This window comes from Arabidopsis lyrata (genome assembly GCF_000004255.2).
Source record: "Arabidopsis lyrata subsp. lyrata unplaced genomic scaffold ARALYscaffold_7, whole genome shotgun sequence".
Taxonomy (NCBI): Eukaryota; Viridiplantae; Streptophyta; class Magnoliopsida; order Brassicales; family Brassicaceae; genus Arabidopsis; species Arabidopsis lyrata.
This window is the reverse complement of record NW_003302549.1, coordinates 3790324-3923067: the sequence shown is the minus strand read 5'-3', so window position 1 is coordinate 3923067 and position 132744 is coordinate 3790324. Positions and strand designations below refer to the sequence as shown.

At 36.1% G+C, this 132744-nt stretch overlaps 28 protein-coding genes, 1 long non-coding RNA gene and 1 other non-coding gene across 47 annotated transcripts; 20 read left to right on the top strand and 10 right to left on the bottom strand.

Moving 5' to 3' along the window:
• Positions 1 to 11604: 11604 nt before the first annotated feature.
• On the top strand, positions 11605 to 14781 carry LOC9305355 (G-type lectin S-receptor-like serine/threonine-protein kinase SD2-5). Its single transcript, XM_021017137.1, has one exon. It carries the CDS (start codon positions 12133 to 12135, stop codon positions 14608 to 14610), a length of 2478 nt encoding a protein of 825 aa, XP_020872796.1. The 5' UTR covers positions 11605 to 12132; the 3' UTR covers positions 14611 to 14781.
• A 104-nt stretch (positions 14782 to 14885) lies between these two features.
• Positions 14886 to 17595, top strand: LOC9305354 (putative L-ascorbate peroxidase 6). 2 transcript variants are annotated; one of them, XM_021017138.1, is made up of 10 exons: positions 14886 to 15139; positions 15256 to 15358; positions 15479 to 15594; positions 16085 to 16155; positions 16323 to 16365; positions 16435 to 16531; positions 16625 to 16708; positions 16798 to 16919; positions 17070 to 17169; positions 17335 to 17595. In XM_021017138.1, exons 1-10 carry the CDS (start codon positions 14956 to 14958, stop codon positions 17435 to 17437), a joined length of 1023 nt encoding a protein of 340 aa, XP_020872797.1. In that variant the 5' UTR covers positions 14886 to 14955; the 3' UTR covers positions 17438 to 17595. The 2 variants fall into 2 exon arrangements, with proteins under 2 accessions (XP_020872797.1, XP_002869283.1); XM_002869237.2 differs by having other exon boundaries at positions 14896 to 15139; positions 17070 to 17136.
• A 3407-nt stretch (positions 17596 to 21002) lies between these two features.
• LOC9303320 (protein WVD2-like 5) lies at positions 21003 to 24314 on the top strand. 4 transcript variants are annotated; one of them, XM_021016422.1, is made up of 9 exons: positions 21003 to 21214; positions 21881 to 22087; positions 22180 to 22425; positions 22538 to 22578; positions 22760 to 22831; positions 22947 to 23043; positions 23127 to 23198; positions 23281 to 23391; positions 23483 to 24314. In XM_021016422.1, exons 2-9 carry the CDS (start codon positions 21887 to 21889, stop codon positions 23951 to 23953), a joined length of 1311 nt encoding a protein of 436 aa, XP_020872081.1. In that variant the 5' UTR covers positions 21003 to 21214; positions 21881 to 21886; the 3' UTR covers positions 23954 to 24314. The 4 variants fall into 4 exon arrangements, with proteins under 4 accessions (XP_020872081.1, XP_020872079.1, XP_020872080.1 ...); XM_021016420.1 differs by having other exon boundaries at positions 21004 to 21214; positions 23480 to 24314; XM_021016421.1 differs by having other exon boundaries at positions 21004 to 21214; positions 22944 to 23043.
• A 7472-nt stretch (positions 24315 to 31786) lies between these two features.
• Positions 31787 to 33584, bottom strand: LOC9303319. The gene is given in 3 exon segments (XM_021016423.1): positions 31787 to 32007; positions 32427 to 32598; positions 32771 to 33584. Coding segments are annotated over 3 exon segments (708 nt in total). The 5' UTR covers positions 33186 to 33584; the 3' UTR covers positions 31787 to 31886.
• Positions 33585 to 34083: 499 nt separating this feature from the next.
• LOC9305353 lies at positions 34084 to 36763 on the bottom strand (the record flags this gene model as incomplete). Its single annotated transcript, XM_021016792.1, has 2 exons — positions 34084 to 34818; positions 36602 to 36763. Coding segments are annotated over 2 exons (435 nt in total), but the record flags the coding sequence as incomplete, so codon positions are not given.
• Positions 36764 to 38115: 1352 nt separating this feature from the next.
• Positions 38116 to 41759, top strand: LOC9305352. The gene is made up of 6 exons (XM_002869235.2): positions 38116 to 38539; positions 38632 to 38764; positions 38864 to 38967; positions 39403 to 39547; positions 39633 to 39776; positions 39868 to 41759. The coding sequence occupies exons 1-6, from the start codon at positions 38499 to 38501 to the stop codon at positions 41497 to 41499; spliced, it is 2199 nt and encodes a 732-aa protein (XP_002869281.1). The 5' UTR covers positions 38116 to 38498; the 3' UTR covers positions 41500 to 41759.
• A 2170-nt stretch (positions 41760 to 43929) lies between these two features.
• Positions 43930 to 47685, top strand: LOC9305351 (NADPH:adrenodoxin oxidoreductase, mitochondrial). 2 transcript variants are annotated; one of them, XM_021019546.1, is made up of 13 exons: positions 43930 to 44249; positions 44322 to 44426; positions 44521 to 44634; positions 44784 to 44832; positions 44931 to 45047; positions 45259 to 45368; positions 45462 to 45535; positions 46169 to 46230; positions 46352 to 46556; positions 46700 to 46760; positions 46859 to 46926; positions 47021 to 47166; positions 47245 to 47685. In XM_021019546.1, the coding sequence occupies exons 3-13, from the start codon at positions 44630 to 44632 to the stop codon at positions 47464 to 47466; spliced, it is 1119 nt and encodes a 372-aa protein (XP_020875205.1). In that variant the 5' UTR covers positions 43930 to 44249; positions 44322 to 44426; positions 44521 to 44629; the 3' UTR covers positions 47467 to 47685. The 2 variants fall into 2 exon arrangements, with proteins under 2 accessions (XP_020875205.1, XP_002869280.1); XM_002869234.2 differs by having other exon boundaries at positions 44784 to 44837.
• A 576-nt stretch (positions 47686 to 48261) lies between these two features.
• Positions 48262 to 50759, top strand: LOC9305350 (probable polygalacturonase At3g15720). The gene is made up of 8 exons (XM_021016791.1): positions 48262 to 48396; positions 48490 to 48630; positions 48860 to 49030; positions 49291 to 49498; positions 49611 to 49701; positions 49901 to 50012; positions 50099 to 50209; positions 50490 to 50759. Exons 1-8 carry the CDS (start codon positions 48262 to 48264, stop codon positions 50757 to 50759), a joined length of 1239 nt encoding a protein of 412 aa, XP_020872450.1.
• Positions 50760 to 51946: 1187 nt separating this feature from the next.
• LOC9305349 (probable polygalacturonase At3g15720) lies at positions 51947 to 54002 on the top strand. Its single transcript, XM_021019786.1, has 6 exons — positions 51947 to 52187; positions 52275 to 52482; positions 52577 to 52658; positions 52934 to 53042; positions 53164 to 53280; positions 53431 to 54002. The coding sequence occupies exons 1-6, from the start codon at positions 52044 to 52046 to the stop codon at positions 53881 to 53883; spliced, it is 1113 nt and encodes a 370-aa protein (XP_020875445.1). The 5' UTR covers positions 51947 to 52043; the 3' UTR covers positions 53884 to 54002.
• LOC9305348 (probable polygalacturonase At3g15720) lies at positions 53938 to 59732 on the top strand. Its single transcript, XM_002869231.2, is given in 10 exon segments — positions 53938 to 53967; positions 56687 to 56878; positions 56985 to 57128; positions 57506 to 57676; positions 57864 to 58071; positions 58183 to 58264; positions 58335 to 58443; positions 58528 to 58629; positions 58893 to 59247; positions 59674 to 59732. Coding segments are annotated over 10 exon segments (1452 nt in total).
• A 1643-nt stretch (positions 59733 to 61375) lies between these two features.
• Positions 61376 to 62931, top strand: LOC9305347 (probable sugar phosphate/phosphate translocator At4g32390). Its single transcript, XM_002869230.2, has one exon. It carries the CDS (start codon positions 61478 to 61480, stop codon positions 62528 to 62530), a length of 1053 nt encoding a protein of 350 aa, XP_002869276.1. The 5' UTR covers positions 61376 to 61477; the 3' UTR covers positions 62531 to 62931.
• Positions 62932 to 63633: 702 nt separating this feature from the next.
• On the top strand, positions 63634 to 65757 carry LOC9303318 (adenine nucleotide transporter BT1, chloroplastic/mitochondrial). The gene is made up of 3 exons (XM_021018413.1): positions 63634 to 64530; positions 64740 to 64901; positions 65059 to 65757. The coding sequence occupies exons 1-3, from the start codon at positions 63991 to 63993 to the stop codon at positions 65530 to 65532; spliced, it is 1176 nt and encodes a 391-aa protein (XP_020874072.1). The 5' UTR covers positions 63634 to 63990; the 3' UTR covers positions 65533 to 65757.
• A 677-nt stretch (positions 65758 to 66434) lies between these two features.
• Positions 66435 to 72494, bottom strand: LOC9303317 (cellulose synthase A catalytic subunit 1 [UDP-forming]). Its single transcript, XM_021018412.1, has 14 exons — positions 72130 to 72494; positions 71391 to 71586; positions 71112 to 71284; positions 70826 to 70940; positions 70522 to 70711; positions 70072 to 70338; positions 69385 to 69730; positions 69166 to 69303; positions 68959 to 69084; positions 68599 to 68811; positions 68219 to 68483; positions 67935 to 68131; positions 67503 to 67853; positions 66435 to 67391 (listed from the first exon to the last, which is right to left on the bottom strand). The coding sequence occupies exons 1-14, from the start codon at positions 72208 to 72210 to the stop codon at positions 66804 to 66806; spliced, it is 3246 nt and encodes a 1081-aa protein (XP_020874071.1). The 5' UTR covers positions 72211 to 72494; the 3' UTR covers positions 66435 to 66803.
• An 807-nt stretch (positions 72495 to 73301) lies between these two features.
• Positions 73302 to 78738, bottom strand: LOC9305346 (peptidyl-prolyl cis-trans isomerase CYP95). Of its 4 annotated transcripts, none has more exons than XM_021018249.1 (14): positions 78563 to 78630; positions 78021 to 78134; positions 77875 to 77929; positions 77681 to 77769; positions 77370 to 77394; positions 77005 to 77043; positions 76624 to 76741; positions 76405 to 76532; positions 75999 to 76314; positions 75647 to 75762; positions 75198 to 75372; positions 74085 to 75110; positions 73931 to 73999; positions 73302 to 73803 (listed from the first exon to the last, which is right to left on the bottom strand). In XM_021018249.1, the coding sequence occupies exons 2-14, from the start codon at positions 78096 to 78098 to the stop codon at positions 73500 to 73502; spliced, it is 2538 nt and encodes an 845-aa protein (XP_020873908.1). In that variant the 5' UTR covers positions 78099 to 78134; positions 78563 to 78630; the 3' UTR covers positions 73302 to 73499. The 4 variants fall into 4 exon arrangements, with proteins under 4 accessions (XP_020873908.1, XP_020873910.1, XP_020873909.1 ...); XM_021018248.1 differs by lacking the exon at positions 78563 to 78630 and adding an exon at positions 78666 to 78738 and having other exon boundaries at positions 73325 to 73803; XM_021018251.1 differs by lacking the exons at positions 78021 to 78134; positions 78563 to 78630 and adding an exon at positions 77556 to 77562 and having other exon boundaries at positions 77875 to 77928.
• On the top strand, positions 78728 to 81379 carry LOC9305345 (pentatricopeptide repeat-containing protein At4g32430, mitochondrial). Of its 2 annotated transcripts, XM_021018253.1 has the most exons (2): positions 78728 to 79262; positions 79399 to 81379. In XM_021018253.1, the coding sequence occupies exons 1-2, from the start codon at positions 79168 to 79170 to the stop codon at positions 81197 to 81199; spliced, it is 1896 nt and encodes a 631-aa protein (XP_020873912.1). In that variant the 5' UTR covers positions 78728 to 79167; the 3' UTR covers positions 81200 to 81379. The 2 variants fall into 2 exon arrangements, with proteins under 2 accessions (XP_020873912.1, XP_020873911.1); XM_021018252.1 differs by having other exon boundaries at positions 78824 to 81379.
• A 1178-nt stretch (positions 81380 to 82557) lies between these two features.
• Positions 82558 to 86989, top strand: LOC9305344. 5 transcript variants are annotated; one of them, XR_002330266.1, is made up of 6 exons: positions 82559 to 82713; positions 83191 to 83615; positions 83822 to 84529; positions 85125 to 86007; positions 86696 to 86836; positions 86931 to 86989. XR_002330266.1 is itself a non-coding variant. In XM_021016962.1 (5 exons), exons 2-4 carry the CDS (start codon positions 83217 to 83219, stop codon positions 85215 to 85217), a joined length of 1200 nt encoding a protein of 399 aa, XP_020872621.1. In that variant the 5' UTR covers positions 82558 to 82713; positions 83191 to 83216; the 3' UTR covers positions 85218 to 85220; positions 85312 to 86309. The 5 variants fall into 5 exon arrangements, 2 of the variants coding, with proteins under 2 accessions (XP_020872621.1, XP_020872620.1); XM_021016962.1 differs by lacking the exons at positions 86696 to 86836; positions 86931 to 86989 and having other exon boundaries at positions 82558 to 82713; positions 85125 to 85220; positions 85312 to 86309; XM_021016961.1 differs by lacking the exons at positions 86696 to 86836; positions 86931 to 86989 and having other exon boundaries at positions 82558 to 82713; positions 85125 to 85220; positions 85302 to 86309.
• A 33-nt stretch (positions 86990 to 87022) lies between these two features.
• LOC9303316 (pentatricopeptide repeat-containing protein At4g32450, mitochondrial) lies at positions 87023 to 88647 on the top strand. Its single transcript, XM_021016959.1, has one exon. The coding sequence runs from the start codon at positions 87044 to 87046 to the stop codon at positions 88613 to 88615; it is 1572 nt and encodes a 523-aa protein (XP_020872618.1). The 5' UTR covers positions 87023 to 87043; the 3' UTR covers positions 88616 to 88647.
• A 27-nt stretch (positions 88648 to 88674) lies between these two features.
• LOC9305343 lies at positions 88675 to 90945 on the bottom strand. The gene is made up of 3 exons (XM_002867197.2): positions 90656 to 90945; positions 89542 to 90039; positions 88675 to 89430 (listed from the first exon to the last, which is right to left on the bottom strand). Exons 1-3 carry the CDS (start codon positions 90726 to 90728, stop codon positions 88904 to 88906), a joined length of 1098 nt encoding a protein of 365 aa, XP_002867243.1. The 5' UTR covers positions 90729 to 90945; the 3' UTR covers positions 88675 to 88903.
• Positions 90946 to 93689: 2744 nt separating this feature from the next.
• On the top strand, positions 93690 to 94928 carry LOC9303315. Its single transcript, XR_002330633.1, has 2 exons — positions 93690 to 94222; positions 94457 to 94928. It is a non-coding gene; the product is annotated as an uncharacterized LOC9303315 (long non-coding RNA).
• Positions 94929 to 96892: 1964 nt separating this feature from the next.
• Positions 96893 to 98831, bottom strand: LOC9305342 (cytochrome b-c1 complex subunit 7-1). The gene is made up of 4 exons (XM_002867196.2): positions 98591 to 98831; positions 98314 to 98471; positions 97586 to 97633; positions 96893 to 97193 (listed from the first exon to the last, which is right to left on the bottom strand). Exons 1-4 carry the CDS (start codon positions 98682 to 98684, stop codon positions 97125 to 97127), a joined length of 369 nt encoding a protein of 122 aa, XP_002867242.1. The 5' UTR covers positions 98685 to 98831; the 3' UTR covers positions 96893 to 97124.
• Positions 98832 to 98987: 156 nt separating this feature from the next.
• Positions 98988 to 99058, top strand: TRNAG-GCC. The gene has a single exon. It is a non-coding gene; the product is annotated as a tRNA-Gly (tRNA).
• Positions 99059 to 103727: 4669 nt separating this feature from the next.
• On the top strand, positions 103728 to 105488 carry LOC9303314. Its single transcript, XM_002869224.2, has 3 exons — positions 103728 to 104187; positions 104320 to 104545; positions 104854 to 105488. Exons 1-3 carry the CDS (start codon positions 103975 to 103977, stop codon positions 105276 to 105278), a joined length of 864 nt encoding a protein of 287 aa, XP_002869270.1. The 5' UTR covers positions 103728 to 103974; the 3' UTR covers positions 105279 to 105488.
• A 628-nt stretch (positions 105489 to 106116) lies between these two features.
• On the bottom strand, positions 106117 to 107197 carry LOC9303313 (early nodulin-like protein 1). Its single transcript, XM_002867195.2, has 2 exons — positions 106898 to 107197; positions 106117 to 106808 (listed from the first exon to the last, which is right to left on the bottom strand). The coding sequence occupies exons 1-2, from the start codon at positions 107082 to 107084 to the stop codon at positions 106330 to 106332; spliced, it is 666 nt and encodes a 221-aa protein (XP_002867241.1). The 5' UTR covers positions 107085 to 107197; the 3' UTR covers positions 106117 to 106329.
• A 1789-nt stretch (positions 107198 to 108986) lies between these two features.
• On the top strand, positions 108987 to 113436 carry LOC110226220 (probable potassium channel AKT5). Its single transcript, XM_021016998.1, has 12 exons — positions 108987 to 109437; positions 109892 to 110257; positions 110370 to 110427; positions 110512 to 110829; positions 110916 to 111161; positions 111239 to 111337; positions 111422 to 111454; positions 111522 to 111707; positions 111802 to 111996; positions 112116 to 112191; positions 112277 to 112843; positions 113026 to 113436. The coding sequence occupies exons 1-12, from the start codon at positions 109217 to 109219 to the stop codon at positions 113286 to 113288; spliced, it is 2628 nt and encodes an 875-aa protein (XP_020872657.1). The 5' UTR covers positions 108987 to 109216; the 3' UTR covers positions 113289 to 113436.
• Positions 113437 to 113595: 159 nt separating this feature from the next.
• On the bottom strand, positions 113596 to 117576 carry LOC9305341 (probable boron transporter 7). Of its 2 annotated transcripts, none has more exons than XM_021016999.1 (13): positions 117239 to 117576; positions 116846 to 116989; positions 116682 to 116764; positions 116382 to 116574; positions 116152 to 116290; positions 115896 to 116061; positions 115650 to 115816; positions 115402 to 115575; positions 115190 to 115285; positions 114981 to 115097; positions 114551 to 114876; positions 114032 to 114464; positions 113596 to 113947 (listed from the first exon to the last, which is right to left on the bottom strand). In XM_021016999.1, exons 2-13 carry the CDS (start codon positions 116947 to 116949, stop codon positions 113918 to 113920), a joined length of 2028 nt encoding a protein of 675 aa, XP_020872658.1. In that variant the 5' UTR covers positions 116950 to 116989; positions 117239 to 117576; the 3' UTR covers positions 113596 to 113917. The 2 variants fall into 2 exon arrangements, with proteins under 2 accessions (XP_020872658.1, XP_020872659.1); XM_021017000.1 differs by having other exon boundaries at positions 115402 to 115563.
• Positions 117577 to 117666: 90 nt separating this feature from the next.
• LOC9303311 (serine hydroxymethyltransferase 3, chloroplastic) lies at positions 117667 to 120891 on the bottom strand. Of its 2 annotated transcripts, none has more exons than XM_021017002.1 (12): positions 120760 to 120891; positions 120235 to 120466; positions 119929 to 120124; positions 119666 to 119840; positions 119466 to 119583; positions 119272 to 119384; positions 119039 to 119161; positions 118825 to 118929; positions 118652 to 118738; positions 118452 to 118559; positions 118286 to 118358; positions 117667 to 118054 (listed from the first exon to the last, which is right to left on the bottom strand). In XM_021017002.1, the coding sequence occupies exons 2-12, from the start codon at positions 120449 to 120451 to the stop codon at positions 117780 to 117782; spliced, it is 1590 nt and encodes a 529-aa protein (XP_020872661.1). In that variant the 5' UTR covers positions 120452 to 120466; positions 120760 to 120891; the 3' UTR covers positions 117667 to 117779. The 2 variants fall into 2 exon arrangements, with proteins under 2 accessions (XP_020872661.1, XP_020872660.1); XM_021017001.1 differs by having other exon boundaries at positions 120235 to 120460.
• Positions 120892 to 121094: 203 nt separating this feature from the next.
• LOC9305340 (V-type proton ATPase subunit c''1) lies at positions 121095 to 123009 on the bottom strand. 2 transcript variants are annotated; one of them, XM_002867192.2, is made up of 4 exons: positions 122757 to 123002; positions 122583 to 122660; positions 121620 to 121790; positions 121095 to 121529 (listed from the first exon to the last, which is right to left on the bottom strand). In XM_002867192.2, exons 1-4 carry the CDS (start codon positions 122882 to 122884, stop codon positions 121364 to 121366), a joined length of 543 nt encoding a protein of 180 aa, XP_002867238.1. In that variant the 5' UTR covers positions 122885 to 123002; the 3' UTR covers positions 121095 to 121363. The 2 variants fall into 2 exon arrangements, with proteins under 2 accessions (XP_002867238.1, XP_020872662.1); XM_021017003.1 differs by having other exon boundaries at positions 121095 to 121790; positions 122757 to 123009.
• On the top strand, positions 121883 to 122576 carry LOC110226661. The gene is given in 4 exon segments (XM_021019014.1): positions 121883 to 121960; positions 122220 to 122273; positions 122275 to 122347; positions 122443 to 122576. Coding segments are annotated over 4 exon segments (294 nt in total). The 3' UTR covers positions 122532 to 122576.
• A 3423-nt stretch (positions 123010 to 126432) lies between the features above and the next one.
• Positions 126433 to 128708, top strand: LOC9303310. 2 transcript variants are annotated; one of them, XM_021019755.1, is made up of 8 exons: positions 126439 to 126669; positions 126765 to 126984; positions 127089 to 127246; positions 127334 to 127542; positions 127626 to 127718; positions 127827 to 127988; positions 128086 to 128195; positions 128314 to 128708. In XM_021019755.1, the coding sequence occupies exons 1-8, from the start codon at positions 126591 to 126593 to the stop codon at positions 128543 to 128545; spliced, it is 1263 nt and encodes a 420-aa protein (XP_020875414.1). In that variant the 5' UTR covers positions 126439 to 126590; the 3' UTR covers positions 128546 to 128708. The 2 variants fall into 2 exon arrangements, with proteins under 2 accessions (XP_020875415.1, XP_020875414.1); XM_021019756.1 differs by lacking the exon at positions 128314 to 128708 and having other exon boundaries at positions 126433 to 126669; positions 127827 to 127951; positions 128059 to 128114.
• A 206-nt stretch (positions 128709 to 128914) lies between these two features.
• LOC110226136 lies at positions 128915 to 129867 on the top strand. Its single transcript, XM_021016787.1, has 2 exons — positions 128915 to 128924; positions 129029 to 129867. The coding sequence occupies exons 1-2, from the start codon at positions 128915 to 128917 to the stop codon at positions 129664 to 129666; spliced, it is 648 nt and encodes a 215-aa protein (XP_020872446.1). The 3' UTR covers positions 129667 to 129867.
• The last annotated feature ends 2877 nt before the right edge of the window (positions 129868 to 132744 follow it).

Genomic DNA, 132744 nt, shown 5'->3' with positions numbered 1-132744 from the left:
ATTCAGTATGACTTCTCTTGGCGGTAAAGTTGATAGATCTAATCCACAGGGAAAAGGTCCTAACCAGTTCCAACTACATGGAGCCAATTATCATTTGATTGGTAGTATGATTCCTGGTGAAGGAGATTATGCTAAATTCTCACAGCTTTATATTGTTGATACTGAGAATGAAGTTGATAACAGATCTACTGTCATGAGGTACCATATATATTTACTATTATTTATTACTAATTTTTAGTTGTGTATTATATTACATTTTATGGTATTTTCACTAATTTAGCATCCATTCACTTTCTGTGAGTGTAGCAAGGGCAAAAATCCAAAGAAAACAACAGTCAAGAATCAAGTCAGAAAGGACCTCATTGCAAAGCTCATCAAATTGTTGGATGATTGCAATCCCTACGTTGAAAATTTCAGGATGGCAAAAGATAAGTTGGATAGTACTGATGGTGAACCGTTCTACATGAAGATTGTTAGTGATAGGGTAGGAAAAGATGGAAGAACTTATTCCAACCCTACAGCGTCTGAAGTTGCAGCTTTGATTCCCGGAGATTTTCGTCCTGAAATGCCTACACGTGATATTATTGTTCAAAATAAGAAAACAGGACAGCTTTCAAGAATAAGCGAAGTTCATCCTTCTTATGTCCCAATGCAATATCCTCTCATATTTATTTATGGTGAAGATGGATTTAGACCAGGAATAGAAAAGGGATATACAGGCAAGACAGAAAAACAAGCAAACAAGTGTATAAGTATGAGGCAGTGGTATGCTTTCAGAATACAAGAGAGATTTGATGAAGCACAGACACTACTACGTTCAAAGCGTTTGTTCCAACAGTTCTTGGTAGATGGATACACAACACTGGAATCCAACAGGCTGTCCTATATTAAGTTTAACCAGTCTAATCTGAGATGTGAGAATTATTCTACTCTTAAGGCTGCCTCAGAAGCTGGAAACACCAACATGGGTGAACAAGGTAAATCAATACGTATTCCATCTTCTTTTACTGGTGGACCTCGCTATATGTTGAACAGTTATTATGATGCTATGGCTACGTGTAAAATGTATGGTTTCCCAGACCTGTTTATAACATTTACATGTAACCCCAAGTGGCCAGAAATAACTAGATATTGTAAAGAGCGTAAACTTAATGCGGATGATAGACCAGATGTTGTGTGTCGGATATTCAAGATGAAGCTTGACTCTCTTATGAAAGATTTAACAGAAGACCATCTTCTAGGAAAAACTGTCTCTGGTAATGAATTGTTTTGTTTTTACAGATATGTTTTATGTTTGTTTATTTTATTGCCTGTTACTGTACGAATATGAGTTTAAAATGGTTATTGCTATTTGCAGCTATGTACACAGTGGAGTTTCAGAAAAGAGGACTACCACATGCTCATATACTCTTATTCATGGATAAAAGTTGCAAATTTCCAACATCTGATGATATTGACAATATCATCTCTGCTGAGATTCCAGATAAAGCTAAGGATCCTAAGTTATATGAGGTTGTAAAGGAGTGTATGATACATGGTCCATGTGGTGCGGCCAACAAAGATTCACCATGCATGGTTGATGGCAAGTGTTCTAAGTTTTTTCCTAAGAAATTGGTTGAGCAAACAACAGTTGGTAAAGACGGATACCCAATATATAGAAGGCGGGAATCTCAGCACTTTGTTGAAAAAGGTGGTATTAAGTGTGACAACAGTTATGTTGTTCCGTATAATCGCCTTTTATCATTGCGTTATAGAGCTCACATCAACGTTGAGTGGTGTAACCAATCCGGTTCTATCAAATACTTATTTAAGTATATTAACAAAGGACAAGATCGTGTAGCTATCGTTGTTGAACCTAATGACAAGAATACTGATACGGAGACTGGATCAGCAACTAGCAGTAAAGAAAAAAGTAAAGATGAAATCAAAGATTACTTCGATTGCAGGTATGATATAATATTCCTTAGTGAATATATCTACTATATCAGTTTTATATTTTCAGGTTGCAATAATTTACATTTTTTCCCTTAATAAATAGGTATGTTTCAGCTTCTGAAGCTGTTTGGAGGATATTCAAATTTCCCATCCAGTTTAGGACTACACCTGTGATGAAGCTTTCTTACCATCTTCCTGGAAAGCAACCATTATTTTTCGATGGCACCCAGAATATTGATGAACTATTGGATAGAAAAGCAAACGAAGATTCTATGTTTATGGCTTATCTTAATCTGAATAAGGAGAATGAGTTTGCTAGACAGTTCACTTACGCAGAGATTCCTCAATATTTCACTTGGGATGGACAGAATAAGCAGTGGAAGCTTAGGGAAAGAGGTTTCTGTATAGGGAGAATAAACTATGCCTCCATTAAAATGGAACCAGAATATTACATGAGGATCCTTCTTGGGATAGTAACTGGTCCAAAGAGTGATGAAGATATCAGAACATACAAAGATGTTGTGTATGAGACATACAAGGAGGCATGTTTGGCACGTGGTATTCTAACAGACGATCAAGCTTATATTGATAGTATAGTGGAAGCAAGCTTATTTTTCTTTGGAGATCATCTTCGTAATTTCTTTTCTATGATGCTTCTGGATAAATGTCTTGCAAGACCGGAGTATGTGTGGGAAATGTGTTGTGGAATTTTAACTGAAGACATCGAAACAAAGAAAAGAAATCAGTACAACAATCCAGGTTTGTTGAGATACAATTTTTTTCCGTTGGTTTGCTTGCTTTCCGTTTCTGTTATAATGAAATAGTGTTTTTCTTTTTTACTCCAGATTTAGTATTAACTGATGCTGAGAAAAGAAATTATGCTCTTCAAGAGATAGAAGATTTGCTGTTGTGTAATGGGAGTACTCTGACAGACTTCAAAGACATGCCTAAACCTACTCAAGAAGGTATAGATCATTCAAACCGTTTCATTACAGAAGAGAAAAATTATAACCGTGATAAGTTGCGAGAAGACCATGATGAGTGGGTTAATAAGATGACTTCTGAGCAAAAAGGCATTTATGATGAGATCATTGGTGCTGTTTTAGAAAACAGTGGAGGTGTCTTCTTTGTTTATGGATTTGGGGGAACCGGTAAAACTTTTATGTGGAAAACTCTATCTGCCGCAGTTCGAATGAGGGGTTTGATTTCTGTCAATGTTGCGTCTAGCGGGATTGCTTCTTTGTTGTTAGAAGGTGGTAGAACTGCACATTCTAGGTTTGGCATCCCTATTCATCCTGATGATTTCACAACATGTCATATCGTGCCTAACTCAGACCTTGCTAATATGCTTAAGGAAGCATCTCTTATCATATGGGATGAAGCTCCTATGATGAGTCGTTATTGTTTTGAGTCATTGGATAGAAGTCTAAATGATGTTATTGGAAATGTCGATGGAAAGCCATTTGGTGGTAAAGTTGTTGTTTTCGGAGGTGATTTCAGACAAGTACTCCCTGTAATACATGGTGCTGGTAGGGCAGAGATTGTTTTAGCTGCATTAAATTCATCTTATCTCTGGGAACACTACAAGGTCCTCACTTTGACAAAGAACATGCGTCTTATGGCTAATGATTTGGATAAAGATGAGGCAGAGAAAATTAAAGAGTTTTCTGATTGGCTCTTGGCCGTTGGTGATGGTAGAGTTTCAGAGCCTAATGATGGTGAAGTTCTCATAGATATTCCAGAAGATTTACTGATTAAAGATGTAAATGATCCTATTGAAGCTATTATCAAAGCAGTTTACGGAGAATTGGATTTGTTGCAGCCTAATAATGATCCTAAATTCTTTCAAGAGAGAGCTATATTGTGTCCAAGAAATAGTGATGTCAACACCATCAACGACATCATGCTTGAGAAACTTAATGGTAAGAATTACGTTTTAATACTATAATCTTTAACTGTATATGTATAAGAAACTTATCTAACAAATTTTCCCTAAACAGGTGAAGCAATGACTTATTTAAGTGCAGACGATATTGATCCTCAGGATGGTGCTTCATTGAACAATCCTGTCTTCACACCTGATTTCCTCAATAGTATCAAGCTTTCTGGTTTGCCAAATCACAGTCTCAGTCTCAAGATTGGTGCACCGGTTATGTTACTGAGGAATATTGATCCAAAAAATGGTCTATGTAATGGTACTAGATTGCAGATAACGCAGATGGGTAATCATATACTTGAAGCCAAAGTGATTACTGGAGATAGAATCGGAGACAAAGTGATAATCCCTAAATCTCAGATATCACCTTCAGATACCAAATTGCCTTTTCGCATGAGGAGAAGACAGTTTCCAATATCTGTGGCTTTTGCAATGACAATAAACAAAAGCCAGGGACAATCACTTAAAGAGGTAGGGATTTATCTTCCTAGACCAGTATTTTCTCATGGCCAGCTGTATGTTGCCTTATCAAGAGTCACTTCCAAAAAAGGTTTGAAAGTTCTTATTGTGGATAAAGAAGGAAAAACTCAGAGTCAAACAATGAATGTCGTCTTCAAAGAGATCTTTCAGAACCTAAGGAATTAGGATAGTTTTAGTTTTTTTGCTTCTGTTATTTAACTTTGTAGATGTTTTGTATTGTTTTTTAGAACAGCAAGTTCCTTTCCATAGTCATTTTAATCCAAACATAATCAGACTCTCTGCAACTACAGTAGTGTAAGTTTAAGAGTTCATTTCTAGACAACAAAATCAAGAAACCTTAGTTCAATTATAACTCCGATTGAGACAAACAACAACTTCAATTTGTGTCTACAACTGAAAAAACAGATCCAAAACTAACCTTATAGAAATGACAATTGCTTTAAGTGTTGTCGATTTGCAAAATTTGATCTGCAAATGGTTTCATTCATCCTCTGTTCTTCACTGATCCCCTCTCCCAGATTTCTAACAGAAACAAATTCATCATCTCAAGTGCTTTATCCGAATCCTATATGAAAAAGGTAATTGATCACAGAATCTAAATTATCTTGAAACAATTCAATTGAATTAGAATGAAGCTTACATCATAAGAAGAATTGGCGCAGAGATGTGAGCTTATGATCTGATTATCAGCTTCTTCGGTATCATCGGTAAAGCTTAAGCGTGTCAATGGGTGTTAACTCTCGGTGGAGAACGAGAATCATCGTTCTCATATGTTTTTTTTTTTTTTTTTTTTTTGTTTTTTTTAATTTATTTAAATACACAACTTATGTGTCTTTAATTTTTAAAAAAACATAATTTTAATTTTATTTGTTTACTTTATCTTCAATTTTTTAAAAATTTTTAATAAATGTTAGAATCTTTGTTATGCTAAAAACAAATTCTCTTCAAAACTATATAGTAAAAGAACACTTATAATCACAAAAACAATTACACCACTTTTACTATTTCACATTTTAATATCTACTTTTACTTATATTAACATTACAAACCCATTTTATAATTAATACACCTATTTAAATATATTAAATCACATTCTTCTAAGTATTACATAACAACCAACCAATTAAAATACCACTTATTAGTTAAAAATGATTTAATTTAAAAACCAAGTTTATACCAGTTGAACATAAAACATAATCAACTACTTAATAAGAAAACCGCACAAAATCTACGCCCGCGGGATACCGCGGGTTAAATCCTAGTTGTGTTATAAAACCATTAGACCTATTTCAATTTCAGAAGCATAATTAAACTAATTCCTTGACAACCTGGAAGACCTCGTCAATTTTCAATTTCACCTAATACGAATCTTATCAACCTGTGGGGAACGAAACCTTATCAGCATTTTTCCAAGCAATCCATTGTTGAAAATTGGCAAAGTAAGATTAAAAAAAGGCTAACTTTTTGTAGTTTAGTAATTTTGTCACAGAAGTAATTTCTCATTGGATTATGAGTAAAGCTTTTCTTTCTCATTGCCCAACCTTGTCCATTATTTTATATGCACAAGAAACAAAATATTAAGTATAATTTATGTCTGTACCTAAAAGTTGATCCAAGTAGTTCCAATTATTAAATCACTAACCAATTGACTCTCTACGTATTGGTTTGACACGAAAGGACCGTTCTCATGGATTCTATAATTTATTATTATATAATACCCTAACAATTATTATATTTCTTGGGCATAAAACGAACCATTATTGATGAATTTATGTAATAACTAATAAAAAATGTAGAGAGAAATCTTAGTCATACGTTGACGGCTTCCACGTTCATGATGATATCAAAAGAGATATAAAAGAGATCATTCGTATGAATGATTGTAGTGGAAGAGATATGACGAACTATATACGGCGATATGCTAAGATAAGGTTTTTTTTTTTGTTAAATGATATGTTAAGATAAGATTTGCTGATCCTTGTAAACACACATGCCTACATACGTGATAATCTATATACATTTATAAAATCACGTTGTATATATTATGATACATGTTATACTTAATTATGCGTATCAAGACGTATCATGAAATAAAAACGTTGTTATTTTTTATTCATGCTTTTAATTATAACGATCGAGTTCTCAATATAAATAGTAGATGTTAATTATATAACAGTTTGTATTTTTATGAAAAACATGTTGTATCCCTTTTCATTTTAATGCCTACTTTTCATTTTTATGATATTTATCCATTTAGCAAAAAAAAAATGGTGTATCCCTTTTATGTAAAACTCGACTCATTTTGACAAGTAAATGCGTGATTAGTGCAAATAGTAGTTAAATATTGGGAATCATATCCAGATGACCAGATGTTATTTTAAAAAGTAAGCAATGCTTCTTATAAAATTATTCTCCAATATTTTCCATCAACTGCTTTGTCTTTAGACCAGCTCTTTCTTTCTTTCTGTTTTTATTTTCTTTCTTTTTTTTTTTGTGTCGAAAGGAATAGACAGTGTGTGAACTGAACTTATACTCTCTTTAATATTTGAAATGGAGACAAAAAAAAAAATTAAACTTCCTTTGATAAAGTAGTCATCAGAGTTCACATTTTTGTAGTTATTTCACAGATCCGTAATAGAGCAAAGTCTCGCTTATTTCATATTGAATTGTCTTATACAAACGTTTACATCATTTTTTGCTTGAGAAATGAGCTTCAGTTTTTGTGTGTTTTTTTTTGGAGAATTGAACTTTAATTTTCATTTTGAAACAACTCTACTTTAGCATATTTTGTTTAGACAAAAAAAAAGAGCATCTTATTGATGATTACGTGAAAACCTAAAACTGTACAATGTTTCAAAATAGATTTACGTGGTCAGGACTCAGATGTTTTGGTAGCCAAGCCAACACGGTAATTAATTAATACAGACTCCTTCTAAGTAAGTAATAGATAATGTTTGTAAATATATATAATTCAAATAAGTTCTAGTGTTCTACAATGAATATATATATACACATCAACATGTAATCAACAAAATAAAATAAAAAATATTAAAAAAAGAAGAAAAATGACTCCAAATATATACTGAAAATCATTGAGACAAAAAAACATTCAAAATCATAGAGCTTATAAGATAGTATAAGTAAAATGACTTATAATATTATAAAGAAAAAGCTACTAGAACAAGGTGAGAACGTATTTATATGGCATATAATGTTATATTTATATATTGTATATATATATATAATATACATATTCAGTGATACAAATAAATGTGCAAATTTAATATACATATGTACTTATAAATAATGGAAAATACATGTTTGAGGAAGTTGCATTTAAGGTTTAGGGAGACCTCTTGCGCTGTCACTGTTTAGGCCACGACGAATCAGTCTGATCCGTTACTATTGCGTTGCTACTTAGTATTTTCTCTCTCACACAAAGATAAATTTTTTAGAAATTTCACATTCTTTAAAAAATAATGTATAATGACAATTTTGACCTTTTAACATTTTAAGATATTTTAAAGAGTATATTATTTATTGTTGTGTAATAAAGATAAAATAGGTAAACTGTTTTAAATTTAACATTGGAAACACAAAACTTCTATATTTGTGGGACAAATTTTTTTCTAAAAATTTTATATTTATGGGATGGAGAGAATAGTATTTTTTATTTATAATTATTTTTATTGATTGATGGTATTTTTACAATTTAATGCTTTTTAGTTTTTTTATTATTAAAATCTGGAATACACTTGGCGATTCGCCAACTAATTCCTGAATCTTTTATAATTGAGGATTTGAATGAGCGTAGATGATTGCGGGTCATTAAAATCAAGTTAACCCCCAACCACATTTTACATTTGAACAATCAAAGTCAATTATTTAATTTAAATTTATATAAGCATACCCCTCAAAATAATGTAAACTTATAATTATACTGCCCCCTTGGAGTATATCTGGATGCAAGTGTTGAATATTTCTCCACTCTCATAACGCTAGAAGGTTGATTACATGTAAAAAATTTCAGATGATATGTTAATAAATGGTGGGGAGGTTGAAACACAACGATTACGTAATTGTGTCGTCTAAAAGTTAACTAAAGAAATTTGACATTACAAGGATAGTTAGATACAAGTTCTGAAATTTGTAAATATTTAAAGTGTCCACTTAACCATGATGATGATATAGTTCGAGGGAATAGCTGAAATATGAGCATAAAAGGTACGTAGTTTATATACTAGTTAGTAATGATTTTATTGATTAAAGAAATTTCTTGAAGAATAGTACGTATTGTTTGAAAGATGAGCATGGAATGGAAGGACGTTATATCGAAAACTAGAGAGATCTTACAAGAAAGTAGCTTATGATTAAAAAAAAAAAAAAAAAAGTAGCTTATGGTTTATAGATCCCTTGATATAGGGTATTATCAATCTGTACTCATGGAAGACTCAAAAATTAATTGACACAAATAAACACTGTTTTGTCAGATGTTGTGTAAAGGATTTTACATTGTTGTCCTCATTTAAAAAAAAAATTATTTAATTTTTCAGTTTTTTTCTCTTCTTTCCCCATTCTCTGTCGAAGTGTTCATCAAAATTGACATGAACAAAAATTCTAACAGCCAAATACAAACAATTTTCAATAAATCGTTCTAAAATAAAATTGTAGAACTTGATGGTGATGACAACAAAAGAGTAGAAGACGGTGGTGATGATGTAGGAGGAAGAGAGGAGACAAACTTGTGTGTTTAAAAGATGCATAGTCGATTTGATTTTGTGGTGGTTTCTAGTCCGATTCAGTGATGGCCACTGCGGTGGTGATTGTAAGTGGTGCTTATTCCTATTTAAACTATTGGGTTCTTAACGATGGTGGAGATGGTATTTACGACGATAGTGATGATGATTATATTATCGGTGGTGGTGAATTTGGGAAAAAAGAAGGTGATGTGAATAAAATCGTGGATTGAGATAACGTCGGAGAGGTGCGAAAAGCTAAAGGGATTTTATGGTGATGGCGTCGGTGAAGGTGAGATGGCTTAAGAGTTTTATAATCGTCGCCGTCTTTTCCGTCTATCTTATCGGTGAGCAGATCTACAACAAAACTTGTTATTTTTTATTGCTAGTTATTTTCATCGTTATTACGTTAACCTCGTTATCAATTATTGTTGGATCAAATGGAGTGGTGAGTTGAGACGAAGATAGGGACGGAGGAGCTGTGATGATTGAAGATTTGACAGTGGCGGCCAAAAAAATTAATTATGTTGTTTTCTGGGTTTGCTTCGTCGGTGACCAGAACTAGAGTAACACTTGTTACTTTTATTGTTATCATGTTAACATCGTTATACACGGTAATATAAATATTATATATATATCTACTATCTTACCATAAATATTTTCTATGATAATATAAACTTTATCATATCAATTATAAACTTATCGAGATACAATATGTTTTAACACGATATATTTATAAACTTATTGATATATATTTTGTTATCGTGTTAAACCAATAGATAATCATTTAACTTATCACGATACTATATTATTTATCAGGTAATAAAATAGTTATCTACACAAATCACAAATGTTTTACACTATCCTACGATGAACAGTATCATCAACTTCGAAATGAACAGTGTCATCGACGTCTAAGTGAACAGTATCGATGAGAAACTGAAATAATAAAACAATTTTTAATTCAATGGCACTTTTGTAATAAATCAACAGAAGAAGAATATTTTTGGTTTGTAGTTTCTTTATCTTTCATAATTACTTAATTTTGAAATTATCATGTTCTGAAATCTAATTTTTTGGTCAACCGTGTATAAATATTTAATTCACCTTGATATATCATACGTACCTAAGAAATTAATCGTATCCTAGTAGTATTTTGTGACAATAATAAATTACTGATTCAAATCCGGTATCTTAATAGTACTATGCATAAAGACAGAAATGCGTAAAGTGAATTTTAGTCATTTGTATGGAATAACGTTAGCCGTTGAAAAAGGTTTGATCTCTCCTAAAAAGATTCACACATTAAAGTCAAACCAAAACCACACGTCGGTCGTGAAAAAGGAGTAGTTTGGTCCATTCCATCAACCAGGGGTATATTTGGAATTTCCGCATTATTATCATCCCGTGAAATGAAAGTACACGGGGGATACGTCAAAAGTGCCAGCTGGCATCCGTACTCCGTCTTCCCAAAATACCTTAACAATCAAACACCTCAATTTTTCACACTTCCCCACGTTCCTCTTTTGCTGTTAAATTTATTTTCTCCTTAATCTCTATTTTCAAGTGCCCTAATCTTTATAGTATTTGTAATTGATTTCTTTTGTTTTTTTCTTCAATTAACGGGAAAAAGTAAGGTTAGGTATTATTATGTTGACAAAAATTAAAGGTAGGAACTAGTTTTCCTTTTCTTACGGCAAAGGTAGAAGAAACAGAGCAAGTAGTTCTTTCTGTGTTGAATCATCAACCGTCAAAGTAGACACAATACTAATACGAAACCAAGAAATTTTCACGTTTGCTGATCCATCTTTGAATGCCACCTGAATTCAAAAGGAAGAAAGAAATAAGAGTTCTCTAAATTACATGATAAGATAAACACAAATTAATTTAAGAAAAAAAAGAGCTGGATGCTCCAATTGGTATTCGTTTAAGGGGCCCTTCATTTAAAGCAGACTAGATAAACAGAGTAATAGTTTTCCTTTTCCACATGTTTCATTTATTATTCTCTATATAAATTATATTTTCAGGTGGAAAATAAATCCACTATCTCTCAACCCAAGTTTAGATTCAACTAATGACTGGTTAACTAGTTATAAATCAAGAATCGTTCATTTTGGATGCAAATATCTAACACAACCCAAATTCCGATTTCATCAGCCACAACAACTAACACGACAAACAATCTTTTGCATTGTTTAGTTTTCAACCATTACATTGTTTAGTTTTCAACCATTACATAAATTTAAAAATATAAGAAAAAATATTCATCATACAAATTGTGCACATATTCGTATGATCTCAACCTGTATGCAAGCTGCTAAATTTATGAATTAGATCGGTCGTCTTCGTCTTTTTTTTTTTCTTTGAAAAGTCAAAAGTCAAAAGGGTTTGGAAAATTTAAGAACATGTTTGGTTGAAAAGAGAAAAGACTCAAGTGGTCGGATCTGTCCAAATTTTGTGTGACGGTCACAAGAGGAAAAGATAAAAAGGAAACGGATTTGAAGGAAACGGCTCAGAGAGATTTAAGACACTCTCGCATCTCTCTCTCTCTCTCTCTCTCTGTTTCAACCCCTCTTGTCGTCTTTCTCCATCAAAAAAGACCAAAATCAAACATCATTGAATGTTAAACAATAAACAGAGAGGCAAAACAAATCAAAGTGTTTCTAATCCCTGAAATAATCCCACTTCTATCTTCCTCATTTCTGTTTCTGGGTTTTAATCGATCTCGCTCCTTTCTCATCCTTCCGTCTGAAATCGCTGGACAGTTTTGAGCTTTGTAACAACGCAAAGGCGAGTTCTTATTTCTCTGTTTGCTTTTTCTCCGTCACGGAATCCTCTTCTCTAGGAACAATCAGTTTCTATTTACAGATTCACCTGTCAGGTCTCTGAGATTTGTCTTTTTGCATCTTTCTGGAAATTTCTATTTTCTCAGATCCATTGACCTCAGCCACATACATAAAGTTTAGGTCTTTTCAAAAGGGTCTAGTTCTTGTCCAGTTGTGTAAAATTCTGGGTTTGAGCCGAATTTCACCATCTTCGAAGACCATGAGAGGCGTCTTCATCGTCTTCGTAACGTGTCTGGTTTTCTTACCGGATCCTCTACTTGCCGGTGTAGCGTCCATCGGGAAAATCATTCCTGGTTTTGGAGGATCTCAGATGAATTACATCAACAACGACGGTATCTTCCTCGAATCCAACAACTCAGACTTCGGCTTCGGTTTCGTAACTACACAAGATTCCGTTACTCTGTTCACACTCAGCATCATCCACAAGAGCAGCACCAAACTGATCTGGTCGGCGAACAGAGCTTCCCCTGTTTCCAATTCCGACAAGCTTGTGTTCGAAGACAACGGAAATGTGGTGCTGCGTAGAGAAGACGGAGGAACTGAGGTTTGGAGATTGGATAATTCAGGCAAAAATGCTTCAAGAATGGAGCTACGTGACTCTGGGAATCTCGTTGTTGTTTCTGTTGATGGAACTTCTATCTGGGAGAGTTTTGATCATCCGACAGATACTTTGATTACAAATCAAGCTTTTAAAGAAGGCATGAAGCTCACTAGCAGTCCTTCTTCGAGCAACATGACTTATGCTCTTGAGATCAAATCAGGAGATATGGTTTTATCTGTTAACAGCTTGACCCCTCAAGTGTATTGGTCAATGGGAAATTCCAGAGAAAGGATCATCAACAAAGATGGCGGCGTAGTGACTTCATCGTCTCTCCTTGGGAATTCATGGCGGTTCTTTGATCAGAAACAGGTTTTGTTATGGCAGTTTGTATTTTCAGACAATAAAGATGATAACACAACTTGGATCGCTGTTTTGGGAAACAACGGTGTGATCTCTTTTTCTAATCTTGGAAGCGGGACATCTGCTGCTGATTCTTCGACTAAAATCCCGAGCGATCTCTGCGGAACACCTGAGCCTTGCGGGCCTTACTATGTCTGCTCGGGTTCTAAAGTGTGTGGATGTGTGTCTGGGTTGTCTCGGGCTCGGTCTGATTGCAAAACCGGTATTACTTCTCCCTGTAAGAAAACCAAGGATAATGCAACATTGCCTTTGCAGCTCGTAAATGCTGGAGACGGTGTAGATTATTTCGCTCTCGGGTTTGCTCCGCCGTTCTCCAAGAAAACCGATCTTGATAGCTGTAAAGAGTTCTGCAACAACAATTGCTCGTGCCTTGGTCTTTTCTTCCAGAACAGTTCTGGTAATTGCTTCTTGTTTGATTGGGTTGGAAGCTTTAAAACCTCTGGCAATGGAGGCTCTGGGTTTGTGTCTTACATCAAGATCGCAAGTACTAGTTCTGGAGGTGGAGATAATGGAGAAGATGATGGGAAACATTTTCCTTATATAGTGATTATTATCGTGGTGACAATTTTTATCATCGCTGTTTTGATCTTTGTGGCTTTCCGGATTCATAAGAGAAAGAAAATGATCTTGGAGGCTCCTCAAGAGAGTTCAGAGGAGGATAATTTCTTGGAGAATTTATCCGGGATGCCTATCCGGTTCGCTTACAAAGACCTTCAGTCAGCGACTAATAACTTCTCGGTGAAGTTAGGTCAAGGAGGGTTTGGATCGGTCTATGAAGGTACTCTACCAGATGGTTCTCGTTTGGCTGTGAAGAAACTTGAAGGAATCGGTCAAGGCAAGAAAGAATTCAGAGCCGAGGTTAGTATAATCGGAAGCATTCATCATCTGCATTTGGTGCGGCTCAGAGGATTCTGCGCAGAAGGGGCTCATAGGCTGCTCGCGTATGAGTTCTTATCGAAAGGTTCGCTGGAGAGATGGATATTTAGGAAAAAGGATGGCGATGTTCTGCTAGATTGGGACACAAGATTTAACATCGCACTCGGAACAGCCAAAGGTTTAGCGTATCTACATGAAGATTGCGATGCAAGGATTGTCCATTGCGATATTAAACCCGAGAACATCCTATTAGACGATAACTTCAATGCCAAGGTATCCGATTTCGGACTCGCGAAGCTCATGACCCGCGAACAAAGCCATGTGTTCACAACAATGCGTGGGACAAGAGGCTACTTGGCTCCCGAATGGATTACAAACTATGCGATCTCAGAGAAGAGCGATGTTTACAGCTACGGAATGGTGTTGCTAGAGTTAATAGGAGGAAGAAAGAACTATGATCCATCAGAAACTTCGGAGAAATGCCATTTTCCTTCCTTTGCTTTCAAGAAGATGGAAGAGGGGAAGCTTATGGATATTGTCGATGGGAAGATGAAGAATGTTGATGTGAATGACGAAAGGGTTCAAAGGGCGATGAAAACTGCGCTTTGGTGTATACAAGAAGATATGCAAACGAGACCCTCAATGAGCAAAGTTGTTCAAATGCTTGAAGGTGTTTTTCCGGTGGTTCAGCCACCAAGTTCTTCCACTATGGGATCGAGACTTTACTCAAGCTTCTTTAAGTCCATCAGCGAGGACGGCGGTGGTACTACGTCATCAGGACCATCAGATTGTAACAGTGAGAATTATCTCTCCGCCGTGAGACTCTCCGGTCCGAGATAGCAATACTTTTAGCCAATTTTTAGTATCTTATAGTAGGTTTTTGGCTCACCATGTTTTGTTGTATATTCTTCTTGTGTTGAAACTTAAAAAGAATAGTCATCATCCATCTCTCAGTTTTGTAATGTATCGAGATTTATTACATAGAATACCCGTCGTTGTGCTCAGCTGTCATAGAACTCCTTGTCGTTTTTCATTTGGAATGCGTGCCGTGTTCTTACTTCTCTCTATCCTACGTTCATATTGGCTAGAATATTTTGGCTTACTGTACGCGTGTGGGTAGACAATAGAAACTCCCGGTACATAAATTTCAGCTGGGTCTCGGAGACTCTCGTCCCACCGTTAAAGATGACGACGACGACTGCTTCTCTTTTGAAGACTTGTCTTTTTGGGTGCGACTCGTCTTCTTCTTTCAAATTCAAATGCAAATTCGAATCTCCCGCGAAAACGCGATTGCTCTCTCCGGCGACCGGGAAACATGTTGTCAGATCGTTAAGAGCCTGGCGTATTCGTTGTATCTCCGATGATCCTGGTAAGACCGGATTCTAGTATCATCGTCAATTCTACTCTATCGCTTTTCGTTTCCGTCGATTTTCCCTGGTTTATTGAATTCGTGCTGAGATTGTTCTGTTTCTTTATAATTTATAGGTTCGAGTCATGTTTTCGTTTCCAGTAGAAGAAAAATGGTAGTCTTGTTGTCGACGGTGCAACTTCTGTCTCATTTGCTTCCGCAAAACGGGAACGCAGCTGAGTGAGTTTTAAACAATCCTTAATTTTGTGTAATTCACTCTGAAATTTGGTAAATTGTTCAAGTTATAGTTTTCCCAAATTTTTGTGTGCTAGTTATCCAAATTCATTGTTGGATTTTCAGGATTTATCCGGTGATGCAAAACGAAATAAGGAAAGTGGTGACAAAGGGTAAGGCTGCTGGTGTGCTTCGTTTAGTGTTTCATGATGCTGGAACCTTTGAACTGGACGATCATTCTGGTAAATTTCCATGACTCTATGTAATGATCAGAATTTTGCTTCAACTTTAGTATTCGACTCTTTTGTCAAGTTGCTATCTATTTCTACAAGTTGGATTGTTTCTTTCATTGTAAACTCATCATAGGTGAACATGGATATTAACTTTGAAAGTTCATTTATCAGTTGACTTGGTGATAGACAAGTTTGCTTATGTAAACATTGTTTGTTAGATTATATTTAGAATGTGATTTCTGGATGTTTTGGGTAGCTTGTGAGTGTTTCTTGGCTTAGTTTAACAGACTGTCAAGTAGTCTGATCAGTGGCTCTCTCAGGATGTGCTTATCATTTTACAAGTTGATATACCTCAGTTTTGGCTTTGATGAACCAAGCTTGGGTGGTTTAGATTCAGGTCTTTGCGATTTAGTATACTTCTGCTGGTGTTTTCCTTCGTTCTCATTAAAAGATGCTACAACTATGTCTTAGTTCTTCTTGGTTATGACTTTAATTGCAGGTGGCATCAACGGGTCTATTGCTTATGAACTCGAGAGACCTGAAAACACAGGTTTGAAGAAACCCTTAAAGGTACTAAATCCATCTCTTTTATTTCTGTTAGCATGAGCAAATAGAGATGTACTTTTCTCGTCTGTTTAACTGCTTTTTTTTTTGTGTCTATTTGCACTTGTTTCTCGGATTTGTCAACTATGTTACTTTCAAAGAACTAATCTTCTTGTAGATGAATTCTTTGTTAGGTTCTAGCGAAAGCAAAGATTAAGGTTGATGAGATACAACCAGGTAATTGTTATTTGAAACGTGTTCTGTTATGTGCCTTGGTGCCAGTGTTCTCATTCTATGTGATCTCAGTGTCTTGGGCGGATATGATCTCTGTCGCTGGATCTGAAGCAGTTTCAATATGTGGCGGCCCAACAATTCCAGTAGTTTTGGGGAGACTTGATTCAGCGTAAGCACAACATAAACGGTTTTAGTCCTGATTCGATAGATCTCTGGTCACTGTTTCTATACTTCCAACAGGATGATTGTTTCATGTTTACAGGCAACCTGATCCAGAAGGCAAGCTACCTCCAGAAACCCTGAGTGCCTCGGGCTTGAAAGAATGCTTCAAAAGAAAAGGATTTTCGTGAGTCCTTAGCTGAGAATTGTTTCAACATGTTTTTATTATATCAACATTTTGTAATTTGACATCACTGGGTTTATGTGCCAATGCAGGACCCAGGAGCTTGTTGCCTTATCTGGGGCACATACGATTGGGAGTAAAGGCTTTGGAGATCCGACAGTGTTTGATAATGCATACTACAAAATCCTTCTTCAAAAACCATGGACATCAACTTGTAAGTCTCATGACATGATTCTCATGTTCTTTTACGCATACAGTTTCAGTTTCTAACCATTGCTCCCAATGTTTTAGCATCTAGCACGTTCTGAAGATTGACTGTAAGACTGAGATTATATATTTGCATAATTTTCTTCTTATGATGCAGCCAAAATGACCAGCATGGTCGGGCTTCCTTCGGATCATGCCTTAGTGGAGGATGATGAGTGCTTAAGGTTTCAGAAAGTTCTTACCTTATCATTTCATATGTAATTTTCTCTTAATTACCAGTTAAAGTAGAGTAGAGTAATGTGCTGAACACTTGGACTATAGGCTCATGGATAAAAGTGGAAACTGTTGAACACTAATCTTGTCGTTTGAGCGATCTGGAAAACTATACAACTGATATAGATGTGTGGGTTGATGATTCACAGGTGGGTGAAACGATATGCAGAAGACCAAGACAAGTTCTTCGAAGACTTCAACAATGCTTATATCAAACTAGTTAATTCAGGGGCCAAATGGAATAAGTTATGATGTCTAGTTTTATCTTTTGTTAGCTCATAAGTGTTTCAAACATGCCTGAATAAATTTGGGTAGTAATGCTTAAAAAGTTTCTCTGCCAACTACTACAAAACTAAACCATCAAATATACTCAGAAATTTACTTTAAAAGATATGTCGTTTAAGCAATTATTTAATAAGGTAGTTCAAGTAAATTTTACTATTTAATTATTTATATATTTTGTTCATGTAGTAATTAGACACGAACGAAAGAATAGGCCAGGTAATGCACGAATCGTCGTAGGTAGATGTCGTTTTTAATTTTTATAGGAATATGCCGTTTCTATGTCAAAAGAGATATTAACATGTGTTTTTAGTATAACAACAACCTAAATTTTTTGGCTACTAGTCATTATCTTTTATGATATAAAATACAATGTGATCAAAGAGTAGTACAATCGCATTCAATTGGATAAGATAAAATTTGATATATGGATGGTGAAGCGAATCTTCCAACAAGGATACACACCGACCAACATAATAGCAAAATCTATGCTAAAAACTGCCCACAGATAGCAACCATACTTCACAAAGTTTAGAACATCCAAGTCTCAAGGTGTTGTTGTGACTATTGTCAATTGTCATACCACGTCCAAATACTCATATAAGGATATGCATAAATTACTCCAAGAATATTCGAAAGTAAAAAAAAAAAAAAGAATTGATTTTTTATGCATATCCTTATGTGTAGTATTTGAGAAGCAGCAAGAAAGGAAAGGTGTCACTGTTGTACACTTGTACTTGTATCTCTATCTTACCCTAATCGCTGGGCCAACTTGTCTCTTAATAAAAGTGGTTTTTGTATCTAATCTCACTTTGCTTACTCTCTAATCACTCTATCTCTCTCTATCACTCTATCTTTTAATTTTTTTTTGATTATTTGGTCTATAAATAACTAATTATTTTAAAAATATAATTGTATTTATATTTTGAAAATACTTGAAAAATATATAAAAATAGTAAAAATATTCGAAAATAACCGAAATATATCCAAAAATATCCGAAAATACTAAAAAGTAACCGAATGGATACTAAATTTTAAAACCGAAAGAACCGGAACCGAACCGAAACCGAACCGAAATTTCAAAATATCCGAATGGATACTAAATTTTGAAACCGAAAGAACCGAAACCGAATGGATCCAACCGATAACCGGTTAACCGAAAGCCCAGACCTACTTAAACTAGTTGGGAACATGGTAGGATACTTGTTTTGTAATTTACTAATATTTTACGGTCTATTAAATATGGATATATTTTCTTGTTCAAGTCAAGGATGCATGGTATTGATATTAACAAGTTCATATACACACACATGTATAATGGTTATCACACAACCGAAGCTAGTAGTTTATTGACTTACAATAGTGTCGCCATTATATCATAATCCAAAAATTATGCATGTGTGAGGAGTTGTCGATGATGAAAAAATGACTTTATGACATTATAATCACGAAATAAAATTCTTACAAGAACTTTTTCTATAGAAGTTGTTTCTAATAGATTTCACTAATATTTGAGGTATTAACCCAACATATTTGGATGATGCAAATAAAAACTTTGAAATTAACAACGTTAAATAGCATATATAAGAAAGACACATTCGTTTTTTTCACTAAGCTAAACAGTCGTGTTGTACAATTTAAGGTAACAAAACCTACAAACTGAAACATATATCAAGAGATTATTTGACATTTTCGAACTCTGTTCTTGATTCCAATATTCACATCTAGACGAGACGTGACTGTTTATTGTATAAGCCAATACTGTATATTCAGTATTCTTAGATAAGATTTTTTTTGCATTGCTAAAATATGTTGTGTCTCAATCAACATCATAATTTTTATCGAAGTCACTGATAACTTTCTTTTCAAATCTACTCCATAATATAATTTTTTTCTTAGTAAATGTTCTGCAATTTATAATTGTTAAACTTAGTGTCACTCATGAAAGCCAATGACCAAAATCATACAGGATATATATACGTTGGGGAGAAAAGAGATCTGGAGCAACACCTTCTAAGTTCGATGATTAGTTTTCTAATTGTTACTTTAAGTATTACTAATAAACTATTACTTTCTCTGTAGTCAACGAAATAAGTGTAGTTAACTTTCATTTGATTTCTTAAAATATAAACTTTCATTTGATTTAATTCTTTTGGCCTACCACAAGCTTTTGGGTGTGTACATGTGGGTGCATGTATTTAAATATGCAACACTTGTTTTTTTATATTCATAAAATGGGAAATGATGTACTTGTTTATTAATTACTCACTATATATATATATATATATATATATATATATATATATATATATATATATATATTCCAACTTTGAAATATTGTTAATTGGTGAAAAAGGTACGTCATAATAATTTTCCCTAATAATTTAACTAAATTGTACCGTCATATTCCTCTAAGAAAAACTCAATTTTTATTAGACGAACCTTTAGTCTTTACCATTGTTCATTATATATACCGAAGAAATATCTATTAAAAATCACACACAATTCCAAATTCGGCATAATACCAATATTAGAACAAACCACTAGACTTTTTTTTTTTGGTAGGGACAAACCACTAGACTTAAACATATAAAATATTATTTATCTCTCTCCACTTTTGAAAATATGTTGTTAATTGTATTAAATTAGTTTGGTTATTTATATCAACAAATGAAAATAATATAGGTACCATGAGCTGGCTTTAATAGTTCTGATTAAAGGTGTTAATTAAGAAGATGAATAAAGGTCCCATTTAAGAGTAAGGTATATGATAATAACAGTGTGGGGGATGATATGGTTCACCTTAATAAAGCGATTGCAATAATTTATGTATAACTAACGTAAAGTTCATATACCGTTTGATTAAGAAAATGAGAAGGTCATCTCTCTCTCTCTCTCTCTCTCTCTCTCTCTCTCTCTCTCTCTCTCTCTCTCTCTCTCTTTTGTATTTAAATCAAAAGCAATCTCTCTAACCATATCCCAAACCCCCCTAATTCCGGGTTTTCCTTTTATAACAAATATTAATCTGGACTTGGTTCCCACTTATGTTTTTTTTTTTTTTTTTTGCCAACCACTTATGTCTTTTTTATAATCCTAAACTCTTCATATGTTTTTTGAAATGTCCCATCTAAATTTAGTTAGTGGATTTTACTCAACTTGTAATACGATTGTAATACATAAGATGACTGAAAGAGTTAACATAATTTTAACATCCATTTGAAGTTGAAAAAGTACGCAATATTCACTCTGTAGAATTGTAGTAATATAAAAGAAGAAAAAGAAGTCCAAATATGGATTAAAAGATTAAATACTGGAAAATAGTAAAATTAAGAGTTTTAATTAAAACTACCCCTGATCAACCCCACGATTAAATAAAAAAGGAAACCGCCGAATAACCGTAATTACTATAATGACGTGGCATTTAGATTTTGATTTACTATAATAAATATTACCAAAACGATTTTTCATTTTCCTTTTTTCTCTTCTCAAAGAAAAAAAATAAATCTCTTTTTCTCTCTCTCTCTCTCTCTCTATCTTTTTTTTTTTTTCAATTCACACAGACAGAATCAAATTTGTGTAGACCGAGAATCCATCCATCACAAAACCAAAACCCCAAAAAAAAAAAAAAAAAAAAAAAACACTCCAAGAACAAATCGAAATCTCAACTCTATGAAACCTCGTCCTTGTTCTTCTTCTTCTTCGATTTTTGCTTCAATGGATGTTTGATTTGTCTTGTGACTGCGTTTGGTGAGCAAAATGTGCATCTTAGTGTTCTTATTTTGTTTGTTTTTTTTTTTTTTTCCCTTTCTTCTTTGTTTGGTTGCTGTGTAAAAATGGCGGATGTTTTTATGAATCTGAGGAACTTGTTCACTTGTCTGCTTTCACTTCATGGTTTTGAGTGTCGGTAGATCGAAACTAGAACTGTCACTTACCGATTTACTAGTGAGCTCACTACCACGAGATTTAGTTTCCCTGCATTAGATTTGCTTCTACTTCCAGGTTAGATTTGCGTTTCTCCGATTTCTTTACTTAGATCGATTCAGGAATCACAAGTTTGGTTTTTTTTTTCTTTCTTTCTGGGTTTTTGTGTCTGTGTGTGGATATTTGCTCTCGTTGATTAGATGATTTTTAAAAACCTGCCTTTTAGGGATTATCTACGGATCCATATACACTATTGTGAGTAGCTTCTGTATAAGTATTGGATAAACAAGTGCTTTTATGTTCAACACTTTTAAAATGTAGCTTCAATGACAATGCTGATTGATGTATACTTCACTTCATAAACCATAGAAAAGAGCTTTGATTCAAGTGAATGCATTTTTTAGGTATACTTTACAACATGGATCTATATTTCAGTTTATCAACTTCTCTGCTTATTCCTTTTCTGTCTCTTCTATATTTGTTGATTTCTAGTTTACTATGGACCCCGAAACTATCATGGCTGCTGATGGGACTGATTCTGCTCCTGAAAATGGTGCTTTAACAATGGAAAGTGTATGTGGTAAAGAGAATGGGGTTGTTTCTGTCGAAACTGTGGATACTACTTCAGAAAGTCAGAATGAGAATTCGGGAAACAGTTCCACTTTCGATGCAATTGAACACGTCAAGGAGGCAGCTGAGGTTTGTAACTCACGGATGGTCAATCTACTTGCCTGTCAGATAAAACAGTCCTGACTAACATATGTGTTTTCTCTTCTTTTTTTTTTGGGTAGGGCACACAAGTTGAAATTGTAGATGATTCAAAGTGTATGAAACCGGAAAAAGCTCAACGGAAGCTAAAGCATGAGAAACTATCAGGTGGTAAGAATATTTCATCGGTTCACATCAAAAAGAACAAAGAGGGCAAAAGTGCAGATGCTAAAGTGGCAGCATCAAATGGTTCTGTTGCTCCTATTGCACAGACAACAAAGCCTCTTAAGAGCAAATCATTCAATGGTCGAGAGGCTCAAGTCACAAAAGTAATCATCCCTCACAGTTTGCTTCTAGGTTTCTTTGCTTTGGCTTATGCATATTTCTGTGTGATCTTCTTTCTGGCTGATGGTTATTTTTGATTTCTTCTTTTTCCTTCAGCAAGGGAAGCATGACACTGCACCAGCTGAAAGTGTCGACGGGTATTGAGTCCTTATTTTAGAAATCAGAGTTTCTTTCCATATAGTCTTCTTATGGATTCACTGCTAGAACCCAAAACATTTGTTAATAAATGTCATCTAGACCTTGGTGCTAAGTATTCTCATTTATCTTTTGGTCTAATCAATCATTGAAACTGGAAATTTCTTTCCCGTTTTGATACAGGGACAAGGTGAAACCAAAGCCTCAAAAGAAACAAACCCATGAGACATCTGAAGATGATACTCAGTCGTCTAAGTATTTTTTTCACCTTTATATTTATCAGCTCGTCTTTCTAGCTGGGTCCTTTCTGCATTTGCCTCTCATTTTTTAGCGTTTATGTTGATAATATGACTTGATGGTTTCTTAGTAGTCCGAAAGCAGACGATGGAAAACCTCGTAAAGTTGGTGCACTTCCAAATTATGGATTCAGTTTCAAATGTGACCAGCGGGCTGAAAAGAGAAGAGAGGTTAGCATTCTGGTTCACTAGATTTGTCCTCTCTACATAAACATTGTTACATATATTCATATTTCCGCTTTCATTTGGTGCAGTTCTATGTTAAGCTTGAGGAGAAGACTCATGCAAAAGAAGAGGAAATTAATAGCATGCAAGCCAAGTCCAAGGTTGTCTCCTATACCCTGTTTATTGTCACAGTGTCTAAGATTCTCGGCCTCCGCTAAAACAAAAAATTTGGTTTTCTCGCAGGAAACACAAGAAGCTGAGCTTAGGATGCTAAGGAAGAGTTTGAACTTCAAAGCCACACCTATGCCTAGCTTTTATCAAGAACCTCAGCCGCCTAAAACAGAGTTAAAGAAGGTACTTCTGCTCTCTGCTCAAACATGATCTCACTTAGTGTTAAAGTACTAATATTCACATTTCATGTAAAATTTTGTTCATGTCCAAGAAGATACCACCAACGAGACCCAAATCTCCAAAACTCGGGAGAAAGAAGACTGCTTCTGGAGGGGATTGTGAAGAAACTCAAACCCCTCGGCTTGGTAGGCTAAGCCTAGATGAGAGAGCTTCTAAAGATAACCCAACTGCAAAGGGAATTATGCCAACAGTTGATCTTAAGAAGCAACCTGTGCGCAAGTCACTTCCAAGATTGCCATCTCAGAAAACAGCTCTCCCCGATGGAAAACCAGCCCCAGCCAAAGCTGCCACAATCTCAGCAAAGGTGAAACCTGAGAAAAAGAAACTTGAAAAAGATACAGAAACCGTAAACCAGTCTTCACATCCCATAGAAGAGGAAGCACAAGTGACTGTATCATCCAGTGCTGATGCAGAAGATTCACATGAGATTGTATCTCCAAGGATGAATGAAGACAGAGCCGACAAGTCCATTGAGGTATCTGAAGCGGTTGCTGTTGAGCATTAAAAACTCTGCGGTACAATCATTACTCTCAAGACTCATCATATCTCTTGCATTAAGTAAGGAGGACAAGAGAAAAAGAAACCGTATAATATTTATATATACCTTCAGCCGAAACTTATATGAGAAGAGATGGGTAAAAAGAGTGGAAAGAAATCATGTGGGTTTGATATATTCCTATGTTTGATGGTAATGTTTTTAATCTTTTAAGGTGTTTTTTGATGTCAAGATCTTCTTCTTTTTCTTTTTTTCTTTTTGATGCTTTGAATCCTAAAAGGTGAATATTCAGGAGATACTGCGTTCGTTCTGTCTGTGTATTCTTTCTTTTCTTTTTCTTATTTTTGTTATTATGGCTTATTATGTGCAATTTCTTTTGCTATATAATTGTTTTTTTTTTCTTTACCAAAATTTTGTGGCTATCCATCAGACTAATTAGTGAACAAGATATTGTAGGAGATGGATTTTTAGATGTTTTTTTTTATGTTTTTTAGAGTTTGCAGTTAACCTTTAGCAAAAAAAAAAATTATTTGCAAATTGCAACTGTCAAAAGACACGAAAACAAATGGTATCAATGACAGTTGAGCGTGACATCTTTCGCAACCATTGATGAATAATTGATTCGCTCAAAAGTCTCTAATTCACATCTTTTTCAAAAGGACACACAGTGCCGTGCTAAGGCTAATTGTAGTTTAGGACGAATAAAAAATGTGGCCTTTATTACTAAAAGAAATCAAAATAACGAAAATATATATTATTTCAAAGCATACACAGTAGTGATAAGATGAAAGAAAAGAAAATTTCTAAACTGTTATAAACCACATGTTGGAAGGACTCCATAACCGTGGACCTTATGCATATTCTAGAAGGCCCATGTCCATGTCCTAGAAGGCCCATGCCCATGTTCTTGAAGATTCTCCTTATGACGGCCTATATTGTACTTAGTGGGCTTTTGGGCTTTAGGGTTTACTAGCCCAATGGGGATTTGTCTCCCCTCATCATGTATATATATGTATCGAAATCTCATTCATTAATCAATAGAACAACACAGTTTACAACACGTTATCAGCACGACTTGCTCTTAACGAAAACCCTAAAACCCTAAAAAATCGCGGCACTGTTCATCGCCGACACTGTTCATCTTGGTACTGTTCATCGCCGTACTGTTCATCGCCGTACTGTTCATCGCGGCACTGTTCATCGCGGTACTGTTCATCGCGGCACTGTTCATCGCGGTACTGTTCATCGTGGTACTGTTTGCGGTTCGTTGCAGCAGCGTGAGTTACCGAGGTCTTTAGCTCCCGGTTCTAGTCCATACAACCCCATAAGGTGAAAGGTAACATCAAAACCCTAAAGCTAAAGAACCAACAATTGAACTTGAAAGTTAAGCAAAGAGAAACCCTAAAACGAATGATGATTGATTAAGTGATTGCTTTGCTTGTATGATTTGATTGCTTGCTTGATCCGATTGCTTGTTTGCTCGATTGTTTGACTCGTTTAGGTTGCTAGAAAAAGTTGATTATCGCTTAAGCTAAACTCGCCTAAGTTGCTAGAGAAGTTTTAATTGTCTAAACCTAAAATCGCAAAACGAAAATACATAAGCTAATAACCGAAACTTTAAAGGTCTAAAAACCTAAAACCTAAAACGAATCTAATCCAAAAAATTCCATAAGTTTAAATCGGCTTGATTGAGATTGTTTAGGTTGTTAGATTGTTTGCTCCTTTGATTGATTACATGCTTAACACCCTAAAACTAAAATTGCATGAACCCTAGAAAACTTAGAAAAGATAATCCTAAAAGAAATCTCAAAACCCTAAAACCTAAAATCCTAAATAAAATAGGAAACCCTAAAATCTAGGAAACCTTAAAATCCTAAATAAAATAGGAAACCCTAGATAATAGGAAATCTTAAAACCCTAAAACCTAAAACCCTAAAATCTTAAAATAAAATAGAAAATCTTAAAACCCTAAATCTTAGGGATAATAGGAAATCTTAAAAACCCTAAATCCTAAGTAAAAATAGGAAACCTTAAAACCCTAAATCTTAGGGATAATAGGAAATCTTAACAACCCTAAATCCTAAATAGGGAATCTTAAAATCCTCAATAAAATAGGAAACTTTAAAATCCTAATAGAAAGCATGAAAACCTAAATAAAATCCTAAATCCTATTGTACTCTAAATCCTAATTAAATTAGGAAATTCATAAATCCTATTCAAGATAGGAAAACTTTAAGAAATAGAAAATTTCCAAATCCTAATTAAAATAGGAAATCTTAAAATCTAAAATCATAAGTGAAATAGGAAAATTAATCCTAAAGTAAAGAGGAAAGTAAATCCTAAAAGGAAAAGGAAAAGTTAATCCTAATCAAAAGAGGAAATCTAATCATAAGCAAAAGAGAAAAGTCAAATCCCTAAGTAAATCGATTCATGGTTCGGTCTCAAATACCGCATGACACTAACGATTACATGATTTTGACTCAAAACTTTTCCTTGTAGATGTTGAATTACAACTTGTACTTTACTGCCCTAAATCTCTTAGGAGATAATTATTTTAAAATGGGCAATGGATACTAAGATTATCCTAAAGTCAAAAGGACTTGGTAAATGTATCTAATAAGGCAATAATGCCAAGAAAGAAAGATAGATACAAGGCAATATTAGCCACCGTCTTATTGAGAGTCTCATAATCAGGACTATAAGTCCATGGATGAGTCTATTGCTAGATGAGCAAAATAATGACTTACAGATAAAAACAGTGAGTTACGACCTCATAGATTAACCCCATTACCTAATGCCAATAAGGCCGCAGAGGATAAGATAGAATCCAAAGAATATAACCACGTCTAAAGTGATAGACCACACGATCGTGACCGTGGTGGATGGAAAGGACGTGGTTGTAGCCACTATAACTCATCCGGCCGTGGGAACCACTATAACCGTGGATGTAGACCCAATTCCGGCCGTGGTCGAGGGCGAGGATGATGTGGTATTTCCAAACCACAACACTCGACCAAATGAGTATGCCATAGATGTGGTATTGAAAGGACGTGGTTGTGGCCACTATAACTCATCCGGCCGTGGGAACCACTTTAACCGTGGATGTAGACCCGATTCCGGCCGTGGTCGAGGGCGAGGACGATGTGGTATTTCCAAACCACAACACTCGACCAAATGAGTATGCCATAGATATGGAATGGGAAACCATTGGGCTAAGATATGTAGGACTTCCAAACATCGTTGTGACCTCTATCAAGAGAGTGTAAAAGGGAAGAATCCTAAAGCCCATTTGGTATATAAAGATGGTGAACATGATCAAGATGATCTAATAGAGTATGAAACTTCTGATTGCATAAAAGAATCAAGTTGATAAATCTTACTTCGACATCAAAACCTCTATGTTTTTCTTTGCATTTTATGTGTTTATTGATTGTTATTTGCTTGAATTTATTTTATATTATTTTATGTTTAGAACATGATTCTTGTCCATATAAGAAATGGCCGAGGACAAGAACATAATTGTGGTGGATAGTGGAGCCACACAAAAGATAAGAGATATTTTCCTAAATCTCATAATGAAAAATGCCAATATTAGCACTTAGCGGGCATAGCAAACCTTATTGAGGGCTACGGCCAAGCCCATATTCTATTACCAAATGGCACGCATCTTGAACTAAGCGATGCCTTATATTCACCCAGCTCGAAGAGGAGCTTATTAAGTTTCAAAGATATAAGATTGAATGGTTTCCATATTGAAACAAAGGGTGAAGGGAACAAAGAGATCACCCAAGGACATAAGAAAGTCCTAGAGACTATACCCGCATTATCCACTGGTCACTACTATATTAAAATCGATATGATCGAAGCTAATATGGCAATGAACAAAGAGTTCATCGAGAAATTCACTTTATGGCATGACCGGCTTGGCCATCCGGGTCATAGTATGATGCGTAAGCTTATGATAAATTCAAAGGGGCACACCCTAAAAGAGAAAAGAGTTATCCCTAAGAATCTCACGTGTGAAGCATGTTCACAAGGGAAACTCATTATAAGGCCATCACCGGCTAAGGTAAATAAAGAGACCTTAAAATTTCTGGAAAAGATACAAGGAGATATATGTATGGTCCTCATTGATGCATCGACAAGATGGTCGCATGTTTGTCTCCTATCTACTAGAAACCAAGTGTTTGCTAGGTTATTGGCCCAGATTATAAGACTGCGAGCCCACTTTCCAGATTTTCCGCTTAAGACTATACGTCTAGACAATGCCGGTGAATTCACGTCCCAAGCGTTTAATGACTACTGTATGTCCATGGGGGTAAGTGTGGAACATCCCGTAGCACATGTACATACACAGAATGGATTAGCGGAATCCTTCATTAAACGAATTCAATTGATAGCTCGACCATTACTCATGAGGTCGAAGCTCCCAGTAGCCGCTTGGGGACACGCTGTTTTACATGCATCAGAACTTATACGCATAAGGCCATCTAGTGAACATAAATATTCACCATCCCAATTACTCATGGGTCATGAGCCAGACATATCCCATCTAAAGACTTTCGGGTGTGCCGTATATGTACCGATTGCTCCACCACATAGAACAAAGATGGGACCTCAAAGGAGGATGGGAATATATGTTGGATTTGATTCTCCCACCATTATTAAGTATCTAGAGCCAACTACGGGTGATCTATTTAAGGCTAGATACGCGGATTGTCATTTGAATGAATCCGAATTTCCTACTATAGGTGGAGAGACGAACAAGCTGGGTAAAGCAATAAAAGAAATATAATGGAATCAAACATCCTTAAATTGGCAAGATCCTCGGACTCTGGCATGAGAATCAGAGGTCCATAAGATTATACATTTGAAAAGCTAGCTAATCAATTGCCAGATTCCTTTGCTGACCCAAAGAAAGTTACAAAAACGTACATACCAGCTTGTAATGCACCAGTACGTATTGATATCCAAAAGGGAATCAATGAAATTGCTACCGAGTCTAACACACGAAAGAAACGTGGTAGACCAATAGGTTCCAAAGATAAAAATCCTCGAAAATCAAAGAAAGGTGCAATAGGAATCCGAGGTTACTAAGGAAACCATCCCAGACATGGAGATAAGGCCGGCCGGCTCTAAGGTACAGGTACCACATAATGTAGCTTGGGACGCCAAGCTGCAAAATATTAAAGGTCCTGACCATAATAAATCTCAAATCGATTATATCATGTCTGGAACATAATGGAACATATAAGAAATGTCGACATAAGATAATTTTACATGCAAGGTAGCACTTGAATTTATGAATATAAATGAGGATCAGGAGCCCACGTCTATACTAGAGTGCACTCAAAGACTTGATTGATTAAATGGTACAAGACCATAAAACGTGGAGCTAAGAATCATTAAGAAAAGGAATGAGTTTGGTCCGACCTTAAGGACACCATTCGATGTAAAAACCAGTAGGACACAAATGGGTCTTTGTGAAGAAGAGAAATGAGAATAATGAAATCGTGAGATATAAGGCACGGCTTGTAGCACAAGGATTCTCACAAAGACCGGGGATAGATTATGAAGAAACATACTCCCCTGTGGTGGATGCTAAGACATTTAAATTTTGCTAAGTCTGGCTATATAAAGAAAAAGACTTGATTTGCGGCTAATGGATGTAATGCCTGCATATTTATATAAGTCCACTGGATGATATATATGAGATTACCAGAGGGTATTGAGCTCAAAGATAAAGATAAGAAAGGGTCTCGAGACCAATACTGCATAAGGCTGAACAAATCACTTTATGGACTGAAACAAAGTGGACGCATGTGGTACAATAGATTAAGCGAGTACCTAGTCAGAGAAGGTTATAAGAATGATCCCATTAGTCCATGTATCTTCATAAAGAAATTTGCAAACAAAGGGTTTGTAATAATAGCAGTATATGTGGATGATTTAAACATCCTTGAAACCTCTTGGGAAATCGCCCAAACAGTCAAATATCTAAAGAAAGAATTCGAGATGAAAGACCTAGGCAAGACAAAATTCTGTTTGGGATTGCAACTTGAGTACATGAATAATGGAATCCTTGTGCATCAAAAGGCATATACTGAAAAAGTACTCAAGAGATTCAATATGGACCAGGCCCACCCATTGAGCAGCCCAATGGTGGTGAGAAGCCTCGGATTGGATAGTGATCCATTCGGTCCAAAGAAGGATGAGGAAGAAGTTCTCGATCCTGAAGTGCCATACCTTAGTGCCATAGGAGCGTTAATGTACTTGGCTAGCCATACTAGACCAGACATATGTTTTGCCGTGAACCTCCTTTGCCTAAATTTAGTTCATGATCAACCCAAAGGCACTAGAAAGGTTTGAAGGAAGGTTTGGTTAAATTTTAAATTCTATTCTTCCTATGTTTGTTTATTTGGGTTTTATTCTATACTGATCTAACCAAAGAAGGTCTAGTTTGCTTTGGTTTAGTTTGTTTTGCTGATGCAGGTAAAATCAGATTATGGCATGGTCAATAGATAGGAACTACGTGTGGCTTGATCCCTTCCAAGGGTACGTAGGCAGCCTTCTTCAAGGCGCAGCTACTACAACATCAAAGACCATCATATGAGGAGACAACACAGCCTGTATCGCTCAGCTCAAGGACGGCTACATCAAGGGAGATCGGACGAAGCACATTCTAACAAAGTTCTTCTTCACGCATGACTTGCAAATGGATGGAGAAGTTCGAGTGGTACAAGTTCGATCCAGCGACAACTCAGCCGATCTCTTTACCAAGGCATTACCAACATCGACATTGAGGAAGCTCACGCATCAAATTGGAATGCGGAGACTTAAGGACTTGCAGGGATGACCAAAACAGGGGGAGTAATACGTGCTGTACTCTTTTTCCTTAACCATGGTTTTGTCCCAATGGGTTTTCCTGGTAAGGTTTTAATGAGGCAGCATCCCCAAGCGTATTACTGAGATCCTTTGGCATCTACACGGTTATGTCATCCAAGGGGGAGTGTTATAAACCACATGTTGGATGGACTCCATAACCGTGGACCTTATGCATATTCTAGAAGGCCCATGTCCATGTCCTAGAAGGCCCATGCCCATGTTCTTGAAGATTCTCCTTATGACGGCCTATATTGTACTTAGTGGGCTTTTGGGCTTTAGGGTTTACTAGCCCAATGGGGATTTGTCTCCCCTCATCATGTATATATATGTATCGAAATCTCATTCATTAATCAATAGAACAACACAGTTTACAACATAAACCACTATTTTTCTATCCTTTTTTTCCTGAATTTTCCACTTTTTTTATGTTTCTTTTCATTTCCAGATTGATCCGTTTATATGATGACATTTTTTTTTTTTTATTTTTAAGTGGTTGATTGATAATTATTTGAAGAAGGAATACTCAAAATCAATTTCTTTTTTTTTCTTTCAAATTATCCTTTTCTTTTAAATATGCAGATGATTCCAAAACAGATTTTTTTCATTCTTAGTTATCTTTTATTAAAATTATCTTCCATTAGTGCTATATTTATAAACTAAAATCCAAAGCATGTGCAAAAATTTCCTAATACATAACGTATACATATTGATATTATTCTAATGTCATGGGCTTCTCAAACAAATACCCACTATACAACTTAAATACATAAGCCTAAAAAAAAAAATGTGGCCTACAAAATTCAAAATTTTTTTGTGGCTTTGGGCAAATGCCCTTTCCTCTTCCCATTAAGCACGGTACTGAGGACACAAACCACTTTTATCTTCTTTGGAATCTCACATTTTGCAACAATAATGCGGCTTTGGACTTTTGATACTAGGTTCGTCTTTTCCTACACATTAGCATCGATCTGCTTCAGTATGCAGAAGATATTTTCCTGATTAAACCGGACTCTTGAGTTTTTATTGTATTACACCGGTTTAACATCAGCACAAAGAGTCAAGACACAGATGATGGGTTATAGGTAGAGAAAGAGAAACCGTTTCCATGTTTACTTTCTTCCTCTTCCTCTTCTTCTTCAGCATCCCATAGAAACCGAGCATAAGACGCAAGAACATGACTGCAATAAATACCATTCATCAAAGTATTACATTTATCATTTATGTGACCCCAAAAATTATAATCATAATCTATCAATGATGATGTGTTGTATCATCTAGTGCCACACCACATATAAATTGCAGATGCATTGAGAAAAAAAATCCTGAATGGTGTCTCTTTCATATTTGACGTGTGAGGCTATTGTTCTGATACAAATTGACCAATCACTTCTTCAAAGGTTGGATATAGAGGAAATAACATTTGATCCACAAGGTTCATTCATATGAAATAATCTAACAATCTACAAAACATGGTTTGAAGTTCTTAACTTAAATCATGGAGAGCTCTTAAGAAAGCCCAAATCCAAAGTCAAGTCATAGTTGTCGGATATCGATCATTAGGGTTCTAAGCGCTAAAGCAGATTATCGTTACACTTACCAGTCATCAGGAGAAAATTGAACAGCTTGATCAAAGTAAGAGTGAGCACGAACACCGTCTCCGTGATTTTTCCATATCAAATCTCCATACATAGACAGTAACTCTCCATCTCTTCCATTCTCAGACAACATCGCTGTCTCACATGAATTAGTAGATTCAACCAATCAAAAACCTAAAATTAAGAACAAAGGTCGACTTCTATATTACCAATAATAGGTACTAACTTGTCTCTATATATAGTATTAGTAGCATCACGTGATTTTTATCGAAATACGGTAAATAAAGTTTCCCAAATTAGCAAGTATTAAAACACAATCTTGAAAAACAGAGGAGAGACTAAAAACAAACCTCTTTGAGGAAACGAGCGTAGTTAGAGAGAAGAAGAGTGTCTCCGGGATAACGTTGGATCATCTCTTCATAATAACCATCTACGTTCCCACCTCCAACTCCACCGCCACCTCCGGCACCATCTCCGCCTCTACCACCAAATCCACCGTTGGAACCTCCATGGGTGAGCCGAGATCCTTCCAAAACCCTATACGACGCAGTTTCTTCGTGGTAAACGCTGATCGTTTTCGTTCTACTCTCCGGCGACTGAATCTTGTAAAGATTTCCATCTGAAGAAGCTCTCGTAATCGGTTTAGCAACACGAGGAGAAGAAGCAGAGACGGTTCGAGCCGTGGTTACCACCCGTGGAACAGACGGTTTCTGGGCGGCGCGTAGGTTAAGGTCCAGTGACGACGCGCTTCTCATTATCATATTGTTAGTTCTTGTGGGGAAGTTTTCAGTGGAGGGAGAGAAGAGAGATGAAAAGATTTTTAGACTGCAAAAATATCATGGAGTTTCCGTTCTTGTCAGCCCCCCACTATTGGTTAGTATTATCAAATTGACCCCAAAGTCTTAAAATTTATAACCACACCATTGCATCATTACATAGTCATACTAAAAGCCACTTGAAATAATAAAAACATTTGCATTATCAGGCCATAAACATAAGTAGCCTTTTTCTGTAAATTCTACGACTATCGTAACTAGCTTTCATTTTTGGGGATTGTTTATTTACATATATCAAATCTTATCGGAAAACAATTGTTATAGTCTTCAGGACCACCATAATCGAATACCCTAAAGAAAATATTTCAATTTGATTGGCCACCGAAAAACTTAAGTAACTGGATCAAAGAATTTGATTCTGTCCCACAAATAAGTTACTTTCCATTCTTGAACTTACTTCCACGGTAATGACTCATGAGTCATGACCAAACATGGATATATCGAATAATTTCGCTGGAATTGATGAAAAATTACAGACAAGCTTTGATAGTAATTTATTGACTAATTGATGATGATTTTACTATGACCTAGGAATAACGGAATAACTATGTGAAAGTTTTATAAATGTAAATTTTCTACTATGATAAAGTTTTACTATGACCCAGTTAATATATAAATGTTCACTATACAAAATAATCTATTTTTTTTCATCAGTAATATATATATGTGGCAGGATAAAAAATAAAGAAATTGACCATGAGGTTAACCAAATTTCATAATTTATAAAAGGGCAATAAATATTATATGGAACTTGAAAAAAGTAATTAAACTGTAGTTTTTTTGGGTTCTTTATATATAATTTTTTTTTTTTGAATGGATCATATTATCCTTCTTCCTCCGATCCCAAACATCAACAAGGAAATGCACCATCTCCTTTAACAATGGCCTTGTTCTTTTCTATGTCGCTAGCGACATTAATGAGCAACTGAAAAAACAACTTAATTTTTAATTGGATCTAAAACCAGCGACAAGTTATAAGTGAGAGACGGTGAGAAACGAAGAGCAATTGAGTCGCCGCGTCGGATATAATGGACGCTACAAAATTTAGCGACATCTGGGATACCTATCACGGAGAATTTTGAGGAAGAAATGATCTCACATCAAAAACCTAGCGACACAAAGAAGGGAGAAATAAGTGTAATTTTCAATAGCCGGAAGTTGTCGCTAGCGACTTCGTAAAGAACAAGGCCTTTAGTATAATTCGTTTGTTAATTGTATATGCCAAATGGTACACGGGAATGAAAATACGAACGCAAACACATAAGTTCTTGGCATCTAAAACAACCTAGCTAGGCCTTAGAACATTCAGATAGTTACCATGGTTTACAAATTCGGTAGAGTTGCTTGTGCTGCATTGGGGATCAAAAAGCGGGTTTGAAGATTGGGACCGAATCGTGATATTGTGGTCCATATCACATGTACTTGTGCTCCAGAGACCATCTGATGAACCACCATCTTTCTTCACTACCCTTCCTTGGATTTTGAGTCCCTTTGATGGCTCATCGACTTCCACAACTAAAGGTCTTTCTCTATTGCAGCATCCGAAACAGTTTATGCTCTGATCATAAATATACAGTATAAAGATTAACATTTCAGTCATCTTTTGCTATGTTCTATTAAGGAAAAATGTTTCTCAGCTACGCCAACAATACGTCATCACATCGTCACACATGCAGACAAATAAAATGTTGCCAAAATTACACCAACTACTGTAATCACATAACGACATTTACGAACTAACATGAGTTATGGAGCCAACACCATAAACATACATTCCAGTACCGTTCCGGTGAAAGATGCGACGGAATCCAATTTTAAACCCGACCCATATTCAATTAAAACCCGACCCGGACGCAATTTAAAACCCGACCAAAAAAAAAAAATCTGAGATTAACTGGGCCTAAACCAGGCCCAAAACGAATTTAACCTAACCAAATCCATTAACTTAATAAAACTCTCTAATCCCTTTGCGATTCCTTTTGCGTTTTAGGGTTCTTGAGAGAAGTAGAGTGAGCTTCGAATCACCAGAATCCTTGTCCAACATTGTCACGATTTGAAGCTTAGAAAGTGAATCGCACGGAATCTAGTTCCAATGAGGTAAGAACTCGATTTTTCTAGGTTTATTTATGGCTTTCGAAACATAACAGATCCCGACATTTGGGGTTTGGGATTTTAAATTATTTCTGAAAATTTCTGTTGATTTCTTTTGGGGTTTTGTTGGTTTTATATGTAGGGTCGATTTCAATTAGTGGGTTGTTTAAAAAGAAAGATTTCATAATGCGTTTCTCGGCCATCCTTGAACCTCTTCTTCATCATACCACTTAAAAAATTTGCAGTGCTCACTTCCTCCATCCTACAAACATCAAAAACACTCATTTGTTCCCAATTCTCTACATCTCGGTCTCTCAGTCAAACGAACATAAATCAAAACATACCTTGTAGTCTTGTACATCTTACACCCGAAAAACCTTCTACCAGGATTCTTCTCTGTCTTCGATTTGTATATCTTCGCCGGCAATCCACAATTACACTTTTTCAGAGCTCCAGACGATCTACTCATACTAGATGACCCACTAATTGTATCCATCTTACAGAAAATCAGACAACAAACTCTTCTATTAGACATTTCAACAAACAACTAAAATCAGACAATTAAACTCCTCTATTAAACATTCTTGTTCAATTATAGCCAAAATAAATACGAAATCTTTTCCATTACCACAATCAACACGCAAATTTGTCCCATTATACTCATCGAGTATTCAAACCTATTCTCAGATTCGTAAGAAATCAAATTACATCATACCTGTTTCAAACCCGATGAAACCCGAGAATTGGCTAGATTCTAACAGAGATTTAGAAATCTCTTTCCCTCAACACACCTCACCCACACAAACACTTCTAAGCTCTCGAAACCAGACTTAAGAACAGAGAATCGACATTCTAATTTAGGTTGGTTTTAATTTCGGGTTAGGTTTTATTTTAATTTGGTTTTTTTTTTTTTTTTTTTTTTTTTTTTTTTTTTTTAAATCTGGGTCGGGTTTTAATTGAATATGGGTCGGGTATAAAATTGGGTATCTCCGGTGCTGGATTCCGTCGCGTCTTTCACCGGAATGTATGTTTATGGTGTTGGCACCATAACTCATGTTAGTTCGTGCATGTCGTTATGTGATTACAGTAGTTGGTGTAGTTTTCGCAACATTTTCTTTGTCTGCATGTGTGACGATGTGTTGACGTATTGTTGGCGTAGCTGAGATACATTTTCCCTTCTATTAATATATATGTGTGATCTACGTGAAAAAAAGAAATCAATTTGGTTCTCCCGGTGGCTCACAAATCACAATGATGAGATTTTTGCACTTTGATCTTAGAGATTCCATGAGCCAAAAAGGGAGAGCTCGAAAGTAAGCTGCCAGGAATTGGAAGAAAGAGCAACAACGCTTCTCACTAAATTGTGTTTTTTTTTTTGCTAACTTGTAAATATCATATAAATGAAATGGAAGGTATTACAAAATGTTTAACCTAAAGATAGAGTAACCTTGGCAAAAAGAATAAAAACAAGGTTACAATGCTTAAGAGAAAGAGATAGAACTAATCCGTGATTAACGAATCCAAAGAAGCATAAGCTTCCTCCATCTCTTCTTGTATCTTCTTCCGGAAATGGTATTTCGGATCTCTCGATCAATATTCTTGAAAATAATTGAGGGAGGGACCTTATGGTTGTTGTGGAGAACGTCGTTCCTCTGTTTACTAAATTGTGTTTGTGCTTTTATATATCAAGAATGAATAACAAGAAGTCAAGAAAACATAGCTAGCTAATACATAGGACAAAATCGGGAGAGAGAATTGAGGAAACTCAGAAAAGATTAGCATGGAAGTATAGTAATATATGCCTCGTATCGTATGAGAAGCAAACACACTTAATCACAAAAATATTCCATGCATAGGTTAGATTAACTTACAAGCAAGCAAGGCATAATTACATATTTTAAGTTGATTTAGTGAAAAAAAAAGAAAAAAAAAGTTGATTTAGTACAAAGTATGTCTCTGGCCTGAAGCACATATATACATTCACATGATTTAATAGAATCTTGAAAGAAATAAAGAAACAAATCAAACAAACAAACAAAAGTTTATAGACCTTCCAAAAGAAGGGTATTTTTAAACCTCAATCATTATTATGTTGATTTTATATTTCCTCTCTTCTTCAGGTTAGTCACATGTTTACAAAACCTTTCTTTTTTCATGTATACTATGGACATTTTCGTTTGTTTTCTAACGTAGTTGTAACTAAACAAAATAAGTTGTGGCACATTTTAAAATGAGATCGACTTATATAGTAATGAATCTATGTGAACTATTGATATATGATTCAAAAAAAAAAACATGCAACACATAGATAAGTAGATAACTATATTTCTAATATCCGGTATTATGTTTCTAAATCTCTTTTGGCAACGAAGAAATTTCATGATCTAGACCTGTAATCTCATAAGAAGGAACTTGTAATCAATCTCTAAGAATTTTTTTCTTTTTGAGTAATTAGTATACCGATAAGCTTTGGCCTTCAACTAGAAATCAAACGAATAACCCAATTTCAGTTTGGTTTATTTCGGTTATTTGTTGGTTTAAAGTTTTTTTCTTTTTCCCATGAGCATAACCAGGAGCCAATTGAATGCATGATCTTCTAGTACAAACTGTAAAGTATTATTATTTCCCTTTCAGTATCAAGTCGTAAAAACATCGGTTTTCACTTTTGACAAGAAAAAAGGGAGTAAAGTTTTTGATTAAACCCGTCGGTGAGTTAATTTCTCATTAATTGGTGCAGGTCTACGGAATCCATGGAATGAGCTAAGGTGGAGCCACCCGTACCAGATCATTTCCACCCAATTCCCACTAACAACCAGATGGTATTAGATTTGATTCCCCAACTCCTTAAAGACGCATTAATATATTTCCGAAAATACCCTTTATAACGTTAACATTAAAAGGTGACAAAACGAAGTCGTTTCTTTCGAGAAAGCACACCACCACCACCACCATGTTCTCCACAGCTTCAGATGCGGCTTCTTTGCTTCAATTTTGAATACCAAAAAGAGAGAGAGAGAGAGAGAACAACAGAGAATAAGAAATACGAGCTGATCACACTCTCGGAATCTGGGTTTTCGCTACTGATTCGTTGATTTGATCATCGTCGTTGTCGTTGTCGTTGTTGCGGAATCGTCAGAGATCAAAAAGATGTTTGATGGTATCTTAGGCCGCGGATTTGCTCCCAAGGGGTTTGTCTTCTTTCTCCATCTCTTTTCCTACGATTTTACTCTCTTCTCTGTGGGTAAATCGATTTTCATTGTGTGATTTTTGATTCGACCAGAAAACCACTGATAAAACTGACTAAGAATCGGATCGATGTTCTTCGGAGAAAGAGAACTGCCACGATCAAGTTTCTGAAGAAAGATTTGGCTGATCTGGTCATTAACGGTCATGACCACAATGCTTTTAGCAGGGTAACTTTTTGTTGTCCTGTTTTGCTTTCTTTTAAGATTTGACAAGAAATTGATTCGGATTATTTTTGATGATTTTGTATTGTGTTTTGATACATCTAGGCAGGAGGGCTTCTTGATGAACTAAGGTATCTGTGGAGTCTTGACTTTGTTGAGCAGACCTGTGATTTCGTTTACAAGCAGCTCTCTACCATGCAAAAGACGCCGTAAGTTTTCTTCTATTCAATGCCTTTGATATATGTTGTTGTATGAGAGATTTCCATGTTAGCCTATTTTTTATTTGTGTTATGTTTTTATTTTTGGCCATTCTGCTAGATTATTAGGATAATCTTACTTTTATGTTTTTGGCTTGTGTTATTCATGAGTTGTTGTAACCTACTCTGACTAGATGAAAAGCTTTTTTGCACATCAATGTGTTAGGTTTTAAATTGACTATCAGGTGAAAAGACTGAATATCTACAACTATTGTCAGAGTTACCTCATGTTTTGGCATTTTTCTATCCATACTGTTCCTGTTTCCTTAGTGATGAGAATTGTGTTCTGTGGCTTAAGGGAACATTCTCAAAGATGATTCAAGTGTTTTGTTCTAGGTGGAAACAGGGTTTGATTTATTAGTTGATATGAGTTTTTTTTATTTCCAGGGAATGTCCAGAAGATTGTCGTGAAGCTGTATCCTCGTTAATGTTTGCAGCCTCGGGATTTTCCGAGTTGCCTGAGCTGCGTGAACTGAGGCAAATGTTTCATGAAAAATACACAGATTCACTTGCATTGTTTGTCAACCAAGAGGTAAAGAGTTCTTCTAGTGTATCTCATCTTGAAATCTTATACAGCATACACGGTTAGGTTAACCATCTGCTTGTTTCTTGTACAGCTTGTTGAGAATATGTCATCAAAGCCATTTTCTCTGGAGCAGAAAGTGAAGTTAATGGAAGATGTTGCATCGGAGTATTCTATTCGTTGGGATTCTAAAGATTTTGAGAAGAGGATTGTGAGACATAATAGTATTTCAGTAAAGGTATGACAATGACTCATTTGTTTTAGGGGACAACTAAACTGAAATATTTGGATAGTGATAGAATTATGATTTCTCTCTTGGACATAAACAGGAGACCCCAAAAAGCACTTACGACAAGTACAAGCCTGTTAACAGAAACATGGCCTTGCCAAAAAGAGAAGAGTTTGAAGGTTCTGAAAATGGGGTTAGCTTGAACCGAAAAATGGCTGAGGCATCAGAAAGAAGAGATCCTTTGTTTCAATCTGATAAAGAAAGTTATCAGAATGGTCTCAGAGGAAATCATCATGGGCTAACATCTAAAGAAAGGTCAGATAATGTTCGTCACGCCTCCAGATCCGAAAGCAAGGACAATAAAGCAGAAAGGAAAGAGTTTTATTTGCATTCTAAGCAAGACCCTGCTAGAGAAAAACATCAACCTATTTTCAACGAAGGTGACACTATAGTGATGAAGGTCAACCGTGAGAATCTCGGTCAAGGCAATGGACATCGGCCTGGTGTAGTTGATGCGCATAAGAAAAACGAGGTTGTTGCCTCAGAAAGGAAAGAGTATTATATGCAATCTAAGCAAGAACCTTCTAGAGAAAGACATCAACCTATTTTTAATGAAGGTGACACTATCGTAATGAAGGTCAAGCATGAGAACCACGTTCAAGGGAATGGACATCAAAATGGTGTAGTTGATCTGCATAAGAAAACAGAGGTTATTGCTTCAGAGAAACTTAAGCCTAGCAGCACCAAAAGAGCCGACAAGTTAGTTATCGGCTTTAAACAAGAGAGTTTCTTTCAAGGGTACAAACATGAGAAAAATGAAGATCATGAACATCAGAAAGAGAAAGATAATACCTCAAGACCTCCGAAGCCAAGTAGCAAGTCAAAGAGAGCGGAATCTATTGATCCAGGTTCGAGACATCGTAATGATCTGGAGAGTAAAGAAAATGCAGTTCTTGTGGGAAAGAGCACGGAAGAAGATCCATCTGGTGGTAACGTTAAGGGTGGTGTATATGAGAATGATTATGCAAATCCAGCAAGGAAAGTTGAGGAGCGAGAAACAGAGAGAATGAAATCACCCTTCTACAAATCCCTTCCACCTCCGTATGTTAAAAAATCTAGTGCTAAAGCAAGGAATGAAAAAGCTGAAGCTTCAGATAATCCAAAGGCTCGTTTTGGTGGTGAAGAAGGAAATCATCCAGACAATGATAAGAATGTTTATGGGGCAGATAGAGGAAATGAAGCAGGTCATCATGAAGTGAATGACATAGATAATCCATCTCTGAAACGGCGAACTAGCAGAAGAAAACACATTGTAGAATCGGGTGGTGATGATCATACAAGAAGCCGAAGAAGGGAAAATTCAAGGAAAGGCCTTCAAGTCTTAATTGATGAGGATGAGAAGGACAGTGAGGAGAAGCTGATGGATAAACTTCTGATGCATTACAGTAAAAAACCTTCAAGTTATGAAAAGGACAATGTGCAACAAGAATCCAAAAGCAGACGTACACATCTTAAAAAAGGTGAATCTGATGAAGAGATGATGATTTATCAACCAGCTCGGTCACGTTCTCTACCCCCTGAACACTTGGCCGGGCCATCTGAACCTGCAAAAACATTTGCCCGTGCTGCCTCATTTCAGCCAAAACGTTCGAGTGAAGCTAAGCACGTTCACCCCAAGTTACCAAACTATGACGATTTGGCTGCCAGATTTGCAGAGCTTAAAGGAAGGTAAATATATGAACAGTTGATGCCTAGAAACATAGAATTAAATATCCTGTTACACATTTTCTTACTTCTTGATATACTACTTGTCCCATATTGCCATGTATGTTGTGTTTTTTATAATAGTTGTAATTGGGAGAGTGACACATTGTTATGGACCCAAGAGTTGGTGATCATCTCCTTGTTTTTGGATCATCCTATGTAACCGTTTGAAAACAAGGATCTGTTTAGAAAAAGAGAAAGTGGTTACCACACTGTTTATTACCAATTTACCATGATTTTTAGTTTTTAACTTTTTATCTGAATGCCCATGATAAGAAAAAACAAAACTATTAAAGGGGAAAAAATCGATCATGTGTTTGAAAACAAGGATCTGTTTAGAAAAAGGGAAAGTGATTACCACACAGTTTATTAGCGAATTATTTGTTGATTACCATGATTTTTCATTGAAGGTTTAGGTCACTAACTTACTCCCTCCGTTTCAGTTTAGTTGTCGTTTTAGGATTTAAATTTTGTTTCATAATAGTTGTCGTTTTATGTTTTCAATGCAAATGTTTGGTGAAAATTCCAGTTTTATCCCTATAGTTTTAATGTTTTGGCCAATGAATTTTTTTATAAAATATATTAATCAAAAGAGTAAAACAGAAAATTTAATATTTTCTTAATTTGTGTGAAAAAACCTTAAACGACAACTAAAACGAAACGGAGGGAGTACAAGCTAATGACGTCGATTTGTTGAGGCTATCAAACAAAATCAATATGTAAATGAACTTATTTGACATTTAATGTCTTTTAATTACTTTGTCTTTGGATCTCATGGCACATAAATTATGGGATTCAAACTTAAGATTGGAAGTGTAAAAGCATTTTATTTTCTAACACTTTCTCCCTCTCCTTACTCTTTAAAAATCACGTCGCCGACTCGCCGTGGTTTCTAGAATGCTCGTCATCCTCAGGAGAAAGAGAAGTTGTTCAAGACAAATCTTGTGCCAAAATTGTTTTTCTTTTTTCTTTATTTTATTATATATATATTATACTTTGTAGATTCTTATGGTGAAAAAAATAAATTTCTTGACGAAAGGATAGCTTTATGTTTTGGTGGCCGTGGCAATCTACTCCCCTCAAAATCCTCTAGACCGATGATTCTACCGTCAAAATATCTATCTAGATGTCGCTGAAAACGAAGGCAGATGTATTGTTCGGAATAAGGATCATAGTGTAAGACCATAAAACCGAATGTCTTTTGGTTTTCCCATAACATGAATGTCTGCATCATAAAGTACCTTACTCTCCCTAGTGTTTGGGTAGTATATGACAACACTATGCTCATTCTCAACAATGATCAAACCACGTACGGATGCAATCATAGGAAACTGGATTGGTAGCGACGCGAGGTCTACTTCATCTCCAAGTCTGCAGACCAAACACTCAAGCAAAGTTTAGCAGAAGTCATTAGGTAGCGCCAATTTGCCCACTGCTTCAAGGGAAAAGCTATCCCCAACTATTTCGGTGGTTGGCGGTGACGCAAGGAAGCTTAGACTTCGATTTCCACGGTTGCAGACAATGAATAGATGTCGGGAAATAGAAGGATACCTAAATCCTCGATTGCAGATGGTGAAAAAGAAATTGTTGAAGAGAAATCTTGCAATTGTGCAAAAAATGTTTTTTTTTTCTTTATGTATATATGTAGATTTTTATGGTGAAAAGAATAAATTTTGTGACAAACTATGTCACGTGTATAGTATTTAACTGTAGAACCAAAGACTAATCCAAAATAAAAGTAAATAGTTGGAAATGATTTTTCCGAATGTATGCTGCAAAAGCTAGAAAATAATTGAAAACTACAGTACATTTTTAGTTAATTTACTTAAAAATTGTCATATGTGGGAATATATATTCATCCTCCTTGAATAAATACTTTTAACCACGGTTTGTGGGTGACGCATTTCAGACTTTGCATCTGTCATCCAACACATGGAAACTTACTTCATCATTGACACATTTGAAATCAATTCAATTCAAATCGTGTCCGGCTATAGTCATGTATGTTGTGTTTTGTTATAATATGTGAAATTGGGAGAGTCACACATTGCTATAGTCCCCAAAAGTTGTTGATCATGATGTCTCTTTGCTTTTGGATCGTATGTAACAGTTTGAAAACAATGATCTGTTTAGAAAAAGAGAAAGTGATTACCACACAGTTTTATAAGCAAATTATTTGTTGATTACCATTATTTCTTCATTAGGTCCTAACCAGTACTAACTAACAAGCTAACATATACAAGATATAAATTGACATCAAAATTACCCAGAATTGTAAGTTGATTGATTTTACTGAGAATATTTTGAGTTTTTTTTTTATTACTATATGATAAGATAAAAACAACACTCAACTACTATTAATTAAAGGGCAAAAGTCAATGGGAACCCTTTTAAGTTTTAAAAGCAAAAAGTCAACATGAGCTGCACAGGGAGCAGAGAAGTCCCCAAATTCAATCACAAACCCTAAATTGTTCTTCTCCCGATTTCTGCCCAGCAATTGCGGGATCGCTGTGACATTGAAACCTCAATTTCGAGGGCTCTACGCACTTTCGCAGTGTGCTACACTTTCAGAACAAGCCCTGGTGGTTTAAATTGGTGAAAATGAGTAGATATCTAGCAAGATATATGGTGTCTAGATACTTGTCCTCTGTTTCTTCCCGTCCTCTGCACGTTTGCATCGTTGGAAGTGGACCTGCTGGTCTCTATACTGCTGACAAGGTACACTTGGTGAACCAGATTTTGCGATTTATATCTCGTCAATTAACTGGTAATTTGATGGCTAGTAATCAGGTATTGAAGGCGCATGAAGGAGCGCATGTAGATATAATCGATCGATTACCTACACCTTTTGGACTTGTTCGGTCTGGTGTTGCGCCTGACCATCCTGAAACTAAGGTACCACTGCTCAGCCGTAACCTTGTTTAAAGAGAGAGAGGGAGTAGGATGTTCTCCATTGAGCTTAAAATGTCAACCACAATGCTTTCTACAGATTGCCATTAATCAGTTCTCACGTGTGGCCAAACACGAGCGTTGCTCTTTTTATGGGAATGTAAAGCTTGGATCAGATTTATTACTTTCTGAGCTGCGGGATTTGTATCATGTGGTATGACTTGCCTTAACTATGTATGCTCGCTCTTTTATGATTTAGATTAGCAACTAATTAGCTCAAAAGTGTCTCTAATGAAATCTTATGTTACTAATTAGCAAACCAATTACACGTACCAAATGCTATTTTACTTATTGCGTGTTCAGGTTGTACTTGCGTATGGTGCTGAAAGTGACAAAGATCTTGGCATTCCAGGTGAGGTATGCCAATTACAAGTTTCATGTGGTGGAATTAGGTGTTTAAATAGGTTTTGCGTAAGTTGATGTATTTTGGCTGCTTATACTTGTTGGTAGAGTTTGAGTGGTATATACTCTGCAAGAGAATTCGTCTGGTGGTATAATGGGCATCCCGACTACAGTAGTTTGAAACCTGACTTAAAAAGCTCCGACACAGCTGTCATTCTTGGCCAGGTACTCTAATATATGGTTTGTGATCCTCATTTTGCTAAAGACGCCTTAAATTCTAAGAATCAGATCATTCTACTTTCTGAACAATATTGGTTTTTGTTTTCTATCCTTACCACTGTAACAGGATTTACATATCAATAACAGTTTGATAACAAAATCTTCTGGTAAATTCATTTCTCAAGACCTCTCTCACATATGATCCTTCAAATCTTAGGGTAATGTAGCACTAGATGTCGCTCGGATTCTATTAAGACCGACAACAGAGTTGGCGTCAACTGATATTGCTAGACATGCTTTATCTGTGCTGGAAGAAAGTTCTATAAGGTCCCATTTAACTTGTTAAATCTTTTTCCATTCCATCTTTCGTATAGTTGACAACCAACTATAGTCCCTGATACAAAGTTGTAACGTGTTCAGGAAGGTGTATCTCATCGGAAGACGGGGGCCAGTTCAAGCAGCATTGACTGCTAAAGAGCTTCGAGAAGTTCTCGGTATCATTCATATCTAAATCATATACTGATCTTTTGATTTTTGTTGATAGATCCCACATAAGAAAAGCAATTGTGTGTGGGTTTTATAAAAATGTGGTTTGGGTGTGTGCTGCCAGTTTTCAGCCTGCACCCTATATAAGGTGTAGTGTGGTTGAATGACTTTTTTTTTTTTATCAATCTACGTTTAACATTCCTTGGATAAATGGGTAGGTGATTCACCGGTCTCTCTAAGTAGCAGCAAAACTATATTTCAGGATATGAACAGACCTTGAGTTTTTTTGTTTTTCTTACATTTAGTTAAAGTACTTGCTGGACACATCTATCTTTAGTTTTACTGTCTATGTTTGATCTGCTGCATATGGGACAGCTATGGTGAATATTTTTCTGCATTAGTTGATACTATATAAGATGTTGAATAGCAAAAATTTACTCCTTTGCCTTAATTTGCTTGTCTTGGCGTTCTCAGGTTTTTGTGAGATAATAACACACCGTTTTGTCTCTGTTTTCTATGACTTCTTTTTAAGATCTTCCTGTCTTTTCGTTACCTGAACTATCTTTAATGGTTTGTTGCTCGTTGGCGTTGGTTATTTTCCCATTGATATGAATATAAATGGATATCATTTTCTAAAGCAGGGATTAAGAACTTGCGGATTCGAATAAAGGAGACTGACTTGAGTTTAACGCCTGCTGATGAGGTACTTGTGTAGTTGTGTTTCTTGATTCTAAATTAAGTAAGGCTGAACTCTGTTATTTGCATTTTAGTGAAATTGTTTATATCTCCACAAACTTTTTCCTGACACCTTTTTTTTTTCGAAGGAAGAAATGAAAAATAGTAGAGCCAGAAAGAGGATCTATGAATTACTGTCCAAGGCTGCAGCAGCAGCAGCAGGAACATCCGAAGCAGACCCTGACCAGCGAGAGCTGCACTTTGTTTTCTTCCGCCAACCTGACCGGTTCTTAGAGTCAGATGAAAGAAAGGGGCATGTTTCCGGTGTAAACTTGGAAAAAACCATTCTTGAAAGTAAGTGCACCTCAAAGCAAAACTTTTATCGTATTGCGGTTCGTCTGTAGATTGCTTAGCTGGAGACAAAAAAGGAATGGTGATTTCTTTCTTAGTATACAATAGTACATTTTGCTAACTTTTCATCCATATCTTCTGTAAAGGTGTTGGAAGCGGAAAACAAATTGCAGTTGGTACAGGAGAGTTTGAGGATCTTAATTGCAGGTAATGTGCTTTCTAATGAAAGGTCTTTAGTGCATTTCTGTTGTTACTGATATATCAAGAATTATAACAAATCAAATGGAGCATGTTCAATGTTGCAGTATGGTGCTGAAGGCCATTGGTTACAAGTCGGTTCCGATCAATGGTTTACCATTTGATCACAAGAAAGGTTGTATAATATGAAAGTGTTATATTAGTTTCTACGAGAAAAAAATATGAAGTTGTTCTGATTTTTTGTGTCCGCCCGAATTGTTTGATTCAAGGTGTTGTTCCGAATGTAAGGGGTCGAGTGGTTAGTCAGACGTCAGGAGACATATCACAGACTGAACCCGGCTTATACGTATGTGGGTGGCTCAAAAGAGGACCAGTAGGCATTATTGCCACAAACCTTTACTGTGCCGAAGAAACGGTAAGCAACAAGCTTGTCCACCCTGAAAAAATAGAACTGATGCTCTTAAACTGGGAGAATAAAATGTGTTTGTTGCAGGTTGGTAGCATAAGCGAAGACATTGAAGAAGGTGTTTGTAAGAGCTCAAAAGCAGGAAGCAAAGGACTGATGGAATTGCTGGAGAAGAGAAAAGTGAAGAAGGTAGAGTTTAGTGGGTGGGAGAAGATTGATGCCAAAGAAAAACAAATGGGGATTGAGAAAAACAAACCCAGAGAAAAATTAGTCACATGGGAGGATCTTTTAGCAGCAGCAGCCAACTAGGGCCTCCTGGGCTATATTTTGTTTTTTTTTCAATTAATAAAATTAATGATAGTCAATTTTTTTTGGGTCAGAACTAAGAGAATCAATGATTTAGTCTAGTAGACGAAAAAAATATTACTTTCCATTTGTTTATTTTTTTCAAATACAAATCCATATTATTTTACATAATAATGTGGTATTATTATTCTGATTAATATGCTAGTTAAAAGTTTATTCTAATCTAAACAGTAAACAATATACTTAGATGTTTAAGATTTGTTTGTTTGTTATGCAAATATAGATGTTTTTTTTAATATTTTAAATGTAAAATTGAAGCTTCCTTAGTTTTCTAATTTAACTATATTTAAACTTTAAATTAAATTTTTTTAGTGTAATTGAATTTACCTACCAATTGAATGCAAATAAATCACTCTTACAGCTGAAAGAGAAAGCATTAAAGAAAATTTAAAAGATTTATTTCAATAATCTGTTTCCAGTTTCCAGATCATTATTTAAATTAAACATGACTGTGTATTCTAAAGCTGATATTTTCAATTTTAATTTCTCAATACTTATCCGTGTATATTATCAAGATGAAATTTAGTTTTATTAGTCAATTAAGATTTAGTTGGGAAGGTGGCATGGGTATCTTCTTAGAATTATAATAAGTTCATAATTTCGAAATATTGACAAGTAATCAAAAGCATTGTACGACTCTCAACTTCCAACTCAACAATATAAATAGATCTTCAAATCAAGATAAAATTGTGAGACAATACATTCCTCTGTACATGTTCTATATATTTTTTTTAAAATATGAAGGATTTTAAAACATTGTTCTCAGTGATCATAATTATATCCTACTATTTGGAATACGGAGAAGGCCAGAAAATTCTAAGCATCAAGGATTTTATACTTAAAACTAATCACACCATCATTGATTATTCTCAAGTAATCGTTTTCTTAAAACTGATAAGCAGTTAGATTATCAAAATAAAAGTAATAGTTTCCACTAACATATAAAAACTATATCATTTTTTACAGGCCTTTCACGAAGCATGGAAAGGATTATGCGAAGATGAAACACCCAACGGGTCAGCTTTAGTGATACGAAAGAACGAAACATACACTTTACAACCATTAATTTTTCGAGGTCCATGTGTATCTTCTAAGATTCATATTCAGGTACTTTTCAAGATGTTAAGTGATGTATATAAAGATCTTGCCAAAAAAAAAATAACTCTTAGCTTCAGAACATGTTTATTTTAACAAGGGTAATTATAAGAAATATTTTATTTTAATGAATAGACGATAGATCACAATATATATCGAGCCAAACACTTGGTGCACATATACATACACATTGTACATACATAATTCACATGCATGTATGATTCTTTTTCTTTTTGATAAGATTGATGGAAAACTCGAAGGGCCAAGGAAGCCGATATATTGGAAAAACACAGAAAAAAAGAGTTGGTTAGGTTTCAGGGATGTAGAAGGTCTCGTCATCAACGGCTCAGGAGTGCTTAATCCTCATGGGGAAGCTTGGTGGAAATCTGTTAGTCACTCTAAACGACCAACGGTAAGTCATTCCCAACACAATCCTTTTAGTATATATATCTTTTACTTTTCTATATATATATATATGAAACCACACAAATTATACAAATGAATTTATTCGTGTATGAACAAGTGCTAACTTTTATAAATAACTTTTCAAATGAAAATCAGGGTTATACCAAAGTAAACAAGAGCTAATTTTTCTTAAAATAAATGTATTATCTTAGATGTTTATTATTATGAATATATAATCAATAACTTATCACGTTTTTGCATCTACAGACAATTAGTTTTGAGTCCTGCACTGACATTATATATAATGGACTAACTCAAATAAATAGCCCAAAAAATCACATTTCAATTTATGGTTGCACCAATGCAACTTTATCAAATCTTGATATAAGCGCACCCGAAGACAGTCCAAACACTGATGGTATCAATATTTGTCTTTCACACAAAATCCAAATCTTAGACTCCTCTATTCAAACTGGTAATCTTCGTTCTTCCTTTTGTTTGAATTTTAATATACTGTGTTTACTTGGATTAAATTTTGGAAAGTGTGCTAAATTTCTTTATGGATGTGCATGTTTCTTACATGTTAGGTGATGATTGTGTTGCAATTACTGGTGGAAGGGGTGGTTCTTCAGATATCAACATTACTGGTGTGGCATGTGGTCCGGGCCACGGTATCAGGTTTGTAGAATATAAAAGTACAAAGAACTTTGAAATCATCAATATTTTTGTATACGTGCATGAATCGATTTTTTATATTTACACCACAAGTTACTGTTTCAAACTAGATTATTATATTTTTGTTGTAAAAAATTATTTTACATGATTTTCTACTAAAATTAAATTGTTTACTAAGTCTTAAACTTAAAACAAAATCCAGTATTGGGAGTTTGGGGAAAGATGATGAGACAGATGACATAGTCGAAAACGTGATCGTAAGAAGCTGTAGTTTTACTGGAACTCAAAATGGAGCAAGAATCAAGACTTGGCAAGTAAGTTTTTACTTTTCCATCTTTTCTTTGTAAGCAAAATATTTTATTTCTGTTTAAACATCGTGGAATTTACATAATTTTCATAGGGAGGACAAGGGTTGGCCAAAAATATTTTGTATGAAAATATTACATTGATAGATGCTGGATACCCCATTATCATCAATCAACATTATTTTGACAAGAGTAATTACCTAAAGGTAATTTTCAAACTTTTTTTTTATTTGAATATACAAATCATAGTATTTATTAGGAATCTAATATATATACATATATAGTTATATGTTGTATGTTATGATCCTTATAAATAACTAGTAAATCATTTGCATTTCGTCCTGTAAACCAAAACTTTACCGGATGCATATAAAAGAAATTTGATTAAATATTGTAATGTACTAACTAATGTATCATACTGCATTGTAATTTTTAGGATTCAATTCTTACTGAATGCAAGCTAATGATATGCTATGAAATTTATAGGAAAATGCAGTGAAAGTGAACAACATAACATTTAGGTACTTTGAAGGGACTAGCTCAAGTGAAATTGCGATAAAGCTAGACTGTGACGAAACAGAGAATTGCCAAAACATCACGATGGAACACATCAACATCACATCTCCAACCCCGGGTAAAAATCTCACCGCATATTGTAAATTCGCCGATGTGTGTAGTTCATTTGTCAACATTGATGTCGATTGTAATACAAATGAGGATCATCATCAACCTCATATATTGTCTCCTCTTCCATAAACTATCTAGAACAAATTATACTGATAATATATAGTTGTACATGTAACTGAATGTTAAATATTGGAAAAAATAATTGGGAATCAACAATTTAATTAGCTCATTTCAAGAAGGCTACTAAATTTTTGAAATTTTATCTTTAATTATGTGTTTATTTTTACGTGAATATGGGTAGAAGTAATCAAGTCATCATGTCATAATAACGATAATAATTTGTATGTATGTCACTTGAAATTAAATCATAATATATATATAAAATATTAGTTTTTATTTTTTTGGGCAAAATATATAAAATTAATATTAGTTTTTCTCTGTTAAATGAGGAAATTAATTGGTCTAGAATTTGAAAATGGTGCATGGATCTTAAGATATTGTGACAATAAATAGATAATTTGGATTGGGTTGAACGTTGAATGCATACTTACTAAGTTGAATTAATGCAAAACAAGAAAGAAAGAAATATGTAGAGTTGAATATTGCAAAACTTTGGCAAGTTATAATCGAAACTCAAAAGTATGTAAGGTCACGCAACACAACATCCATACAACTCACAACGACACACAATCTTACTTAATTCCTTACATTTTCTTTCAAAACAATTGGATTTCTTTTATTATGGTTCAAATGGTGAGTAAATCTAATCTCTCTCTAACTACGTAATTAAAATTGTTTTTTCAACTTTGTTTTGCTAGAGGATAGTGAAATTTAATGGGTGCAGACTGCAGACCCATTATATTGTTTCATTTTTTCCCAAAGTATAATAACCATGTACTATTTACTAGGGCTTGGAATTACTCTTCTCGGTAATTCTAATTGCATCGTACTATTTGCGACACGGAGATGGTCACCTTAATTTAAGTATTAAGGATTTTCTATCTGATGCTAAAAATACAACTGCCGATCATTCTCAGGTAATTGATTTATATATTATTAGATCCAATTATATTTTTAATAAAATTAAGTTTCATTAAACAATCAGATTTTCTAATAGGCGTTTAAAGGGGCATGGAAAGCATTATGTGAAGCAAATGGGAAAGGCAAAACAACATCTCTTGTAATAAATGCCAACGAAACATATATCATACAACCCCAATTGTTTCAAGGTCCTTGTGCATCTCGTAATCTTCATATTCAGGTATTTTTCATCATATACTTTTTAGCTAATTTTGTCACATAATGATCACCTTTTAAAGAAATCTCAATGTTTTGCAAATATATACATATATAAATATATGTGTGATTATATTTTTTTTTTGCAAGATTGATGGAAAACTTGAAGCGCCAAAGATGGTAAAGGAGTGGGGAAACAACGGAAGTAAATGTTGGTTATGTTTCACAAACGTGACAGGTCTCGTCCTCAATGGATCTGGTATCCTCCATCCCCATGGCGAAGCTTGGTGGTCCTCTATTGAGCACTCCCACCGACCACGAGTATGTATTTTCTTTGATTAAGGATTAAAATATAATATATATAACAAACAAAGTGTTTACAATTTACAATTTATTTTGTTTGTGCAGACAATAGGATTTAATGGGAGTAGTAACATTATATATAATGGACTAACCCAAATGAATAGCCCAAAGAATCACATTTCTATTTTAAATTGCACCAACGTAACTTTATCAAATTTTCATCTAATCGCACCTAAAGATAGTCCAAATACTGATGGCATTGATATTGCTCTTTCAAACAATATCCGGATTTTTAACTCATCTATCCAAACCGGTATGTTATGCTCAGTTTTATGCGTATACATGGATATATTAATCATGAGAAATTACATAATTCCATTTTTGTGTTATGATTTGTTTCTTATTAGGTGATGATTGTGTTGCGATAAATGGTGGTTCGTATGATATCAACATAACTCATGTAGCATGTGGTCCAGGTCATGGCATCAGGTTCGCACATCATATACATCTTAAAGGGTTTCAAAATTTAATTTTTTGGTTTGGTTTTTGATAGAATTATACAAATATTTCTGATTATTATTTTGTTTTGCAGAAGTTAGATTGGTTTATTACAAATTCATCTAGGATTATATATATGTGTCATTTTGTACTAGTATATTTTTTATACATCTTACGACAATATCTTTCAAATTTCATTATGAGGTTTTGTTTTGAAAAAATAATTAAATATGAATTGTGTATTTCGTCTTGGAAAAATCCTACAGTATTGGAAGTTTGGGGAGAGGTGGGGAAAACGATACGGTACAGAACGTGAAAGTAAGACACTGCAGCTTCAATGGAACAAAAAATGGAGCAAGAATAAAGACTTGGACTGTAAGAGTTTTTGAAAAAATAAAATTATATACATTTGTCTTTTTTTTTTTTGGTAAAATTACATACGTCTATTTTTACAAATTTATATAATTATCATATTGCATGTTACATCATTTCTTAGGGAGGACAAGGGATCGCCAAAAATATATTATACGAGAATATAACATTAACAGATGCCAATTACCCTATCATCATCGATCAACATTACTGTAATGGTGGCCACAACTGTACAAAAGAGGTAAAACTTTATATATATATAATTTGAAAATATATTGTCTTTAGTATTTTGAAACTTTTATGCATGTGAAATTAGACATCTGTTTTTTAGATAGAATAGTAAATTTCGGATTTTTTAAATAAATTAATACAACTGTTTAAAATTCTACAGGCGACAACTGCTGTGAAAGTGAGCAATGTGACATTTAGATACTTTAAAGGGACATGTGCAAATAATATTGCCATAAAACTAGATTGTGATGAAGTAACTGGTTGTCAAGATATCGTGATGGAACACATCAACATCACTTCTTCATCTACGAATATGCCCCTAACCGCATATTGTCAATTTGCGGATATAGTTAGTCACTTTGTCTCGATGCATATCAAATGTGGTTTCAATGAAGAACCTTTAGTACCAGTTAGACCTCCACGACATGTTGAACCTCCAACGCCGCCGACTAAACCTCCAACCATGTTTCCTAAACCTCTGGCACCAGCTAAACCTCCGGTATACTATGCTAAACCTCCGGTATACTATGCTAAACCTCCAGCACCGAATGCTCAACCTCTAGCACCGAATGCTCAACCTCCAATGTTGTCTTTTCTTTCTTACTTTATTTAAAATATTTATTGTGAAGTTTCTATCGCATTTACTATATCAAAACAGTGTGATGAGATGGTCACTAGAGAATTAACGAACAAATCTGTAAAACAGAAAGTTAATACACTAAAAGTTTATACATCCACAAACATTTTGAGGTTTTTTTATTTTTTGAATTTGATGTTAAATTTATTCAAACCCAAAACTGTTTTACAATAAATGTTACAGAGATGCTGAAACAAAAAATTTTGAAAGAGGAGCAGAGTCATTCAAGAAAGCTGTGGATATGGAGCAAGAAAGGCTGGAATAGCTTATGGAATTTTATAAAACGTACGAAATATTTAAAAAAGGTTCAGTTTGAACTTTTCTCTCATAAAATCGTAGCAAAAAAAAAAAAAAAAAAAAAAAGACTTAAGGCCATTATGCTTCCCTTTCACACATTCAATAGAAGACCCCAAGTTTTCTCAATTTTCTTTTTGTTTTGTTAAAGAAAAAGGAAAATATTCTCAGTCTTCATGACAAAGATTATCAAGGCATATATCCATGTCGTACTGCAAATGAATCGTGCTAGTACATGGACTTATTTTCGGGTCATAGTCTTGAAGATAGGAGAAGCTTGAGTCATGCGATTTTCTTTCAGAGAAACTCACCGTTTTAGTTTAAAAAGGAAATAAAACATAATATCATGTGATACTTTTAGTAATTTATACTTTTAATGTTTGTTTTTTGAATTGAATGTAAAATTGTATTCAATCAAAAACCTTTTTACAATGAATGCAATCGTTTATTCGAAAGTTTGAAATAAGCAAAAAACATGGAAAGTGATGATATAGAACAATGGAGTTTAAGATGTTGGTCTGGTAAAGAACCAAAGCCTTAGGCCGTCATCGTAGTGAAGTGTTCCCGAGGCTTTGATTGAGCTGATGCGGTTGCGGACGGTTTTGTCGATTAGTTTGATGAGCCGAGTTGTTGGAGATGGGAGTTCCCCATGCCTTCGTGCGTTTCGCTCACGCCAAATATGGTATAGTGTGGCCTGGAAGACGTACCGAAACAGAAATAGATTGAGCCGTGAAGTGGTTGTGTTGTGGAGCAATGCAATGAGCTGGTCCCAATTTGTCGAGTAATTGGTCATGAGGAGTCGTTGTGCTAAGTTTTCCCAGATTGCTGAAGAGTAGGAGCAGGAGAAGAACAAGTGGTCTCTTGTATCTTCTGTATTGGTGCATATGAGATACTTTTACTGTTATTTTGGAAATTTTCAAATATATACATAGATTTTACGGAATATTTATCTTTTTCAATTTTTATGTAAGCCACGGTCCTCCATAGGCCTGGGCATTCGGGTACCCGTTCGGGTTCGGTTCTTTTTTTTTGGGTATCGGGTCTATTCGGGTAGGGGGTCAAGACCCATTCGGGTATTCTAAAAATTTGGTTCGGGTTCGGTTCGGGTTCGGGTCGGTTCGGGTATTTTAATAAAAAAAGCAAAATACCCGAAAATAACCAAAAATACTCGAAATATTTTCGGGTTCGGGTCGGGTTCGGGTTTTTAACTCATATATACCCAAATCTAACCGAAATACTCGATTTATCGAAAATACAATGGTTACTCTTTACCCAAATATAACCAAAAATATCTAAAATACCTAATATATTCGGATTTATGATTGTAATTTTAGGTATTTCGGGTATTATAAATATAAATATAACTAATATTTATAGGTGTATATTTGTATTCGGGTACATTCGAGTACATTCGGCTATTGGATTCGGTTCGGGTTCGGTTCGGGTTTTTTTCGGGTAAGAGGTTAGGACCCATTCGGGTATTTTTAAAAATCGGGTTCGGGTTCGGTTCGGGTATTGTTCGGGTTTTTCGGTTCGGGTATTCGGTTCCGGGTATTTTGCCCAGGCCTAGTCCTCCATATTAAAAGGTCGAAGAGAGTTTTCTCTATTTCCCATTTTCTAGTGATCTTAACAACACTGTTGTAATCTCTACTTTCTCATTTTATCTTTCATAACTATATAACGCGCAAAAAAAAAAAAAAAAAAAAACAGTATGACATAACAGTCGTAGCTATGTACTTTTCAATTTATGCATTTTCAATAGAATACCCTTTTATCGAAAATTTATACTCCCTCCGTTTTCGAATAGTTGTCGTTTTAGAGAAATATTTTTGTTTTTAATTAGTTGTCGTTTTCAGTTTTCGATGCAAAATTTATTACTTTTTTATTTTTTATATTTATTTTTATTATGCAACTTGATTTACTATTGGTTAAATTATGTTTAGGTAGATAATTAATGATATTTTTATATTGAAAAACTAACAATATTAATAGTTTCTTAATTTGTGTGCATATAGTTAAAACGATAACTATTCGAAAACGGAGGAAGTATTACTTTTATATATAAGCCACAACCCACAAGTAATTAAACTACTAAAATATATTTTAGGATATTAATTCAAAATTTTGAAAATCCTGGTGGATAGGTTTTTAAGACATTGACCAAAAAATGGTATATACAATGCGTTGACTACTAGCTATGTATTAAGAATAATTGTAAACCCATTACCATAAATGCATAAATATATAGTAACTTTTAAATTTTATTCAAATTCATTTACTTCTTTAACAAAGAAAAAAAGAGTCAAATTAATTTATTTTCGAAAATTTGCAAGTAATCAAATGTATATATTTATCAACTCTACGTGTATATATTTACATTTTACAACACACACTATTAACACTACATTTACTAAGAAAAATAACATACTCTATATTTTCATTGATTAATATAAAAATGGTGAGAATATAAAAATTCGCATTTTAGTTGATTATTTTTATCCCATTGTTTCAGAAATTTTGTTCAAATCACTACTTTTATTTTTACCAGGGTTTTGAGATACTCCTCTCAGTGCTTCTAATTGCATCATACCATTTACAATACGGAAATGGTCGGATGATTCTAACCATGAAAGATTTTATATCTGATTCTAACTCTACAAATGTTGATCATTCTCAGGTAACTATTTATACAAGTTTATTTATTTTTATCTGGATGATCAATAAATATATTAAATATTTTCCAATTAAAATTGAATCATTGGTTAGTAATATTTTCGAAATAGGCATTTCAAAACGCATGGAGAGCCTTATGTGGAGGCAAAGGGAAAGGTAGAGCAGCCTCATTTGTAATACATGCCCATGAAACATATACCATACAACCACAATTGTTGCAAGGTCCTTGCATATCTCGTAATATTCATATTCAGGTATTTCATGCAAAGGATGTTATGGATCATGTCATTTATTTGCATGTAACCTCTTTTCTTAATTATATGTTCACATTCATGATTAAATCGATGACGACACCAAACCAAATGATTGGTACAAATAAAAATATAAGATGTTATTAGTTTCGTGTACAATACATTAAAACTAAGCGTAATCATAATTAAAAATCAAAACGAACCAAAATTCATCAAAGCGAAATCGAATCTCCTGACTCGATTGGTAAGAAATTTTGGTACTGGGGAATGATTAATTTCTTAGTTAGAATGTGGCAGAAAATCATCATGTCAGCAAAGTTTCAAGAAATCTCATCATTTTGCAAACCTCTCATATACCATGTTATATTTCCTTGGACAAGATTGATGGAACAATTGAAGCCCCGAAGATGGCAAAAGACTGGGGAAGCAAAATAAGTGAGTGTTGGTTATGTTTTGAGAAGGTGACAGGTCTCGTTCTCACTGGATCCGGTGTCCTCAATTCCCATGGAGAAAACTGGTGGTCTTCTGTTGGTTTCCCCTCTCGACCAGAGGTGCGTTGAAGCTGTATATTCAACATGTTGATCTTAAAGTATGCATTATCAGAACATTCCTTTTCTTTGACGATTTTAAGAACATATATATATATATATATATATATATATATATATATATATATACACGCACATATATTGCTAATATCATCTACAATTTACGATTTATTATTTGCTAATTGTGCAGGCAGTAAGATTTTTTGGATGCCAAAACCTTTTATATAAAGGATTAACTCAGATCAATAGTCCAAGGAATCACATATCGATTTTTGGCTGCACCAACGCAACTTTATCAAATCTTCATCTAATTGCCCCTGCAAATAGTCCAAATACTGATGGCATTGATATCTCTCATTCACAGAATATCCATGTTTTGAGCTCGACAATCAACACCGGTATTACCATTTTTCTTAGTTAAACGAAAATTAGACTACGCCATACACAGATTGATCACGAGAAAGATTACAATATTTTCTTTTGTGATATATATGGTTTCTTCCTATTAGGTGATGACTGTGTTGCAATTAAAGGTGCTTCATACGATATTAACATAACTTATGTGACATGTGGTCCGGGTCATGGCATAAGGTTCGCACATATAAATTTTTTAAATATATATATTTTATTATCAATTCTTGATCAATGTGTGACAAAACAGTATCGGAAGTTTGGGGCAAGGAGGGGCATCTGAGGTAGTACAAAATGTGAATGTCAGACATTGCACCTTCAGTGGAACACAAAATGGTGCAAGAATCAAGACTTGGCCTGTAAGTTGTTTTCTGTGTGTTTGTTAAAATATATCATAATATAAAAACATATATCATGTACTTGGACGTTACATTATTTTTCAGGGAGGACGAGGGTTTGTCAAAAATATTTTGTACGAAAATATTACTCTGATAAATGCCAACTTCCCCATCATCATCGATCAACAATATCATCAATCAGCAGGGGTAATATTTTTTAAATATACAGTCATATTTTAATATATGAATATGTTTGACCACAACAAAAATTATATAAATGAAGTGATATTATATTTATTTTAAAATATCATACTCACAAAAGACGATACATAATTGAATGTAACTAAAGCTGAAATATGCTTCAACCTTGGTATTTTGAAAATTTAAGGAGATACTAAATTTCACGTATTTTTTAGATTTGAGTGTAACGGCTAGGAAGCAAATAACAAACATATGTTGTGTTCTTTCAGGCTACTGCTGTGAAAGTGAGCGACGTGACGTTTAAATCTTTCAAAGGGACATCTGCCGATGCTACTGCAATAAAATTAGATTGTGACCCGACAACAGGTTGTGATAACATCGTGATGGACCACATCAATATCGTTTCTTCATCTCCGAGAACGCCACTCACCTCGTACTGCAAATTTGCGCATGTAATTAGTCGCGTTGTCTCCATTCGCATCGACTGTGATTTTCGTAATGAAGATTCTCAACCTGCGTCATCGCATCCTCAACCTTCCGCACCATCTGCTGTATCCCCGAAACCGCATACTCAACCTCCACTGTCCTTTCCTTTCTATACAAATTTTAATATCTTCTTATGAAGTTTGGGTCGTATCTACCAGATTTATTATAGCTATGTTGTGATGAATTATGTCACTATTAATTTATTAAAATAAAAAGGATTCGGAGGAAGTTTTAACTTATTTCAATAGTCATCTTGTTTCGTGAAGTTAGCAGCAACACACGCTAATAAGCATACAAAATTATCTTTTACGTGTTTTTTTTTTTATAAACCCTATCGGCTATCCGGTCGGCTCCGGTAGGAACACACCGAGGTGCTACATAGTAGACTGGTCCACCGTGTTAACGGTTAGGCCCTTACGGGCTAGCACTCTGCCTATCCCGAGTTTGGAATGCCTTCCGACTAAGTGCCAGGGGTAGTGGCCGCCTGCATTTCTGGCTACCAAGTAAACCAATTGGACCAACCCAACTGACAGATTTCCCAAACAAATGTGTTTTTGTTTCCAGGGAGAATCGAACTCAGGTTTGGGAGTTTCACTCTTTCCCAAAGCTTCCTCTGCCACTAGACCACGGATGCTTGGGCATCTTTTACGTGTTTTTATAACCAAAGATGATCGAGTCGCAGCAGGTCGTGATTCATTGCCTTCATTGTAAGGGTGTTGCGGTGTTAATTAGTATGCTATGTATATTGTATACGTAAAATGTATTTATCAATCTCCTAATGACTAGATTAGAAGGTTATGAGTTATCAATTACCGTTTCAGCACAGAGACATTGAATACCGAACGTTTAGGTTAGAAGTGAGCCAATTGTCCTGAAAATAAAGTAAATGTATGTGAGTATTTGACTCACACTGTCTACGCTCACAATGACAATATTATTGTAAAGAATAAGTTTCGTTGTTACTCTAAAATTCTTGTTTATTTCTGACAGAGTTGGTTAAAATTCTTCATTATCTGTTTTCATCACTAAACCTAACAGTCTATAGATATGTATTTAATGTCAAATGTTTAAACCTAACCATCTAGAGTTGTGCAATTATTGTGAGGCGAGACTAGGAAACTTAACGTGAATAATTAAGCCAAATGTTCGAAAAAAAAAAAACTATATAAATTATTAAGGAAAAAGATAAAATTTTCACTCTAGTAATAAGTTTTACAAGTAATGTTAGTAGGGATTGTTAAAGGTATTGCCCAAAAAAAAAAAAAATAGGGATTGTTAAAGGTAAGTTTTTAATATATACTTACAACACCAATACACCATTGACTACTAATAAGATTAAAATAAATAGCTAATCTAAACAAGTAATTTAATTCATATTGAATTAATATTCACAAACTGCACCAACCTATCAAAAGTAGTCAAGTGGTTGACCAATGATTTATTTGATATTTTTGTACTAAATAGTCAATATAATGTGATTTTCAAATTATGCAAATTAACAGAGACAAACTTATCGGATATTTATTGTGATCCATTTACTGCAAAGATCTAAAAAATTTCAATCCTAATAGAGTAACAAATGAAAAATGTCTCCCTACCAAAAAAACCAAAAAAAAAACAAATGAAATATGTCCTTTAAATAATGTTACCGACGGGCGACCAAAAAAGAAATGTAAAATTACCGACGAAAAAAGAATGTATTAATTATAATTTTTTTTTTTGTCGTCTAGATTTATTATTAATTGCAAATTATGAGAACTGTTACATAGACGATTCTACAACTGACAATTCTTTCCGACCTTTACTAGATTCACGACAGACTACACTTCTTTCTTCGTAATTTTGATGAATACCTTCAATGATCCACGATCTGACGACACTTTCTTCTATGCGTAAAATCCTGGCGAACGGCTATAATTGTACATCGTTGGAGATATCTTGCACACTTGCCTCCATTAATCTGCAAATTTTTTAATAAATCGCAATACCTGGGACTCGAACCCCAAACCTTTTGGTGTAGAAGCATTAATCAACTCTTATTCAACCAATGGACCAAGGAGACTTCCACGTATTAATTATAATTTATAAACTAGAAAAAGGAAAACATTTTATACAATAAAAGGTAGTAATTTAAGGTAAGTGAGAAACAAAAAAAATGTTAGCGGGCCTATAGCTAAGCCCATAATCAATATTAAAAAAAAAAAACTTTAGGCCACGTAGCAGAGGCATAGCACAGTCACGCCAACCCTCTCGCTACATTAGACTGACCAAAAAGTCTCTCTAAAAACACAACACACTGCTGCGCCTTTTATCCTGCATCCCTCACACGACACTATCCTGCGCACCACCGTCCTCCTCCTCCGTCACCATGGGAAAAGGCGGTGCGCTTAGCGATGGAGTCATCAAGAAGATCCTCCTCTCCTACACCTACGTCGCGATCTGGATCTTCCTCAGCTTCACCGTCATCGTCTACAACAAATACATCCTCGACAAGAAGATGTACAATTGGCCTTTTCCGATCACACTCACCATGATCCACATGGCTTTTTGCTCTTCCCTCGCCGTCATCCTCATCAAAGTCTTCAAAATCGTCGAGCCTGTTTCAATGTCACGAGAGACCTACATCAGATCTGTAGTCCCGATCGGTGCTTTGTACTCGCTCTCTCTCTGGCTCTCCAATTCCGCTTACATTTACCTCTCCGTCTCCTTCATTCAGATGCTTAAAGCCCTAATGCCTGTCGCTGTTTACTCAATCGGAGTCCTTCTTAAGAAAGAATCTTTCAAATCTGAGACGATGACTAACATGCTCTCGATCTCTTTCGGTGTCGCGATTGCTGCGTACGGTGAGGCTAAATTCGATACTTGGGGAGTTATGCTTCAGCTTGGTGCTGTGGCTTTTGAGGCAACGAGGTTGGTTTTGATTCAGATCTTGCTCACTTCTAAAGGAATCAATCTTAATCCAATCACTTCCTTGTACTACGTTGCTCCTTGTTGCTTGGTGTTCCTCTTTTTCCCTTGGATCTTTGTTGAACTCCCGATTCTTAAGGAATCATCGAGTTTCCACTTCGATTTCGTGATTTTCGGGACTAATTCCGTATGTGCATTTGCTTTGAACCTCGCTGTGTTCCTTCTCGTTGGAAAAACCTCGGCTTTAACGATGAATGTTGCTGGTGTCGTTAAGGATTGGCTTTTGATTGCCTTCTCTTGGTCTGTGATTAAAGATACAGTTACTCCGCTTAATCTCTTCGGTTACGGGCTTGCGTTCTTGGGTGTTGCCTATTACAATCACTGCAAGTTGCAGGCTTTGAAGGCTAAAGATGCTCAGAAGAAGGTACAGCAATCTGATGAAGAAGCTGCTGGGAAGCTTTTGGAAGAGAGGGAAAGTGAAGCTGCTGCGAAACGGGATGAAACCGAAGACTGATTGATTGATGAATGGTGATCATAGGAAAAGGGTTGTGAATCTGATGAATGTGTGGAATTCAGAGGAATAAGAGTTGAAGGGTTAGGATGATTTTGGTAGCTTTGGAGGGAAATCTTCAGCAGGATTTGCGCATCATCTTCGGTTCACTGCTTTGCTTAGGTATGATCGTCTTCGTCTAGTCAATCTCTGGTTTTAAGTTTTAGTTGCTATCCATTACTTTTAAGTAGTGGCTTATTATATTTACATAGTGGATTTGATGGTACAAGGATTTTAGAAGTTGTTATGACTTGTGATGCTTTACAATCTACCACACGAATCTTGTGTTTTATGGACTTTCCTTTGTTTCTTATGAATCTTATGTCGGTTTACTTTATAATGCCATTGAGATCCTGTTTGGTTCATAGTTATTATCAAGATAAAGATGTTAGAAGCTTGGTGGTGTCAAACATAAAACTGAACCGTTTGTTAGTCAGAAAACAAACATGTTTAAACTTACAAACATATCATAGATCGAGCTCATACTTGAAATTTGAGTTGAAAATGATTTATGTACAAACTCAATACTATATAGATTGCTCACTTTTCACCATATCTAAAATATCAAATTTAAAGCTCAATCTTTGGCTTTTTCCCATCAGTTAAAATCTAAAACATGTTATCTAATATCTGTATGAGCTTGTTGTGTCAACAACTGGTTGAGTTGCCTCCGACACACATAGAATCGAACAACAGTCGTTTTTGAGTTTTGTGATGAGCCGGATCTGAAGTGGGATATTAAGCCCAAACTTATTTTCGTCAAAGAATATTTGTCCAGTCCACGAACTAGCAGAAAAAACTTCCCATGCTTTACGTTGTTACAATTGTGGCATAGGGAATAGTATTTTGAAATTGTACATTACAGCTTCAATCGAATTATTTATTTTTGAATTTAGCTGGATTGAGTTTCGGTTAAAGGTTTCTTGACTTGTGAAAACTACAAAACCGAGACACTTCTTATACGGCTCTACTACACTGTCTTGTCGGCAATTATTTCGTGGGTTTGCATTTCCCAATTTTAGAAATATTAATATCATAACAATAAAATACAGTAAAACTTTCTTTTTTATGTGAAAGGAAATAAAAAAATGTAAGCGCGCAGTCCACTGACTCACCCACCTACCCACCCAAAAAGGGCAAAAAAACTAGCAGACTGGTTAAAACCCTAAAAGCTCAACGAAAGAGACGACGACCCATTAACCCACTGAGAGAGACGTAACAGATTCTCTCTCTCACTCTTTCGTTCTCTACACACGATTCTTGTCATACCCATCTTCGGAAATTCCCTTTCTTTCTACAAAGTATCTTCCTTTTTTTGGGCACTTTCAAAACGAAGATGAGTGGCCGTAAATCGTGATCATCAGTCTCTGTTAGCTGTAGCCGCAAAAACAAGATCTTTATCAGAAGCTTCTGAGTGGGTGGGCATGGGGAGAACCGGAATCCAGTTGTTCGACGATTCGAGGAATGGGTTTTTCTCCGTTTCCGATTTAGGATTCGATTCGAGCCTAAACAGCTCTAATTACCACCCAATTGGTGGGTTATTCGCCAGCGTTAATCATACTAATCCATTCGCATCCCTCTCGTCTCCGGATCCTTCCCAAAGAGGCAACACCAGCTTCTCTGCCCAGCTCAATGATCTCTACACTAAGTATATGCCGGGAAAAGAAGAGGAGGAAGAAGAAGTTAATGGCGAGAAGAGGAAGAAGAAGAAAGGTGGCCTCAAACTGAAGATAAAGATCGCTAATCCTTCGTTGCGGCGGCTATTAAGTGGAGCTGTAGCTGGAGCAGTGTCAAGAACGGCTGTTGCGCCGTTGGAGACAATCAGGACGCATCTAATGGTGGGAAGTGGAGGAAACTCCAGCACTCAAGTGTTCGGTGATATCATGAAGCATGAAGGTTGGACTGGTCTCTTCAGGGGTAATTTGGTCAATGTCATTCGCGTTGCACCTGCTCGAGCCGTCGAGGTACCACAATGATAATCCAAACCAACAATGTTTATTAGCTTCAGGAAGTTTCTGGCTTTTATACTAATATCTGGTTGACTTTCATCTGTGAAAAGTCTTGTGTTGGTTGAAACTTGAAACTGTCTTATGCTGAATTGATGAGTGACTTTGGTGCTCTGTTTTAAAAAACTCAACTTTCTTTATTTTCCAATGCTTGTATATATGTACAGCTTTTTGTATTCGAGACCGTAAACAAGAAATTGTCACCGCAACATGGAGAGGAATCGAAAATCCCAATCCCGGCTTCATTACTCGCCGGTGCTTGTGCTGGAGTTAGCCAGACCATCTTGACATACCCTCTTGAACTAGTCAAGACTCGCCTTACAATTCAGGTTTGCTTCTCAATACTTCTATAAATAAACCAATTGATCCATTACACTGTATTAGGTGATCTCACTCCCTTGTAGCTGTAGGATTTGTGGTCTTAAAACAAGTAATAGCAGGTCTATACAGTTATTGCTCAGTAATGGTCTTCCAAACTTATTGCAGAGAGGTGTTTACAAAGGGATTTTCGATGCGTTTCTCAAAATTATTCGCGAGGAAGGACCCACAGAACTCTACAGGGGTCTTGCTCCTAGCCTTATTGGAGTTGTTCCATACGCAGCTACAAATTACTTTGCATATGATTCCTTAAGAAAAGCATACCGGAGTTTTTCAAAGCAGGAGAAGATTGGAAACATTGAGACTCTTTTGATCGGTTCTTTAGCGGGTGCACTATCAAGCACCGCGACTTTCCCTCTTGAAGTGGCCCGGAAGCATATGCAAGTGGGAGCGGTTAGCGGGAGAGTTGTGTACAAGAACATGTTGCATGCTCTGGTGACCATACTTGAGCATGAGGGTATTCTCGGTTGGTACAAAGGGCTTGGACCAAGTTGCTTGAAGTTGGTTCCGGCTGCTGGAATCTCCTTCATGTGTTATGAGGCTTGCAAGAAGATACTCATCGAGAACAACCAAGAAGCCTGATTTTGGAATTGTATGGACTCAAGGCAATTTTAAGGGTTGATCAGAGAAACACATTGTGGATACTAATTGGGTTCATAGTTCTGACTTTTTACACCACTTGAGATTTCACAAATTAGTGTTGAGGGGATTAAAAGATTCATTCTACCTTTTTTTTTGAACTTTATGTTGGATTTCTGATTGATCTGATTCTGATTCAAATAAGACTTTACACAATATCTCTTCAAATATGTAACTTTACTGATTAAGTCCCATAATGACAAGGATTTCGTTAAAGTAAAAAATAAATGTCATTCTATTAGTTGTACTAATGGGTGAGACAAAACAAGAGGGCAAATTCACCCGAAGACATCAACACTCACACCATCAATGGACTTACACCATCATATCCATTGATGATCCTGAATACATGAAAACCTGAAGTGAAAAACAAAACAGAGCCCTCAAGACTTACTTTTTGCTCTAGTTTTCGGTATTAGTAGCTTCTTCTTGTGAAGCAGCAAAAAAATCATACAGTAAAAAGAGGACAATATCTGAGGTATAATTGTTGTCGACTGTTATTCAAATGCAAATGCAGACTAGTCTCCGTGGCAAACTACTTAGTGTGTTTACATTTGCAAATGCCTTTGGCTTTGGTTTCCGAACAGGTCTTCCAATCTCCAGAATCAAGTCGACCATTGAAGTCATAATGCCTGACCATTGGACCAATGTAGAAAGTTAAGCACTTAACGTTTTGGTGATCAAAGACTGACATTAATAGAAACATGTGAAGAAAACTATAAACTACCTCTTCTCGATGAAACCAAACGTCACACTACTTTAATTATTAGCTGAGGGTTTTTGATATAATCTATTATCTAACTTATCAACTCTTGAGAGAAAACTTTTGTAGTAAAGTGACAAGCTTAGCATATAAACTCCAAATTTTAGACAAAAAAGGAACTCCGATACCTTTAGGACAACAACAAAGCTCCAACATTACATAAGTGATAAATGTGAGTCTAACAAGCTTTAAATAAAAATAAATATAAAAAAGAATAACAAATCCTTTTTGTAGACTACGTATCATTTGGGTCCACATCTTCTTCCCCACTGGAAAATCATTACAGCAGTGTTACGAACAATTTCAGCTCTCTGGCTACTCGAAGAAAGCTAATCTTGGACATGGAATCACCATAACTTGCCCGCTTCACCGGGGTTTGAGGGGTTTAGAGGATTTGGAATGTCCCATTGCGTGTTTTTGATATATGCACACACAAGTGTATAAATAGGGTCTAAAAGACACCTCCTTTGCCATTGAAGTTGTTGGCATTGGGATTGGCGTCCACAAAGGGATTGATCCTGACCCAAAGCAACGAGAAGATGGAGGCCAGAAGAACAGACCAGACAATGACGATGGTTGGTGTTCGGTTTTGTCTTCCCAACAGACCTTTCAAGAAAGGGTAGAGATGGGCAATAACCCATAAGGCAAAGAAGAGCTTCCCAAAGAGAGGACCCCACGATTGGTACCCGCTGTTTACAGCATAAGAGACACCAGCCACAATGCCTATGAGGTTCACAAGTAGGACGGTGGTTGGTGGAATGAGAAGAGCAGTCCATTTGAAGATGTAGAGCTCTGCGAAATCCCCATCTTCGTCTGAGGCTTTCGATGTAACGGTGAAGTTGGTGTCGATACCAGCAAGAACCTTAAGTAGACCTTGGAAGACTGCAAAAAGATGGGCGGATGTGCCACCAATGACCCAGAACTGCTCGTTCCTCCACCAATCCTCAATGCTCACACCGCTCCATCTCAGCTCCAGGATTCCAGTCACAGCAATTGAGATGAAGAGTAGAATGAACCAAATACTCGCGTAGTTGCTTATCTGCAACAATGTTGTTATAGATTTTAAAAACGAGATGATGAAGATTGAAAAAATAATGCATTCACAAAATGGGATTCAATAGTAAATAGCAGTGTGGTCAGTTTTGCAAACCTCGGGTATGATGAATCTGTCTGTGATGAGGCAAAAAGCGGGAAGGATACAATATGCAATGAGAGGGATGGATGTAATAGGGTAGACGATGGTGTTGATATAAGCGATCCTCTCCAAAAGTCTCAACCTTCCATGGTACCCATACCAGATAGGACAATGTCTGCTAAGAAGAATCTCGATAGATCCCAATGCCCATCGAAGAACTTGGTTCAAACGATCAGAAAGATTGATTGGTGCAGATCCCTTGAACGCAGGGCGTGGAGGGTTGCAGTAGATCGATATCCAACCCCGGGCATGCATCTTGAACCCAGTAAGAATATCTTCCGTCACGGAACCATAGATCCAACCAATCTAACAAAAGTGCCATATAAGATGTCATCAAACAGGTAAGAAAGAGAACATAAGAGTCTGTAGCTGCATTTGAAAACTGACCTCTTTGCCCCATTCAGTCTTGTCCTCGTAACCACAGCTTATAACATGAATAGCCTCCTTCAGAAGAGTAGCGGGATTGGTTGTTGGTGGAATGCCGCCTTGTTCCATAAAGGTTGCCGCAATAAATACCGGCGACTGACCAAAACGCTTCTCTACACTCTTCTGGGACATTAGAATAGACCTCTCATCATCATAACCTGCATAAACAAGGATTGTAAGATTTTACCACCACATAAACCATTACATAAAGAAGTGATGTCATTACACTATAAGTTCAATCAAACCTTCAAAACCCTCGTCGATGTCCTCCATATTGAAAAGTGGAGCATTGGAGTCACTTCTGTTGATGCCTCTCCTCTTTTCATTGTTATACTTCTTGCTACTCTTTCCTTTCTTCCTTGACCCGCAACAGCTCTTCACAATAATATTTGGTTCTAGATCTTCCTCCGTCAAAACAGGATCATACCCATATAGAGCCTGCCTATTAAAACAACAACCAGTACCCACATATACTGGACCCTGGATACCATCCAACCCCTTCATGTTAATCTGCCCAAGAGAACAAATATCCAAGTCAGCCCATAGCAGAAACAAGTAAATCCAACAAAAATATGAACAAAAGAGAAACAAAAGACAGTTTGTGTGAATGGGAAGTGAAACTCACATCGAAAAAGACTATATTCCTGTTGGCATATCGATCGTGCAAATCAATACCGTCAAAACGTTGTGGGAACTGGACATAGCAGCACTTCTTTCCAATAGCAGGGTCCATCATGAAACACATAGCTTCTTTAATAGCCTTACTGTTATTAAAGTAATGATCACAATCCACGTTCAAAAGATATGCTCCATTGGTAAGAACAGCAGAAACACGGATCTGTCAATGTAAAGAGATGCTAAATTAGGAGAAAACACAGATCCTAGAGAAAAGAATGTGAAGCAACGGCTACACAAGGAGAACGTTTCTTAGACAGTGAACAAGATAATAAAATAGGACATAATAGGATTTTGAAAGTTAACAAACCAATGCATTCATAGCTCCAGCCTTTTTGTGGTGTTGAAATCCAGGCCGCTTTTCACGAGAAACATAGATGAGTCTAGGCAGCTCATTTCCATCGGTATCCAGACCCCCACTATGGCCTAAGAACACCTGAAATTGAAACAAAACGATGTGATATTGTTTCCTTTTCGTTACTCTCTCTGTCACAATCAAGGGATTGCCTCACTGTACCTGTATCATTCCAGGATGATCTCTAGTGTTGTTACCAGGCCAGGGAGTACCATCCTGCATTGTCCAGCCTTCTTCAGGGATTTTCTGTGCTTTGGCAACAAGGGCATTTATCCTCACTTTAAACTCTTCATACTCTCTCTGTCAATACAAACCAAAGAAAAGGTGAGTCAATATCTAATTTGTCGTATGGATGAGAAGCAGGTGAACTTTTCAAATGACCTTCATAGCTCGTCGCTCTTTAACAAAAGAAGGTTGGATCTTGTCCTTCAAGTAATCTATCTTCTGGGCAAAATAGAATTCAGGGGCCCTAGGTTCAATGTTGAATTTTTTGCAAAACGGTACCCATTTCTTTGCGAACTCAGCGGTTTCAGAAAGAGATTCAAAGGTAAGCATAGCTGATCCATCATCTGAAACATAACAGGCTACTTTATCTACCGGGTAGTCCACAGCAAGAATCGAGAGAACTGTGTTTGCTGTAACAAGGGGAGGCTCTTTCAATGGGTCCACTGTACTAACAAACACATCAACAGGAACGAGCTGTGATGGTTCACCATCTCGATCATATCTACAATTAGAAAACCAAAATCAAACCATCAAATATAATCAGAGTATACTAGCTAAGCTCTATTCTCAGTAAGCACTTCACTTGGCATGCTTCTATCATAGCCTAGTCTAAAACTTCACATTTAAAGTAAATCACAGACTGTTTTCTACTAAATTTCAAAATTTACAATCAAAATCTTCTTAAGATATACAATCAAAATCCAGAGGTAGATATGCACCATTGTCTATATTGAAATTAAATTTACAGGGGAAAAAATCAACTATCGAAAACTGTGGTAGAATATATCAAGTTAATACAAAAAGAGAGATGAGAGTAGGGGGTGTATAAACTTAAAGACCAACCTTATAGCAAGACGATCAAGATAAGTCTCCCTGTTAATGGGGTACCATTTGGGAAACTGATCAAGAAGCCAAGAAAATGCAAACCAGATCTCACAGATAACCGAGGTCAACCACAAAGGATATGCATTTTTCACAGGGTGAGTTGTACGATATTGCAAGAAGAAACACAAGATGATAAGCCGGAGAATAATCACAACCCGATAAGGGGTTAGGCGAGAAGATGGGATAGGCACCACACGACTCATAGGAAGACGCGTATCATCAGCCCTGTAAGTACGAGAACCAATAATTGAGTGGAAGGAACCAAACTAAAAAAAAAAACTCAAATTTGAATAAGATTATAAGAATGTTTATCAATACATAATCAAAAACCAAGAGTGGTTATTAGCATCACGGCCAAGAGCTATTTGAGTTGGACAATAAAGATATTGGTCTAGTACTTCAACTTACATTTGGAGTTCTTCGCCATTGGAACCAGTCCCTTCAATTTCTCCTCCTTTCCCTTCATGGTATTTACCAGTCATCTGTAACATATTCTTCTCCTGCTTCAGCTTCCAGCCTTCAACTCTTTCTTTCCAGTCAACATTTCCAAGCCCATAAGAGTTCAAGTCTTTTGACGGGTCCACGATTCTTACAGGGACTGCAATTTTTAGCAGGAGCTATCAGTTACGGTACACAAAAATTATGTATTGTAAAAATGAATAGAAATGACATCTAATGAAGGCCACGTGCACAAAGAAAAAAATATCAATACCAGGTTGCCGTGGGTCAATATATGGAGATGAAATAGCATTCCTGTCAGAAGGACCCAAAGGACCTGATGTAGTTCGCACGGATTGTGTATCAGGCGTGCGAATCTCCCCGGAAACCTGTGTACAGCAAAAGGTCAAGGGAAGACCATGTATTATCAGAAAACTTTGCCATTAAGATTTGTTCACATTTACCGTAAATTAGAAAAGTAAGTAAAAGATGTCCAATCTAGGGATTTTTTGAGACATACAAATCACTCTAGAGTCCAAAGAGAAAATGTAGGTCCCTACCGTATGGCCGTGGGTGAGAAGAGGAATTGGTTGAGATTCATGTCTAGAGGACGAAGAAAACTCTTCACCATGGCGTTGGTGTCTCGCCTTGTTAGCTCCCTGGGCGTAATTGAACTCATTCTCGATATCATCAACATCATCCTCATCTTCATCTCCTTCAACACGAGGACTCCCTGTAAAATTCAAAAAATTGTTCAACACTTCAGCAATGAAACAACACAGAAAATCGATACATAGCAATTGCCAACAAAAAAAAAAAAAAAAAAAAAGACTACTGACCCCTGTGTCGTCTGAATCTAGTCTTGCATTGTGGGCAGCACTGAGTTCCGTCTTTCCTCTCGTACTCATAGCAAGGCCGACACACAGGGAAGGCACATTCATTACAAGCGACAAAGACATCTCCAGTCTCAGCGAGTCCAACATCATCACCACAGATCTGACATATCTGGCCATTCATATTCTTCAAAGGTTTGGTCTGCAGTTTGACCAACATTGCATCATTGTTAGTCATTGAGTATTAGAAACTACAGGAACAGATCAGCAAGGATCTAAATCAAAACAATCAATGCAGATCTGAATTAAGGCGAGTCACAGTCATGGCGGGAACTAACGAGATCTAGTTGAGCTAAATTTCAGTAAGTAAGTAAAGTTATAAACTTTGAGAGTCAAAGATTTAGCTTAGCGAAGCTAGCGAACTGAAATCCAACCACACTGTCCATAAGAGATTTAAGAAAGAAAAAAAAAAGCAGATGCGGCATTAATTGATAGATCATAGCAATTGAAGTATTGGAGCAGAAAAGTTTCCATTTTCAAACACTTGATCAACTGACACTAACTAACTACACACACTCAGAGGAAGCGGAATATGAGTTTCCATTGATCCAATTATGGATCCAAAAGAGACAAGATTTAGAAACTGAGAAATCTAGATGGGATCTAAACCAAAAATTGTAAGAAACACCAAATGAAGAAAGAAAAAACAAAAAAAAAAAAACGGAGGAAGGGAAGATGAACAGACCCCGCCATCAGATTCATGTCGGATCCGAACAAGCTCGTTTCTCCGATAGGATCCAGCAACCAAGCCGGCACTGGCCTCCATCGCAGCCACCGACACACAGAGAAAGAGAGAGATTCACAAGTTCAAAATTGGGAAATTCGTAGCCGATTCAATACGGCATCTCGAAAACCCAAATCTACTGAAAAAATATGTTCACACACACACTCTCTCTCTCTCTCTTTGATCTCTCAAAGCTTCTTCTTCAAATCTGCTTTTGGTGTGTATTTTATCGCAGTGTGGTGTGTGTTTTATTTTTTTATTTCTTAATTTGTTAAATGACAAAGTAGATGATGATATATTTCACCGGAGAGATAGTGACGGTAGCCTCTTCTTCTCCCACCGTTTAGCTCGGCTCGGCTTGGATTGGCTCAGCTCATGTTAACACTCTGCTTTTAAAGTGAGCCGTTTTGGATTTCCCCACTAGACGCGCCAGCTTCTTAGTATGTGACGTGGCAAAATCTTATTGCAGGAAAGAGATTAGGACAAAAATATGATTGTTGAGTTATATTAGAAAAATAGAAGAAGCCACGTTGTTGTTGGCTCTGGTAACAGCCTGTTCTTTTTTATTTGCTATCACCTGTCGGTGGACGCCAATAACTAGTGTGATTAGGTTCTAATTGTTAGCTTAAGAAGTTACGGGCGAATTTATAAATGGATGCTAGTTCTTTTTTTTCCCTATTTGTTGTAATATTTACAAGTTCAATTCACTATACAGATATTACTATTTTTTTCAGTTACATTTCTGAGTTTTGGTTCTTGTAGTTATAATTATAAGAATAATCATGAATTCAGTTTTTACATGAAAATGAATCAAATGGTTAAAAATGGTCAATACTCTTCTTTTTTAAAAAAAAATAAAAATTTTTTTATTAAGAAACCATTTAACGTTTTATAAATAAGTAATATAATGGTGATGACGGTGGTCTAGTTATGATGATATGTACTGTAGGCAACGAAATCGTAGTTTCTACTGATTTTTCAAATAAATAAGTAGAATAAAAAAAGATGTCGTTGTTTTACAATTTGATGCCAAACGTCAGATTTTTAATTAAACTTAATTTTATGTTAATTTATGAAAGTTTGATTATTGGACCAAAACCAACTCCTCAACGAACGAATAATGGAATGGAAACTATGGAAGTTAACATTTGTCGGCAAATGGAAACAAAAAAAAATGTCGGCAAACATCAACAGAAAGTTATAACAATGTTGGAGCATCATCAAACATACGCAGAAGACAATGCATAAGTTTTACAAAAGTAAACTACTTACTCTCTTTACCATCTCTTCTCAGTAAAATAACAAACACTTAACTTAAGGGTCATTATTCATTAATCATACGCTACTAATCCCTTTTTCCCACCTGAGCTATTGTCCGAGGATGTCGAATCCGACTTCGATGGAGACCTTGCCTTGGATGGTGATCTTGACACTGATCTTGCTTTCCCCGACCCAATGGGAGATTTTGAATATGATTTTGATCTTGATCTCGATGGACTCGGGCTGTAGCTAGCAGATGGCGACCTTCTCTTTCTGTAAGGTGGAGATCGGCTACGGATAGGGCTGCGGCTGCGGCTGTACCGCCTGTTGCGATAACGGGGACCAGGCGATACAGAGCGGCTTCTTCTTCTATACCTGAGAATACTTTCGATTTGTGAAATCAAGTATAATTTCTTTTGGGTCACCAATTTTAGTTCTCTATTCATGAGACTGTTAGATGCAAAGGATAACTTGAAACGAATGTACTAAAGAGGATAAGTACCTTGGAGGTGTTCTTCCTCTTAGTGGGCTTCTAAACCGTCTTGGCGAGAACCTTCTGTGACTTCGAAATCTACAAATAAGACGTTATAATAAGAAGGTTCAGTACGAGAGTGTGTAACAGAAAGGGGGAGTTCTATTAGGTGTGGACTATCCACCTGTCACGGTCGCCCCTATCACTAAAGCGATAAGGAGATCGACTAGTTCTGTATCTACGGGCGTATGAGAATCTCTGGCTAAATCCTCTCCCTCTCCTTATGCGCCCATCAGGAGAAGCACTTCTTGACAAACTTCTTATACGATCACAAGGAGGAGATCTAGGCCGTGCACTCCTTCTCCTCGCCGGAACTGGACTTCTGCTAATTCTTCTTCTTCCTCTAACTGGACTCCTGCTGTTACTTCTCCTGGACAATCGAATAGGACTCCTGCTCACACTCTTCCTAGATGATCGGACTGGACTCCTGCTGATACTTCTCCTGGATGAACGAACCGGACTCCTGCTCACACTCTTCCTAGATAATCGGACTGGACTCCTGCTCAATGATCTCCTAGGTGATCGAATGGGACTCCGGCTTAGGCTTCTTCTAGATAATTGAATGGGACTACGGCTCAGGCTTCTTCTAGATAATCGAATAGGACTCCCGCTCGGGCTTCTTCTTGATAATCGAATGGGACTCCGGCTCAGGCTTCTTCTAGAAGATCGAGCTGGAGTTCTGCTAGATGACCTTCTTGATGATCTTCTTAGTGGGCCCCTCCCAAGGCTTCCACGAGATGCAGATCTTACAGGACTCCTGCTAGGGCTTCTGGCAATCCTACCTCTCACTGGACTTCTGCTGATGACCCTTTTGGGGCCCCTCAATGGACTTCTGCTTAAACTCTTTGAAGGACTTCTACTAATATCTCTTTCCCGCACTGGACTTCTACTAATATCTCTTTCCCTTTTCATCCGCACTGGACTTCTACTAACACTTTTGGTTGGGCTCCTTCTAACATGCCTGCCCTTTTCCTCACTCCCTGGGCTTTCTCTTCTAATGTTTGTCAAGTTCTTCACTTGGCGGATACCTTTAGCAGGACTTCTGCCTCCATTCCGTCTAGGACTTGAACTCGGGCTCTTACTCTGACTCCTCCGGGGACTAACACTCATACTCTTACTCACTGTCCTCTTAGGACTCAAACTCCGGCTCCTGCACATTAACTTTAGAATAAGATTCCATATTGAATAAGAGAAAAATAACCAAATACATGAGGTGTAGAGAGAAAAGAAACTAGACCTAGATTTACTAGGATGATCATCAACAATATCAGGTTGCCTATCAGAAATCTGTTCTGACGCAGCATCTGAAATTCCATTACTTCTCAGCCCTCTGTTTTCAAGCAAATCTGGTCCCTCCCTTTTGCCCTGGTGAAGTGGTTCAGCTCCTTTTTCCACCGCTGGTGCAGAATTACCTGATTGAATATTGTCAAAAACAGATGTTAAGAGTGTACGAACCATTAATAAACTGCCTATAGAAATTAGCAAAAAAAAAGATGTCGCCAATACGAAGACGTATCATCAACACAATGCTTCAACAAAAAGCAAATTGACACTGAAAAATGTTATGATCAAATGGCATGCAAAGCATTCTATCCCATCCATTATCCTTAATTTCGGACAGAACAATAGAAAAAGAAAAAAAAAACAGTAGAAACAGAAGCCAAAAGTCTGAGTTTTAGAGATTACCTGTTCTACGAGAGACTCTGGGTTTCCTCTTTTTTGCTCCAATTTCAACATTGGCATCACTAAGACTTGCTTCACTTCCACTATTACTGTCTTCACCTGTAAGACTGTCTGGGGACCTGAAAAGTTGCAGAACACAAGTGAATAACTCTGGAGCACATACAGTTAAGTAAAAAATTGTCAGGATGCCTATCAGGGACAAAACTAATCTAGCTTAGATCCACAGAAAATAATGAATTTCGGAAACATAAGTTAACATGACCAGTAATTACAGTTTCTCCTAATAAGCAACCAGAATTGACACGGTAACTATGGCTATAAGTCTATAACAAGTGAAGTGTAAAAGACTTGCAACCTTCTTGATTTGCGTTTCGATCTCTTATCATGCATCCTCCGCTTTTGCTCATGGCGCTTATCTCTCCGTTTAGACCGCCTGTGCTTGTCTTTCTTTGAACTTCTTTTTCTCTTCTTCTGCCTTTCATGGCTCGGGGAACTAAGGTCGGAAGGTGAAGACAAATCTGAATCTGACTCGCTATCAGATTCTGAGGAATCTGCCTCAGAATCTGAAGAGCTCTCAGACTCAGATGAAGAGTGTCTTCGCCTCTTCTTTCTTCTCTCTCTTATAGACTTCTTGTGCTTTGCATTTTTTCGACTGTCACTTTTCTTCTTATCTGCATGGACATATCATGCAACGACGTGGATTGGTTATGATTGTGAAATCATGACTTATGTAGTAGAAACCAATAGTAGCATATTCGTACCTCCAGAGTATTCTCCACAACGGATTATCTTCACGATGACAGTAGGTTTACCTTCCTCATCACCCACACGTTCAATTTTTTTTAGTAACTCTTTCCCTTGAATTAGCTTTCCGAAAACAACATTATTTCTGATGAAAATAAAAACCAGTCAGAAATTACACAATGCCCAAAGGAAAATCCACAATAACTGAAATAAGCAAAGTAACATTGAGAGGAAACCTATCAAGCTGCTGATTTGGCCTGAAGGTAATATGAAAGTGTGATCCGAACTTGTCACGGTCAGCAACAGACATTGATAAAAGACCAGGCTCTTCATGCCTTAGTTTTGGTGACTCATCTGGTAACATCAAAAATTGATTTTGCTACTCAGCAACATATTTCAAAGGAACAAGTAAAAGATGTGATATTATTAACAAAGAGACCAGCACTTATTCAACAAAGCAATGCCTCCAAAATGAAATATTGTTTGTTAATACTATTTTAAGCAATGAACAATGCAGAAATGAGAGATCACACCCAAAATAGACTATCTAGCCTCTCATATTTTGCTGGGGTAATTGTAAAGAGATTGCTGTTTAAAAAGCACAGAGGTAAACCGACCTGGAAATTTTCCGGCATATATGCTTTCCCCAGCAGTACCTGGAAAGTGGATGAAATATACAAAGTTTGTCAGAGGATGATGAATTTGTTAATGTTCACTGCATAACCTATTGGGCACTATCTAATGAAATTAAGAACCTCTACAGGAATCTAATGAATGCAGTTCCATGACCCAATAGGTAATCCAGGTTTAATGGTATTTTCAGATGACTATGATTACATGAATGAAATTTCGTTTCTCAAGAACAGTTAATAAGCTACAAATTGTGTGCCATAGATAGAAGATCAGAAAAGGCGGGAATCAATGAATGAAACTGATGGCTGTATTTGGTGTATGTCAGGAGCTGAACAATAAGTGTACATACCATCTCGATTCACAAAGTCACCAGCCTGAAAAAAAGGTCAAAGAAGTTGTTAGACTAATAGCAACCGTGAATAGGTTTGTACATAAACTGTACTCTTTGCATGAGAAGGCCTAACGTTTGAGCATAAACAACTAGTAGTACAACCTTAAAACTATATCACATGAAAAGCAGGTGTGGCGATCAGACCTGTATCCTACAGCATAGAGAACAGCAACGGACTAAAAGACGAACATCCAACCAATGTTGAGAAAAAAAACCGAAAGTATAAGAATGAAACGTCATATCAATAATTGAAAGATGCAGATAGAAACCTGTGCTGAGGAACCTTGCAGTATTCTATGGAAAAAGGATCCTTTGTAATGCAAAGGTTTTCCACTTCTGGGTCCAATGCCTTTCTCCCCTATATAGATTTTATAAGGGGAATAAGTGTTAAGGACAAGGAAAGCCAACAGTCAAATTTATAAACTGCAAGGAAGCAACAAGGTTAGCCAGACCAAAAACAAACCTGTGCATAGTGCACGGAAATTCTCTGATGTTTTGGGAGCGACTTCAGGGAAAAGCTAAAGAAACAAAGTTTACATTTTCAACACTTTTGCTTGATCAGGAAAAATACAAGGAAGTGAACATTAACTTAGCCAAACACTATGGTACCTCAAAAACCATAGTCTCAGCTGGGTCTCCATCAATGGATACATCCATAAAAACCTGTGGATTCTTCTTTTTTGCCATGTTTTTGGTGTGGCTCAAGCTATCCGAAGTTATGACCTGAAAAAACCAGAGAATACACAGAAAACACAAAGGAGACTCAGAATATTAAATAGTCCTGAAGAATACCGCTTCGAAGACATAAATTATTAGAGCACTGAAGAACTAAAACCCACACTACAGGACACTTCACAATGGCCGCAAACAGGTAAACCAACCCTACAGTCAGTGACTAATAATGACCTTCCAAACTATAAAAATTATAGGCCCATCAATTTATGAAAATGTCGTTGCAGAAATGAGATTCTCATGAGCTCAACAGTGTGACTGGGATAAATCGTCAAGCTACTCATCCAAAATTACAATTTCTACAGAATCACATGCCCACAACTACTCTGACATAGCATAGACCTTGACGTTTCACGACAAAAAAAACTCTTAGGCCATCAAATCAGTGAAGAGTGCAAATTCTAAAGAAATCAGCATACATATTAGAGAAAAGGAACATCAAAATTCCAGCAAGAGAGTGCAAATCGGAGTAATCTAAAGAGCATCGAAGAAGATTCAGGTCGACAATCGCTAGGGTTTTACCTGAGAATACGCACGCAGAGCCACAGGATAAAAATGACTGAGCAGGAGAAAAACCTAGAAGCTTTAAAAAGAACAAACACCAGCTTCTCCGTATTGCCCTCTAACTCAGGCGTTATTTACAAGTTTACCCTCGAAACTCTCTTTTGCTGTTCATCACCATTTCCCTCAGAAGCTAAAACCTCTCTTCTTCTCCGATATTAGTTCACTCGTTGCCGAATTAGAATCCCACTAGTTTGCTTCTCATGACCCTTCTGAATTATCTACACTGTAATCGCTCAAAATCGTCACTTTTTCAAAGATTTTACTCTCCTTATAGAATTGCTCACAAGCTGTTCGATGGAAGTTCCCAGCGAAATGCGACAACTTCCATCAACCATTCAATCAGTGAATCCTTACGGAGAAACTCTCCGGCACAAGCCCTTGCGATCTTCAAGGAAAATCTCCAGCTGGGTTATTTTGGTCGTAATATGGACGAAGTTACTCTTTGTCTTGCGCTTAAAGCATGTCGTGGAGACTTGAAACGCGGCTGCCAAATCCACGGGTTTTCCACAACTTGTGGGTTTACTTCCTTTGTCTGTGTTTCAAACGCTGTAATGGGTATGTACCGTAAAGCCGGTCGCTTTGACAATGCTTTGTACATATTTGAGAATCTGGTTGACCCTGATGTTGTTTCTTGGAACACTATACTCTCTGGGTTTGATGACAATCAAATTGCTCTGAATTTTGTTGTTAGGATGAAATCTGCTGGAGTAGTTTTTGACGCATTCACTTATTCCACCGCTCTTAGCTTCTGTGTGGGCTCTGAAGGATTTCGTTTAGGATTGCAGTTGCAATCTACTGTGGTGAAATCCGGACTGGAGTCTGATCTTGTCGTTGGAAATTCGTTCATTACAATGTATTCGCGGTCTGGAAGTTTCAGAGGAGCTCGGAGAGTTTTTGATGAAATGCCGTTTAAGGATATGATCTCATGGAACTCTTTATTGTCAGGACTTTCACAAGAAGGCACTTTTGGGTTTGAAGCGGTGCTTATCTTTAGGGACATGATGCGAGAAGGTGTGGAGCTTGATCACGTGTCTTTTACTAGCGTGATTACGACTTGTTGTCACGAAACAGACTTGAAGCTGGCCAGGCAAATCCATGGTTTGTGCATAAAAAGAGGTTATGAATCACTTTTAGAAGTTGGTAATATTTTGATGTCAAGGTACTCGAAGTGCGGGGTTTTAGAAGCTGTGAAATCAGTGTTTTACCAAATGAGCGAGCGGAATGTTGTCTCTTGGACAACAATGATTTCCTCGAATAGAGATGATGCTGTGTCCATCTTTCTTAATATGCGGTTAGATGGAGTTTACCCAAACGAGGTCACATTTGTCGGATTACTCAACGCTGTGAAGTGCAATGAGCAAATCAAAGAAGGGCTTAAAATTCATGGGTTATGCATCAAGACCGGTTTTGTTTCAGAACCATCTGTAGGCAACAGTTTCATCACAATGTATGCCAAGTTTGAGGCTCTGGAAGATGCCAAGAAGGCATTTGATGATATAACTTTCCGGGAGATTATTTCCTGGAATGCTATGATATCTGGATTTGCACAAAATGGATTCTCACATGAAGCTCTAAAGATGTTCTTATCAGCAACAGCAGAAACAATGCCAAATGAATACACTTTCGGAAGTGTCTTGAATGCAATAGCTTTTGCAGAGGATATATCTGTAAAGCACGGTCAGCGTTGCCATGCTCATTTACTGAAATTGGGTTTGAATAGTTGTCCTGTTGTTTCAAGCGCGCTTCTTGATATGTACGCCAAGCGTGGGAACATTAATGAATCTGAGAAAGTCTTTAACGAGATGTCTCAAAGGAACCAATTTGTTTGGACATCGATAATATCAGCCTATTCAAGCCACGGTGATTTCAATTCCGTGATGAACTTGTTCCACGAGATGATTAAAGAAAACGTAGCACCAGACCTAGTCACTTTTCTCTCTGTGTTAACAGCTTGTAATAGAAAAGGTATGGTAGACAAAGGGCATGAGATTTTGAACATGATGATCGAAGACTACAATCTTGAGCCGTCTCATGAGCATTACTCATGTATGGTTGATATGCTTGGCCGAGCTGGGAGATTAAAAGAAGCAGAAGAGCTTATGAGTGAAGTTCCTGGAGGACCAGGAGAGTCGATGCTGCAGAGCATGCTCGGGTCTTGTAGACTGCACGGGAATGTGAAAATGGGAGCAAAAGTGGCTGAGCTTGCAATGGAGATGAAACCGGAATTGTCAGGATCTTACGTTCAGATGTATAACATCTATGCAGAGAAAGAACAGTGGGATAAAGCTGCAGAGATTAGGAAAGCAATGAGGAAGAAAAATGTAAGTAAAGAAGCTGGATTCAGTTGGATCGATGTTGGTGACACTGAAGGGTCTTTAACGATGCAAGGTTTCTCTTCAGGGGATAAGTCGCATCCGAAATCTGATGAGATTTATAGGATGGTGGAAATTGTTGGATTGGAGATGAATTTGGAGGGGAAGGTTGCAGTTTAGGGCTTTTAAGTTCTAAAACTAAAAAGTTGTTGTAATAGATCAAATTAGAAATGTTAGCTATAGATTTACATGAACTCACTGAGTGTATGATTATTGATTACTTGATTTTTGCACCTACCTACATACGTGCACATTGGTTATGTAAGGACCATAGTAAACCGGTAAAGCATGGTTCTCTGATTTTGACCTTATTGACCGGTTCGATTGATAAATCCAATGCTACACTCAAAAGTCAAAATAGAGGAGTCTAACTTTTGCCATCTCTATGATAGATACATCTTATTGTATTTTTCTAGGTCAACCGTAAAATTTTTTTTGGACAACTCATGTTTAGCTGAAATAATTTTAAAAAGAAAAAAAAGTGTTAAACAATCGGGCGAAAACATATACTATACTTTTAAAAATAGTATTTTGAAACTATTAAACTAATTATTAGGTTGGAGTTTGGTGGTATTATTCCCAATCCAAAGGCTAAAATAAAACAAAATAAAAACTGGATTTTAAGTACAAATTTATAGTTTATGGGCCATTTCAAGTTTGAAACCTTTGTTGTTGTTTTTTCTTTTTTTTTTTTTTTTTTTTTTTTTTTTGGGCAAATGTTGTTGTTTTTTCTATGATGGCTTTAAGGTATGAATTTGGTGTTGTACTCTTACTCACGTCACTTTACATTTATCATTGTATAACAAATAAGATTTTAAAGTAACTTTGAAATTATTCTTAAGCAACTTAAAAAGAGAGAAGAGGTTACGTCGCCGATAACCTCCTACTACGGATTATTCTTCCTAACACGTTACCCTACGTACCCCACTTGATTAGCCAGTTTACACTTTCCCTTCCAATTTACATTTTCTAATGAAATACTTTTGTTTTCCGTTGTTAAACAAACAAATGTATGACTTTTATCAAAATGAAATTCTCATATAGCTTCTACCAAGTATAAACAATACTTTCTAGAATAGAAGACTCTGAATAGATGGTGGTTGAAAGTTGAAACTTCAAACTAAACCACACAGCTTAACGTATTTTTATATATTGAAGATGAACAACTCTCTGCTATTTGTTCATTGGAGAAATTTTAGACTTGAATGTTATATCATTGTACATATTGAAGAAAATGTAAATCAAATTTATGATTAGTGGAAGCTTTTAAATTAAGGGGCGTATCAAAAACTTAAAACACACAATTAACGCGCGTGTCCACGCTCTAAGCAAAGCGAGTGAAACACAATAATGTACACAATCGAACCGTCATTAATATCATGGTTGTCTCCTATTTCTGGTTTTAAAGATTTTAACTTAAATCCCACGTCACCAAATGTTTAAAAAAAAAAAAAAAAAAACTAAACAAAATATATAAATTTCTTAACGCCCAATTTGTTGTTTTCCTCCATATTTCCATTACCCGAAACCCTAATCCCCAATTTCTCTTCCAATTTTTCGATCACGATCTCTGGAAAATTAAGAGAGAAATTCAAAATTTCGGCGATCATAGTCTTATTCAGACATTCCAGAAGGTGATCTCTTGTTCAATTTTTCTCCTTTTTGGTTGATTGTTTCAATATTGGTGTTTTATCCTTGGATCTCTATGAAAAAACAAATTGGATCGAGATTCTTCGCTGTTTATTGATTTTACGATACCTTTTCAATCGTTTGGAAGTTGTTTTGTTTGTCCTAATTCGAATTATTTTTTGCTGTCCGAAGAATCTGTTTGGAAGTAAATTTGTATCAATCTTGCTTAGTTTGTATCTCCTGTGAATGATCGCGATTTATGTTGGTTCTTCTTTCTGTTTAAGAATAATTTTGCGGCTTCTTATGATCTGAGTTTTTGGATTATTACATCAAACAATATGTTTTTTAGCAGAGTTTATTTGGAATCTTTGGTTAAAATCTGATTTATTGTAACTTTTTTATGATCTTCTGCTTTGGTTGTTTGCTAGTCTGAGATATTAGCCTTTTTCTTATGCTCACATATAGATATTTTTCTTTTGCAGGTATTTAGTCGACTGAGAAAGCAATCATGAGATTCAGAAAAGGAAGTAGAGTTGAGGTGTTTAGCAACAAAGAGGCGCCTTATGGTGCGTGGCGATGTGCTGAGATTGTCTCGGGTAATGGGCATACCTACAATGTTCGATTTTACTCTTTCCAACTTGAACACGAGGAGGCAGTTATGGAGAGAGTTCCAAGGAAGATAATTAGGCCTTGTCCTCCACTACTGGATGTTGAGAAATGGGAGACTGGTGAATTGGTCGAAGTTCTTGATAATTTTTCATGGAAAGCTGCCACAGTTCGAGAGGAGTTATCTGGAAATTACTATGTGGTTCGGTTACTTGGGACTCCAGCAGAACGTACATTTCACAAAGTTAACCTCAGGGCCCGAAAGTCGTGGCAAGATGAGAAATGGGTTGCAATTGGAAAGGTAATTTCGTTTAATCCTATGTTATGCTCTCACTTTTAAAAGCTAATATACTCTTGTTAATGTCTTTCTTTCCATTTTTAAGAATTTCTGGGTCTGCTTGGAGGTGGCAATCTGCATAGTCTTGCTACGATATTGTTTTTTTTTTTTTAACTAATGTGCTAATGAGCTTACACGTTGACTAAACTGGCTTGTAATCATTTTTTCAGATATCTGGTTCTGTGAAGTCATCCACACTGACTGGATCAGACGTATACCAGAAGCTACAGCCCCATAGGAACAACATACCACTCCACGAGCCTAGTGATGTCTCTGCTAGAATGTTAAAGAGACCGTCACCTTACAACTGGTCTGAATTTGCTGAATCATGCACAGGAAACAACCCTAAGAAGATACGATCATTGGAAAAAGAAGGACAGCAGCAAAAGGTAGATGCTATTGCTTGCCGACCTGAAAAAAGGGGTGGTAAATCTCACGTGCAAGCTTCCTCTAACAATCACAAAACTGATTACTGTCAAATCGTCAGGGTAAGATCAAAAGGGTTTAGTGAGAGTGTTCGTGCAGGAAGCTTAGTCGCTGATGATTCTTCTGATAGCGATGCATGCTCAGTTGGTAGTTGTAGTGCTACTAGTTATGATGAGAGTAACATGCCACCTTGTATGCTAGATGGCTCTAGTCAACAGGCAGACTCATGTAGCAGCGATGCTGAATCTTCTTGTGGCCTCGGGGAAGAACCAAGGAGGAAACATTCATCAGCTGGTGATGGAGCAAGAAGGTCATGTAGGTCTGAACTATATTCCTACCGCAGTACTTTGGGGGAATTATTTTCTTCTGGTCCCCTAAGTTGGGAGCAAGAAGCATCATTAACTGATCTTCGTCTTTCTCTTAATATATCAGATGATGAACATTTGATGGAGGTAAGAAATTTGATATCTACTGGTACCCGCAGTCAATTTTGTTAGTATCAATCAGAATTCAAATTTTTTATTTTTTGATTCTTATGGTCAAGTCTGATGTCTTGGATATACTTCCCTGCAATGTGGAATCAACTGTCATATATTGTTCTTTTCCCAGTGGATTTTATAAGTGTATAGACAGCAGAATACAAGTATGTATGAAAACTCTGATTAGAATGAATATTTCCGAGGTGCTTTTCTATTGCTTTGTCAGAATTCCCTTAGTTTCCATTATTGTAATTCCTGGAGGAAGTTGAAGCAAAATTCATGTATCCATACTCTGAGATGTCATATTTTGAAGGGCTGTTCATGTGCTGTCTTCTGTTCATAAAATCTGTAATATCAATTATATAGTTCGAATTTATGTTCCTTGTTTCGTGTTAACTTGGCACACTTATGTATTTTCCTTTGTTGATTTTGCTTCAGTGCAATATGAAGTCTGAATGTCTGATCTATTGAGTGGTCCTACCTGTATCTCTATGAAATGTGTTGCATGACAGTGTGAGTTTCCTAGTCATTCCACTGGACAATATTGATTTCCCCCTGCATTTTTCAGGAACAGTGTTGCCTTGTTCGGGCATGCAGACCTTTTACCTCTAGAGGTCTAACTCTGATGCTGGGGTTTACAACTTCTCCCTTGGCCATCTGAATGGTGCAATACCATAGCTGTTCTCCCACATTACATAACTGACTTTTATGTTATTTTTATTTTGTCGCTATCTTGATATTGCAGCTTGTTTCAGGGGCTTCTTTCAGGTGTCCTGGAGCCTGCTTTGTCCACAGGGACTGAAAGCTGTGCTTTGAGCAGGTTTCCTTAGATATATTTACAGTCTGGTTGGATAATTTTGTTGATATCATATCAAGATCTGAGTAGTATCTCTTTACATTTTTTAGTTCTTTCGGTGTATGTTGCAGTGCTATCTTTGTGGTGTTGTGTCTGCTCTGGTTGCTTTATTAGAAGTGCATGACGTAGATGCTACTATATTTTTACTATTACTAGCTTTCTAAGCCTGATACATTTAGATGTAGAACACAACGTTTTTTCAGTTACATTTGTTCTATTTTCGGTGTTTTTTTTCCAGAGGTATAGTCTATTGACACTCAATTCTTTCTGGAAATAAGCATTGTGGCCTGTTGAGAGGTAAGTGTGAAATGTCATGAATAGGGTTAATGTGTGTCCATCTTGGAAGAATGTATTTGATGTGCTCATCCAGAAAATGTGTTTGTGAATTGATGTTGATTACGTATTCTGATTCTCATGACTTGCTTTTATGGAAATTATCGAGATGAAAGGGAACACATGCCTGCTTTCTTGCTTAGTTTGTCGCATGTGCATTGTGGAGATTCTCCCAGCTCACTCTTCGAATGTCTCCAGCCAAGCTAGGTTGTTTACATGGCAGCATGAAACTCCAAAGCCGAATACATTAATTTTCACAAAGGTATGGATCGTTTTGAAAATTCTCCAAAATTTAACATGTTTTTCTTGAGAAGTTGCTTGCTTGTAAAATCAAAACGAGTTTCATATCTTCAACCAGACTTTCTTAGGCAAGTAGTTACTACCCATGCAACAGCAACCTCTGCGGCAATATTGACTTGTTTGCAATTTTACTGTTCTCTGCCTAATGTTTCAATGGTCATGAAAACTGATTGGTCGATACAAGAACTTGTAAATTAAAAACTCTCTCTGTGATGAATGATGAGTATATTGTTATTATGAGCCATGAGCTGTCTTTTTTTCTTCTTTTGGTTACTTGCTCAGTTGCTTGCAAGAAGCCATCTTAGCATCAACTTTGACGCAATCCTGGTAACAACAACTGGCAGTAACAAGAAAACAAGTCATGAACCTGGAAATTTTCATTTTATATTAGATACAAATTGTAAATTTATTTATAATGTCCACGTTTTACATTTGTACAAATTAACAAATCTCACTGAATTCTTTTTGAATAATAGTTTAAGGTGGTGATTTGAAAGTAAAACTCCACCATAATAGTGTAGTGCTAAAATCAAAGCTTATTACTTGGAACTTGGAAGTAACCTAATTCCCTTTGACAAAAAAAAAAAAAAAAAAAAAAAAAGGAAGTAACCTAATTCCCTAATCTCTCTTCCATTACAATTTAATGACAGCTACAAACTTAGACGGTAATAATCCGAGTTACCAGGTTATTATGAAAATCTATGTTTCAGACCAAAAGCGACTGTTTCACCGATTCACTGAAAAAAAAAAAGAGAGGAAGCTTTGGCTTTTGTGACGAATCGGAGTTTTAGGTTCGTCTTGATACTCTGAATCGAGAAGAAATTTGAATTCGTTTTTTCGTCTTTCTCTGCCAAGTTAACCCATTTGACTGTTTGTATTTTGTAGTTTCTTTCACAGAGTAATAAAATTGGTCTTTCTGCTGCTCTAACCGGATCGATTCTGCCTCTGGTTAACCGGTTTTGTCCCTCGGCGACAGTCAGGAACCTCTCTCCCCGCCAATGATATACACGTTGACTAGAGGTTCGCTTATCGGCTCTACCCGTAAGCTACGCTACTCTTCTTCTGTTTCTTATGATTATCTGAGATGTCTTTATCCTCTGTTGAGAAATCTGAGCACAGCTGCTCAGAGATTGGGTTTTGAAAACCCTAATAATGGAAATCCGATGGATAATTCTTCACATCACATTGGTTATGTAAATGGGTTTAACAGTGGCGAACAATTGTTTGGTGGGTTTCAGCACTTAAACCCTGTTTCTGTGCAGAATCCGAATAGGTTTTATCAAAACTGTTCCAATCAGAATCAGAGTTATGAGATTTGTTATCAGAGACATCAAAATTGGCAAACTAGTGATGCTTGTTCCTCATATGGTACTGGTCAGCAAGATCATAGTGGTCATAGCTCCTTGGACGAATTGGATGCGATTTGCAGAGAAGGGAAGGTGAAAGAAGCTGTTGATATTATTAAGTCATGGAGAAACGAGGGTTATGTTGTGGATTTACTCAGGCTTTTGTGGATAGCACAGCTTTGTGGAGATGCACAAGCTTTACAAGAAGCCAAAGTTGTTCATGAGTTTATTACTTCTTCGGTTGGGACTTCGGATATCAGCGCTTACAACTCGATAATCCAAATGTACTCTGGTTGTGGGTCTGCAGAAGATGCATTAACCGTGTTCAATAGCATGCCTGAGAGAAACTTGGAGACTTGGTGTGGTGTTATAAGGTGTTTTGCAAAGAATGGGCAAGGGGAAGACGCTATTGATATTTTCTCTCGGTTTAAAGAAGAAGGAAACAGACCCGATGGTGAAATATTCAAAGATATCTTCTTTGCCTGTGGTGTTCTTGGTGACATGAACGAGGGGCTGTTGCACTTTGAGTCGATGGTCAAAGAGTATGGAATTTTCCCTTCTGTGGAACATTACGTGAGCCTCGTTAAAATGTTGGCGGAACCTGGTTATTTAGATGAAGCCTTGAGATTTGTTGAATCGATGGAACCAAATGTCGATTTGTGGGAAACACTGATGAATCTATCACGGGTTCACGGGGATTTCATTCTTGGCGACCGGTGTCAAGATATGGTAGAGCAGCTTGATGCAAGTAGACTAAACAAAGAGTCAAGGGCGGGTCTTGTACCGGTCAAATCATCGGACCTAGTAAAAGAGAAATTACAGAGAATGGCCAAAGGGCCAAAGTATGGGTCTCGACATATGGCAGCTGGAGATATTTCTCGTCCAGAAAACAGAGAGTTCTATATGGCATTGAAGAGTCTAAAGGAGCATATGATAGAAATTGGTTATGTACCAGAATCTAAACTTGCATTGCACGACGTGGACAAAGAGAGCAAAGACGAAAACCTTTTTAATCATAACGAGAGATTCGCTTTCATCAGGACATTTCTTGACACTCCTGCGCGTTCAACAATACAAGTGGTGAAAAATATACGTGTATGCGTTGATTGCCATAACGCATTGAAGTTGATGTCAAAGATAGTTGGGAGAGAGTTGATTTCGCGAGATGCAAAGAGGTACCACCATATGAAAGATGGTGTTTGCTCTTGTAGAGATTATTGGTAACATCTAAACATATATGGGTGTTACAATGGAAACATGTTTTTTTTTTGTTTTCTTTTAAGTATAATTTTGCAGGATTTTTTATTTTTCTCCACTCATCAGTAGAGAAGAAACATTCTCAAATCACATCATGAAAATTCACGATTCGATATTTTGATTAATGACATTAAGCTTTTAAAGAAAAAAACAGTGGGCCAGTGGGCCGAGAAGCCCAATTTCTAACGAGACGCGAGAAACCCACAGTGACAGTGTCATCATTCATTTTCCCGGGAATAACTCGCCGCCGCAAGCTCACGGCCTCCGAGCACTGAGAAGCTTAACGTCGTCGATCACCGGCCCACACAAGCTCGAGAAATCATCGTTTCTCATCGCGTAAAACGTACTGTAGAACATAACTCTAGTCCGATCAGAGACAGCGACGAATCTCAGTGACGATCGCTTGAATCCTCCTTTCCCTTTCGATTCGTACGGCACCTTGATCGTGTCTTTTCCGGCGAAAGCTTCGACGATCATAGATCCAGCGCAAGCGTTGCTAGCATCTCCGACGGCGAAAGAGAGGACGTAGGTTTTTCCCGGGATTGTACGGACAACTTGTGCGACGGCGCTCTCTTTTCCGGCGACGAGTTCCACGGCGCGACGACCTTGTGGAACGGAGAAATGATCGGAATCAATGTATTTGACGGCTTTAAGAGATTCGACCATCCAACCAGGTAAAGGAGAGTGATCGTCAATGGAGTTTGGTGGAATCAAAACTCCAGATGATATGTTTGGTAAAACCCAAGGACCTTCTTCGAATCCTCCGTTCTTGAGAATGTTCTCTGCAAAAACAAACCCCACATGTTTTAGATTTTTCCATATTTGCCCCACAAGAATATTTTTCATTCAAACGAGACCCCAAATTAGTAATAATTCTATAAAAGAGCACATACTATTGGTGGGACGAGGAGGGAAAAGGGCTCTCATAGCAACACCATCAATGAGAGGTCCACAAGCAGGATCTTCCTCAACACCTGGATTATGTATCACTATATCTGCATAGTCACTTTGTGCTTTAAAAGCCCATGAATACAAATCCCAACCCGAGCTACTATACACTGTTTGGATAGGCATCACTGCATGGTGAGGAGCCACAGAAACGTTTAACCGCTCGTCTTGTGCGCATGTTCGAGCAGCACTGAACGTGATCGAATAGTAAGATCCCTTTTTAACGCTGATTTTTTGTTTGATTGAGGCTTCGTTGCCTAGGCGTACTGCGAAAGCGCCTTTAGGCACGACAAGGATCATGTCGCCTTGTTTGTGTCCTGAGGGAATGTACTCGACGAATCCTGAGAGTTCCCAATTTGGGATTGCTGTTATGTTGATTACTTGTGTTCCTTTCATGTCCGAATGTCGTGGACCTAGTTCGAAGTCACCGTTTGGTAGTAGTCCTGTTTTTGTTTAGTTAGTATTAATCAAGATACAAAAACAAAATTAGTTAGGAGATATATTTGTTGTGAAATTTGGTTTGTATACAATAATGATTTGTGGACAAAATTAGTTAGCTTAATACCTTTAACTTCGATTGCATTTTGTTACATAAGATTGATAATGATTCTAGCTAAACAAATTATTACTCTTGTTTAACATGAGAATGCTTAATGAATTATGGTTTTGCTATTTTAGATCTGTATATGATTAAACAAGTGAGTGTATAATAATTGAATAAAAAGTTGAAGTATGAAATATTTAATTGAAGTATGCTACAGATAGGAAGGTGAGGGATATTTAGTGACACATTTATTGAAAACCATTGACAAAACACCATGTGCATTTTCAGATCTGTCTCGCCCTAGTGTTCAACATGTTCGTCAAGCTAGTAGGTCATTCTTCATGATTTGTGGTGCAATAAATGATTTATTTTGATGACAAACAAAATTTTGGACATGTACAAGTTTTTGAAAAACGAATATCTTAATTACTAGAAAACTTTTTGGAAGTTAATAACTACTAGTTTCTTCATTTGGTTTGGGTAGTATAGAAATACGAAAATGCGGTGGGACTTACCATCATTGAAGCACAAGGAAACGTAGAAGAACGAGTGAAGTAGAAGAAGCACTATCACTCCCATCTCTTTCATTTCTTTCGAATTTTCTACCCAAAAAATTAATGTTTATATAAAATTTAAACTTTCAAAATGTAAAATAAAGATTGGAGAAGAGTGAGCGAGAGAAGGAATGTTTTAGTGGGGGTGGAGGAGAACGAGGCGGAGACAGCTCTTATATGCAAGGTTGTGCAAGAAAAGGCCCTTTACCTTTGTTTAAACTACGGCTTTGCCATTAGAGACTTGTGTCGGAACAACATTGGTCGTGTTTTTTAATCGTAGTTCCTTGGAAATGGGTCACTTTTTCTTAGAACGTTTGACTAAATAACATTGTCGATTTTTGGCTTGGTTGAATAAATTCGCAAATGGCCAAGATTCCATGGTGATTCTAGTGTTGCGTAGCGCATATTATCGTAATTTCAAAATCGTGATTCCATCAAAAATTCAGTTTTTTTTTTTGTTTTCTTTCATAAATTCAGTTTTTAAGCGGTATTCAATTAACTTTGAGTCAAGATACCTAGCTAATGTCATAATCGTTGCATCACAAAGCACTGATATTCGTAATTTCACTACGAGATATCTTTCTTTTTGTTAGATAACCCAAAAATAGATTAAAGAGGAACAACTACGACATGTATATAGATTTAACTGCGATTTGGAAAACGCTAAATATGTGATTTTTTTTTTTTTTTTTGCCAAAAACGCTAAATATGTGATTAATGTTAATATAATTGCGGGTGTGAAGAGGACAAAAGCTAGCTGTGGGACAATGTGGTCTCTCACATGCCTTTTTCACGTTGGTTCTCGCATCGACACAAGTTAAAGTTGCATATGTTCCGAGTTATCCTATCACAATACACATAACGAATAATATAAATATTATTATAAGAAAACAATTCTGAATCAACCATGATCTGTGTGCCAAATCCATAGAACGGCTCAAGTTTTTTTTCATGGGTTTGATCGGTAAGTTTCAGTCACATTTGGAACTTAATCGATGTAAAAAAGACCAATCAAGCAAATTGTTTTAGCGGTTTAATTATTCAAAGGGGTATGATAATATGAAACAAGTGTTGATACTTGATAGATTCATTCAGATCTTTATAAAATTCAGAAGACCAAAAAAAATAATTTCATATACTGTTAGAATCGTTAAACGCATCACATGTACATGCCCCAACAATCTCAAGTGTAATGTATATAACCATGCGGACTCTTTGTTTACTTCAATAATTCAAACAAATAATGGTCCGACTCCGATCTAAATTTTAAGTAGTCTTTTTCCAACTTTTTTTATCATGTGCTTTCTTAGATTTAGTCTGCACCTTTGTCGGGTCAATAATCATCGATATTCTTAAACCGAACTAAAAAACGTCACAGATAAACATGATCAACATAATCACAAACTATCTAAGCATATTGGGTATTTTTTGAAAAATACAATAAAATAATTAAGCAACCATTACTATTTAATGTAAACGATAAAATATAATTGGCTTTTACATTACAGTATACTTAGATATAAATGTGGTCAGACTTGTAGCATAATGTGGAATAAATGCATGTATTAATCACAGAAATTTTCTCGAGTGTCAAAATTAATATGTTAATTTTTCTATAGAAGATTATGATAAATTGTATGAAACTATGAATTATGACAAATTGTATGAAAAAAAGGAGAGAATGAGAACTAATACATAGACAATAAAATACTTTAATTTGGGCATGATTGTTATCCTTCGCTCGTCGTCAATCGTAAATCTGATCCATGAACGTATATAATTAATGTAGAGCGAAATGATATTTAAAATTTAAAGAATAATCGAATTTTGTCTCTGCAGCGTCAGAATTGATGGATCACTGCAAATGCCACCGACTCTCTTAACGGTGCTTTTATTGCACAAATTATTGTACTAAAAACATATTGCGTGTGTTTATAAATACATACACATGCATTGTATAAGTTTAAATTGTGTATCAAATAATGAATATTTATCTTTTTTTTTTTTTTGAACAAATAATGAATATTTATCTATAACATGAACTTGTTGCTAATATGTTTTTTTTTTTTTGGATAAAAAATGTAGCTAACATGTTCCATTAAGCCGCATCCATGTCTAAAATTTGTGTTAGAGTTAATGGCCTAGTGGTCAATTCTCCCCATGCATGTCACCACTACTAGTATGGAAAGTAGTGGTCTAAAATACTAAGAAATTAATTGTTTTTTTGGATAAAATTTGGAAAACGAAAACTACTTATCATGTATGAGTTAAGTAGTCTAAATAAAGCTAGATTCAGTTTAAAGATTTTAATTGTTATACGATGGACGTATAACTCTATTTATTGATGGTTAAACCTAAATTTATAATTATCCGCCATAAAACCGGGGTCACATAGCCATGAAACTTTGGGTCTGATTGGTAACAGCTGTAGCTTTACATTTTTTGTTGTAGAATTATGACTGTAGGTTTATTTGCTATGGTTGTAGATTTTATTGCTGTAGAATTTTGGCTGTAGAATTTAAAATTTTGGAAAGTTGAAAATTATGTACTTTAGAAAAAAATGTTTTCTACAGCCGAAAAAATGAATTAAGGAAATATTTTGGATGTGAGAGAAAAAAAAAAAGCCAAAGCTTCTAAAACTTGATTGGATGTATTTCAAATCTTTAGAAATTTTTTTGTTTTGTAAACACTTGAAAACACTTGCTAATCAGACCCTTTGTCTTGATGTTAATCGTGGATCCACATCAAATGACAAATCTAAGAAATTACTATAAAAAGATTTAGACATGCATGCATGGGAAAGTGGACCAACTCTTACTAAACGACATTTGACTGTATATCGTCTTTCTTGATTTGCAACATTACTAATATTTAGCTTAGTAGAATTCAAAGCTCTAGCCAAACTATTTAATTTGAAAGATGAAATCACAATTTTGACTTGTGGTGCCAACGGGCAACGGCAATGTCTTACACATCAATGTAGTTTTAGATTATTTTTAGGTATAATTGGGGAACTAGTACGTTTCTGGAAAATAATTAGAAAAGTAGTACTGACACTATTTACAATTGGGAAAAACACTCACTCTCTCTCTTCTCTCTCATCCTACTCATCGATTTAATCGCTCTTTCTTTCTCTCTGCATCTTCTCCATCAATTTTTTTTCAATCTCATAGAAGAATGTCACATAATCAACTTCTTCTTCTCTTCTCAATTGATGTTCTTCGCTTCATTTATCACTTCGTCTCTGTCATCACCGTCACCCCCGGCTGATTATCCTCTTTATTTCTGGCGGTTGCCGACGACGTTTTCGTTCGGAAACCAGACCTTCTCCGTGGATCCCGCCGAGTATCTAATCGTAGGTGAAAGTGGCGGCGGATCTTCGATTGTTAGTGCTCCGTTTGAGAGGTATATGGGGATAATCTTTAACCACGCCTCTAGTAAAGAACGACACGAGTCTTCTGTCAAGGTATCACCGGAAAAAACGACACTTTCCACACTGAACAAGCCATTGAATACGACACCAAAATGGTAAATCTTGATTCTTATAATGCTCTTCGAATTGGGTTTGATTGGGTAAATAATAAAATTGTGGATCTCTCTGTTTCTTGCTAATTTAATTTGATTAGGCTCTTGGGTTTGATCGGATGTAGCTAGGGATTTATGGAATTCGTTGTATAATTCATTGAATTTAGGGTTCAAGGTTTCTAATTGATCTCCAGTAACCTTTTTGAGTGTGCTTAATTTGGATTCTTTGATTTACAGATGAAGCTCTATCTTCTCTTACGTTCACACACAAAAATAATCTGAGAATGGCAATGAGATTTTTTTAGATAATCGAAGATGTAAAATTCTGGGTTCATAAATCAATTCTCTTGGTAATTATTGCAATCAATTCTGGTAACATTATCATAAATAGCAATTTGCTTCAAAATATATACTTGTAAATTAATTCATTGCGTTTATCAAATAAGATAAGTAGGATGGTTGAAAATTTTCTGAGATTGTGTATCCTTCTGTACATTAGTTTATATCTGTACAGTTATTCTGCTGTACAGTGGTCTATATATGTACAGTCATTCTGCTGTACAGTGGTCTACATCTGCACAGTCATTCTGATGTATAGTTGTCTTCTGCTGTACAGTTGTCTATATCTGTACAGTCATTCTGTTGTACAGTTGTCTTCTGATGTACAGTGGTCTACATCTGTACAGTCATTCTGCTGTACAGTGGTCTACATCTATACAGTGATTTATATCTGTTTATATATTATTTATACAGTGTTCGGTAATATATAATTTAAAATTTATAAAACAAAATGCATATCAAATGATAGAGAAAAAAACATAGATTTTTATGTATCTGATAAATTAAAAAAAAATAAAAATCACTAACGAACATTTTAATTAGGAAACATTGAGGGAATAAAGATAATAAATAAAGGAAAAGCAATTAAAAAAAAATCAGGACCCACACTTTCTTTTTCGCTAAGACAAACACTCACACACTCTCTCTCCCACACACACTCACACTCTCTCTATCTCTCACACTCTCATGGTTTCACCAATTATGAATAGTGACTGTATCACTTTTCTAATTAAGTTTCCAAAATGTACTACTTTACAAACAAACCCTTATTTTTATATATGTTTAAAACATAACTATATATTGTATTACCTATCAAATTTTAGAGCCAATTGTTATAATTACAATGTCACATCTGTTATTCAGAATTAATTCACTTGTATGAGAAAATCATTTATTTGATAACAAAAAACAGTCTGTACTTCCTACCAAAAAAAAAAAAAACAGTCTGTACTCTGTAAATAGTTTACTCAGAAAAGAGTCGAGAGAATGTTGATAGAAAAAGAGTGATCATAAGAAATTGTTTGCATGGGAGCGAAATAACGGAGAAGACATAGAAGAAAAGGACAAGACAGCCGTCAAAAGGATTCATATTCAATTTTAAAATTTCTGAAAACTTGACTACCCTCGTGATCGTGGAAGGCACTTAATGTGCCTGTCTTCTCACGCTGAATCTTTTATCCATGTCGAAAAGAAATGAGTGTTTCTCTGTTTTCTCACACACATTTTGATTTACGAAGATTGATTTCAAACCAGACAAATGACGATTCAGTCTGTGTCAATGAATCACATGCAACCAACCGACTTTAATGGTCCACCCTCCTCAGGTAAGTACAGCGAAGTAAATCATTTGTTTGTGTCTTAAAAGAAACATCCAAGTTTAAATAAATTAATTAGAAGTGCCTTAAAAATTTAATGGAAAATATCCAAAGATACACCAATCCTTAAAACCAACAATATAAAACTAAGAATGACCCTTTTGTATGTGTCACATCTGTCTCTGTCAGTAATAAGTATCCACCTTGTGTACAACCTTAATTTTCACTTCCATGGACCATTCAAGATCCAGTCGCATGTTTTGTCTACAACACATCTTCTTGCTTTCGTAGTTTATCGATTGATTCTCCATTTGGTTGCCACAATGTTCATAATTTCTTATGATGGTTGTAAATCCCTCAAATACTAGCCTAGAATTCGAACTAAAAACATCATTTGAGGGAAGAAATGGATGAGAGAGGGGACATAGAGGGAGATGGGTAACTAAATAATAGATCTGGCCTGATTCTATTAAAGACTTGTGTTTCACTCTTCACACTCACATGCAAATGCTCTTCTCTCCCATCTTCTAAATGAATGATTTACATCCTGTCTGATAACTCGATCAGATATAATAAGATTGTTTTTGAAATCCAAAGTTTCAATTCCCAAAATGTGCAAAGGATCTCTTTCCATCTTCTTACACTTGCGGTTTATCTCCTCCACAAGTAGATTTTGAGTGTATTCGTCGATTATGTTTGATCAACGTAAGAATTTTTTGGTTGCCAGAGGCCGATCATATAGTAATGCGTGTAAAAATTCTACGGATGATTTATTCCCATCTTTTTAATTGGGTGAACAAAGAGACAAAATAAAACAAACCCCATACCATAGACTTTATCGGTGCCTAATAAAGTCATAACTCTCTCCCATTAATTTCTCACATGAAAATGTCAATGCAAAGGCGTATACATCAACATGGCTCGACCAAATTCCCAAGATTATGGAGTTATGGCACTTCTACATTTCAATGCATCAGACTTAAAACGCTTCTGAGAAACCAATCAAAAGAATAAAACATCAAAGCAAACCTCCAAAATGATAATCATTGAGACAGACTTGAGTTGTGTCGTCGATTTTATTCAAGCCAGCAAAAGCGAAAAAATGTAACTAGCAACATATCCATTTAGGAAAACTATGCTTTTTCAAATAGCTCTGTTCAGAAAGTGAGTACCAAAATAACAATGTTATCCATCTGGAGATTTATGCAGAGAAGCAGCGTTGACCACAAGAAAAGGGAGAATAAGAATGCTTATGGCAGTGTGCGCTGGTATAGTGGCAGAGCTCCCAAGGCCTCTCGCTCCTTGCTTTCCCTCTCAACCTGCAAAGCACAATAAAGACAGAGATGATGACGACGATGATGGTCTATCCTTACAGAAAAGTTACACTCAGAACTTTTCAAACATTGCAAACAGTTTCTTTATGATGCAATACTTCATGAAATAGGAAAACAGAAGATCTGAAAAACATTTTGCTTCAAACAACGAAGGAAAATATATGCATCTCAAAGTTTTAATCATTGTTTCATGCAGTATGCAACAAACTGATATAGGCCAGCATGTCAATGCAGGAAAGCAGACAGGCCAAAGAAAAAGAAATTTTACTGCAAGAATGAATAGAAGGCTTTTATGACACTGAATTGCAGTTTGATTCTTCTTCCTACCCTAGAGGCAGATAATGATTTATAGATTATTTCATCAAAAGGAGACTTACAAGAGCCAGCATATCCTGAAGATAGCCACGGAATGGGGTCTGCACCGCCTGTATATGAAATAACAACATCAAATAAGAAAGTTACAAAAACCCAAAAGATTGCCTAACAGTTGCAATTTTTGATAGCTTAACCAAATTTTGAAAACTAGCACAGCCTTATAGTAAAAAATTTATAGCATAATAAAGCCGCCAATCCTAACAGTTACATTCTTGTTTAATAACAACATCAAATAAGAAAGTAAAAAAAAAAAATCGAAAAGTTTCCCTAACAGTTGCAATTGTCTAAAGTCTAAACCATAGAGTAATAATACAATAGTAAACATGCAAACACAACTTTGCGTTATGTAACAAGGAAACAAGCTTTCATCAATCCAAAATTTCCAATAAGCTCAAGCAAGAGCAGAGTAAACACAGTAACGCAAGAGACAAGCATAGACTATGCATAAACTAGTTCATATACATCTAAGCTCCACTATCACAAGAACACCAAAGTAAGGTAATATCTTCTCATGAACTAGTTTCAATTTCAAGTTGAAATCTTCAAGAACTTTAATTTCTTCAATTTTATTCCAGAAAGACAAACTGAATCTAAAATTCATTGCAGGGCTTGTAGAATTAAAAAAAAAAAAAGAATCTAACATTATTTGAGCTCAATTGCCTGGGTTAACCTATCCATATCCTATATAGCTTCTAACAACATCGATTTAATCGAGAATGAAGAATAATACCTGAAGATCCTTGGGGAGATACTCGTGCTTCATGGAGAGGTCCATAGCACGCTTCAGACGCTGGTTACGAGCATCAACGACCTCCCTAGGCAATCTGTTCATAGCCTCTTTGATGTCCATACTGTAATACTGATCGTACAGATCATCGTACCTCAGACCTAAATCAATCATTCAAGCAACAAAAAAAAAAAGCAGATTCAGATTCACTCATGAACATTGACAACAACAAATTCGGATTCAGAAATTAGGGTTATCGATCGAGAGAGTGAGATCTGACCGTATCTGCGAAGGCGAGTAGAGATGGCTTTCATATGCATACGAGCGAGGAAGTTCTTCTTTGGATCGATGAACGATTTCAGAAGCGACGCCATTTTTGTTTGTCTCTCTCAATTTCAGCTTTTCTCTCTTTGTGCCAATGAAAGAAAGAAACCAACAAAGCTGCTGTTTCAACAACTCCTGACCTGAGAGAGGAATCAATCACATAAGCTTCACATATTTATTTGGGCCTTAAGTGGCCCATCTAGGAGGCCCAAATCTAAGCTTCACGTATTTACGACATATATGGGTCACGTAGTAATATTTGGGCCTTAAGTCGCCCAGCTGTAGGGTCATTTAATAATTACAAGTAGTCTATTATAGTCGATATTGTATTTTGTCATTTGTCTCTCAAAGAAGCACCAGTGGTCTAGTGGTAGAATAGTACCCTGCCACGGTACAGACCCGGGTTCGATTCCCGGCTGGTGCAAATTTTTAATTATACATATTTTTTTTGGCAAAGCTAGTTGTATAAATGGTAACTATATTAATCATAAAATTAATATACCAGTTGTGAAAAAGGGGGTTTAATTTAATACCTGGAATGAGAAATGATAATCTTGTATATAGATGAGGTAAGTTAAACAAGTATAATTGTATCTTTATTCTTTACTCTAGACGAATTGGATTCCGGTTGTCGAAAAAAAAAAAAAGGACGAATTGGATTCCGGCTATCACCACTACTTGAGAGTTGAAAGGCATGTTTTTGTCTGCTTGTGATTAAATTAACTTAAAAAGTGATTAAGTATCGTCTCAAGTTGCAAGTGTAATTTAAGGTTAAAATGTTGTGAATTTAACAAAAATATCCTCAAATCTTATGTTCCCACTTTCTTAACAAAGCATTTTAAACAGTTTCTTGTCAATTTCTAAACAAACTTTAATTGAGGTTAGGTTGAAAAGATAATCATGCAGGGCGAGGTACTTGATTTAGTTTGATATATCTTTAGTTGGTGGGATTTTAGATCACGACCCATATCCTAATTGCTATTTTTTAACCACGAAGTCGTCGTCGTCGTACAGGGAAATTACGAAGCATATGACATAAATATATTTTTAATTTCCAGCGTACATCATCCATTATCGTAAAATAGGAAGTAGGCCTAAAGTTCAGTCCCATTTAGCTTATTCATGAGTTCATAAGTTTTGTTTTCCAAATAATTGTACTGATAATAACGCACAACTATGAATATTAAAACGTTTTTTTGTTTGTTTCTAGAGACAACAATATATAATTCCATCTGGTCTGGACGTCTGGTTGAGTGGTTAATTAATGCATGTGCGCATGTATAAGTGACTATATGAGCTTGTCTCAATATTGATGTTTTGAAGTATGAGCAGTGTAAACCAGTTTTAGAGCTTAGCGCATAATACTCTCGTGCTAAACACATCTTAATTTAATTTAATTCTTCTCGGATCACATAAAATTATGGTATCGCAGAATTATTCAAGCAAATTCTTATATGAGTTAGAACCTTTGGAGTCTGGAGTGGTGATTCTTTATTGGACTGAAATTTTTTAAAAACTCTATAAAATCTGGTCTTCTTTTACACATTATGTTATAATTCGCTAATTATGATAAACAGCTTTCATAGCACATGGTTTTGGCTTCAATGGCAGTTAATTATTCAGTAATTAATTAATCTCACATTTGCCTTCTTCTTAATTGGCCCTTTTTGGCCGTCTCTGTTTTTTTTTTCTCAAGGAAAATTATAGTTTAGTTTAATTAAATTTCGCACTGTCACAAATTGTTGTCATATTGATATATACAGATAGTGGTTATATTTTATTTTTTTGGGCCAAACTGGTTATCTTTATTTAAGATTTAATTCTTACACTTTTACACGAAATTCCAATTCATAAGTGTTTGATAGTGAGGTCCATATAAATATTACACTGAAAAAATGTATTTAATTTGTATGATGAACGCAAATTGCCTTAGTTTATTAAATAAACAACACTTGTAGATCATTAAGAAATGGAACTTTAGCAGCACTTTAATTGTTTGTTTTCGGTTGGATATTAGATTGATTGTGGACTTTGATTTGATTATTGTTTCTTTACAAAATTAAAACACATTAAGGTGTCTACAGATATTTAGGATACAATGTTTTAGATTCTTATTTAGGATGGGAATATCACATCAGTCTAAATGCTGGGAGACAAACGAATTTGTGAAAAAAAGTATTCCAAATTAATCCCTTCTTATCCCACACACTATATGATATAAAACAGTGTGGGAAAGTTTTGTGAACTTGTGATCCCTATAGAATGGGGTAAATTTATGGACAGTGATTACTAATCTACTTAAAAACAAGGAACCCTAAGTATGTGACTACTCTGTTATTGCTAGGCGAAATTTGGTGTTTGTTTATAATTTTACTTTGTTATCCCCAAAGCTTCTAAGGCAATATATTCTTGTCCTGGTTTACGTTTTCTCTACTGGATTTTATATGTTTTCTTGTCTTTTTATCGATTGCACTTTGGCTTCTGCCGACTGCCGACTGCCTTGTACTGAAGTACTGAACTCAGCTATCTCCTTTATCGATGATTTGCTATTCCTCATCAAGTGATGTTTCTTGGAGAAAAATTTTATCAAACAAAAAAAAAGAATTATAGTCAGACAATTACGAAACCAATGGTTTAAAGTCGTGTATATTCATATCTTATATATTTAAGTAATACACACAATCTTGTAGCAAATCGTTAGAGAAACACAGAATTAATAGACGTGTCGTATATAACAATTGACATAATTTTAGAACCTTCGTGATAATAGACCTAACCATATATATAGTATGTTTTTTAGCACTTACCATTTTAGTTTTCTTGTCAAATTCACAATTGATCAACACAAGAAATTGTAGTATCTTTTGCCAAGTGTTCTAACGTATATATCCGTAATTAATCAGAAACGATCCTTTTCAGAAGCTTTGATAAATCAACGTTTATGTATCAGTTTCAACTGCGTATGTCTTTTATCAAAAAACCCAAAAAACAAATAAGATTTGATCTTTCCATTAACCTTTCTTTCTTTTGACTCTTCGGATGCTTTTCTAGCCAGGGCTCTAGCCCTCTCTAATAATATAAATATATAATTGATGACTGTGACGGAACAATGATATACCTATATACTAATAGATACTGTAGACTTCTCAATTTGATTAGATATTTGAATTAGAGAAATATACCGATTAGCATGAGATTTATGATTATCCAAACCCATTGGAGTAAGTTGAATATGACTCAGCAGTTAGCCTAAAAGTTTTTAAAAACATATACAATAATTAAAGGCGCAAAAAGGGTAATAAAATAGAACTGCAAAGTGTTTTAACATATCTTATACTGGAAAAAGCAAAGCATATGTATAAATTATATATACACGTATGGAAACTTGAATGTCCAAAAGTTTCAAGTTTCCTTAGAATGACCTAATCACTCACTATTCGGGAATATTGAGAAGGTTGTACCAACGTATCTACTAAACAACAACAATATGCATGCATGATTACGTTATTTGCCGATTTTACAATTTATCTGTCAGTGTACTAACAACAACAACGTATAACTGTTTAGTGTTTACCCATGATCTGGTCCACATGTTGCCACCATGTGACCCTTACTTCAGAATATTCCCAGCCTCGCAAAATCATTCGTATAAAAAATGGGGAATATTCTACATAACCGAATCATATATTTCCCCCCCATTTTTTTATCAACTCTTTTTTTTTGAGATATGATCCGGTCAACTTTTCATGTGGACGATTGAGAAAAAACATATATTGAGAACTGTAAAGTGGTATATTAAACCATGCATGTGTCTGTGGTTTGATAGACATGATCTGAATATATATCGAAAATGTGATCTAGTTTAATAACCACATTTGCCAATCCTTCTTACCAAACTAAAAGCATGTACCATTTTGTTTTTTGGTATATGAGAACTGGTATATTTTTTTAAGGAACCGATAAACTGATACCATTAAATTTATATTAGAACAGTTTCCAAAATACAATCGGATCGAATCGAATCGATGGAAATAAGGATCATTTTATTTTCCGGCATGTTTTCCAAAATATAAGTTCAGAAGTTCTACGAGCATGTTTACTCATGAACCAAAATGAGTATCATTAACAGTTTTTTATTATTGTTTCATGAGTTGAAACCCAAAATGAGTATCAATAGATTCACCCCAATGATACTTTTCATCCAAATATCAACCCAAAATATATTTTTTTATTATTATTCATGGGATGATACCCACAAAAGAATCATGAGTAACCATGCTCTAACCTTCTCGTACTAATTTCCACTAGTAATAGTATTTATTTTGGTGGCAGGACAAGGAGGCCCCAAGTACGAGTCGGGATAAGGCGTTTAGGACAAAAAAAGACGCGTGTATGGCTATCTTCCACGTAGATGTCTTTGTCCACGTCTAATTATTGGCACGTGGGTCCTAGTCTCCCAGACCCGGACGATTCTAGCGAGTCGCAAGTGCTTTTCATGATTTAATCATTTTTACATTTTTTCATGATATATATGCATCTTATTTAACAAAATAATATATATATATATATAACAGAAATGATATATACCATGATAAACAAAATTTGTTACCATTGATTTGTGATAAATAAAACGAAAATTAAAATAAAAGCTCCAAAAGACTTGCCTTAAGATAATGACAATGAAAGAAAAAAAAAGCTACTTTATTTTATCTGTTGATTGGTTGATCCCAAGTTTTCCTTTATACTTAGAGCAACCATAGCACTAAACAACAAGAGAATGAAAGTTTTTTTTTTTCTAAAAATGGTAAAGAAAAAGTTTAATAGTGGCTCTAATTGTCTCGTTAATCTAACTCTACACGCTTTATCTAGTTTTCAGATAATCTTATTTCAAATTAAGAATTAAGAAAATAGTATATCGATAAATCTAATAGTTAAAAATGGATTATAGTACATACTAATTATTAAAAGAAAAATTAAGATAGCATCGAGTATATCCGAATCTGTGGTCCGAAGTTGGGACAAGCTGACGTAAGATCGAGCTGTCTTAAGCCATCAGATCCGACTCAATTCCCAATCATATGGTGACACGTCATCTTCGTCCAAACTCAAAACAGAGCATCGAAGCACTCTTTCGCGGCGCCTTGTATCTGTTTTTCTCCCACCTCTCAGGCGGGTCCCCAAACACTTATCCGGGTCTTTTACTTAGCCTTCAATTTTTCTGACTATATATATCCCTTCCACTTATTCCTATTTTTCTTCATCCCAACCAAAAAGAATTAAGAGAGAAAAAAACAAAAACATTTTTCCACATCTCTCTCTGTCTCTCTCCTCCTTCAAGAAATGGATCGGCAAAATTCCGATGACATCATGAAATTTCTCGACGGCATGGCTAGCTCCGACGATGTTCTTTTTGGTTTTCTCGACGAAGGAAACCACTCACCGGAGGATTATAACTTCGCCGCCGGCGACGAATCCGAAGTTGACAACGAGACCACCGATTGTAATTCAGAAGAGAACAGAAAATTTTGGCAAGAACAAGAACAACTTCTCCAGGTAAATTCTTATATAGTTTAATAATTTATAAACTCTAAAGATACTATTATTCCCTTTTTTTTTTTTTTTTTTTTTTTTTTGTGGGGTCTTATTGATTAATTTTGTTTTTGGACCAAATCTTGAAATGTGTAGGCGACACTGTATAGGACAAGTTCAATTGAGACAAAGATAAGACAAGCAACCAAGGAAGCGTTGAAAGTAGTTAAATCAAAGGGTTTGGTATGTGTTTGCCGGAGACCGGTTACCGACGGTTGTCGTAGCTGTTTACGCGGCGAAGTGTCTCGCCGCCTCCGAGAAGCTGGCTATGATTGCGCCATTTCCAAATCCAAGTGGAGAAGCTCTCATGAGATCCCTGCAGGTAACGAATCAAACCCATTTTACTCAAATCTTTAAATTCTCAGTATTCTTATTTCCTAATTATGGAAGGTACGTGATTTGTGATTTTCGGATTAGTATTGTTTAGAAGATTCCGTATGAATTTAGACATGTTTTGAAACTTTCACGTATCTTTATCAATTACATCACTAATTAAGAAACCACGTCAACGGAATTATCTAGATATTCTAAATAAAAAAATATATCTTGAACGTTTTCTCCCCTAAAGCAAGTTGTCATTAACTATAATATAGTTTGAACTAACCATGACGTTTATTTATCAAACATTAGGTGAGCATGAATATTTGGAGGTCGTGGACAAATCGGTTTCAAAGAAAGGCGAGATCCGGGTGGTGATCGAACTATGTTTTAGGGCGGAGTTTGAGATGGCGAGAGGCAGTGACGAGTACAAGCGACTAATCGGAATGTTACCGGAAGTGTACGTCGGGAAAACGGAGAGGCTAAAATCATTGATAAAAATATTGTGCACCGCGGCGAAGAAGTGTATGAAAGACAAGAAGATGCACATGGGTCCTTGGAGAAAACACAAGTACATGCAGGCGAAATGGCTTGGAACGTGTGAGAGAAAATCGGTGTCGCCGGTGTCCGAAACTGAAGAGGATATGTTTCCGGTGGCAAAGCAGAGGGTTTCTATGTTGAATAATGGTCTTTTTGGTACTGGAATGGGCCGTCCAACCGCCGTAGCGGTTGTGTGAGACATATATATAGACGTACGAATACGATAATTAAGTAAGTTAATTAGGGGGAAATAAAGTGAAACGAGTTTCGCTTTGAGGTTTTGCGTGAAATTGTCTCAGCTATAATTTTGTGTGCGTCCAAATCAGGGCAATTTCTGGGACCATTATAATATACATAAGAAAAATAATTTTTTCCTTGGTTAGATAAAAATATGGATGAATTCCCCATGTGTTCATTGTTAAGTCAACAAACGCGGTTTTGCAAGAATCACTTAATCCTTTTCTATTTGGCAAGTGAACAAAACGTGACAAAATCACATAAAAAAAAAGATCAACTGGCCAGATATTCATGTAATGGATCAATGCAAACGCCAACAATCATCATATTAGTACACGTATTTCTGTTTGGCTCAATATTAAATTTTAGCCTAAAGTTGATCAGGGTGATCCACTGATCCTTGACACCTATGAAGTTCTACACAAAGTTTATGAAATAAATTAATCTGTTACTATGTAGTGTAATATATAAAATTGAATAGAGGTGCAAGTATCACCCTATTTCGGCAGAGCAGTAAGAATCTAGTCACGAATTACTTCAAAAACAGAGCTGTATATGGGATATTTGCCCTGTCCACAATTATTATAGGAACGACAACGTCGTTTACACGTTACATTATTTTTCGACTAGTTATTTTAGAGTTGATCGATCATTTTTTTTTTTTGTATAAAAATTTTGGTCATATCTAAATCACTAGAAATTAATTCATTTTTCACATATACAAAAGCAAAATTTATTGAAATGGGCCAGATCATAAATGGAGAATATAGAAAAGTACATGCTTTTCAACGAATATCATTATCAACCCAAGATTTAATTAGATGGAGAGAAGTTTTGCATGAGCTATGTGAATACTACAAGTTCGCATTACCATGATCATAAGTTCATAACTGAACACAAACAAGGACTAATTAACAAACATAATAAAAGGTACATTAATATTAAAACTCATTTGTGGAGAAGCTGATACTCTCACAAATTATATGGCCAGAGACAACTAATCCATAAACTCTAAATCATGGAACTTATCATAATCACATGAACCAAGCCTAGGGAAACCACCCCCGGATCAACGGAACCGGCCAAATTGCGAACCGCTGCCACGGACCCTGGAGCTGGAGCAAGAACTTCTGAATCAGAGGGATCCACTCCCGGAGTAGGCGCTGGCAATGACAAAGCCTGATGGACCGGAGTGGGCGCTGGTGATGACAAAGCCTGATGGACCGGAGATGCTGAGGGAGACGGGGAAGGAGAGGGATGACGAGGAGTGTGGCTGTGGTGTCCCGTAGACATGACCGTTACGGCTAGCTTTTGACCTTTGAGACAGTTTCCGGAGTTGCCGCTGACGAAGAAGAAGGGGCCTGAGCGGCTAAGTAGGAAGAGAGAGTCACCGCCTGAGAGGGAAGCCAAAGGGTGAGTCGTGTTGCATGTCTTGTACTCTTTTTCACTCACATTCAACACTGAATCTTTTCCCTTCACGTACTTAAAATCTGGCAAAATCAACAATTGATATAATCATGCATCAGTGACATAATGACACATTAACTGAGTCCAAATAGAAGAGAAGAGAGAGACTTACAAAGAGTGTCGTTGACCTGAAACCGGTTTCTGTGAGACCAATGAGAATAATCCTCGGAAGGAGTAAGGACCCAACCATCTCTCCCACCAACATCAAACTTGTGCCCATTTGATAACCCCATAGTAAACCCCAAACTCATCAACATCACAATCATCAAGTAAACATCAAACATTTTGATCATAACCATCGATATCCGAGCCAAAACTTTAATTAACCCCAACTTTCAACTCTCTTATAGCTTAACTCGTTAATTTTGTGTGTGTTTTGGGCGCTTGCTTGTATGTGTATCTATGGTGAAAGTAGACAAGAGATTTATAGCCGTTGGGTGAAGCGTTTGGCTGTGCATCGATATCTAGAGAAAATGCCAATTAAGTAGAAGCGTTTCTTTCTTGCTCATCTCTTTCTTTTGTTACACGTTTCGACATGCAGTAGACTTAACGGCTATCTACAAAAATATTTTTAGTCAGATCTTTAAACTACTCATCAAGTACTTTAAAATTCATCTTTAATTTTAAAAGTTCAAACTTTTATAACGTATTGTTCTATTTTGTGGATTACTATTATATCAAAGACTACAAAATTTGAAGTGTTTTTCTAAACTCCGAGGTATTATGAAAGTTACAACTCAAATATTTAATAGTCACCAAAAAGTTAAATTTAGGGAATTTTGATAATAATACCCCCTTTTGAGTTTTAATTTTCGGAATTGACATTAAAAAAAAACCATCGTTGGAAACGCCATTTTCGGGACTTAGAAAGACAGAAATGCCCTCGCTTAATCGTCAGCAGGTTCAGAAAGATTGAGTTTCCTCTCCTCCTTCGTCCTTTGTTTAAGTGTTGACATCTGTACCGTCAGCAGGTTCGGTGGACTTATGTTGTTCTAGTTCTTTACTGTTGTCCACCGCCATCACAGATTCAGATTTGTCTACATCTTTTTCTTCATTCTCGATGGACAATTGACTGATTTTTTATGTGTTAATGTCCATAGCTTCCTTCGCTGGCAGAACGTACTCAGCGTTTTCTGCAAAATCTCTTTCCTTCGCTTCGATCTCGTCCCGTCATCTCCATCCGTTTCATTGCATTCCCCCCCTGATGTTTCATCATCTTATCCATCACCCGATCTTTCTTCCCCCTCTACATCATCAGCTTTTCCAACCTCATCGTTTTCATCTTCTTTTTCTTGTCCATTGTTTTCTTCTTCGTACTCCGTCCCAGTTACCTCTTGTCCATGAGGGCAGCGTCGTATTTTCCATGTGCCACGAAATCGGAAGATGACCTGTTTCGGAAACGACTTTTTTTAAATGGCATTACGTAAAATCAAAACACGATTCGAGGGTAGATTGGTTAAAAATCTCTTAAATTTATGCAAGACACAGGACAAACATCGTGTGTATGTAATAAACGAAAAGCTTATAGGATCGTGATTGTAAATATTTTTATTTGTAGATTCCGATATCCAAAAATGTTATACTAGCCAAAAATTGTTTGACTGAGCTATTCTAGTAATTATTGGAAGAAGAAATTCATCTCGTACACTTGACTGTCAATAGAATTGATCGACAATTATATTCATAACTTCCCGAAATTCGAATACGTCTTACATGTTAAAGACAGACTTACATAAGAAAATTTCCTTATTATATTTACTTTTTTTCTTCCAATAACATTTACTTTTCTGAATTCGAATATACATATCTACCACCAAAATGTTGAATTGTAATAATAACATTTATTTCAGGTTTAGCAAGGAATCTTTACAAGAGATTCTTTGTTTTTTTAAAGGATTATTTCCGTTAATGATTTGTTCAAAAAAATTAGTAATCCTTCTTAAACCAAAATTTCAAGATAGTTTTGAAACTTAACAGTTTATGGTATTTTGGAAACAAACCCAATAATTTAGGGAAATTTCTTCATATGAAAATATAAACTTTACAATTAAATGTTGACCAAAACATAATGACGCGTCAAATATACTATATTACCCCTATAGATATTTTTTTTACTCGATGCGTTTAGAGTTTTCGTCAAACGAATTTTATTTTTTTATAGTAAGAAATCTACGAGAATTGAATTGTGCCATTTTATTATGTGGCGAATAAGATTATAAGGAGGGAAATTAGTTGCAGAAAGGACAAAAGCGTAAAAATACATAAAACCAGAAGGTCACACCAAGTTTAGAGAGAGCAAACGAACGAATTCTCGGGAGGAGACCAAGCCATGTGTGCACGCTTCTTCTCTCAACAACAATAAATCACACGCACCACTACTTCGACAACGGAACGTGAACGGCTTTTCTCACTTTCAAAATCATCGATCGCTATGGGTGTGGATAAGAAGAAGAAGATGGTGTGGTTTTGGCCGGAGAAGCACGACGGTGGAGTGATTAGGGAGGCGGAGCATATATCGAGAGAAGGGACAATGAGTCATTACAGCTTTAGCAAAGGTCTTCTTCCGCCGCTCGGTGTCGGAGCCACCGCTCGCTCTAGCCGTCACATTAAGCTCCGCTGCTTCATCGTCTCTCCCTTCGATCCTCGCTACAGGTTCGCTAACTGATTCTCTGTTTTGGTTTTGCTACATAAATTGAGATTTGTTGTGTCGTTGATGCATGTCGTGGGGTGGAACTGTTTTAGCTTCTCTTCTTCTGAGATTTCTCGAGAGATTTATAATTTATACTCCATTGAAGTTAATAATGATATCGATTCTCTCCAAAACTGTTTCGAAATTTCGATGACTCTAAACTGTTCGATGTAATGCCTGTGTTGAAGACACACTAATGCCGTGATCTCTTACTTTAGCTTTTCAATTGAATCTGTGTAGGGTTTGCTTATGCATTAAAGTACTTTAGTGTAAATTCTGCAAAGAGTTTTTTTGTGTTATTTCTCCTCATAGATCAGTTACATTATCACTAACTACATCAGTTACATTGTATGTAATTATGTCTATGATAGTATCACTGATGATGCGTTGCATATATAATGTTGAATTTTTTTACAGAGCTTGGGATTGGTTTCTTGTGATTTTGGTGCTTTACACAGCGTGGGCTTCGCCTTTTGAGTTCGGCTTCCTTCAAACACCAAGAGCACCTCTCAGTATTCTTGATAACGTGGTGAATGCGTTCTTCGCTGTCGATATTGTTCTGACATTCTTTGTTGCCTTCTTGGACAAGGCAACTTATCTCCTAGTCGATGATCCCAAGAGAATAGCTTGGAGATACACCTCGACCTGGCTGATTTTTGATGTGGTATCTACAGTTCCTTATGAACTTTTTGCCAGCTTATTGCATAACACTATTCAGGGTTATGGAATTTTCAGTATGCTGCGTTTATGGCGTCTGCGCAGGGTCAGTAAATGTTTTGCCAGGTGAGATTTGAATGTGTATCATTATCCATTATTATATATGTCTACCAATTTCTGGAATGCGGTTACTTGAAAATTTCTGTATTTCTTAGTTTCCCTGTATTGAACTTTTCAGATTGGAGAAAGATCGAAAATACAACTACTTCTGGATTCGATGCACGAAGCTTCTCCTCGTTAGTAACTATCTGTACACGATCTTATGTTAAGCAACTATATTTTTTGGTTGTCACTTTAACACATTGATGGTCGCATTGTAGGTTGCTCTCTTTGTGGTTCATTGTGGCGCCTGCTTCTGCTATTCTATTGCTGCACATTATCCAGAACCTTCACAGACATTTATGGCACTTGCGGAGGAAAACTGGAAGCAGAAATCTTTGCTTATCCGGTATGTTACAGCAATGTATTGGTCCATAACAACCTTCTCAACAACGGGTTATGGTGATATGCATGGTAATAATGCAGAAGAGAGGGCCTTCATTCTCTTCTACATGATCTTTAATCTTGGATTACTAGCTTATATAATTGGTAATATGACCAATTTGGTGGTTCATGTGACCAGTCGCACCATAAACTTTGTAAGTTGAACTAACTATTATCTAATCCTCCTGCTAGAGTAGTTTTATTTTGTTTTGATTTATCTTGTTCATTTTTGTTATTTCAGAGAGATACCATCCAAGCTGCCTCAGCGTTTGCTCAGAGGAACAATCTTCCAGTGGGCTTGCAAGAACAGATGGTAGCTCATCTGTCTTTGAGGTACAGAACCGATTCAGAAGGCCTACAGCAGCAAGAAATTATTGATTCCCTCCCCAAGGCTATTCGTTCCAGCATATCGCATTATCTGTTCTACGAAGTTGTTGACAAGACCTACTTATTCCATGGAATATCCAATGATCTTCTTTTCCAATTGGTATGTTTTTCATTGGCAAAGATATTCACTCTTGATGAAAACACACAGTTAACCTTCTGAGTTCTGATATTATGTAGGTCTCTGAGATGAAGGCCGAGTATTTTCCTCCCAAAGAAGATGTGATATTGCGGAATGAAGCACCGTCAGACTTTTACATAATGGTCACAGGAGCTGTTGTAAGTTGTTTTGGTTACAGCAGCTAAACAATTCTACTTCTCCTAGTTTTTTTCACATTAGTTGACATTTCTACTATATGACAGGACATCATTGCACGTGTGAATGGAGTGGATCAGGTAAAATCCGCATTGTTATTCCTATTTTGTAACGGTTTTTAAGTTGTGATTTGTGTATTCATTGCAGGTAGTTGGTGAAGCACAGATAGGTCATGTTTTTGGTGAAGTTGGGGTTCTATGTTATAGGCCACAGTTGTTCACAGTTCGTACCAAGCGATTAAGTCAATTGCTTCGTCTGAACCGTACAGCATTCTTAAATCTTGTTCAGGCAAACGTTGGTGATGGAGCAATAATCATGAATAATCTTCTTCAGGTTAGTCCGAAGCTATTTCCTTATAAATAGCGACTACAACATTTAGCGGGTTTAGTATTTTGTCTCATCTGGGATATGTTATGGTCTAATGCAGCATCTGAAAGACTCAGAAGATCCAGTGATGAAAGGCATTTTGGCTGAGACAGAAGTCATGTTGGCTCAGGGGAAAATGGATTTACCTCTCAGCTTATGTTTTGCAGCAGCCAGAGGAGACGATTTACTGCTGCATCAGTTGCTGAAACGAGGCTCAAACCCTAACGAAACCGATAAGAACGGTCGAACCGCGTTGGTAAGCCCTGAAAGCCTCTGTACAAACAAACTATCGCATCATTTTTCACTCCAAGAAAAAAATCAAAATCCTCACTCTATATGTATTTTTTTTATGTGTGTGTTTATTATTTATCTCAGCATATAGCAGCATCAAAAGGAAGTCAATATTGCGTTGTATTACTTCTCGAGCATGGAGCAGATCCTAACATTAGAGGTAAAATATAACAAGGTTTTGAGTCCATTTTGCATTTTTAATCTGGTGATCGTCTAGTTATATAATTGTTTATATAATTTTGCAGATTCAGAAGGTAATTTACCATTATGGGAAGCAATCATTGGGAGACATGAAGAAATTGCTAAACTCTTATCGGAAAATGGTGCAACGCTAAGCTTTGACACAGTAGGATATTTCTCGTGCTTAGCCGTTGAACAAAACAACTTAGATGCGCTCAAAGACATTCTAAAATACGGCGGAGATATCTCACTCTCAGATGTCAACGGAACCACAGCTCTGCACAGAGCAGTCTCAGAAGGAAACATGGAGATTGTACAATTCTTGTTAGAGCAAGGAGCTGATATGGACAAGCCAGATGTTTATGGTTGGACGGCTCGTACTCTTGCTGAGCATCAAGGACATGAAGATATTAAGGTTTTGTTTCATAATCAGAGACCAGTGGAGAGGAAATCGATATCTGTTTCTGTCACACCAGAGATTAAACCATTGATGAAGCATTCCAGCGAGCCTGTAATGACTCACCACCATTCAAGGGAAGCAATGCCGCCTCTGGCCCGAGCCGTTTCTCAGAGACGGAAGCTCAGTAATTTCAAGAACTCACTGTTTGGTATCATGTCAGCAGCTAACAGTGGTAAAACGCCTCTTGCTCTCTCCATCCTTGACTTAAGTTGCGATTCTTTCAGCTTTTCATGAAATACTTTCGTAAAGTGTAAATGCAAACAAAGTTTTTTCGTCCATATGTTTTTGGCGTTTGCGTTTACTATTAACAAAGATTATGGTTAAATAATGAATTCAATCTTTCAATTTATTCAGGTGAAGAAGGAGGAGCATCCACCAGAACTGCAATAAGTGAAGGAGTTGGTGTTGTTTATCCGGCGAGAGTGACCATCAGTGGTGAGGCTTCCTCCTCCGGTAAAGTAGTAAAGCTACCGGATTCTCTTGAAGAGTTAATTGAAATTGGTGAGAAGAAGCTGGGATTCGTAGCCACAAAGATTCTGAGCAGAGAAGGAGCTGAAATCGACGACATCAGGATTATAAGAGATGGCGATTTTCTCCTTCTTCTCAAGGTTTCTTGAAGAAATCGCAAATTCAATATGTAGATTTGAAGGGATTTTATATGTTATAGTCATTATAATCGACAGTACATCTCTGTCAACAGTTTTTGTGGGAGGAAAATCATGAAAGCGATTACTTGCAGAAGAAGACAGTTTGTTACTTGAACTATCATTAACATCTAGCATAAACGTGCAAATCAAAAACCTAAGCCAAGGATTATAAATGATTCTCAATCATGACTCGATATGGCAGTGAAATTTGAATTATCTCCTTTTCGCACTAGAGTTTTCAATCGTCCTGCTTTTATTTCTAACAAACAAAATGAAGTAACAAAAAGCTTCCTCTTTTAGCCCTAAAGGCAGAAATGAGAGAATTGTCTAGTGATCTATACTTCTTCTTTTCTCATTGTTGTTGTTGTTGTGTAGTAGTAAAAAAAGGTAGAGAGCAAACAGATTCATCAAAATATAACAAAAAGTGAGGAAACCAAAAAAATGTTTCATAGAAGAAACAATCAGCAAGTTTGTAGTTGTTTGTATCCTCTCTTCCCCCATCCTTTCTCTGCTTACTTCTTCTTACCCTTTTAATTTGCCGTTTCTACGAAGCAAAGATCTTCACAAGGTCTGTTTTTTTTTTCTTTTTCAAACAAGACTTAGGAGTGTCCACTGTTTTCTGGATATACCTGAGATAAAGTAAAAAATATGTAAAAGACTTAGGAGTGTCCATTTTTGAAAGATCGATTTCAAGAATGGTTATATATTTTTACCATCTGGGATCTGTCTTCTTTGACACTTAAAGTTCTATGCTTGAGTTCACCTCTGCTTGTAGTAATCTCATCCAGAATCTCTGCATCATAAAACTCGTCTTCACTGTTCTCAACAACACTCAGTGGAATATTATGCGCCTCTCTTAATTCCCCATTGAAACCGAAGCTGGAGTTTCGTTGTGGTGCACCAACCATCTCTTCATACTCTGAAGAATCTAAAACTTGGAGATGAGATGGATCAAAAAGCCTCGGGAGGATGTATTGTCTTAACGCAATGAGGATGAAGAATGGCAATGGGAACAATATTCCTCCTACAGGTATCCATGTCACTCCATAGCATATCAGAAAATATAGAAGCTGGAAGAGTGTAAACATAACAATAGACTTGTATGGTACTATCTCCACAAATGATGCATGTAAACCTTCAAGAACTCTGTTCACACACACAAAACAAAGACAAATCAGAAATTTTATAAAAGTTTTAACAGAGGTTATGATGAATAAGAAGAGTTTCAGTACTTGAATCGACGACCAGGAGTGATGAAAAGTAACTGAAGTCTTTCCCAGAACTGATTCCCAGGGAGACTATCAACAGCCATGTAAGTGAAGTAACCCCATAGAACTGAAGTTGGTATCATTCTGAGAACTGGTACAGCTAGTATCAACAATCCAACAAGGATTGATTGCAATAGATTGCTCACTCTCTGCTCGTTTACTCTAACCGGCAAATGGTCTTCGATATGTACCTCTGGATCGAATTTCTTCCCCTTTGTTTCTCCACCTCCATCGTCTGCTTTCATCACTGCTTCTTTCAAGTTCTCCAACTCCTTCACCACTGAAGTAGCCTGACAATATTCATATGATAAGATTAATGAGAAATTAACTTCTTGGTAACTAAAAAAAAAAAAAAGAGAGGGAGTGAATTAATGAGACAGATATGGTTAGGTGCCTTAGGGGATGTTTCCATCTCTATAAACACATCTTGCATCCTCCCATAGATCTCTGAGTTGCTTGCTTTTTCCCTCATGCATTCTTTTGCTTTCTGGACCATTTTCTTTCGCATTAGCTGCAATTGATATACTCAACGTTTCAGATTTCAAACCAAGTCAAAATTAAGGGAAAACTGGATTCAATCGGAGTGTTCTGCTTTTTTCTAACCTGCTTCTTAAGAACTGCAAGACTCTTTGTGTGCATAGGGGATTGTGGAATGACCCCATTCGAAGGAGGAAGTCCAAGAAGGCCACAGATTAATGTCTACAATAATTTAGAAATAAATTAGTATTTGTTTTATTCATTCATTTATTTAAAACTAAAACAAATGAAGCAGTGCTAAAGAATACAGAAGTTGTAAGCCATCATCATAACCATACCATGATTCCTAAGATAAAGATATCATAGTGATAAGCCGACGGATTTTTGAGATTAAACTCCTTCTGCTGAGCCATTTGTGCAGATACACAGTGGTCAAAGAAGTATAGGCCAGCGATCATGATTGCTGGTATAAATGCAGCAAGGATGTAAAGAGGCGGGACCTTTGCCATATCCTGAAATGTTAGACCAAAAGTTCTCTGTTGTAAACTGTCATATTCACAAATCACAAGGTAGGTAGTACTAGTACCTTGACGACTGTCCAATGATACAAGGACTCGGATGACCAAGGAAGTGGCAACTCCAGCCTCCTTGGAACTCCTTCAGGAAGGTTTCTAGGGACTGTGTATGAAAATGCGCTCCACAACACAAGCATGAGGAGAGTTCCATAATCCCCAATAAAACCTCTTATCCACCCTGCAAAAGAGAAGCTAGTTATTGTTCAATGATCTTGTCAAGTATTAATCTATAAAGCCAAGGCAAAAAGTTCACATACTAAAGCCATATTTCCATGATCTTGCCCTCCTGCTTTTCAGAGCAGTGTAAAGAAGACCGAATGAGAATATGACGGCAAGCAGACCATTGGTATACCGCCACTGGAACTGATACGCTTCCAAACTTGGATCGTCAGATTTTGGGACAAGAAACTCGCCTATAAGTCCCTGCATTAGGAAAACATAACACCTCTTAAGTTATTTTTATGTTTAAAAGACTTTTGTATGACTAAAAACCATGGAATTACCCATCAGAACCTTAACAGCCTCTTGGATAAAAAGAACAGTGATCAGCATTCCAAAGAGCTCTCCTGCAATTCTTGTAAACCTAGAAATGATGTTGCATGCGTTTAGCATAGCAAGAAGCATAAGCAAAATTGCTGTCCAGACACAGACCCTGTTACAAAAATAAAAAACAAAGAGTTTCAATGTCAATGAAAAGAGGAATTAACAAAAACAAGAGAAAGGAAAATAAGAAATGCACATACCATCCAGCCCAAGCTAAGTAGAGTTTCTGACCCAATTCAGGTCTGCCTTTGCTGAAGCTGTGAAGATATGTATACATAATGATAGTGGGTTCTGCAACCCCTACTATCAAGAGAGGTTGTCCACCAAAAATTGAATGAATAATTCCACAAATAGCTGTGGAAGCTAATGATTCCGCTATGCCAAGACTGCGATCTAAAGCAAGAGAGAGAGAGAGAGAGAGAGAGAGATAAACCCATCAGACAAGTTTCTCTGCAAGAAACACAACTCTAATTCATATACTTTTGCGGTAGCTCTCTCACCTGTCTCTCTGCTTAACTGCTCGCCGAAAGCAATCACAGGTAGTGCAGAGGCAATGAAAATATACAGAGTTGGAGCCAGTATCCTGAAATCCATAGTTACATAGCATAAGTAGTTTGCATTGAAATGCCAAGTTGATGAAATAAGCAAGGAGACATGATGATACCTAACACCAGAATTGAAGGCAGCAAGCCAGTCTTGTTTGTAACACTTTCTTCTTCCGTTGAAATCGTTAATAATCCCACCAAATGGGAATTTAACTCCCTCCATAGCTGCCGACCTTCAGGGAATCAGCAATACCAATGAAGGCCTGTGTGGATTCATGCATGCAACAAAACTTCAAATCAACAAATGATTCTCTAAATCAAAGCCAAACTTTCTCAAAAAACTTGAGTTTCCAAATCAACCAAACAGTTTATAAAAACGCATGGCAATGTCTGATTAAACAAAACGTTTCTTTCCTAAAATCATCGTTTGTTTTCTTATCAAACAAACGAGAAAACACCAACTGAAATCAATCACATGCACCAAAATCTGAAGGACGAAACTAAGATCGCACCTGGAGGAGAAGAAGAAAGCGATGGCCGCCGCCGTAATAGAAAACTCGACCAACGTGAGAGATCCGATTCCGGTGAGATATATTCCGGTGGGGGAGGGAGAAGAAAAAAAAAAAGCAGATAAAAAAAAAAATCTGTTATCGTTGAATTTGGATCTCTCGAGAGTCTGCGCCTGAGGATGCAGAGGTGAGAGATCAAATATTTTTCGAGAGGGCAACAAAAAAACGCATGAAAGAGAGAGACACAGAGATTGGGTGAGATATATTCGCCACATCCCGCGATATATTTGCTCTCCACGCTAAAACACAATTTTTCAAAAATTTTATTTTTTTATTTTTCCTTTCACATCAATTTGATTATATACTAATTTCAAAGTTACATTTTTCCTTTTTTTCTCGAGAATAAATAACAATCTTTCTTCCACAAACGATAATAATAAATTTATTTCTTTAAAATAGTTTTTTTTTGGATTTTATGTCGATTCAAATGTGGCATTAAACTTGGGACACAAGCAAGAAAAAACCCTAAAATGAAAAGCATAGTTTAAACGCCAGGAATGGGAAAATGAGAGGTGAAGGATTCCACTCTTTCCTTGAGACTCTTCACTTTCTCTATTAATGGAAAGTCAGGAGAAGTCACGAACTTGGTGAAATCTTGCAGCTTTGAACCCGGCGTAGCTTTCTTGGCTTCCATTGTTATCTCCACACCTTCCTTGATGAAGTCAGCGACTGCTACAAAGTCTTTCTCTGACAGTCCTCTTGTCGTCATCGCAGGCGACCCTATCCTTATTCCTCCTGGAACCAACGCACTTTTATCCCCTGTTTCACCATTACACATACAACACTCTCTCAATTTCACTACTCTTAGGGAAATCAAACACACATATCAATTGATTTTTGCTATAACAATCAAGCATTTCTTTAACAGTTGTGTTCTACAACTTCTGCTTATCGACTTCATTTCTGTATCGTAAAAGACTAAAAAGGCTTCTCTCGGAATTGACTTTTTCAAATTGGAAAAGAAAACCGAGAATAAAGTAGGAAACTCACCAGGGACAGAGTTCTTGTTAAGAGTAATAGATGCCATGTCTAAGATTTTCTCAACCCGAGCACCATCCATGCCCTAACCACAACAAAAATGTCAGATTGATACCGCATTATGATAAGTGGTTTGAGAAAAAAATCAATTGAAAACTTACACAATTTGTTAACTTACCATGGGTCTAAGATCAACGAGAACCAAGTGGTTATCGCTGCCACCAGAAACCAGCTTAAACCCGAGTTCAACCAATCGGTTAGCTAGAGCTCTACAGTTGGACACAACCTAACCAAGCAGCAAAAGATTGTTGTTAAAGTAAAATTTACTAACTTTACCCGGTGCAGAAGAACTTAATGATCAAGTAAAAGGGTGGGTACTCTTTTCTGGTAAGCCTTGAATTCCAGTGATTGTGCGTGTTTCAAGCAGACTGCTAATCCTCCAATTGTGTGGTTATGAGGGCCACCCTACAAATATACAACACAGACAAATTTTAATCACGTTGGAAGAAGAATTATCTAAGAGAGCTAGAAGCAATGGTGAATATCTCAACCTGCAAACCAGGGAAGACAGCATTGTTTACGGCAGATTCAAGATCAACCCCATTAATTGGATCCTTCCTGAAGAAGATCATGCCACCTCTCGGACCTCTCAAAGACTAGTAAGAAAAAGTGTATTACTACTATCAGACAATGGGTTCATTTGGAAACGCTTTTTTTGTCTAAATACAAATGGAAATTCTGTTTCAGATTTCAGAACAGACATACCTTGTGAGTTGTTGTTGTAACAATATCACAATACTCAAAAGGGTCAGCTACCACAGAAGCAGCCACAAGCCCGCTGATATGAGCCATATCCATCATCAGAAAAGCACCAATTGAGTCTGCGATCTTCAGAAATTCAAACAAATTGTGAGGAAAATGAATATCAGATTATATTGAAAGCCAAAGGTAGACAGAAAACATGAAAGGTATTTTCAAGGATCAGGTTGTGTTTCTACCTTCCTCAAGCGAGGATAGTCAAAATCTCGGCTGTACGCACTAGCTCCTGCGATAATAAGCTTTGGTCTGAAGAGTGTAGCAGTTTTCTCTAGCATATCGTAGTCAACAATGCCTGTTCAATTATTTTCAGACATCAGGAAATAGCCTCATACAAAAGTAGTTGCAGAGACACTTTTCATAAGAAATGCACCACCTGTTGATTCATCAAGTCGATAAGGCATGGACTCAAAGTATATTGAAGTTCCAGATACACGCCTTTTAGCAGTCATGAACCCATGCGACAGATGACCACCGTGAGGTAAATCCAAACCCTAAATATATAAAACAAGCCATTATATTCAATATCTCAAGCACACAAGAAAAGATGAGGTGAAAAGTGCAACAGATCTTAACCATGATCCGATCATGAGGGCTAAGTATCGCAGTGTAGACAGCAAAGTTTGCAGGTGAACCAGATAACGGCTGAACATTAACCCCCCATTTCGTAGAATCTAAGCGGAAGGCTGCTAAAGCCCGGTTTTGGCAAAGTGTCTCCAACTGATCGATGTACTCATTGCCACCATAATATCTGTGAGACATGGACAAGAGAAAAACTATGAAATCTAGCTGATGAGACAAAAGTGCGCCACAAAAATCAATCTTACATACTTCATTACCTTTTACCAGGCAGTCCCTCAGAATACTTGTTGGTAAGGCATGATCCAACCGCCTCCATAACTGCTCGAGACGTGAAATTCTCAGACGCAATAAGCTCCAAGCTCCTGAATTGTCTATCTTTCTCCTTTGTGATGATCGTTCGGACCTCTGGATCAACTTCACCAAGACCATAGTCCGCAAAAGCGATCTCATTGCCTAAATATCAGTCATTACAAAGTGAAGAAATCAAAACCACGCATGGAATAAGTAACAATGTCTTTCACATTATCAACATAATCAAGGAAATGAAAATTAAACTCTCTTACTGCTCATCTCGACATTAGGTAGCGAGACTGAAGATGCTCTCCTTTCAAAGACCAAGTTTCTTTCCAGAAAAGAAGAACGGAAAGGTTTTGAAAAATTGAACTTCAATTGCTGAGAAAATTTGGTCACTGGAGGCATTAGTGGGGGAAAGACAGATCCTTGAACCCGTCCAGGTTGCTGAAGAGAAGCCATCGAAGTACCACCACAACAAGCTTGCATTCTTTCTCTCTACTCCAAATGTCACATGAACGCAATAAACAGAGAGACCAGTAATTTTACTCAGCTAGATATCTAAACAAATTGAAGAAAATCAGACACCGACGTCGTGTAAAATCCGAGACAGAGAAAGCAGTGGCGCATATTATCAGCTCCTAACTATCGAAAATCGAAACCATACCTCAAATTACCAAATATTAGACACAGCAGAGTGAATTCGCATTCAAAAACGGATTTTGAAAGAAAAATCGTCCGGAAACTAAAAACCCAGTAAAAGACATGCGAGGAAACGAAAACAGAGTAACACTCACCGGAAAGGTAGAAGAAGGAAGACGGAGATTGAAGGATTTGGTGGAGGAGAGACGATAAAGTGACTATGTTTAGGGTTTTACGGGACACACAACACACAACAAAAAGCTCCAGGTTCCAGAAACGGGACAGCCACCGAAATATCATACTTGAAACGACGTCGTCTAGTTCAATGTTTGGTGTAGGATAAACCGGTCCTGCTTAGTATGCAATTTGTTGTATAGATTGAATTTTTTTTATTGGTTTAGTTGGTATGTTTGTGTGCAGTGTACCCAAACAGGTTGCACAACTATATAGAAGAAACAGATTGATAAAATGACAATTTCAATTTCAGTTATGAACCAAAAACAAATCATATACAAACTCTTGTCTTTGATTATAAGAGAAACCAAAGAGAATGAATACAAACATGAAGATGTTCTCCAAAGTGACTTGTTCCAAAGTTTTAAACAAATACAAAAAATTAAAAATCCAAAAGTGGTTCTCAGTTTTCGCACATGATTTTCTTCTAGACATCAGTATCCATATAACAATGAAGATATTCAAGAAGCCATGTGTTTTTTCCAGATTTGCAAGTAGACCACAACATATACAGACCGGATATATCTATTTCGTTGGCCATGTCGCTTGTGCAGACATAATGATTCCCACAATAACTCCAAACAACCCGAGAGCACTCCCGAAGATCTCAATCACAAGAATCTTTACAAAGAGTGTCGAGTTTTGAGCATCAGACAATGCACAACTGCTTCCAATGATTCCTACACATAACCTACAAGGGAAATGTAGACCTCCGTTGCATATCTGACAATGTAATCCAAAAACCAAAACTGTAAGGAAGGAGAAAAGGGAAGATACAGACCCGCATACAAGGTTGGCGAATCCAACTATGATTCCAGATGCGAAGATTGCATATCCAGCTCTAAGAGACTCAGCGTCATACATCTTTGAAGATGGGACACTCTCCAACTTTGTTTGCAGTATGATTGCAACAATAACACCATATATAGCTACAGCTTCGCAAAAGATGACACTGGGATAGTTTAAGAGAACAAGAAATGCTTGTCATTGCATACCTTTTGCATCTAATCTTGAGCCTTAAAGCTCTGTTAACAAAAAATTAGAATGCAAAACAACTACTCCTGCTTAAGCATTTCTAAGTACTGCTCTACACAGCCAAATGCTCAATATGGTTCAGTAATGGTGTGTGGTAATGACACTGTTGACATTGATGTTGCAGAGCATCTAACTCCAAGTCTGTAGCTCTGTAACAACAAATTTCATACACAGCTACTCCTTGTTAAGCATTCCTTAATTCTACCCAGTAGACCCATGAGGTATAACTAACGGTAATGGCATGTTGAGTGGTTTAGTTATTCTACCCAGTAGAGTCCAAGCACGGAGGCATCACAAATTAGGTTAACACAGACTTTAAATGTATATCCCCTCATTTGACATTTAGATATCTCGATTGGTATATATGTTTCTGCTGAAATACGTGGAAAGACAAAAGAGCACTTATTTATCATAGCATCCATTGCTTGAATCCCCAAAGCCACACACCAAAATTACTAGCCCTACCAACCAGAAGAGACCTTGAGATTCTAAATTTCTACATCCTGAATCCCAGGTCAACAACTTATTCATCTTGCAGAGATGTGGCATCGAAATATCCAGGAACGAATATGAATTAAGCTACTCAGCGATGGATTCTCATTGCTATTCAGAACAAGACATCGAATCTACACAGTTCCCTAAAATGGCCACCAATTGATCAACCAAATGAACAAAACTAGAATTAAAAAAGCTTGAACTTTTAACGAACCTGATGAGATTCTTGGAAGTGATACGAGGAGCTTCTATAGCCGCACCGATCAAACTACTTCCCGTAATGTAAATTCCCCTTTAATAAGACAAACCAAAAAAAGATGATGCTTCACAAATCAAAAAAGTCAATGCTTTAATCTGCGGGGACGAAGAAGAAGAAGATTGGATTTACCAGGCGGCACCGAGGACTGAGACGCCGATCGAGATGGCGATTCCGATTGCGGAGAAAGTATACGGCGAGATCCTTACCAGCGCTGCGCCCCACGAGCTCGCATGACCAAGAGCAACCACACCAGACATCCTCTCTCTCTCTCTCTCTCTCTCTCCTTCTCTGTTATTGTGATGGCCGTCTCGTGATGATGATACGATCTGCTTCTCTCTCTCTGTCGGGAAGAGAAATTTTCAGGGCTGTGATCTGAAGATATTTAGGAATTGACAATCACGCGCTGCTGAATTCGCGTGAGTACTAATATTGAAACCAAAACGACTACGTTTCGTTAGTTTTGGCCTCCTAATATTAAACCACATTCGTCAAAAAAAAATCTTAAATTTTAGGGTTTAGTGGCTTTTTCTTAATTTTGAGGGTGTATGCTAATCATTTGATCAGTAAAAAAAGTGAAATCAAATTTAAGAAAACAGTGAAATTAAATTTGAAATATCTCTAAAGGAAAAAAAAAAACATAATATGCAAATCTCGTAGCTACCTTTTCTTTTTAATCACCAATCTATACTTTTTATTAATTTTTTATATACTATTATGTATTTATAAACCGACCACATAATCAAATTATAATATTACTCCCTTTATTTCATATTATAGAATGTTTTAGTTAAAAGTTTATACTTTAAGAAAAATAAAAATAAATAAAAACTATCATTTAATATTTAATTTAAGAAAATTCAATCAATAATATAAAAAACTGCAGAATACAAATGGTCATAAAATATCAAATATATTTAAAAGTTGCATATAAATTTACATCTATTTACCCATTTTCCATGTGTAAGTCACTATTTTAATAAAATCAATAAACATGTTTATCGATCTTTCATATTCCCCAATCTACTATTCGTTTGAACGGGTAGTGACTAGTAAACAAACATTACAATTATCTTGAATTAAATACTCTTAAATGCAACAAAAATGGAAAAAATAAAAGAAAAATATACTCTTTATTGTTAGGTACTCTTTATAAAAACAAACTGTGTAGGTGTATTCTTCACAAATTCAATTATTTTAACAAGTAAAAATTGAATAAGCCATTTGATTTTTGAATCTTTCCTTACATAAAATTTCAAACTCTAAATTATTTTGAGCATGAATAATGATGAGTGCACCTTAATTAGCTTTGTCATAGTACGGAAAAGCAAAAGAAGTTATGGATATTTTTTCTTTTGTAGCATTGTGATTAAAATTTCATTTTAATTACTAGTTTAAAAAAAATAAAAATACTAGTTTTTTATAACCGACCCTTTTGGCGATGACTCTAAAAGGTTTATGAAATAGTTAAAAGTGTTTTTCTCCAGTATCAAGTACTTAAATCTTAAACGCATGCATGCGCAGCTAATTAGGTGCATAATATAAAATACTAAAAAGTTGAGAAATAAGAGGAAAAGTCAGATCGAAGACGAAACCTATCCATCATCATTAATCTAAAATCTTAACCAAACCCATTAATATTATGTTCACCTTAAGTAGTCAACTAAAAATAGTTAATGCAACAGTTTCTGAAATTAAGAATTCGTTAAAACCTCAGTGATTAACAAAAAAAAAAAAACAGAGTCCATACTCCATACCACTGGCGGACCTACGTGCAAGAAACGAGGGTTATGTGACCTCCCTAAATTTCAATATTTTACTTATTGTTATGAGAGAAAAATACATTTGGCTTGACAAATTTGTTTTTTTAGCTATGTTTGACCTGGGTAAAAAATAATTCTGGATCCGCTATTGCTCCATACCATTAACCCAAAGCACATTTTTAGGTTCAGGAAAGACAATCCAACGAGGATTTACATTTTTTAGTTATTATTTTTTTTTCTTGTTAAAGGACAATTTTACATTTCAAGTTTTGAGTGTTCGTGTTCCATTCTTAATTTAATAATATCTCACAATGAAAATGGAATAAGCTAACATTCGCAAGATGAATCTATACATTTAGGGTAGAACCACATGCATGGCACTCCTTATGCACCTTTCCAACGAGTCGGAGAAAAATCGGAAAATTCTGATCGATGATTATAATTGTACTTTTAATTATTTTCTTATACCCTTAAATATCTTTCATCACTTTTAATTGTTTTCCCATAACTAATTTAACGAATCTTTAATTACTCCATACTTTGCACCTGATATGACCTCATAAATCTTTTTTTTTTTTTTGACCTCATAAATCTCATTTAAAGAAATTTTCCTCATTTTTGTTTTGCTGGTGTTAATAGCTTGGAATAGTTTGCCGACTTTTCACTTGAAACCAATAAGCTTTTGTTTAATGTTCTTAGGTCAAGAATCAACAAGATGCGAGATTGAGCATTGTATGATGTCTTGTCGAATTAGTCTTGATTCATGGTGATCTGAAAAACTCCTCTTGCATTCATCTCTTTTTTTTTTACAACAGCAATCACCATCGCTTACGAGAAGATTTTAATTTGATGCATCAACTTATTTTTTGGTTAACATGGATCTGCATCAGATATTATGAAATTTTAGAAATTTTTAGTTTTAATACTTAAATAAATGTTAGATCCAAATGATTATAGAATTTATCACACCGTATTGTAGTTTCCATAATAATAATAATAAAAAATCTTAATATGCATGCATGGAAGCCAAAATTTTGAGTTTAGTGGTTCATTTGTCGAACTTTTTTAAGAAATCAGAGCGCAAATCCGGTGTGTGACATCTATGTGATTTGGTAGATCCCCTGTTCTAAAAATCTCCGCCTAGACCCGATTACTCCCCGCTTAATCGCTAGGCCCACCCTATCCGCCTCGATTAATGACTAATCCCTTAAAAAAATCAGTCACCCGATTACTCTCCGCCTAATCCGATTACTTCCCGCCTAATCCGATTATTCCCCGCCTAATCTTACATACCCCGATTATTTTTAGATTGCTAGTATAAAAAAACTTTTTATTTTTGTTATTCAATCATTTGAATTGGGAGTTTGTAATGTTTTACAATAATTTATGTTCAAATTTTAATAAAAATCATAAATTTGTAATAAAAATCATAAAATTTGTCTCAAAAATACATTTTTATGTGTTTACTGCAATTTTGAAAATAATATTAGATTAATATGTTTTAAAAATATTAAAATAACCCTAAAACTAATCCCCGATTTTAATCCGATTTTTCGATTAATCGCTAGGCCCATGCCGAGCGCCCGACTAGCGCCTAGCGATTTTTCAAACAAGGGGTAGATCATTATGTTTTTTTTTTGTTAGTACCAAATTGTTTATGTTATTATATAGCTCTCTGATTATTCCGCTTAATCTGCCATCACAATAGACGATAGATAACAATTACAAAGGCCACAAAGCCTATATATTTGACAAAGAATACATGACTTCCTAGTCTTGTTTAGTTCAATTACAGAAATAAAGACGGAGAAGGGATTGAAGAGCCTAATTATCATTATTTTATAAACCCATTTACTGTGCAATAAAAACATAATGTCAATCTTTAATATTAAATAACAGTTGACTTAAAAGAATATTTTGAAATCATAAAACCAATGACACAAGCATGCTTTTGATAAAATGATTTCAATAACATAAGATTTTGGTATGGATATTTCAAATGAACTAGACTCCAATACATGAACCAATGAAGTTAATATACATATAAATGGGCCATAAATGAAATGGGCATCTATTGGTCCCGTTGACATTTGTCATGCCGAGAGTTGATCAACTTTATTCTTCTGTTTATTCCATTTCGCTTTTCTTTCACTCAGAAGTCTTTCCATTTTCTTGAAACCCTAGAAATCATAGTGATTGATCGATGGGTGATCTTCTTCTTCTCCGCGTTATAGGAATTGTCTTTGCTTTGTCGTCTCTCGTTTCATCTGAGGAACTGTTGGGTAAGTTTTTCTCATGTTCGGTTTCGGGTGAATTGAATTCTTGTTTTTGCATCTGTTGTCGTGGTTGATTTCTTGAAACTTATGGCTATGAACAGTTGTGGGAGAAACCAAAGAGCTTCTAGTCACTCCTAGTTTAGTGGTTAAGGTTAATGGTTCTTCTAGACTGAAGCAAGACTTAAATACTCTCTGTGAGAGGATACGTGTCCATGGATTTCCAAGGTTTAAACATGTAGACAAGTATGCACATTCACTCAAGCTTATGGTTCACGTGTTAACCGGTGGAAACACAAGTACTACACACGTTTGCTTCCACAGGTGATTCTATTACAGAGTTCAAAACAGAGTCACTAAGTTCCAATATCATAGATGATCGTATAGCTCTTCCAATATCATTAATGTTTCCTTGATATCTTTTTAAGGGATCTTTCTCTTGGAATTGGGATGTGCCCTGATGATCAATGGGAGAAAGTCTCTAATGGTTCATGGTTTCAGACAATGTCACTATTCGACCACAAAATCCTTGATGTCAGAATATCTAGCTCATCCAAGGTCACTATGAAAGTGTCTACCGTAGAAGGTGAATTTTGGCTGTCTAATTTAATTACACTATCAAACGGTTTTGTCCATTGGTTTCACTTCCTAATTCTGTTTCCTGCTTTTGCAGAATGGTTTATGATTCGCATAGTATTCTTAATCCTTGGCACCCTTTTGCTGAGTTCTGCTAATTCACTGAGCAGATCAGTAGCATTTTACTACACTTGTGTGTTGACTGTTGGTTCTATCCTTGGTGTGTTGGTTCTCCTCTTTCAGGGACTGAAGCGCCTACCAACTGGACTGGGTTCTTCAGCATTGTTCCTCTATTCATCTGTGGTGGTTGTGTTTTTTGTCCTTTCTCTTACTCCTCCGACCACTTTTTATCCTACAGTAACAATACATTTTCCTTCATTCTTGATCAGGTTGGTTTGGGCGGTGTCTGTTTTCGCTACGTACCTGAATTGTTTCACAGTATGCTTATATTGATGGAACTCGATGAAGGAATTCCTGAAAGTGTACGTATGTTTTAATAGTGTCGGAACTTTACCTCTGTTGTAGATGCAGGTCTTTGAATCAGGTTAAAAGCTCAGTTTAAAGAATTTATCCGCATTTTCGCTTTGCAGGTGGCACTTGGTCTATGGTTGCATCTACATTTTGTTGGACTAAGTTTGGGACTTTTCACTGTCAAGAGATTTGTTTTGGATAAAGATGGCTCAATTGACGTTAGCACATCAAACTTTGTATCTTGGTCAGTCTGGACTTCAGCTGCTGTTTTGATATTTCAGGTCCTTTCTGATTTTCCAGTCTCCTTACATTTTTGCTTATAACCGTACGTCATCTTTTTACAAAAAAAAGAAAAAAGAAAAGAACATGTTGTTCCAGAGTTCCATGGATCATTTACTTGGTGGAGGAGCACTGATATCTATAATTGTTATGACATCGATGTTAAAGAAGAGCACAAGATTGATGACTTTCCTAGGACGCGTACACGAGTGAGTTCATGCAACCAATCACTTTTACGTGATTTATTCAACGAAACCGAAATCTATTTGTTGTTCTTGTTAGCTTGATTACGAATTTGAAGGCAAGTTGATGAGTTCTTTCACGCAGGATTATGATGAATCTACTGCAAGGAATTCTTGATGCTGCTGGGCAAATCGTTCCAGTATCTATCTGTGAATACTGGCGAAGGTTCTGTGAATACACGGGAAATTTTTCTTTTGAACCTCAAACAGAAGGACGGTGGGAGGAGGGAGTACTTGTTTATTACATGAGGGGTAGAGTCCAGAAAAGTGAAAACAAAAGTTCAGATGTCGATACATGCATAATTAAAATTAACTAAAATACTAGATTAGTTTACTAATTTGTTAATAGCTAGGTGCAAACACTCCATAGGGTCTTAATTGGAACCTGGACTAACATGTGGTTCCATCCGGTATATGATGATTGTCTATGTAATGGACTAAATTGTGGATGTATAAAAGCCAACTATTCGTGATTCTGAATTTTCTATCTTATTTCCTTTTGAATATTCAGCGTCCTACTCCAATAACCAAATTATCTTTTTTTTTGTCTACTTTGGCGTTTCTTGAGGCTTACCTTTTCACTATCCTACTCAGAGGTTACAGATTTATGTGATAATATCTGCTTATTTTACATATGTGAGTTTTTTGCTTGTTTGACTTGTTATACTGAACAAGAATATTGATGCATGTCAGAATGTTAGCATCATTTATATGTTGTTGATTCCAATCTCTTATAAGCATAATTAGAGAAAGACAGGGGTAACTTACTGATTTTGATGATCCTGGTTGTGATATTGCAGCTTTCACAAGTCACCAGGAAAACATCTCTGATGCTGTGATGCTTGAAAATGCGGATAGTATGAGTATCATCCATCAAAGCAGAGAAGAATCACTTCAGCCTCAGAGGTATTCTGAAACATTGGCAGAAGCCTGTGCTTCAGATCCTAGAGACACAACAATACAACCGTCTCCTACATCAAGTGCTCAAAACCCATCAGTGGTAGATTTACGTGCTTCTCAAGCATTTATTCCTGTGGTTAGTTTTGTGAACGCCATCACACCAAAGCACATTGGAGCGGCCATCGATGCTTCAGAACACGCACGGATGTTCACAGCTCTTGCGATTGCACTTGTTGTGATACTATCTCATCTTGGTTTCTCTTCCCTAGGCAACATAGTAAGCTTCAGGCCAGTTTTCTTGCTTCTCTTGACCGATGCCACAATTGTACTTGGACGTTTTCTGCTGAGTCACCGTGGAGATTCTTCCACAGCCTCAGGGACAGTAATGAGCGGGCAGGGTATAGTGGACCAAGTAGGCAACGCTTTGGAGACGGTGATGATGATGAAGAAGATAATGGATGCACTGCTTATGGATTTTAGCTTATACGCTGTGATTCTCATATGTGGCCTCTTGGTCACCCAAAGCATCTTTCCTTAGGTCATCTTAAAGTAGGTTTGTTTGTGCTCGGTAGATTTGTGTTTTGCTTCTGGTTTTTAATATCGTAAAATTATAGTTAGTTCCAATTCCAAAACATAATTACATGTTTCAGATATCTTTATTTTTTTTACGTTTATTTATTGGGTTGCTTAAGTGCTTCACTTGCGCGACAAGATCATTATTTATTGGTGTGTCACTGAATTTGGGTGTATTTGTTCTTGTTTTGAGATTTTGGGTGTATTGGTGTTAACCAAATTAGTCTCACAAATCTCAACAACCCACTTTAACTTAAGCAACCACAACCTGTTATAGTCATAAAATATTCTTACTACATTTTCTACATAAAACTTTATTGTTTACAAGTCTAGTTTTTAATGATTTTGATCTCTGAAAAGGAAAGAAAAGTTAATGTGGGAAACTCGAAAGGGAAAGAAAAAAAAAAAGGAAGAAGTAAATTTCTGGCTGTCACACAATAAATTACCGAGGAAATAGGAAGCAACGTAAGAAAGTCCCTCTGTCGCTGTCAAAAAAAAAAAAAAAGGTAAAAATACTGAAACAGACAAGTTTCGAAATTGTTGGGTTAACAATCTGAGCAAATCTTCCGGCTCGGTGATACCGGTGGTGCATTTCGTCGGTGAAGATTGGATTGGACCCTAGGGAGCTCCCGGAGCTCGGTAACGTCAAAATCCGGAGAGAAACAGCACGACATGGTGACAATTTTCTATTGAATTCGACAGAATTTTTCTCGGGAAACCCATAAAAAGTAATCAGTATAAGATAGCCGGAATTAGAACGAGAAATTGGGGGAAACATGTTACTTGTGAGAGAGCCCAAAGAAGACGAAGAAGAAGATTGAATGGATAAGATTTTGATTTCTATTACTCGTGAAGCTTATATACACACACACACAATGAAACTAAACCAGAATGCAATAACCAAAGATAACCAGAAATAAACCAACTTTCTAATAGAATTTGAAAACAAAATAACCGATAATTAATGAAAGATGCTATTACAACCTGATATTAATGCCTTTACTTAAGGGATCACAATTGATAACCGTTGCAAATCAGATAAATATCTACTACTAGAATATACTGTATGTCGCTATTTGTTTTTTTTACAAGAATTAATATGTTCCTAATAAGTTAATTTCTGTGTCTTAATTTTATATTACCTTCATTAACCTACCACTGGCTGCTCCTCCCTTCTGACGGCAACACCTTCAAGGAGCAGAGTCTTGTAACAGTTCAAGACTATCGTAACCAGGACCAGAGTAATAGCTGTCGTAACCAGGACCAGAGGATGTACTTTCTTCCCTACTTTTGGCTTGATGATGTCACAAAACATGACGAAGAAGGCTTGGATCAAGCCACCGGCTACGTCAAATTCTTCTCTAAATCCAAACACCACCATCATATGTATGACATGGAGGACAGAGGAAAGGCAGAACAGGATAACCCAAACCTTGTTTTTCTTCTCGAGAGTGGAATCAGCCAGAACGAAGAACCCTAAAACCAAAGCTTTGCCGAAACCCCTGACGATGCAAGCACAGTTCGGGTATCCTCGAGGCACCAAGTGATCAACTAACACGTTTCTGTTACCATTGTTAATTAGCGTGTAATAGACGATTACGTAGATGATGAGACCAGTGTATATGACATAGAGCAGGATATTCAACCACGTTGGTATTTTATCGACGGGTAGAATGAACATCATCCAAAGGCTTATCATACTGCAACTAAGTGTTACCACCCCCATAACTATGAGAAAAACGCTGCTGTTGCAGACCCAAGTCCTGAAATTTCCAAGTCCTCGTTCCATATCCATTGTTTTTCTACAAAGCCAAAGCCAAGCGTTAATTAAACCTTAAGCAACAAAATAAATGGAATTTTGGTAGCATGAAGATAGACTCGCGGCTACAATTACGATGAAACTCTCGTTAGTGATCTGGACTTCACGAAGACATTAAAGACAATTTTTAGGACGAGATGAAAACCCTAGTTAAGAACTAACACCTAGAAACTCAGCATAAACTGCAAAACATAGTCTACAAGGGAAGATTAATTGTTTGACTTCACACAGACCTGAAATTAGGGTTTAGTACCTAACCTTCGAGTTTTGAGAGAGATAGATGAAGTAGACCAGAGGCAAACTGTGTAAATGTATATTCTTTTACGTTATGCTTAAAACCTGTTTCTAAACTACTATATATATATGTCATGTATTAGACATATATGATATAGGGGAATAAAATACATCAAGAGTCAAGACTCAAACACACACACATATTTATACACATATACATATACATATACGTGTGTGTTAATATATATTATCGTACGTCGTACGTAGCATATTTACGGTAGAGATGTTTTTTCATCAATATTATATTAATCTAAATTATATATATGCCATATATACATATACATATACGTGAGTGTTAATATATATTATCGTACGTAGCATATTTACGGTAGAGATGTTTTTTTATTAATCTAAATTATATATATGCCATCCATATATATATCTTAATCACGTTTGGCGAAATATATATATATATATATATATATATATATATATATATATATATATATATATCTTAATCACGTTTTGGGTGGACCACAAGGAAATATCAAAAAGAAGTTTCTAATTTTGATCTCGATCACATGGCCATCGTATTACAGTACAGAGAATCCCCTTCGCTTTTTTACCCAAAAAGTTTCTCTTCTGTTTTCCTTTCGTTCATTTCTTTTCTTTGTTTGGTTTGTCAAATTTTCGTTTTTCTTTCTTCTTTTGTTTTTTGAAGGCAACATTTTTCTTCTTCTATTGTCATGTAGTTAAAAATTTTGATGGTAACTTCTTCTTTTTTATATACCGTTGAATTATTGTTATCTACAGTAGTGGGTGATTGAAAAATATTCTTACTTTAAAAATATACGCAATGGCTTGTTTCCGACTTTCCATTGCATCATCATGCATAGAAAAAAAGACTAAAATATTCTTACTTATTTTTTGGTCTCCAAGATCAAAATTTGTGCTGCATAGCCTACATGGGATAAATTATTGTCATATGAA

What these genes read in the sequence shown, in the direction of transcription:
- LOC9305346 (XM_021018248.1), bottom strand. Translation starts at nt 78,098, where the DNA reads ATGGCAAAAAAGAAGAATCCACAGGTTTTTATGGATGTATCCATTGAT. An exon ending in TGACTTTGTGAATCGAGATG is followed by an intron (nt 77,044 to 77,369) that starts GTATGTACACTT and finishes TCCACTTTCCAG; the next exon opens with GTACTGCTGGGGAAAGCATA. An exon ending in ATATGCCGGAAAATTTCCAG is followed by an intron (nt 76,742 to 77,004) that starts GTCGGTTTACCT and finishes TGATGTTACCAG; the next exon opens with ATGAGTCACCAAAACTAAGG.
- LOC9303314 (XM_002869224.2), top strand. Translation starts at nt 103,975, where the DNA reads ATGGATCGGCAAAATTCCGATGACATCATGAAATTTCTCGACGGCATG. An exon ending in AACAAGAACAACTTCTCCAG is followed by an intron (nt 104,188 to 104,319) that starts GTAAATTCTTAT and finishes TGAAATGTGTAG; the next exon opens with GCGACACTGTATAGGACAAG. An exon ending in CTCTCATGAGATCCCTGCAG is followed by an intron (nt 104,546 to 104,853) that starts GTAACGAATCAA and finishes ATCAAACATTAG; the next exon opens with GTGAGCATGAATATTTGGAG.
- LOC9303317 (XM_021018412.1), bottom strand. Translation starts at nt 72,210, where the DNA reads ATGGAGGCCAGTGCCGGCTTGGTTGCTGGATCCTATCGGAGAAACGAG. An exon ending in GACATGAATCTGATGGCGGG is followed by an intron (nt 71,587 to 72,129) that starts GTCTGTTCATCT and finishes GTCAAACTGCAG; the next exon opens with ACCAAACCTTTGAAGAATAT. An exon ending in GGAATATAGTCTTTTTCGAT is followed by an intron (nt 68,484 to 68,598) that starts GTGAGTTTCACT and finishes TCTCTTGGGCAG; the next exon opens with ATTAACATGAAGGGGTTGGA.
- LOC9303316 (XM_021016959.1), top strand. Translation starts at nt 87,044, where the DNA reads ATGATATACACGTTGACTAGAGGTTCGCTTATCGGCTCTACCCGTAAG.
- LOC9303320 (XM_021016419.1), top strand. Translation starts at nt 21,887, where the DNA reads ATGGACCCCGAAACTATCATGGCTGCTGATGGGACTGATTCTGCTCCT. An exon ending in GATGATACTCAGTCGTCTAA is followed by an intron (nt 22,832 to 22,943) that starts GTATTTTTTTCA and finishes ATGGTTTCTTAG; the next exon opens with TAGTCCGAAAGCAGACGATG. An exon ending in GGGCTGAAAAGAGAAGAGAG is followed by an intron (nt 23,044 to 23,126) that starts GTTAGCATTCTG and finishes CATTTGGTGCAG; the next exon opens with TTCTATGTTAAGCTTGAGGA.
- LOC9305351 (XM_002869234.2), top strand. Translation starts at nt 44,133, where the DNA reads ATGAGTAGATATCTAGCAAGATATATGGTGTCTAGATACTTGTCCTCT. An exon ending in GTCTCTATACTGCTGACAAG is followed by an intron (nt 44,250 to 44,321) that starts GTACACTTGGTG and finishes GCTAGTAATCAG; the next exon opens with GTATTGAAGGCGCATGAAGG. An exon ending in TGCGGGATTTGTATCATGTG is followed by an intron (nt 44,635 to 44,783) that starts GTATGACTTGCC and finishes TTGCGTGTTCAG; the next exon opens with GTTGTACTTGCGTATGGTGC.
- LOC9305341 (XM_021016999.1), bottom strand. Translation starts at nt 116,949, where the DNA reads ATGGAGGGAGTTAAATTCCCATTTGGTGGGATTATTAACGATTTCAAC. An exon ending in TACTTAGCTTGGGCTGGATG is followed by an intron (nt 116,291 to 116,381) that starts GTATGTGCATTT and finishes TTTTTGTAACAG; the next exon opens with GGTCTGTGTCTGGACAGCAA. An exon ending in AAGAAGACAGATCCCAGATG is followed by an intron (nt 113,948 to 114,031) that starts GTAAAAATATAT and finishes ACTTTATCTCAG; the next exon opens with GTATATCCAGAAAACAGTGG.
- LOC9305350 (XM_021016791.1), top strand. Translation starts at nt 48,262, where the DNA reads ATGAAGGATTTTAAAACATTGTTCTCAGTGATCATAATTATATCCTAC. An exon ending in AGACTCCTCTATTCAAACTG is followed by an intron (nt 49,499 to 49,610) that starts GTAATCTTCGTT and finishes CTTACATGTTAG; the next exon opens with GTGATGATTGTGTTGCAATT. An exon ending in GGTCCGGGCCACGGTATCAG is followed by an intron (nt 49,702 to 49,900) that starts GTTTGTAGAATA and finishes AACAAAATCCAG; the next exon opens with TATTGGGAGTTTGGGGAAAG.
- LOC9303318 (XM_021018413.1), top strand. Translation starts at nt 63,991, where the DNA reads ATGGGGAGAACCGGAATCCAGTTGTTCGACGATTCGAGGAATGGGTTT. An exon ending in CACCTGCTCGAGCCGTCGAG is followed by an intron (nt 64,531 to 64,739) that starts GTACCACAATGA and finishes ATATATGTACAG; the next exon opens with CTTTTTGTATTCGAGACCGT. An exon ending in AGACTCGCCTTACAATTCAG is followed by an intron (nt 64,902 to 65,058) that starts GTTTGCTTCTCA and finishes AACTTATTGCAG; the next exon opens with AGAGGTGTTTACAAAGGGAT.
- LOC9305355 (XM_021017137.1), top strand. Translation starts at nt 12,133, where the DNA reads ATGAGAGGCGTCTTCATCGTCTTCGTAACGTGTCTGGTTTTCTTACCG.
- LOC9303310 (XM_021019755.1), top strand. Translation starts at nt 126,591, where the DNA reads ATGGGTGATCTTCTTCTTCTCCGCGTTATAGGAATTGTCTTTGCTTTG. An exon ending in ACACACGTTTGCTTCCACAG is followed by an intron (nt 126,985 to 127,088) that starts GTGATTCTATTA and finishes TATCTTTTTAAG; the next exon opens with GGATCTTTCTCTTGGAATTG. An exon ending in TCCTCTATTCATCTGTGGTG is followed by an intron (nt 127,543 to 127,625) that starts GTTGTGTTTTTT and finishes ATTCTTGATCAG; the next exon opens with GTTGGTTTGGGCGGTGTCTG.
- LOC9305344 (XM_021016962.1), top strand. Translation starts at nt 83,217, where the DNA reads ATGAGATTCAGAAAAGGAAGTAGAGTTGAGGTGTTTAGCAACAAAGAG. An exon ending in AATGGGTTGCAATTGGAAAG is followed by an intron (nt 83,616 to 83,821) that starts GTAATTTCGTTT and finishes TCATTTTTTCAG; the next exon opens with ATATCTGGTTCTGTGAAGTC. An exon ending in ATGATGAACATTTGATGGAG is followed by an intron (nt 84,530 to 85,124) that starts GTAAGAAATTTG and finishes TGCATTTTTCAG; the next exon opens with GAACAGTGTTGCCTTGTTCG.
- LOC9305347 (XM_002869230.2), top strand. Translation starts at nt 61,478, where the DNA reads ATGGGAAAAGGCGGTGCGCTTAGCGATGGAGTCATCAAGAAGATCCTC.
- LOC9305345 (XM_021018252.1), top strand. Translation starts at nt 78,908, where the DNA reads ATGACCCTTCTGAATTATCTACACTGTAATCGCTCAAAATCGTCACTT.
- LOC9303313 (XM_002867195.2), bottom strand. Translation starts at nt 107,084, where the DNA reads ATGGTTATGATCAAAATGTTTGATGTTTACTTGATGATTGTGATGTTG. An exon ending in TCAGGTCAACGACACTCTTT is followed by an intron (nt 106,809 to 106,897) that starts GTAAGTCTCTCT and finishes TGATTTTGCCAG; the next exon opens with ATTTTAAGTACGTGAAGGGA.
- LOC9305343 (XM_002867197.2), bottom strand. Translation starts at nt 90,728, where the DNA reads ATGAAAGAGATGGGAGTGATAGTGCTTCTTCTACTTCACTCGTTCTTC. An exon ending in TTCCTTGTGCTTCAATGATG is followed by an intron (nt 90,040 to 90,655) that starts GTAAGTCCCACC and finishes AAACAAAAACAG; the next exon opens with GACTACTACCAAACGGTGAC. An exon ending in CCCTCCTCGTCCCACCAATA is followed by an intron (nt 89,431 to 89,541) that starts GTATGTGCTCTT and finishes TTGTTTTTGCAG; the next exon opens with AGAACATTCTCAAGAACGGA.
- LOC9305342 (XM_002867196.2), bottom strand. Translation starts at nt 98,684, where the DNA reads ATGGCGTCGCTTCTGAAATCGTTCATCGATCCAAAGAAGAACTTCCTC. An exon ending in ATCTCCCCAAGGATCTTCAG is followed by an intron (nt 97,634 to 98,313) that starts GTATTATTCTTC and finishes TTTCATATACAG; the next exon opens with GCGGTGCAGACCCCATTCCG. An exon ending in TTCAGGATATGCTGGCTCTT is followed by an intron (nt 97,194 to 97,585) that starts GTAAGTCTCCTT and finishes TGTGCTTTGCAG; the next exon opens with GTTGAGAGGGAAAGCAAGGA.
- LOC9305354 (XM_021017138.1), top strand. Translation starts at nt 14,956, where the DNA reads ATGACGACGACGACTGCTTCTCTTTTGAAGACTTGTCTTTTTGGGTGC. An exon ending in CAAAACGGGAACGCAGCTGA is followed by an intron (nt 15,359 to 15,478) that starts GTGAGTTTTAAA and finishes TTGGATTTTCAG; the next exon opens with GATTTATCCGGTGATGCAAA. An exon ending in TGAACTGGACGATCATTCTG is followed by an intron (nt 15,595 to 16,084) that starts GTAAATTTCCAT and finishes CTTTAATTGCAG; the next exon opens with GTGGCATCAACGGGTCTATT.
- LOC9305349 (XM_021019786.1), top strand. Translation starts at nt 52,044, where the DNA reads ATGGTAAAGGAGTGGGGAAACAACGGAAGTAAATGTTGGTTATGTTTC. An exon ending in GGTCCAGGTCATGGCATCAG is followed by an intron (nt 52,659 to 52,933) that starts GTTCGCACATCA and finishes AAAATCCTACAG; the next exon opens with TATTGGAAGTTTGGGGAGAG. An exon ending in CAAGAATAAAGACTTGGACT is followed by an intron (nt 53,043 to 53,163) that starts GTAAGAGTTTTT and finishes ATCATTTCTTAG; the next exon opens with GGAGGACAAGGGATCGCCAA.
- LOC9305340 (XM_021017003.1), bottom strand. Translation starts at nt 122,884, where the DNA reads ATGTCTGGTGTGGTTGCTCTTGGTCATGCGAGCTCGTGGGGCGCAGCG. An exon ending in TCAGTCCTCGGTGCCGCCTG is followed by an intron (nt 122,661 to 122,756) that starts GTAAATCCAATC and finishes GTCTTATTAAAG; the next exon opens with GGGAATTTACATTACGGGAA. An exon ending in ACTTCCAAGAATCTCATCAG is followed by an intron (nt 121,791 to 122,582) that starts GTTCGTTAAAAG and finishes AAACTATCCCAG; the next exon opens with TGTCATCTTTTGCGAAGCTG.
- LOC9303311 (XM_021017002.1), bottom strand. Translation starts at nt 120,451, where the DNA reads ATGCAAGCTTGTTGTGGTGGTACTTCGATGGCTTCTCTTCAGCAACCT. An exon ending in TTACAACAACAACTCACAAG is followed by an intron (nt 118,930 to 119,038) that starts GTATGTCTGTTC and finishes TTTTCTTACTAG; the next exon opens with TCTTTGAGAGGTCCGAGAGG. An exon ending in TCAAGGCTTACCAGAAAAGA is followed by an intron (nt 118,560 to 118,651) that starts GTACCCACCCTT and finishes CTGCTTGGTTAG; the next exon opens with GTTGTGTCCAACTGTAGAGC.
- LOC110226220 (XM_021016998.1), top strand. Translation starts at nt 109,217, where the DNA reads ATGGGTGTGGATAAGAAGAAGAAGATGGTGTGGTTTTGGCCGGAGAAG. An exon ending in GATGCACGAAGCTTCTCCTC is followed by an intron (nt 110,428 to 110,511) that starts GTTAGTAACTAT and finishes GTCGCATTGTAG; the next exon opens with GTTGCTCTCTTTGTGGTTCA. An exon ending in ATGATCTTCTTTTCCAATTG is followed by an intron (nt 111,162 to 111,238) that starts GTATGTTTTTCA and finishes GATATTATGTAG; the next exon opens with GTCTCTGAGATGAAGGCCGA.
- LOC9305352 (XM_002869235.2), top strand. Translation starts at nt 38,499, where the DNA reads ATGTTTGATGGTATCTTAGGCCGCGGATTTGCTCCCAAGGG. An exon ending in CATTGTTTGTCAACCAAGAG is followed by an intron (nt 39,548 to 39,632) that starts GTAAAGAGTTCT and finishes TTTCTTGTACAG; the next exon opens with CTTGTTGAGAATATGTCATC. An exon ending in ATAATAGTATTTCAGTAAAG is followed by an intron (nt 39,777 to 39,867) that starts GTATGACAATGA and finishes GGACATAAACAG; the next exon opens with GAGACCCCAAAAAGCACTTA.